This window comes from Betta splendens, chromosome 13 (assembly GCF_900634795.4).
Source record: "Betta splendens chromosome 13, fBetSpl5.4, whole genome shotgun sequence".
NCBI lineage: Eukaryota > Metazoa > Chordata > Actinopteri > Anabantiformes > Osphronemidae > Betta > Betta splendens.
The window spans coordinates 5,682,333-5,799,780 of record NC_040893.2 but is presented as its reverse complement, the minus strand read 5'-3'; the positions used below and the strand labels follow the sequence as shown (position 1 = coordinate 5,799,780).

The 117,448-nt window shown below is 44.7% G+C and overlaps 8 protein-coding genes and 2 long non-coding RNA genes across 13 annotated transcripts; 5 read left to right on the top strand and 5 right to left on the bottom strand.

Moving 5' to 3' along the window:
• The first annotated feature begins 2,902 nt into the window (after window positions 1-2,902).
• hspa8b (heat shock protein family A (Hsp70) member 8b) lies at window positions 2,903-7,658 on the top strand. Its single transcript, XM_029171768.2, has 9 exons — window positions 2,903-3,061; window positions 4,687-4,896; window positions 4,974-5,179; window positions 5,308-5,460; window positions 5,602-6,157; window positions 6,242-6,444; window positions 6,554-6,752; window positions 6,834-7,066; window positions 7,159-7,658. Exons 2-9 carry the CDS (start codon window positions 4,692-4,694, stop codon window positions 7,345-7,347), a joined length of 1,944 nt encoding a protein of 647 aa, XP_029027601.1. The 5' UTR covers window positions 2,903-3,061; window positions 4,687-4,691; the 3' UTR covers window positions 7,348-7,658.
• A 145-nt stretch (window positions 7,659-7,803) lies between these two features.
• On the bottom strand, window positions 7,804-9,646 carry lim2.3 (lens intrinsic membrane protein 2.3). Its single transcript, XM_029171729.3, has 5 exons — window positions 9,492-9,646; window positions 8,866-9,041; window positions 8,312-8,461; window positions 8,100-8,234; window positions 7,804-8,012 (listed from the first exon to the last, which is right to left on the bottom strand). The coding sequence occupies exons 2-5, from the start codon at window positions 9,038-9,040 to the stop codon at window positions 7,951-7,953; spliced, it is 522 nt and encodes a 173-aa protein (XP_029027562.1). The 5' UTR covers window position 9,041; window positions 9,492-9,646; the 3' UTR covers window positions 7,804-7,950.
• A 3,849-nt stretch (window positions 9,647-13,495) lies between these two features.
• On the bottom strand, window positions 13,496-50,573 carry zgc:77784 (uncharacterized protein LOC402947 homolog). Of its 2 annotated transcripts, none has more exons than XM_029171185.3 (26): window positions 49,982-50,573; window positions 42,351-42,677; window positions 34,402-34,559; window positions 33,100-33,220; window positions 32,891-33,029; window positions 31,916-32,043; window positions 29,025-29,149; window positions 27,911-28,082; window positions 27,342-27,547; window positions 25,307-25,388; window positions 24,975-25,143; window positions 22,507-22,673; window positions 22,083-22,204; window positions 21,667-21,883; window positions 21,375-21,493; window positions 19,870-20,047; window positions 19,497-19,709; window positions 18,705-18,747; window positions 18,505-18,626; window positions 18,128-18,412; window positions 17,138-17,276; window positions 15,789-16,114; window positions 15,462-15,578; window positions 14,954-15,130; window positions 14,559-14,680; window positions 13,496-14,211 (listed from the first exon to the last, which is right to left on the bottom strand). In XM_029171185.3, the coding sequence occupies exons 1-26, from the start codon at window positions 50,028-50,030 to the stop codon at window positions 14,200-14,202; spliced, it is 4,035 nt and encodes a 1,344-aa protein (XP_029027018.1). In that variant the 5' UTR covers window positions 50,031-50,573; the 3' UTR covers window positions 13,496-14,199. The 2 variants fall into 2 exon arrangements, with proteins under 2 accessions (XP_029027018.1, XP_029027019.1); XM_029171186.3 differs by having other exon boundaries at window positions 18,128-18,409; window positions 49,982-50,569.
• On the top strand, window positions 32,017-35,337 carry LOC129605012 (uncharacterized). The gene is made up of 2 exons (XR_008696472.1): window positions 32,017-32,159; window positions 34,335-35,337. It is a non-coding gene; the product is annotated as an uncharacterized LOC129605012 (long non-coding RNA).
• Window positions 50,574-51,111: 538 nt separating the features above from the next.
• Window positions 51,112-52,124, top strand: LOC121202670 (uncharacterized). The gene is made up of 2 exons (XR_005898495.1): window positions 51,112-51,275; window positions 51,644-52,124. It is a non-coding gene; the product is annotated as an uncharacterized LOC121202670 (long non-coding RNA).
• An 8,056-nt stretch (window positions 52,125-60,180) lies between these two features.
• esamb (endothelial cell adhesion molecule b) lies at window positions 60,181-89,382 on the top strand. 3 transcript variants are annotated; one of them, XM_055514009.1, is made up of 8 exons: window positions 60,181-60,594; window positions 83,049-83,194; window positions 83,591-83,792; window positions 84,123-84,278; window positions 85,489-85,533; window positions 87,431-87,553; window positions 87,645-87,774; window positions 88,199-89,382. In XM_055514009.1, exons 1-8 carry the CDS (start codon window positions 60,540-60,542, stop codon window positions 88,671-88,673), a joined length of 1,332 nt encoding a protein of 443 aa, XP_055369984.1. In that variant the 5' UTR covers window positions 60,181-60,539; the 3' UTR covers window positions 88,674-89,382. The 3 variants fall into 3 exon arrangements, with proteins under 3 accessions (XP_055369984.1, XP_029026818.1, XP_055369985.1); XM_055514010.1 differs by lacking the exon at window positions 60,181-60,594 and adding an exon at window positions 82,176-82,427; XM_029170985.3 differs by lacking the exon at window positions 85,489-85,533 and having other exon boundaries at window positions 60,185-60,594; window positions 88,199-88,859.
• A 1,165-nt stretch (window positions 89,383-90,547) lies between these two features.
• acad8 (acyl-CoA dehydrogenase family, member 8) lies at window positions 90,548-94,293 on the bottom strand. The gene is made up of 11 exons (XM_029170987.3): window positions 94,133-94,293; window positions 93,389-93,489; window positions 93,118-93,287; window positions 92,895-93,004; window positions 92,743-92,819; window positions 92,496-92,633; window positions 92,265-92,400; window positions 91,817-91,914; window positions 91,587-91,739; window positions 91,395-91,497; window positions 90,548-91,301 (listed from the first exon to the last, which is right to left on the bottom strand). The coding sequence occupies exons 1-11, from the start codon at window positions 94,248-94,250 to the stop codon at window positions 91,246-91,248; spliced, it is 1,260 nt and encodes a 419-aa protein (XP_029026820.1). The 5' UTR covers window positions 94,251-94,293; the 3' UTR covers window positions 90,548-91,245.
• Window positions 94,294-94,708: 415 nt separating this feature from the next.
• On the top strand, window positions 94,709-100,076 carry thyn1 (thymocyte nuclear protein 1). The gene is made up of 9 exons (XM_029170990.3): window positions 94,709-94,854; window positions 95,611-95,674; window positions 95,760-95,935; window positions 96,009-96,077; window positions 96,255-96,347; window positions 96,424-96,519; window positions 96,591-96,741; window positions 96,826-96,868; window positions 99,311-100,076. The coding sequence occupies exons 2-9, from the start codon at window positions 95,626-95,628 to the stop codon at window positions 99,324-99,326; spliced, it is 693 nt and encodes a 230-aa protein (XP_029026823.1). The 5' UTR covers window positions 94,709-94,854; window positions 95,611-95,625; the 3' UTR covers window positions 99,327-100,076.
• Window positions 97,663-102,062, bottom strand: vps26b (VPS26, retromer complex component B). Its single transcript, XM_029170989.3, has 6 exons — window positions 101,382-102,062; window positions 100,454-100,610; window positions 100,142-100,306; window positions 99,558-99,733; window positions 99,316-99,458; window positions 97,663-98,725 (listed from the first exon to the last, which is right to left on the bottom strand). Exons 1-6 carry the CDS (start codon window positions 101,602-101,604, stop codon window positions 98,588-98,590), a joined length of 1,002 nt encoding a protein of 333 aa, XP_029026822.1. The 5' UTR covers window positions 101,605-102,062; the 3' UTR covers window positions 97,663-98,587.
• A 1,644-nt stretch (window positions 102,063-103,706) lies between these two features.
• jam3a (junctional adhesion molecule 3a) lies at window positions 103,707-112,895 on the bottom strand. Its single transcript, XM_029172156.3, has 9 exons — window positions 112,695-112,895; window positions 107,022-107,093; window positions 106,803-106,916; window positions 106,461-106,613; window positions 105,908-106,110; window positions 105,372-105,471; window positions 105,024-105,153; window positions 104,882-104,933; window positions 103,707-104,791 (listed from the first exon to the last, which is right to left on the bottom strand). The coding sequence occupies exons 1-9, from the start codon at window positions 112,741-112,743 to the stop codon at window positions 104,756-104,758; spliced, it is 909 nt and encodes a 302-aa protein (XP_029027989.1). The 5' UTR covers window positions 112,744-112,895; the 3' UTR covers window positions 103,707-104,755.
• Window positions 112,896-117,448: the final 4,553 nt, after the last annotated feature.

The following is a 117,448-nucleotide window of genomic DNA, read 5'->3' as shown; positions in this document are numbered from 1 at the left end:
ATGTAAGTGCAGGCAAGGTGACACATGAAAAACCACAATATAAATGCACAGCAGTGTTTTAGGTAACATTTTATAAAGATATGAAAGAGCAGAATCAGTGATCTGATCAGCGTGTCTCAGGTGAGATCCTCTGATGTCTCATTATTGTCGTAAGTGTGAATTCTGTTACAGATCAGTTTTTATTACAACCTCAGGCCATAACTTTTGTGAACTGAAACGCGCTGGTGCTGTTTTGTACTACAAATAAAAGACACACCTATCTGAGGGAAACCCAAGGTCTTTTGTGCAGTATCATGACACGGAAGGGACTCCAGAGTAACCCAGGTCCCTGAAGAACACCAGCACAATACACCAAGAGCGTTCAGCCTAGATTACTTTGGGCAGATCCAATGTCAAATGCCAGGTTTAATCTCTCCTTTGTGGTTTAAATAAGCGTTTGTCTGCTAAAGATGTCTTTAATAAAGTGAGGTTTTTCAAGACACAAATCCACAAACACCAAATCTTGACACCCTTGAGAAACACTAACCTGATACAGGCCTGTGGTTAATTTAGGTCAGGATTGAAAACACACATTTAATGTTAAAGGGAGCAAAAATAGTAATACCAATATATGGCAGCTGTGTTATATATGTATGTATATAAATATATACTAGACGCTTTGAGGATAGTTCAATCTAGGTGTCTAGGTGTTAGTTTCAATTCAAACATCACCTGCTCCTGGACATAATGAATGTAAAGTATGATGCCTCTGCTTCCTCCCTGAGTGAAGCTGAGATCACAGATATCAGAACCAGATTATTTATATTTATCTATATTTAGCTTTTAATTTTATATTATATTATATTATATTATATTATATTATATTATATTATATTATATTATATTATATTATATTATATTATATTATATTATATTATATTATATTATATTATATTATATTATATTATATTATATTTATCAGATTTATCTATATTGCACAGTTCTGCATATGAAGGGATTTTTAGTTACAGTACTACTGTAACTGTAAGTACCACAACCTCCCCAAGGATTTGCTTAACAAACATACATTGTTAGGACATGATTGCCAACACAGTAAACGCCTTTTAAACATTTGCAGCAGACATTAAATAGCAGCATAACTCCCCCATGTGGAATGATATGAGTGTGTGCCTATAGAATTCAGCCTCCAGTAGCATGACATCAGTGACTTGTACAATTAGAAGCTTTTAAGTTAGAGGACAGATTCTTCAACATGACACTGTTTATAAAGAGCGACTGAGAAGCGTCCCATAGTTCCCACATGTTTTTTTCAGTAAACACTCCATTTGACCCACGTTTGGATAATGACCGATGAAGCATCCTTTACATTGTGCAACAATTCCAGGCGTGTACGTAACGCTCTCACGTAACCCACAGGACCGTCAGGCATAATGGATGGAGAGGACAGGAGGCTTTGACTGCAACAAAGGTGTGACAAAGCACACGCTACGTTCTGACCTAAGGGCCGAATGCACGCACCCACTAAAACGTTTACTGTATAGAACAATCATAACTGTAAAAAAGGGTTTTAAGCAGCTCTGCTGATTTAACATGAGGCCAAATAGCAAAACGTGAATTCCTCATTACACGATACCCTTCATTTTATTGACCTGCCTTTTCACGTCTTGAATGTGAGTCTCGCTATATTAATAGCAATTTGTTGCCATTGTGTAATACTTGTTAGCGCTATCTGATCCTATCTTTCCTCCTCCTTTGTTTCTACTACACTTTTACAGACACTGGTTAGTTGAGGTCAGCTTCACAAAAGGGTTCGTTACAAGAGCTCCTGCAGACTGTAATTAAAGCATGCAGGTAGACTGAGTCACTCTATCACTGCAACACATGTAACACCTGAGCTGTACAGTACAACAACACATCAGGACACGGGATGGAGGTTTCTCTAAGTGGTAAATCAATATCTAGTTTTGTTATACTGTACTTTGATTTGTGACGCAGTGTTCCTGAACTCAGTATGTGTTTTCACAGAAATATTTGGTACTGCCTGTCAGATTGTGTATATTAGAGGCATCTCAGGTTCCCTGTGCCTCTAAAATGGCTTGTGGAAAATTAGATTTATTGTATTGAAATATATGCACGCTTTACATAAAGTGCTCAACACCTCATAAGAGTTATTGAGTTATTATTGCTATAGCTGATTCAACTTTAGCACCACCATTGACTGAAGGTGTAGGAAATGCAATATTATATGTAGTTATACAGCGTTGTTGTGCAGTAGCAGATGATAATTGTCACCAGAATTGTTTTTTAATTTATCAATTTTAGTTTAGTACATAAAACAGTCGGAGAATAGTGTTTATGTATTCATATCCTTACTGAATTTCCTCAAAGGGACCACACAGTTTCTGGGTGTCTCAATAATGACAGCTGTCATTCGTAGGGACAGGGTGCCAGTCCATCACAGAGAATGTTGACTGAGAAGAATTCATACAGTACCTACACCTGCAAAGTCCCTAGTCATCTCTGCAAAACCATAGGTGCAGTAGTTAGGAAATTATTTCCATTAAATTATTTCTATTAAGTTTTTTGAATCTTCAGTCTTAAATGGGACAAGCTGCACACCTCTAGCACCAGAAAAGGAAAAAAAAAAACACGTTATTTTTTATAACACAATAACAGAGCCCTGAGTGTGTTGTGAAAAAAAATGTTTTTGTCATTTTCAGTGATGAGTCATACAACGCCCTAAATGCCCAGTCTTCTAGTGAGCCAGCATGTGCTGGTATTTTCTAGACCTCAGCCCTTTTCCTGATAGCAACTGCTTTGGAAATGCGCAGGCATGATTTTTAATTGGAGCACGGGGGGACGCGGTGGAGCTGATGCTGGACGATTGGTCGGCGTCGCTCCTCCCGCGTTCTGGAGAGTTCTGCGTGCGCGTGTTGTTTAGGAGGCGACGCCGCTGCACGCGCACACACTGTCCGACTGACAGACCGCGGCAGCAGCTACTGCACCAGAAGACAGGTTATTAGCGAGGGCTCAGTCGATAAAGCAGCCGAATTGAACGCAGGTGAGTAGAACTCGGTGGGTTGTATCCTGGTGTCGGTTCTACTGGAAACACTTGTTGGCATCAACTATTTTATTCAGCGTCAACATTAACAGTTAGTTAACTATTAAGTGAGTTAGCTACAGTATTTAGTGATTGGCATTAGATTTAGCGAATATTATTTAGCGTTAGCTTATTTATTGTTTGCTGTCTGTTGTTATCAAAACGCTGCGCACTAAACGCTTTTTAGCTAATTACGATACTAACACTAACTTGTTGTAACGTCAGTTGACTATCAACATCTGTAACTCCGACGTTAGAGAACTTAGCTAATAGCGCGTGTGACGTAAGGTTCAGAACGCGCTCGCCGCTTTCTGTAAAGTCAGACGACAGCTCGCGCAAAGTCGCTAATTTGCGCTCGGCGAATAGGTCGGTGTTACGTAACGCCTCGCAAGTTGTTCGGAGTCATAGAGAAACGAGCGAAGCCACCAGAAAGTTCGCAGCCTCCAGAAACGGACGGCGACACGCCCTCCTGTTGTGAGCGGTGAGATCCGAAGTGATGCTTCTCTGCCCCCAGAGACACAACGATCACAAACGAACCGTAATCACTAATGGCACTTCAGCGGCAGACACTGAGCGAAGACGGATTTAGCTGATGGCTGAGTTTAAGATTTGTCCGTTACCCATTGGTTTTTCAAATAAATACCAAGTATATGCAGTCCTTAAATAAATTAATTATAGTTCTTAATTCTGATTGACATGTAGCATCTGTTTTCTATTAATGATAATAAAAAGCCCTTTTCATTAGCAGGACAGTAATTAAATGTGAATTGGTAAAGCGTATTCAATGCAGGAAACACAACCATGCATCAGATGTTTAAGGGGCAGTTATAGAATACAGTATATTCAATAGGCAACCTAGTAAAAATACTGTGCACCTAAAAATTAGTGCAACATTCACTGTAAATGGTTATTGAAAAATATGTGGATTCATTTCCTGTAGTTTAATAAATTACATAAGTTTCCAGTTACAGTATGAAACTAGTATGAAGGAAGTTGGTTATGTTCACCTTCTATGGGGCTTAATGTTAGGCTAACATTACAGTGTTGATTGTTTTGCTACTGTGGCATCAGTGCAGTATTTACAGTGTTGGGCATGTTCCAAGAGGCTGATTCCTCCTTAGTCATTGGGATGGCTCTGCAGTAATTTATCCAGCAACCTAGTAAATGTAGCTGTAGTGTACTTTCAAAACGTTGGTCATCTCATTAGTTAAACAACTTAATCTCTTAGCTTTTATAATGAAATAAATGCCATGTCATTGCATGAAAAGTTATTACAGTCTAGTTCTTACAGTAACCTGGTTCCTACAAAACGCCATTGCCTCTGTGTTGCCTGTTGCCATAATAAAGACCGCCGTTGTCAAGCTGTCAGAAGTGGGGAAGCTTAAAAACAGGTGCTGTGGATCTTCTCTTCATAGAGATAGTTTGTTTCCACTGGTGTTGCAGCTCAGACCCCAATAATAGCCTCATTACCACATATAAAAATGTTATGGTGCTATACTGAGCTTAGAAAGAGCATTGTGAGATGTGTCCAGATGTTCACTTTACCTCCAGTGTGTGTTTAATAACGTTTTGTTGTATTGTTTCAGAAACCATGTCCAAGGGACCAGCAGTTGGCATTGACCTGGGCACTACCTACTCCTGTGTAGGAGTATTTCAGCATGGCAAGGTTGAGATCATTGCCAATGACCAGGGAAACAGGACCACACCCAGTTATGTGGCCTTCACAGACACTGAGAGGCTGATCGGAGATGCAGCCAAGAATCAGGTGGCCTTGAACCCCAACAACACAGTATTTGGTAAGAAATACACAAGATAATTAATAATTATCCAACTCAGAAATCTATTTATTTTGATAATACATTTTTTCTTTCAGATGCAAAGCGTCTAATCGGACGTCGATTTGATGACAGTGTTGTCCAGTCAGACATGAAACACTGGCCTTTCACAGTCATTAATGATGCTTCACGCCCAAAGGTAAAGGTGGAATACAAGGGAGAGACCAAGACCTTTTACCCAGAAGAGATCTCTTCCATGGTTCTCATTAAGATGAAGGAGATTGCAGAGGCATACCTTGGCAAGGTACTTGCGTTCTGATTTTATTTTAGCTGACAGAAGCTGAGGTCTACACCAATAATAGACCATATTGACTGCTGTGTTCCTAATCTTCCAATAAATGCTGTAACTAAAAAAACAGTTTCTTTTTGCAGACAATAACAAATGCGGTTGTGACCGTGCCTGCCTACTTCAATGACTCTCAACGCCAGGCCACCAAAGATGCGGGAACCATTTCTGGGCTGAATGTCCTTCGTATCATTAACGAACCCACCGCAGCAGCTATTGCTTATGGCCTGGACAAAAAGGTAAAATCAGCCTTAATTGGCAAGTTGACAAATGTTTTTATTCCAACATGTTTCTTTATTATTAAATAAATTGTATTGCTTCGGTTGTTGTTTGTAGCCATAGTCTTTTAAATGGATTACAATAAATCATTTTAAATTTAGGTTGGGTCTGAAAGAAACGTCCTTATCTTTGACCTGGGTGGCGGCACTTTTGACGTCTCCATCCTGACCATTGAAGATGGAATCTTTGAGGTCAAGTCCACAGCAGGTGATACACACTTGGGAGGCGAGGACTTTGATAACCGCATGGTAAACCACTTCATCTCTGAGTTCAAGCGCAAATACAAGAAGGACATCAGTGACAATAAGAGGGCCGTGCGCCGTCTGCGCACTGCATGTGAGAGAGCCAAGCGCACCTTGTCGTCCAGCACGCAGGCCAGCATTGAAATCGATTCCCTGTACGAGGGCATCGATTTTTATACCTCGATCACCAGGGCCAGGTTTGAGGAGTTGAACGCAGACCTGTTTCGAGGAACCCTTGAGCCTGTGGAAAAGGCACTTCGGGACGCCAAGATGGACAAGAGCCAGGTCCATGACATTGTCCTGGTGGGAGGCTCTACTCGGATTCCCAAGATCCAGAAGCTGCTGCAGGATTTCTTCAATGGGAAGGAACTCAATAAGAGCATTAACCCAGATGAGGCGGTTGCCTATGGTGCAGGTATTGCCTCTGTTTGGCTAAACTTATGCCAGTAACTAACAACTCATCGAAATAACCTAAACCTGACCTCTACTCATTCTGCAGCCGTGCAGGCAGCCATCCTGGCAGGGGACAAATCAGAGAACGTGCAGGACCTCTTGCTGCTTGATGTGACCCCCTTGTCTCTGGGCATCGAGACTGCTGGTGGAGTTATGACCGTTCTAATTAAGAGGAATACTACAATCCCCACAAAGCAGACTCAAACCTTTACAACCTATTCAGACAACCAGCCTGGTGTGCTCATTCAGGTACAGCCACCACATTTAGTGTTAGAAGACCACTTTGTTAGATTTGGGAAGGTCTTAAATCCCATATTCTCGTCGTTACTGTGGCGTTGACCTAACGTTACATGTGCAGGTGTTTGAAGGTGAAAGGGCCATGACCAAAGACAACAACCTGCTGGGTAAATTTGAACTGACTGGAATTCCCCCTGCTCCCAGAGGGGTCCCTCAGATTGAAGTGACCTTTGATATAGATGCCAATGGCATCATGAATGTGTCTGCTGTGGATAAGAGCACTGGGAAGGAGAACAAGATCACAATCACCAATGACAAAGGTAATTTTTAACCAGCTTTGACTTGAGCATCAGCCTTTTTTCCCCATAAAATATTTTGCTTATCCTTTTGCCACCTTTTAGGTCGCTTGAGCAAAGAGGACATTGAGCGCATGGTGCAAGAAGCTGAAAAGTACAAGGCTGAGGATGACGTGCAGAGAGACAAGGTGGCTGCCAAGAACGGCCTGGAGTCCTACGCCTTCAACATGAAGTCGACCGTGGAGGATGAGAAGCTGAAAGGCAAGATCAGTGATGAGGACAAACAGAAGATTATGGACAAGTGTAACGAAGTCATCAACTGGCTGGACAGAAACCAGGTACGAGCCAGGAGGCTAGTCTGGCTTAAAGGGCACTCTGGTTAAAATAACAAGATGTAATGTTTGAATTCCTTCCCATATTGTTTTTTCAGTCTGCAGAAAAAGATGAGTTTGAGCATCAGCAGAAGGAACTGGAGAAGGTGTGTAGCCCTATCATGACCAAGCTGTACCAAAGTGCTGGAGGAGGTGTGCCAGGGGGGATGCCTGGTGGCTTCCCTGGAGCTGGTGGTGCTCCTGGAGGAGGAGCCTCCTCCGGCCCCACCATTGAAGAGGTGGACTAAGCTGCATGCTCAGGACTTCCTAGAGCATCTCTTCTGTTCAATGTGGTGTGAAGGGTGTTCGGAATATCAGTTATCTCAATCCTGTACTTGGCGCCATTAACCACAACTGTCTTGGCTTGAATTGATTAATTTAGTATTTTCAATGGCCAAAGGTTTTACTGTGGCTGTTTCTGTTTGTCACTTTGTTTACGCATGTACAGCACTTTGCGTTTGGGTTTAGCAGTATTTGCATTAATTACCAGTGTTTTTGTTGCAGGGGCCAAATAAATGCTACTGCTCTGCTCTTGCCAATAAAAATATTTTCAAATTCAGACACGTTTCATATGATGTGTTCCTGCTGTATGTCTGAAACCAAATGACCCCTTACTGCAGTTTTGACCTTCAGTTTGCATCCTGTGAGTGAGGGCTGTCAAACTACTGTACACAAGCGTATAATGAGACCATGAAGACACAAGCTGCTTTACCTTTCTCATTTATTTTGCTTAGTCGTGAATATTTCATTCAACAGAAAGTAGGGAAGTTGTTTGGGGTATTGGTTCCTCTTGTCCAATTATTATGGACCAGTGCTGGTGTGTATATGCTGCTGTTTAATTCTTTGCCAGATCAGCGTGAGTTAGAGTTTCTTGGGCATTCATGCATTCGGTAGGCACACATGTAGAAGATACCTAGAAGGAAGGCAGAAAATGGATGAGAGGAATAAGTAGTGCTGACATGTACTAGTGATTAAAGCTGGTTATGGGAGACGAGCAGACCTGAGAAGAATGTGAGCACCACTGCCACCCAGCCCATTATATAGGACCAGGAGAATCGCCAGCTGCCATAGCGTTTTCCATAGTAGTTCACTGTCACGCCTGTGTACACGGCCATCGCCAGCAACACAAAGAAGCCTAGACGGGACCAAAGAGTTAGGCCGGACGGAGAGAGATAAAGGCCTCGGCTGTGTGGCTGCAGGTGAGGAGCTTACAGGAGATGAAGAAGAGGATCCCCGCTGCGAAGGTCTTGTCAAACCCATCAAAGGAGGAGTAGTGGATGAAGGCCATGACACCAATCACAATGCCGATGAAACAAGCCAGCAGGGAAAGAATCATGAAGGCCCGTGTGGCATCCCAGTACGCTGTGGGGTGACAGGAAAGGAGACGAGCCCCGGGTGACCACATGTCCTGGACTAGATGAACAATCTGCTCATTTTCTGTTTCACACACTCAGCTCATGTAATTTGTAGAGTCAGTTGCGTTATTGTCAAAGGTGTAATGCTTTTTCTCCTCCAGATGACGGCTCAAGCTTGCCCTCTAGTGTTTAGCTGTGGGACTGTACCCATTGTGTTGCATTAAAAGGGAAATTTCTATATTCTCTACATACACAAATACAGTACACACTGTTCGACAAAGATCCAGGGAGATGTAATGTAGCAATGATCAGGGCCAGCGTTGAGGTGACAGACTGATTGTCAGCCAACTAATAAACAGAAATGAGGCTGTGTCTGCGTGCATGGGGAGCACGGTACCCAGGGAGCCTCACCAATGCTGTCTGTGTGTGTCATGCATTTCCCAGGCACACAGTACCGCCACAGGCCCTGGTGCATATAATTGCTCGAGTGACGGTATTGCATCCAGTAGTCAGTTGCCGTGGAGACAATGAGGAGTATGTTCCCGACTCCGGCACAGAACAGCCCGCCGCCCATGAAGCTGTACATCCTGCCAAAAAACATAGTGAGTGACACAGGGAGAGAAAAACAGAGCGGGTCAGGGCCCCCGTCACACGTGGCCCCCGCCGCACCAATTACACCACACCTCCTGGTAAAGAGCACAGGGCACCACTGGATATGAATAAAACAAACTCCAAATGTATGCAGCAGGGTGTCACAAATGCTATTCTGGAGCCAGACAGATCTGATTATGGAAACATTAGACAACAAGAGGTTCTCACTCTGAGTCATTAACCGCTGTACATAGTCTCACCTTTAATAAGATGCTGGAAATATGCTTTATATGAAATATGAAGCATATTCAGAGAAATGAGATATGTGGATGGACATAAAAAGCATTTCTAAACGTCACTTTGAAGCTAGAAGGTGAATAAACTCCAAGGCTCAGTTGTACAGGTCCACACATGACATTTAACACGTTTCCCTGTTGTTTACATACCTTAATCTTTTTGTTTTCCTCTCAGAAACAGAGACTCCAATATTTCAGGTTGCCAAAGCACAGAGGAGCCCAATATCGCCCGGCGCGGCAGGAAAGTTTTGTTGTTGCGGAGGAAACCGAGCGCACAAACGGGCTGATGGAACAATGGGGCGCGCTGAGCCGCAGCCAATCACAGGGGATGACTTTTGTGTTTTGGGGAATCTGCTGAAAACACAAAACGGCCAAAGCGCTGCGCACGTCTCGGCAATACTCATGACCCCAGCGCTTTTCATTCAGACCGCTGCACGTGTGACCCGAAATAATCACCCCGCGGTTGTTATTTCAGTCCGGGGGGTTTTGGGGGAGATCCTGACAGATTCCTCTGCTTTCTCCAAATCAACTTGTTTACACCAGCAGTGCTGAGCGGTGACTTGGTGAACTGTGTCAGTGTCAGCTGTCACTACGGTGGTTGAGGGACTTCTGCCACCGAGCTCTCCACTCTTGTGTATGTTGTAGTGTGAAGCATGTGTAGATGTGTGTGTTGTGGAGTAATGGACTGAACGACTTAATGAGCAGCTGTGATGTGGATAAATTGTGACGGGCAGATGCTCTGTACACATTGTACCACACACGTGTTGAATACTATTACACAGTGTTGCTGTACCACACACGTGTTGAATACTAGTACACAGTGATGCTGTAACTGCACGTTTATTAAGGCACAGTTCTGTTTCACAGATTTGCCCAAACACACACGCCTGTTCAGCTGGACAGTAGCTGCTCCCCTGCTTCACTGACTGAACAGCTAAATGTTTTAGGAATCTGGCGTTGCTTGAGTGAAACACAACCAGAGGTGCCGTGGGTGGGTTAGGTGTGTTCTTTGATGGATGCCGTGGCAGGTGCTTGTGGGTTTCTACAGTTTGGGAAAAGAAGAGGCAGCAAAAGTAAAAGAGATTTAATCGCGATGTCGCATTTAGCAGAGAAAGTTTGAAGGGTTTTAATCAGGGGCACGATGAGTGCCGCTGATACAATCAGTTTTAAACCATGTTGATAATGATGATGATGAAGATGATGAATGTGCAGCTGCATCAGTCTGAATCATCTTTATTGGCCTGTTTTAACAATATCTGGCAGCTCTCAATCAGAAGCAAACCAACAGCAGGGACTTGCTTTTACATTTTGTTGCTGAATTTGAATGCAAGAGTGGACCTATGGTTGTTTCATCTGTGTAATACATATCATAAACAATAATGCTGTTTTCCATCGGCATAAAATCTAATAACACTTAAATCACTGTTGTAATGGTTATAATCAGGATATATTAAAGCCAGAGGTGGAGATTTGCATCAGGGGGCTTTAACAACAAAGGGTGATGACTGTACTCAAGGTCTAAGCACCTGCAGGTCACAGGTTGTTTTTTCCAGACAGCAGGTACAGTAACTAACAGGATACAGGATGTTATCAATGCACATGGTGTCACAGACTGAACCAGACCTCCACTTCCTTGGAAGAGTTTGAATGACTGCTCAGAACAAACAAAAGAAAGATTTCTATCTGCTTATGAAAACTAAGTAGGACACTTGACTTTAATCAGTTATTCTGGACCCCGTATCGAGAGCAGTGGGCGCACGAAAGAGCGCGGATGTTCAATAAGCCTTTTTCACGGTAGACATTTTGAAATGTCACAGTCGGAGGAGCATGGGTGTAAATAATTTAGAGAAGGATGGAGGGACGGAGTCTGCGTCAGGGTCCTGTCTGAACGCTGGGTTAGGTTCATTTGGGTTCATCTACAGAACATCTCTCATCGTCGTCACTTACCGGACGGCACACGATGCAGCAGATCGCTGTCAGGGGCTCCGTGCTGCTCTCAGGCTTCACCACTAGGTGCTGCCTTTCATTCAGGCTTTCACGAGCAACAAGCTTCTGTTAAATGTGCTCTCTGATTTAGGAACCTTTCTTTATTCACTACCTGCTGTTTGTATTTAGCCGTTGGGCGGGTACTTCTTTCCAAATTGATTTGCCTCCTCTGAGCCAGAGGAGTCAGGGACCGAGCGGTGACCCTGCTCCACAGCTTCCTGTCAGTAAATGACTACATAAAGGTGTGAAGTGATTCTGGTCGGCGGAAGCCAAGAAACGCTGCAGCAAATATTAGATGTTGTATATTTTACATTTAGATTTTTGCAGAAGCAGTTCAGATGTTCAGATGAGTCTATTACTGACTTCCAGTTCCAACTGAATGCAATGGTCAGTTTGAAGCAAATACACACTTTACATTCACTATTGTTTAGGATACAGCAGGTGGTCTTTATTTGCAGGCACACATCACACGTGCAAATCAGAAATATCTGTTCGAAAATCTTCTCATAAATAAATTATATTGAATATAATTTCATACAGAATATCTGAGTAGTGTAGCTATGAAACAGGATTTTCATAAACATTCCTGTCGCTGTGTGTTTTCCTCACTGCTGGACGTTTGGCCTCCAGCGGACACAGCAGATTTGACTCAGGGAGACTGTTCACACCTCTGATAAGGTGGAAAACATTCTGTGCTCGACCTAAATCTCAGGTTCAGGGACACATGAGCAGGTCTCGCTTGCGCATCCCAGTGGCTTCAAAGGCCAGTGGTGCTTCTACATTCAAATAGTGAAATGAGAATTGTTCTTTTTTAATACAGATGGAAAGTGGTTTTTAAAATCATGGAGACAGAGCTGTGGAGCTTTGTGAAGAAAGACTAGAACCAACCACCTGCAGGTAAAAGGTGAAGGTCAAACATGTTTGCAGTGGATATTTGGGGTTTAGAGGAAAGAGTGACTGTGGGCATGTGAAGTGGTCTTAGCGCTGGTCAAGCTGGAGAGTGTGGGTGTTTTGGACGGCATCCACTGTAAACCACAGAGACCCTGATCCACTCTACAGGCCTCAAAGCGTAAAATTGGAGAACCCGTCCAAAGTGCATAACTTCTTCAAATTGTCTGGGATTACTATTATCCTTCCAGTGCGCTGAGAGTCCAGCTGAGCCGCTCTCCACCGCCGGGACGGCACCGCTGCAGTGCTGCAGAGGCACTCACAGTGCTGATGATGCACTGACGAACAGAAGATGAAGGTACAGGCATGAAGGAAGCCCTTTCAAATCCCGCCGCTGTCGCGTTCTACGAGCGCTGCAGTGAGATGAAGGTTACGTGCTCCCACACGTCTGTCTCCTCATCGCACTGCGACCGATTCCAACAGGGAAGTCATTTTACGGCGGCGTTGGATCAACTCTGAGCCGCCTCACGCCCCAGCAGGGATGTTTGGTTCAGATCTGGGCTCGCGACTGCGCTCGTCTTCTCCCGCCTCTGATCCTCCGTCTTCCCCCGACACCCAGAATTACAAGTTTCACGTTGCAGAGAGGGATGTTTTGCTCGCCTTGCTCTCGCCAGAGAAAGCTCTGTGCTAAAGTTATGATTTCCAGATGTTGTAGCAGTGTCCCTCCAACGTCTGCTCTAAACAACCGGTGTCGGCTTGCTCACGATGAGCCCCCACTTAAAGACCCAGTCCTTTAAACCTTGAGCCCTAGCATGCTGCTTGATTTCACTTGGATGTGGGCCTTTTCTCCTTATTCATGACATATAAACATGAGCTGTTGAGCCCCACCTTTACTCTGCTCCACCTCAGCGTGGAGTGGTTCTGTTTTTTCCACTTTTTCCACAATCCTTTCAAGGTATTTAGTAAGTTTTTATATACAGTAAAAGCTTTGAAGGGCCTGCTTTATAATAACTCTGCCCTATGGTCGTCTTCAGGTTGACTAAATAATCTCTTATTTGACTTAAACCCAGGACACAACCTATTAAAAGATGCTACAGCACATTGAAGCCCTTGAATTAAAGGAAGGACATAACTTTTATACAAGTATAAAAGTCAGGTAAGAACTGGGCACAAGCTTTAGATAAGTTGATGAAAGAGAAACACCTGACCTTTTACATGATATTCATGCAGCCAAGCTCAAATGGCTCCAATATTAACAATGATTCAAACACGAACGGAAGCATTTTTGTAACAAATGTTTTACTGGTCATTTTAAAAATCTTGACAACACACTGGTGACCTACAGGATTAGCACAGTACACAGTCACCACTCACTGATGAGAGAGAAAACAGTAAGACACGGAAACACTACACACATGCACTGACAGGCGCGCACACACACACACACACACACACACACACACACACACACACACACACACACACACACACACACACACACACACACACACACACACACACACACACACACACACACGCAATGGATTATTAACGCAGTTTAATTTTTTATCCACTCTTTTATCAAACACACACGTCGGCATGGTTTGATTTTCCAGAATAAAGTTACATTCAATAATCTGCTGTACAACACTGTAATAGATTACATGTACTGCCCGTTGCCGAAAAATACTTTAACATATCTTCCCCAGATGCGTTTTTAGTAATATATCTGATTATGTCTTTAAAAAATTTTGAAAGATGTCTATTTACACAGAAAGGGGAAGGGGGGCAAAAATAAATATTAAGTTGTTAAAATAATTGAAAATAATAAGAGTTTGTGAAAAGGCAGATGGCAAACCTTGACATTTTCCCTTTTTATTTTGAGTTTTTCAAAAGAGACAGTGGCGACAGGTTGATGGCTCGCAAAATACAGGAAATGGTGTAGAAAGGAGGACGGATGTCATGTCACGTAATCAGCGCCTGTCTACATGAGGCTCTGGAGAGAAAGCACACAACAGCACGACACACAGAGGTCACATACTCTACAGAAACACGTCTCATCGTCCGGTTCATCTATATTTTGTCTCCCACATTCATAAAAATAATTTATATACCAGTAAAACCACTTGTAACCAAACCAGCTGTTAACAACACAACCTCAAATTCTACTTTCTATTTTATCAGGAGACAGATGAAAACTTGGCCTTTTCTGTGTTTCATTCCTATATTTTTAACCACTGGAAACATCTGCCAATCATCATCTCAAGAAAGCTGACAGGCAGCTCACGCTGCCCTCGATCCCAGACAGCGTGTCTCCTACTGTACTGCATATCTGTAGTGTACCTCATTCCTCCCTCCGCCGGCACCCGAGGGTCGCGGAAAGATCCGTCCACCCAGAGACCCGTAGCCTGACATCTGGACGCTGGGCTGGAAGTTGGGCTGTCTGTACGGGATTACATTCTCCTCTGCAGATGACAAAAATGGCGAAAAAGCGAATCGCTCAAAAGGTGCATCTGTATTTATTCAGATTAAAACCTAAGTAATGAGGCAGACTGAGCATAGACCCCCTGCTGTGAAAAGCAGAGCTGCTCCTAAGGGATGAACATGTGGCTGCACTGGTGGCAGGTGGTTCTTTCTAAGCTTAATGGGATTTACATGAAGCATCACAATAATATTAATGCAAATCTAGTTGAGGTCCAGCTGCCGTCAGGACAGAACTGTTCTTTTTTCTTGTTTACCCTGTGATATCCACTTCGTAGGTCCCCTCCTCTGGGGTGAGAAATTTTCCCCTCTCGTCTGAAGAGTGGAGTCGCTCCCCTCCTTCATCTCGCCCTCTGCTCGGCCGCGGCCCAGAACGTCGGCCAAGAGCTGCAGGGAGTTGTCTGCTGGGGGCGGCGCTGGTGGGGGCGGGAGCCCTGCGTTTGATTGATCACTGACGATTAATTAGCTACGGGCAAAATCGGGACTATTTTGAAAGAGAGGCTAATTAGCTATGGTGCAAAATCTTTAGAAAATTCCACTGTGATGTCTGTGTCTCCGATGAGGATGCAGACATCTAATTAGCTTAGCTTAGCATTAGAACTGGAAGCATTTTGCAGGACCAGCCTACATGTATCTCTCTAAAATAGTCACAAATATGGTTCAAAAGAAATGAAATACTAAATATCTATCAAGGCATAAAGCATTTAAGCTGAATTCCTGTCATTTCAGCACGTCCACAGTGTACTGGCTCTCCGTATGCAGTACCTGCTTGGCTCTGTAGGTCTCGTCTCAGTGGTCCATCCTTGGGAACTCTTTTTTTAGTCCTGGCTCTGTGTGCCTGGGCCGCAGGGCTCAAATCAGGCTCCTGAGCTGGAGATCGTCCTGACAAGACATCAGACCGATGTCATCCTCAGGAAATTTTGAGGAAACTAAAGAACACTGAGCTGCACTTTGAGCAAATGCGACATGATTTTCGTGTAGGAATACTTCCCGTTATGTAACATAAACTAAATTACACAGTGCCTCTCTACACACTGCCTCTCAAGAAGTGACTTGCAAAGATGCGAGGGACAAAACTTTGTTGGAACTGACCTTCTTTGGGACTCTCCTCCTTGAAATCGTCCGCCCATTGGTTGCCGTGGCGGGCTTTGCTGGCATCCCGGGCCTTGAAGTTGCCGAACAGGTCTGGGTTGGACTGGGTGCCTGAGTGGTGACGGGCCAGGAGGTCAAAGTGCTGCAGCCGCGGGCTGTCGCTGGGGTTGTGCGTGCCCCGCTGGGGGGACGACATTAGCGTGGCTGCGTAGGACACATCGTCTGGTTTGCGGGGCAGGCTGGAGATTTCCTCCTTGGACGTGTCCATCAGGTAGGTTCTGGCAGGCAGCGGAGGACACCAGTCATCCTCCTCCTCCTCCTCGGAGCTAGAAGACGGGAGGCAGGGAGCAGCAGCAGCATCAGAAACACTGTATGTGATAAAGCAGGCCATATTATACCAACAACTACTGCAGCAGCACTGTTAACACTGATAATGTGGGTTGTGGGTTTGATTCCCTTTAACTCCTGTGCAGTTTGCATGTTCTCCCATATCTCTGCTACGTTTACTACTGTACTGTACTACTTACAACCTTCTGCCTGAATGACAGCTTAGATCCAGAATACTGGAGTATATGAGAGTGTCTGTCTATCATCCGCTACTACTAGTAAGTAATTTGAAATGCATCATGGGACATATTTCCCTGCAACTCCTAGTTCTGCATCTAGTATATCCTCAACAAAATGAGTGATGCAAGAACACATTCATATATACTATATATATATTTGACTGATGTTTCAGGAAAAATTATCCTCTGGGGAACATGAATGAATGAACATAAGTTGAGGGCAGATAAATTCATGTATCTACAGAGACTTACAACTAATTTCTGATAAATATAAAAACATATATATGAAACTACAGTAGCGCAGAGTTAACAAGGACAAGAGCCACTGTGACTTTTGTTGTCACTTTATTGCCATCAGGTCTAATTTAATGACGGACATGTCACTGAAAACGAAGGGCTAATCTAAACTGTCAGATGGCGGCTAATGTCATTACAAAACACACAGCACAGCCAGAGCTGCTCTCCGGTCCCATCCCGTTCTGTCTGCACTCTAATCTGTCAGAACTAGTTAGAGGAGACGCTCCCCTCCGCAACCCCGAAGCCCAATCGACTGGCCGCCCGCAGCAACAGCTGCTGTTAATTTGCAAACACCCCAGACTCCCAACTTCACTCAAGTTTTGTTTGACATCCTTGGCAGAGTTAAGGGGCAGGTTTGATTTCCATCCGCCTCAACTCTTTTTGACGTCTAGGTGAAGTCAGAGGTCACGACGGCAATGACTAGATAATACACTACAAACAGCGTTTTAGATCTTGGAGGTGGAGGAGGAGGATGACTGGACTAACCTGTGTTGCTCTTCTTCTTTGTTGGTCTTTATGTGACCTCTGTCCATGTTGGCAGGAAGAGGCAGTGACAGAACATCCACCCAGGTGAGAGGAGAGGACTTGGGCGAGGATCCAGTAGATCTCTGCGCTTCCAGTTTCTCTACACAGACAGAAGTGTATGAGCTGTGTCTGTCCTTCACCCCACAACTTAACGAAGGGCGTGGTACTTGCGTTCAGCTAGTTAAACAGCGCCCAACGTCTTTAAGGCTCTAGTATTATTGCTTCTGAATCTGTGTGAGCCTCTACTGTACAGTACATCCCCTACAGTAGCTTACAAACACTCCACCAATGTAAAGGCAAAGGAAATGTATTAACACTTTTCAAGAGAGTTTGACATTGAAACTTACAGCATGCAGTATGTATGAATACAAGCACTAAAGTACTGTATACAGCACAGATGGCTCTACAGAATGTCTGTTCACTGTAAAATCCTTTCCCACTGGCCTCACTCTAATCTTTGCTATTAAAACGTTGTCCTTTCTAACTTGGTTATTTACATTTTCATCAACATTTCTGTATTTTAATGAAACACTGTTTAGTAGTAGTAGTAGTATTTTATGTCCTAGTGTAAAGTATTGTATTATCATATTTATGTTTTTAAGGTGATGAAATTGTTGGAGGGGTAGAAGCACTTCCTTTTTTTAGAATAAATCATATAATTAAAACTGGTGAAGCTCTTGTGTGTGCGATTATCAGGTTTTGAATTATTACCATAATCATATAAATATATGTTGGTCATTCACAAAGTATATCTAAAACAGATACAGATATGTTCTACCATATTATCATCGGTTACTGTATGTGACCGTAACCATGGTAACAACGCGTCATGCTTCATGCCGTGTTGAGCGTTACCTCCTCAAGTACAGACCTTCTTCATGAGGAATACAATTAGAGTGAGAGGGGATCAGATGAGTCACAGCTTCATTAGGAACAAATCAAAGTCCTCACCGTTGCTCTTCTTATACTGGAGCTTGGCGTATTCGGAGCCTGAATGACCAGACTGGATGGTCCACCGGTCCAGGTCCTGGTCCAAACCCACAAGTCCACCGTTTGACAGTACGGGGTTGCTGCTGTACGGGTCGGGCCCCTGTTTGTAGGAGGCATTGGAGTACGTGTCATAGTAGGCCAGCAGGTCGTCCTCAGCCGCCGTGTTGATGGTGCTGTAGATGGGGCTGTCGTTCGACGCCGTGCTGTGCTTCTCTGAGTGGGCCGGGTAGTGGGCGATGCCAGCTGCTGAACAACACGAGGCTCAGTCATCTGCTCAGCGCCAACACGCAGGTCAAACACAGGATCTGTTACTTCACCAAAGGTCAGAGAGCTCTCACTGTTGTAAAATCTGTCCGAGTCCAGTTTGCCCGAGGCTTTGCCTTTCTGGGTGAGGTTTGGGGTGGGCCACGAGTCGGCCAGCCAGGGGTAGTTCCCCATGTTTGACCCCAGCAGGCCAGGCCTGGAGGCATTAACACATGCACTATGATAAAGCACACAAGGCATCGAGCATCTGAATAAACGCATGGGTTCAGTTTACCCTCCGTTAATGATCCCCGATCCTTCACCGTGAGCGAAGCCAACTGCAAGAAGGAAAAGAAACAAGCTTCGAATCGTGTTTTAAATCTCACTGGAAGGTACAGTAAAAGCATTTTGGACTCGAAACGCTGTGTGGGATAAACAGTTTGCTTGGAATAAAGGACAGATTCCAATCAATACTTTATGAATATACAGTGTTGACCCACTTACACAGAAAGGCATAAAACGTATTCATACAGTACGTGGTACTGTACGTCTGCTGAATGGAGATGAACCAGAGAAGCTGCCTCGCTGTATTTATACAATCTAAATTAAAAAAAAGCATAATTCTGTATTTCTGTAGAATTGTCCATTGAGGATTCATGATTTTCTCAAAGTCAGAAACAACTGATGTGTTTGTGTGGATGTAGGAGTCACTGTTAACATTCGCTGGAGCCAGTGTTTTCTCAGCGCTTTCCTTTTGTTGCTGCTCAAACAAATAACCCGGCGAAGGAATAAATACATTTCAATTGAGTCAACGTGCGATCAAAGTGCAGCCGCTGTTAAAACGCAAATACGAGCTAAAATGGAAAACGTTCATCACCGCTGGCGAAGTCCCAGCGGTTTATTAGCAGGTCACTGTCATTCGTTGGAAAATCATTCAAGGCTTTGTTCACCAGCGGAATCGGTCCGTTTTTCTGTAGCTTGGCTTTTATCTATTTAAGCGTAATAAATAGTTAAACCTCATAACTGTCAGCTCTCATATCACCCTGACTCCATCACAGCCTCAGCTGTAGTCGAACCCCCCGCTCACCTGCTGGTGTGTAGGCGAAGGACGTGGTGTAGTGGCCCAGCTGCTTCCTCCTGCGGTGGCGACAGTACAACCAGCCGCTGAAGCCCGTCAGCGCCAACCAGGCGGCCACTCCCAGGCCCGCGATGAAGGAGGGCTGGCGCAGCACGCTGGCGACCTGCTCCGACAGGCTGAGGTTACGGCCCTTCTTCACCGAGGTGTGGTCCATCGGTGGGGCTGGAGACACAGGGCTAGTTACTGTAATGCGGTTGCTTCTTCGTGGGGGCTGGAGCCACAACTACACCATTCTACGGTTTTAACACTACGTTCACACGGGTGATTTCCACATGCGGGGCTCCATGTTTCTGTAGTAGCTGTGAGATGCGGAGTGACTCACCGAGGAGCAGGCTGACAGGCGGGCTCTCGGCACCCGCACCCAGGCTGGTGACAGCAGCCACCGTGACAGAGTAGTGGACGTCAGGCACCAGGCCCGTCAGCAGGATGGACAGGACGGACCCTTCCACCGTGCGGTTGATCTGGTCCTCCTGCTCCACGCTGCTGCCCAGACACCAGACCTGACCGACACCAGACACACGCTTCTTATTTACATACAAATATGAGACGTCCTCTGATAAGGTGCAGCTCTGCTATTATAATATGCGCAGCACTGATAAAACCCTGGATGCTGCCTTTGCCGTATTAAAGCTTATCTGGTACAGTAGCTCACTGAGGAACCACACTGAGGAGAAAGAGAATAATAAGCGAGGTCAAGATTATGAAAGAAATCTGATCAAAATCCACTACTTTTACTTTATACATGAAGACTATAATAAAAACATCCGTGTCATGCCCCATGTACTTACTGTAAAACACAAATGTGTTAACTGTCATTTAGGTCTAACTTGAAATGCTACAGTAAATGTTAAAACACAACTGACTCAGTATTGTCGGCTTCACTGATGTGTCATCATTAATCACAGCGCTACAATAGTAACAGTATTAAACTGTATTAGTGGTCGTCTCTACCTTGTGAAGCCTGCTTTAGTTATGATACTTAATAACATAAAGAAACAAATGATATTAAAATAAAATATGTATTGTTTTAAAAGGCACCAAAGGTTAAATGTAAAACAATGTTTTTTTTAGTTTTGCATCTGGTCTTCAGTCTTCTACTGTTAAATCCGTCTGGTACATGAAGAGTAAAAACTACAATGCTGCTTTTTAAAAAAGTGAAGAAGAAGAAAAAAAAAACATGAACTTCCTCAGTTCATTTAGTTTCTAGTAATTTATAGTTATTGTATCTGTACAGCCTACACTGAATAAACAGTGAAAACTAATAATATTGCACATTTAATTCTTTGAAGTCTTATATACAGTATTTGTAAAGTTCCTAACTGCAAGTACGAACATGGCTGTGAGACGCCACAATAAAAGCCTTTCAGTATCAGGAGCTATGACAGTACAAAGAGTACGTGCAGATGGAAAGAATGATTAAAACAAAACAGAACCTCCTGTTCTATTTGAGTTTATATTGTCAGAAGCAGCAGCAATCGATGCTGCGCTCATTCTATTAGACGGATAACAGCACTCGGTGCAAACAGGCGACAGGAACAGTCGGTGCTCAGCCAAGAATCTGATGACAGGACCGAGCCTCTGTCTGCAGCAGCAGCAGCAGCAGATAAGAGGCAACCAGTCGTTTCCAACTGTTAATTAAAATCTGTATCTAAAACAAAACTAAAAAACTATCTAAACAAAACCTCTAAACACCAATGATTACATAAACACCACCGATTAAAAACAAATTCCATTTTATGGCCGCGTCGCCATCAGCGCAGACGTGAACAGCAGAGAATAAACCGCAGGCGTGGTCTCGGGAGTCGCGGGGTCACGTTGTGATCTCACCTTGTACTCGCGGATGATCCCACTCTGGATGCTGTGAGGCGGCGGCTCCCAGGACACGCTGATGCTGGAGCTGTTGCTGAGCTGCACCACTGACACGGCCTGTGGAGGAGCACTGAGCACTGCAGACACAGGGCAGACGGACGCCGGTTCACCATCACTCTCTATTACAGATGTGTCACTTCACAACAATAACTTATAACCTATGATTAAAAATAGAAAATGACGGAGTCCCAAAATTTAGAATGATGCACTTTTTGTTTCCGTTTGATCGCGTTGGTCCAGAGCTCCTTACCCTCCTCGGGCGTTCGCAGCAGCACCATGAGGCTGTCGTGTCCCTGCAGCTCGTTAAAGTACGGCCGTATCTTGACTTCGTGCTCCGTGTTGCTGTGCAGGTCCACTAAAATGGTGCTGTGGTCCGACGTCTCCTCCACATCCTGCACCAACCAGGAGCCGCCGATGGTGCGGTAAAACAGGCGGTAGCCCTGAACGTACTGGGAGCGACGGGCGACCTGCAAGGACGAGACGCCGATAGCACCAAACAGCCCTTCACACGTGCAGCAGTAATCCAGTTTAGAGGCGGCCGTGCTTGCACACTAATCTGTTTGCACCACGTCAGGGTTCGGGTGAGTTTTTGAAGTTAATATCTGCGGATGAGCGTGTCCTTCGCACTCCGACTTTGAAAAAGGTCGCCCCATTCATGCAACTCACAGTCCAGGAAACCTTGGCGCTGGAGGGGGAGAGCACCACGGGCTTCTGCAGGTAGACGGACACCTCCCCCAGCTCCCTCTGCACCTGCCTGTGGTCCACGCCCTGCTCAGTGGGACTCCCATCTGAAAGAGCCGGGGCAAACACGCCACCAATGACTATGAAAAGCAGGGAAAAAGCAGTTTTATTCAAATTAAACGTTGCTCGGGGCTAAAGAGGATCACACGGGGAAAGCAATTAGTTCCAAGACTCCACATGCGAAGCCGTTTTTCCTAAACTGCAGTACGTTGCACATTATCTTTGCCTCAGCACTCTTAATTTCTTTTTTGAGCAGAGAAACTGAAATGAATGTTAGGTTATTGCAGCTAATATTGGATATCATGCCAAAGCAAAACCAGACAGGGACGTATTCCCGCGTGGGCCTCACCCTGGGTCCTGACGGGCTCTGAGATGGGGCTGGGGTCGCTGAGGCCGTAGGAGTTGACGGCTCGGACGATGAAGAGGTAAACGGTGTTGGGGAAGAGGCCGACCACCGTGTGCCGCTCCTGCTTGACGTGGTCAGCGACGGTCTGCCAGGTGCTGCCCACTGACTGGCTGCAGAGGAACAGCGTCCCAACGTGAGTCTACACTATTTTTTATCACGACTGTGGGTGAAATAACAACACTCTGGCCTCTGTGTAGAGCAGCTTCATTATCATGTGATATATTTGATCGCAAACCCGTGGCCACTGCTGACAGATTCATAGACTCACGGAAATATTTGAAATAAATATAATAATTAATTATTTATTTTCTTTTTTTACTGTTTAGAATATTATGTACTCTGATGCTTTTTTTAATTTCTGAGGATTGTCCAGTCATTGATATGGAATTAACATTACAATATTGCTATTAAGATAAATAAACAAGCTATTGTTTCAACACCACCAGCATCTTCATCCTGTTACTCCATCCATCGCATCCGTCCCCTAAACCACAAGCGTTACCGTAACAGGGGTCTAAGCTCATACAGTCTAAATGGATCTGCTGATGGAAGTGTTCTTCTTCAGTTTCTAGGCCAAAATCCCCAGTTCTATCTGTTATGCTAAAATTATGCCATGTTAGTAAATTTGATGCTATTGCCAGCGCTCAGTCATCTGATAAAGACAGGAAGCAGGAAGAACAATCAGTCTAAAGCAAACAACTCCCGCCTACCTGCATCTATAACATATTGTTGTTACCACATGACAAGTGTTTGACCCACAGAGAAGCAAACGGCGGTGAAGGTGTTGGACTGCGTCCACACAGCGCAGGTCTCGCGTGACAGGCAGAAAAATGACAAGTCTCAGTCCTCGTCCTTATTGCAGCAGCTCATAACGACAGCTTCTGTCGGGTCCGGTGAGGATACAAGAGCCCGATGCCGAACACAGGCAGGACTATCAAACAGCACGGGCACAATTTAACATTTCCCCCGACTCCGCGGAGAAGAAGACGGCAGCGTAATTACAAAAAGCAGGCCGCGGCGTCGCCCTCCTCCTCCGCAACCTCTCTCACCAAATGTTCTCCGGAGAAATACTCCTTTTTTGCCATTTAAATAAAGTCAATCGTGCCTTTTGAGAGAGTGCGTGTGCAGATGGCTTTAAAGTGGAATCCACAATTGGTGCTTTTCCATAAATCATCGCTTCTCATCCCTTTTAAATATAAAACACGAGTGAATGTGTGCCTCCACTCTGAATAGTGGGGATGGCAACGAAAAGACAGGGGAATATATTGTTGCATATTCCTCTCTTTGTTCCAAGGATGCCTGAAAACAAACATTTCCTGTGAATTCATTGCTGCAGTGAGCGGATCCAAATCTCCGAATCTACACACACACACACACACACACACACACACACACACACACACACACACACACACACACACACACACACACACACACACCCCTAACTGGACTTTTCCGTGCCTGCTTGCACTCCACTCGCTCTCTACCCTCTCCCGGCCCCAGTAATGACTGAAGTCCTTCTCTCGGTTGGCATCCTCTCCCCCCGTTGCCCCAGGATAGGACAGAGCCGGCGAGCTGACCTCTGCAGTAATTGTCTCCTTCACTCACTCACTGTCTCGCTAGGTCCTCTTGGTTGGTCGCGGGAGATGCCACGGCTAAATACTGAAGCAGTGAGTGGCACGGTTTCACTTAACAGAAGTGTCTCCACCTCAGGCAGAGTCGAGTTATTTGCAGTATCTAACGACGGAAAAAGGCTTCACAGGCCGCTGCTGTACATAAAAGAGTGTGGATGCAAATGAATTGGCTCCATATTGTTTTTAAGGGAGTGAGACCTTTATCCTGAGGTGATCTAATGTTTTAATCTTTTAACTGAATGGGAATCTTGTCTATGTCTTGTAAGGCAAAACTACAATTTCAGACACGCGTAAGAATAAATTCTTTAAACAAATCAACCTCTAAATGTGCGATGAGAAAACGGCTGAGTCAGCGGCGAGCATTCGCAGCACGAAGACGATAATGGGATAAAAGCCAGGCTCGACGAGCTGCAGGTTCAAATGAATGCGTTTTTTACCACGCTGTGCTCCAACTCCACCTGAAGAAAGAGGCACTCACGAAACACAGCCAGGAATGAATTTGCCTTAATTGCAGAGAGGATGGAAGATGCAGCAGACGCCGTGTTTTCCTTAAAAATAAATAATATAGAGCGAGCCTGCTTTTAAATGTCAAACTCTCTTTCATCCTTTTTAAACGCGTCTACTTTCACGTCACGTATTCAGTGTCTTGTGTCTGTATCTCAACTTGTGAGCTTGATAGTTATAATTACAAAAGTATTAATAGTGAACTCGCCTGATTAATTTGAATCTGTAGGTAGAAAAGCAGTGAAATCAAAGACGAGCGATGCCTCCGTTTACCTGAAAGCTTCGATGATGTAGGAGGTGACGGCGGCGCCGCCTTCGTGGGGGTTCGACTGCCAGGTGAGGGTTACGGTGTTTTTGGACACCTCCGTCACGATGGGCTTCTGGGGAGGTCCCGGGAGCTGGATGAACTCGGACACTCTGCTGGTTGAAGACACTCCGTCCTCTGATGAAAACACACACACACACACACACACACAGCATTGTTCCTCCACGCCTCTGATGAACACCGGCGCTGGCAGCGTGCGTGGTTCCTCCAACACAGATGTCTAGCGTGAGAGTGACGGGCTGTGAAGTGGAACAAAGAGTCGGCCGTGTGAGTACCGTACCTCTGACCGCCAGCATCCCGCTCCAGCTCGACTCCCCCGTGGCGCTGGACGCCACGCACGTGTACATCCCCGAGTCCGTGTCCTGGCAAACAGCAGCCACATTTGAGACAGACGTCAGAACAAGAAGTGGTTTGGAAATAAACCTAGAGTAGGTTTTAATTGTTGGAGGACGTTTGCACAGTTCACTTGCTTTTAGATTAATTACTATTAGTTTCCTTAATAACAACCCAGCATATTGTAGCTTTGTACAATCTAAAATAACGGCCTAGTTCCTTGTTCTTTACTCATATTACTAGATATCGTTACTGTACTTCGTTTGACCTGCTGTTCTACCCCAGGCTACATGAGCAAGGAGCCAAGTGAACCTTGAAACCTCCCCTTGTTAGTTCTGTTTTGCTGAACATACAGAGTTTTAGGAAACTCTTATTAGCAAACTCTTGTCCAGTAGTTGCTGAGTGAAAAATGTGTGATTCTCATTTCAGCTTTAGTTTAGGTTTTGTCTGATAGGCTTCCTAGAAATGTCTCCGCAAGTTCACCAGCTTGGCTGAAGTGATGAAAAAATAAATAGAAGTAACACAACACTATCACAGCCTTCACACACACACTGCGGGTTAATAGAATGACACACGCTGTTACGTCTGATATTGTGCTTTTGCTCCTGCAAATAAGAAAAAGAAGAGTCATAATTATCTCCCTTGCTTCTCAAAGATACATTGTGTTATTGGTAAAGGTTAAAGAATCACATCAGGCAAATAATAGTCAGTGAGGCTGAAATGAGAATCACCGATTCGTGTTTTGAGCTTCAGAATGAACCAAAACAGCAACAGTGAGGACCGCAATACGAACACAGCCACTGGGTGAAGCTTAGGGGACGCGTGGAGGCCGGCGATAATTCTCTGTGCATCCGTTAATGCAAGCGAGGAACAGTGGAGCCGGCGTGGGGTTGATTCCCATTATAAAAATACAGACTGCGGCAGCTTTAAGGAAAGGATTTACACGCCTCTCCGACGGCCGCTGTCTGGGTTTCGGCACCCCCTTAAACTGAGACGGAGCCCATGCATATGCGAAAACACATCACCGCCCTCCACCAGGCGGAACCCGGCGTCCTGTTTACACGGGGGAGCCCTGTTCATGCCTCCCTGACCCACTGCAGCCCGGCGCCGGATCCACGCCAGCCCGCTGGAGCCGTCATCGGACCACATGAGATCACCCGCCGCAGCGTTGACCTCTGGCCGACAGAGCGACCGCGCAGCGCGCCGGCAGGTGGCCTTCTTCAGATTACTCCGACTCCGGCTAAAATATTGATGGCGGGCGGGGGCAAGAGCGGGGTAAATATTTTTAGTCGCTTGCTCGTCGTGTCTTGCTTTTTTTCCCCCCCTTCGCGCTGCTCGTCATCCCCCTTGATGCCACACTAATGCACGTCTTCTGTTCCATTGAGCACATTGGCATGGCAGATTTCCCCCGCCTCAGCGGTGCACTGGACCGAACCCTAATGCTGCGAGTCCGCTGCCGAGGAGGAGAGGGCGAGGCTGGAGGTGAACGAGCACGATCGGGCCGGGAGCTTCAATTGGCAGCGGGGGCGATTTGCCGTTTATCGGCCGCCGCGAGTCACCGGCGCCGACGGAGCCCCGCGGGTGCGGAGCGGCCTGCGGGTGGGGGGGTGCAGCACCAGGGCGCCGCCGACCGCTCCTCCATCAAAGCAGAACGCATTAGCATTTACAAACAAGCGCCTTCATTAACATTACAATTACACACCGCATGAGCACATAATTGCACTGGAGAGATACGCGCTGCCTTGGAGAGATTAGTCTTTGAAACGACGTCTCACCTTAATTTTACAAACGGGAGCGGAATGTTTAATGGGAATGAGGGAAAACAGGAAGCGAGCCGGGGTGAGCGCTAAGGGGAGGTCGGAGGTCACGCGCGGGTGTTCACACCGATCGCTGCGGCTCTTTATCGGAAACACAGTCTGTTTATCGTTCGGGTTCTAAAAAGAACCCGCTCGGCTCGAAAGCCGCTCGAGGCAAGCGCACACCTTCACATCTGCGATTTGCAAAGTGCCGTTGTCCATCAAGGTCAGCCGGGGCCCGTTCCCCTGGACGCTCTCTCCATCCTTCTCCCATGTAATCCTGACCGAGGGACCCCCGATTACGCGGCAGTGCAGCCGTGCCGTTGCCCCCCGGGACGCGGTCTGATTGGCTGGACCCTGGCGAATGATCGGCGGGACGCGACCCGAGGGGCCTGGTGGTGGGAAGGGGAGGAGAGGAGGATCCTGTTAGGGGGTTTCATCTCTCCTCTGATTAGTCATGCAGTGGGGAGAGGCAGGGTAAACATTTACAAAGGGTGAAAATACTTTAGCTGCTTAGATGCTTAGTGGGCAGAAAACATTAGGCTGTATAAAGATTAAATTCTACTTCTTACAAGCTCCCAGAGGAAGTAAACAAAGCCTAAATTAAATTCCATTGCCCAAACAACACAGAGTTTCCGAACCGTGCTCCTCCCTGGGCTTCGTGACCTTTATTGCGCCTACAACATTGAGTAATTGCTTTTCGCTCATTATCTGACGATGCGGGGTGGAACGTTCTCCCAGGTAGCAGCTCTCACCTCCCTCCACCTCCAGCAGCGCCTTGGTCAGCACGCTTCCCGCCACGCTGATGGCCTGACAGATGTAGAAGCCCGAGTCCTCGGGGTGGACGTCGGTGATGGTCAGTTCTCCGCTCATGGAGACGGAGTAACGGCCCGACTGCGACGGCGGCTGACCCGGGAACAGCAGCATCTGAACACACACACACACACACGCACGCACATCAGTGGACCGACATATGTTCTTCTGACTAATCTTCACTCTGCCCAACACTTGTTTTTTACTGAGTACTGGTGGGTCCACAGATCTAAACCGGAGGCGACTGGATGGGTTGGTGTTTCCAGTGATGATACTCAGCGTACATGTTTTATAACCACCCCATGTTTTGCTGTAATTGAGATCAATGTGAACAAGGGGGAAGGGATGCACATCAATTCATTCAGCCATCCATTTCATTCCCTTTAAGAGGCTTAGACTTGGAGGGACCGAGGTTATAAGGCTACACATAATCCCCCGAACACATCCAAAAGCTCCACCAAACAGCCGAGCCACGCTGCGGCCGTGCCGCGGACGGGAGCTTATTCATAGATCTGGAGCCCAACTTCCCGTTCTCTCTCCAAAGAGCTTCTGAGAACATCTGAAGCTCCTCTAAGTCAGCGATCCCAGCTGCTGTTGTGGGTATTTATAGCCGGGCAGGACGCAGAAGGAGGGGGGGTCTCGCCCCGCGGGTTCATCTCGTCCACACCTGGTGTGCTTCCTGCCGCCCCCTCTCCAGCGGCTCCTCCGCTCGCCAACGCTTTGCGCCGGCGCCTTCCAGCTCTTTGTCTGCGCTCACGTCTCGGAGCCAAATGCAAACGAGCTGCACTTTTTGCCCGTTTCATCTCGAGCGGTGCGGGCGAGAACCCAAGAAGAGTCTGATTGGATCAGACGGGAGCCTGAGTCATTCTCGGCTTTAGAACAAAGAGGTGTGAAACTCCGCTTATTGATATGACACAGTATTAGTAGGTTTTAGAAACGAAACCCACACATGAAAAAAACAACTCCAGGCTTCGCAGATAACAGCAAACAAGTGCAAACAGGAATTTCCTTTCCTGTTTTTGAACACTGAGCTGGAGGGCGTCTCCAGCCTCTTACCTGGCTGCCCTCCTTCTGCCAGAAGATGGCGGGTGGAGGGTTTCCTGTGGTGCCGCACTGAAAGGTGATGCTCCTCCCTTGGGTGGCTATCTGGTCCCGGGGCTTTGAGGCAATCTGAGGTGGAACTAGGAGAGGGACAGAGTGTGACCACCCATTAAAAAGTCGTGTGGTGGAAAAGTTGTTGATGTCAGAGCCACAGTTTGTGCTGCAAAGTTTATAGTGTAACAATCATTTTTCCCTTTTTTTTGGTCAAATATTACATAATTGTACCTTGAACACTTCTAAACCATCTGAGGCATTTAGAGGCAAATCACACTTTGGAGAAGCTGTTACCAGCTCAGAACGGGAGCCCCAGTGAGAAACAGTTTTTTGTACGATGCTTCAGCCAAAAAAGGCTTTAGTGTGTAAAAGTGCTTCAATACTGAAATCACACTTTACACCATTTGCTTTCAGCCCTGATCTGCATCAATGAAGGACTCTTCATTGCCCGTAATAAGCACGATTTGGAAGTCATCTCTTTAACCTTCGGAGCCTTTTGATCCATGGCCGCGCTCTCGTCGCGCTCTCATCTTTAATGAGAGACCTCACCTCCGTGTCCTCTGGGAGGAAACAAGCGACGGCAGCGCGAGGCGGCGTCGGCGCGTGACATTTAACCAGTTATTTTGGGAGAAGGTCTGAGCGGAGCTGCCGATTTCCAGCTGGGGTCAGGTCGTTGCCTCGTCCACATCGTCCCATCGCAGTAGAACTACACTGACCGCTGCTTCCCATAACTCCCCCATGAATGACTGGCTCACACTCGCCGTTGGATGAGGACGTTGCCTCGCCTGGATTCCTCCTCTCTACAAATCTGTGCTCGGCGCATATGCACAGACACGCGGGAGCACACAAACACATTTTTGGCTCAGTGCACTAGAAAATTGAGTCATCTGTGTCACATCTTAATGTTCTCGCTGTGAGCATGTTTTGATGATGTTTTTGCAAACGTTGTTTTCTTCATTTGCCTTAATGTCTTTAAACAAATCTGATGTGTTACTGTAGTCGCTGCACGTACTGTCTCACTGCCTTGGATCATATGTGAAGCATCGCGCTGATCTGACTCTTAGTCTGGTTTGGTTAATTATGCTTTTTGAAATTCTTTTTCGTGTTTGTGGCAACTGTCAACAACTTGAAGGACTTTGCAGTGAAAGACCCCTTTGATAATTTTAATTATAACTGCCTATACTGCTTTTCATGCTAAAGAATATTGGACTTCAGTGTCTCAGTACGGAGCCTGAAAATTTCCATGCCATAAAGTCCTGTAGATCGTCCACACTGCCCGTCTCAAAGTGTGTATTTCCAGCCCTCTGGTGGAAACAATGTTGTAAGAGTCACATCATTGTTGTTGTTTGGTTGAAGCTTGTGGCTAACGGCACAAACAGTGGGTGAACGGACCTCATGGTTCTGGCTGGAGAGTGAGGACCCCACACAGAACCAATTGTGTGCGTCAGAAATAATGTTCTGGTATTCTGTGTTCGTCTGGGCCGGACCAGAGTCGGTTCTGTGAGCGGCCTGTTTAGGCAATAATTGAACTACAACACAAATCGTACTTGGACACACACCCAGAGTGTGTTAAAATGTACCAGAGATTCACAGAAATGAACCAGAATGCCTTTGCATGTGCCGGGACCTTTAAGTACATATTACCATGTTTAGCCTTTTACCGTAGACTGAATCATGCTACCACAATATAGGAACCGGCTTTAGCTCTCTAACAGGGTGTAACCTATTAAAAGACTCTATTCTCTACTCTCTACTCTACTCTACTCTACTCTACTCTACATTTTTTATAATACATTTTACTACTACTACTACTACTATTATAACTACTGAACTACTAATCAACCAACCACTAATAAAACAAGTTCAATTTATCCTGGAATTAGTGTGTGTAGAATTTGTCTGGACCTCGTGACCTTGACCGGTAGCTTTCTCTGACCCTAAACACTCAACTCCATTCTCTTGTCTTGAAGTCCATGTTCTGCGAAGCAGAAGAAATTAGGGCCAGGGCGTCCACTGAGCTGTAATCAAATGCTTTTCTTTTGCATTGGGAACCATGTGGCAGCAAATGAGGACAGGATTTACACAGCGCCACACAGCAGATGTGTGTTGGATGGGAACTCTTAATCTGGCGTACATTAATGCACTTAATGGCTAAGTGCAGCAACAGGCATGTAGTCAATATGTTAGCAGCTAATGGAGGAACTTATTTACAGCATTAGGCATCGATTGTGTTGCTTTACAATAAGTGAGAGCGACTCTTTTGAGGAGAATTAGATAAGAAAAGCAAACTTACAGAACAGTCCGACTGCGGTGATAAGGGTTTGAAACATGATGGAGAGAAATGGGAAATTAATGAGATGAATGAAACGCAGAGCTACAAAACAAAACCGGTGATTGCATGAAAAAAGGGAGGGGTGGGGAGTGAATGGAGGACTGCTCGGTTCGGATTTCATTTACTCTGATAAAAGCATTAGCGGATAAAGTTGTCTGAGACTATTTAAATGAAGGCGCACGCGCGGCGCTGGAGAAAAGGGGGCACGAAGAGCGAGGCGGCGGGAGATAAAGAGAGCGGAAGACAGAGGGAGAGAGTCATGTCTTATTAATACTGCGACCGCTCTCTGGCAGCGAGTTGAAGCACACATCTACCAAACATCTGTCAAACGGTGTAATCCATACGGTTTAGCATAAGCTCCTGGCGGCGCCGCTGGACGGGGACTCAGAAAACACGAACACGCGAAAGCACGGAGCAGCGGACAGGAAGTGGAACAAGGCCTCGTGCGATGCGGCTGAGGGGCGGGGTCTGAGGGGAGGGGCGGGGTCTGAGGAGGCGGGGTCTGTGGGGGGGGTCTCACCGTGGACCTGCAGCATGGCCGACGCCTCCGTTTTGCCCACGCTGTTCTCAGACGTGCAGGTGTACGTCCCTTCGTCCTGCTCCTTCACACGGAACAAACGCAGGTTGTTGCCGTTGCGGATTTCGAACCTTGCGAGGGATCGAGACAGGAGATAATGTAAGATCTGACAAAGGAGCGTAACGGCAACAACAACAACAACAACAACAAGCAAAGCTATTCACACGAAGCAAGGAAAATGTGCCAGGTGTGTGAGATAATGTACTTGGTTCCGTGTCAATTACCCGGGTGAAAGGTTTGTTTTTCCCAATTAGGTCTTAGAACCAGTGGAACAATGTGCTTATCTAATGCATCTCAGATACTTTTTGAAACAGATGAAAATGAAAAATGACATAAATAGGATAATTCTTTAAAGACGTGACGGTGAAACTGGGACCTTTACAATTATGTGTCATCAAGTGAGCAACAACATGTGTTACTGCTCATAGTTTGAATGATGCATAATGTGTGTGAATCTGTTGAATATCTCAGAGCGGTCCACTTTACTCTGCGATGCAGAACCGAGCCAGTAGGCCCAGTATTTAAAGGCCCATTGTCCGTATGTCAGACATCCAGAACGCTGCCAAGGTTTGTGCTGCATTGTAGCGTGTGTGCGGATTAAACTAACGAGATTGAACATGTTAATTACTGAGCATCAGACGCGCTGCTAAGCAGATTTTGTTACCTTTGGACGGAGCCGGGCTACGTTTTATCCTTGTTTCCAGTCTGAGTGCTGAACTAGGCACAATCAGCTATTGTTTCATTACATATCAGTGTTCCATTACGCCACTCCCATTATTAGTATTAGTAATATTAATTAATAGGCTTAGCTAAATATGATTAAAATGAAAATAAGTCTTTTTTTAGCAGACACATGACAAAACAACTACTGAGCAAACACTTGTGCTGATGAATCCCATCCCTGTCCATCGTTCTCACCTCCCACGGGGAAGCTCCCCTTCCTCCCTGCGCCAACGCACAGTGGGCGCAGGATCTCCGTGGACCTCGCACAGGAAGTCGACGGTTTCGTCCTCCATGACCACCTGGTTGACGGGCCGTCGGACCAGCACGGGTCGCTCTGCAGAGCATTAGACGTGTTAGAGAAGCGCTTCCCGTGTAGGACAAGAGGACTCTCCGCTTAAACCCACCGTACACCACCAGCTCCGCAGGATCGCTGTCCCTTTCTCCCACCATATTGGTGCCCACACAGACGTACATGCCAGCGTCGCTCTTCCTAGTGTGAGAGATCATCAGTTTTCCCCCACGCATCTGAAAAAAAAAAAAACAGCACAGTGACAGCTCGAGAGATTAGCCTTCAGGGTGCCCCGAGTGGAGACGCCAGATAGATACAACTAATCATCACAGCTTTTAATGCAGAAATAATCCACATTTAGTTACTTGGAACATACTGTCATTAATCACAAATCCTTTCATAGCCCTGTTCCAGCTATTGTGGTATCGTCTTAACCCACATTTACTCAAGGAGCAACATCCCTCTAACTTTCCGCAGTTATTTCCATATTTTATGGAGGTTTCAATGATTTAATTTATTCACATTGTACCAATTATACATACAAATTGAATGATAGCCTTATAAAATATGATTCATAGATATGTTAAGCTAATTATATACTGTACAATTAACTCCAGCTTCACACACTGCTGTGAGCCAATAATAGCACACAAAGGGTTTTAGGCTAATACCAATCTTCTCCCTAAAATAGTTCAGTGTAGGACGGTTTGAATCTGTATTTAGTTCTCAGCCGCACCCTGTGATTTTCATCATTTTCAAAAAGTGTCACACATTATAAGCACTTGTGTCCAGCTGTGAATTTATAAGTCATAGAAAAGAATGGAAAATTGCATCCAATTTAGGCCAAAAGCACCCAGTGTTTCTAAAATTATAGCACAGTGAAAGCATCGTCAGATGTGATTTCGTCTGTCAGATTTCAGCTGAACTTCTGAAAGTGGCCTCAAGTAAAGTATGATTTAGCTGTAGATGAGGGCTTGCATTTATTAGAATGAATTGTAGCTGTTGTTTGGTCATCCACAAACACAGTATAATTATACATCTTATGCTCTTGATTCCTCACTTAGTTACTAATGTTTTGAGCCACGAAAACAGAAAAGGCAACAAAACACTTGACAGATTGTGCTACATGGTCTCTGGCATGTTGTTAAACTGCTGACAAATACAGAGAATTTTAAAAACCAAGTGGCGCATAAATCATTTAGTAAAACAGCTGGTAAATGGGGTTTTCAGCCAACATTAGTCAAACATGAATGAATTTTTCATCAGTCGTGACCAATTTGAATCAGGACGAGGCGCGTCAGACTAACTCAACTTTATTGGGCATTAACATATTTTACTTTCATTTCACAGTACATGTGAGGACAGCGCCGCCTTTCACCTCCTGCTGATTCATTCTCACGACTTTGGTTAAACTCACAGACACCCGCTCGTCCTTGGCGCTGACTCGGACGTTGTTGCGTTTCCAGGACACGCTGGGTTCGGGGTGGCCTCGCGGAGGCACGCACTCCAGCACGGCCGGCTCGCCGGCAGCGACCACCACGTCGCTGGGGGCCTGGCGGAAATCATCCCTCAGTACTGGGAAGGAAACGCAGAGAAATCCAATTAGCCGGAGAGGCCCTGTCCGTCTGATGTATTTAAAGCAAAGAGTGGAAATCGGACACAGATCGGTGAGCAGCAGCGCGGCCACATGACCGGCACCATCAAAGGACACACCAATTTGTCTTGGGAGTGGATCAGAGTTGTTCTCCTACTGTAAGTGAACCATCTTCTGGCTGAGGCTTGGTTGACAACGAGCTTATTAGGAAAATGTCCATTATTGTGTTTGCCTGTGCATGAGCGCTCAGACGCCTGACAACGTCCTTGTTAGCCCCGCCTGTGGCCTGCTACTCTGCTGTCAGCGCAAATGAATAATGCACGTCTCCTAGTCTGACACGGCGTAAACAAATAACAGTGCATTCATAATTTATTCCAGAAAAAAAAGGCCCCCGCCTTAATGAAGGGATTGTCTCAGATTTCAAATGTTATCCTACAAATCTGCAGCCCGGCCCTGATTTGAATGAAATCGATAGGGAACGAGCGAAGAGGCTCCTGGCGTCGACCCCGAGGTTTCCGCCGCCGCCGCCCTCGGGATGACGACTGGATGAAAAGGTTAACGCGGTGACTCTCGAGGTTCCATCTAATCTTTTCCTGTGACTGACAGATGAAAGCCTCAGCGTGAACAGTGAACTGGAGGCTTCTCATCAGATTTCCTGTGTAATGGAAAGACACAGCACGGGCATGAGGACAGACACACACACACACACACACACACACACACACACACACACACACACACACACACACACACACACACCTCATTGATTGACTGATTGATAACAGATCCTGCAGCTCTCAGGGAGTTTGAAGCCAAAGTGTAAGATTGGAACTGAATCAATAGATACAATCTGCTTTTGTTGAATATTTTAGTTACATGCCATGGATACAGACACAAAGATGGTATCTTTCTGTCACTCGACACTCAAACGATATTCTCGAATAAAAATATGATGTTAATCTCTATGAATAAATAAATTCTATCATAAATAACATTAGACTGTTTGATTCATCTTTTAGCATCAACTCCATATTTGTTCTTTGGGAGCTTGAGCATAAAACATCAACTTTCCACAGAGTTGCATCGTTAACATTTCATTATACACCAGCTAGTTACAATAATGACGTGTCATTTCTGCTGCCGACGCCATGGGGTGATGTGAAGTCTGCATTGTTCTTGACATATATTCACATCATTACTTCAAAGTGCACATTGGTTCTGCCAGAACAGAAACAGCTACAACATTAAGTTGTCTTTATATCGAGAAATTAGTGACATAACTAAAAATACAATTAAATCAAGTAAAAGTCAATTACTCTCGGTACATAAATAAATGTAAGCTGTGCAATTATGCAGCCGGTCTGTGTGAACATGGCAGCTCTGGCCTTTAAGCAAGACCAGCACTCATCTCCAGCATCGACAGGACAGATATTTAAAAAGGGAAAAACATTCTCCTGTGATGTTTGACATGTAATTGTGTTGGGGGGGGGTTCGCCTGCACATCACCCACCGTGTCTTTAAAGCCTCTGCCTCATATGAATGAATCAATCACCAAATACTTGCTCTTATAAACAGAACTTTATTGAAATTAAGTCAAGATTGAGTCTCTTTAGGAAGGGAATTATTTGATTTTGTGACATTTAGACTTTGTAGAAATAAGAAGAATTAGTCAGATCTTCTATCACAGACATTATTTGCTACGAACTCCCCGTCGGTTCCGAACCGGTGGGGCTTGACAAGGAACGGGACAGGAAATGCAGTGGGGTGAGCGGTAACGCTACGAGCAGGAAACTATAGCTCTCACAGAGCGTCAGTACAGCGCTTACATTTAAGCAGGAAATCTACGACCTACGTGCAACTCGCACACAGCTGCGACCACATCGTGCCACTAAAAACACTTTAATACTAAACCTATGCGCTTCCATGGCCGCATCCGCGGACCAGGTCGCAGGGGAAGAGGGAAGACCCCAATTACACGACCCAATACACAGAAGTAAAGTTAGCATTAAATGAGTTATTCAATACAAACAGGGTTGCTAATAAATGAACAGAGGTTAAAAACTAAACACTGACTCACTGCACGGCAGGACTAAAGCTCTAACAAAATGTGAGAACTAAAAATCACTGCTGTGCAGGGTACGACTACACACACTACTCAACGGGCAACAAAACATGAAAACACACAAGACGACGACACTGGACGACTACCAACCTTCACAGGTGACAAAGGACAACACATCAAATGAAACGCACACCAGCAATCACTGCAAACAGAAGCAGGGCTTAAATACTAATAAACACAGTTGAATGCATCAAACTAATTACACAGCACAGACAGCAAATGACTGTAAAACCAAACTAAGAATGTGGAGGATCCAAAACAGCGCCTCAAGCGGCGCGAAGGGGCAGTTGTTACATTATTACATGTCTTACTACACTGCAGTCATATTTTAATAATTATTCACCGTCAGGCTTCTGTGTGACTGGAGAGGAACTAGCCAGAGGTTTGCACAGAGCTTCTAGACATATACACTTTATAGCATGAACATACAACAGCACAATTAAAGCAGCCTCTGCAGGAGCTACACAACTGTCATAGGAGTGGAACCAGCAAAGGCACTCACTCTGCTCCCAAAGGTCTGTTCACCAAAAAAACCACGACGCTGTTCACTTGGCTGCCTGTTACAAATGCTCCGCGAAGCTGAAGGGCTAATTGAATGCACTGCATTATTTTTAGACCTCCGTCTGTAAGGCCTGGTTAGACGGGCGCACAGAGACCTTTGTTTCACTGCCATGGTGACTGGAGTGAAAAAGTTATGGGCAGAGAGCTAATCCCTGAACTACACACACACACACACACACATGCACGCACGCACACATGCACGCACACACACACGCACGCGCGCACTCATGCACACACACACACACACACACACACACACACACACATACACGCACACACACGCACACACACACGCACAAACGCACACACACACACACACACACACACACACACACCTTCAGCATCTGAAACCCAGAGAGTCCCCGGGCTCAGACTCTGAGAAAGTGGGACATTTGAGTGTTGAAACACATGCCAAAGAGCAGAATATATTCCTGACATCACTACCCCCGAACACTGAGCAACACGAGCTCCGGGTTCGTCTTTGAAGCTGTGTTCAAGTTAATTTGATCCTTCCTTGCTCCGACTTTAAAGCCTGTCATGCCAAACAGAGTTTCCCGTGGATGTTTGTACTCGATGGTGATCCCGCCACAGAAACACAGAGATGAGAACCCCTCCTCCCTGAGGGGCTGCGCTCCCCTGACTCCACTCCTCGGACAAATAATCTCCCAAAGCGGACCCTGCGCTCCCATGTCTGCCCGTCCGTCCGCCCTGGGCTCAGACGCACAGCGCAGTAACTGCAGGGCAGCTGAGATTTGACCCTGCTCCATCAGACAAATCCTAATGTTTCCCTGGGCAACGAAGGCAAAGCAGGGCTAAACAAGTCCTGGTGGGTCCATCCTTATTCCCACTGGGTTTCCAGGGAAATACAGATTAGGAGATTTAATCTCACAGCAAATATTCATCACTTCATTTTTAAGTGACACTTATCTCTATAATGTAGTTTTGAGCGGAGGGGAGCTCTGGGCCGTCAGAAAGGCCATCTGTTGGTGTTTTTAGGGAGGGAAGAGATGAATCAGTGGGAAATTGTTTTCATTGCATTCCTGCTCATTATAACTTTACAGAGAAACACCAGAGCATTATTTGGAAGGAGGAGGTGAGATCTGCAGGCGGGACAGAAAAAAAAAGCATTTATGCTAAAAATGAGGCGACAGCGACTGTGGGGAGCAGCGTGGGCAGGACACTGGTGCGAACAGTTACCAGGTTTCTCTCCTGACAGGTAGAAGGGCGAGCAGGGAGGTTAAAGGACGGAGGAAGTGTCCGGTTCTGACAGCCCGACACCAGCCGGCGCCCGGATCCTATTGTTCTTTTATTTTGGAGCGCAGTAAAGCCGAAAGGGAGGCAGCCTAATCCCATTGTCGTGATACTGCCCTGTCACAGCTAATGGAGACCACAGAGGAGAGAGGGTGCTATAATCCATCCATTGTGCGATTGTGTTGATGGAGGATGAGAAGACTCCGGGGCAAACAGTGTTTATGGCCGAGCCTCGGCCTCCGCGGCTCAGACGTGTCTGTTTCTGCCAGTTAGGATTTGAAAGTTTTGTTGACTCTTCTGGTTTACTAATGGCTCGCTGCCGTTCCCCGACATCTCCCGCCCAGAAGCTGTGTGTGTCTGTCACACACACACATTGTCCGGTTTGTTGTAGCACTTTTAAACGGTGCCCACTGTATAGAAGGAGCACCAACGCTGATGTTGCAGTAACACCGTTCGGCCACAGGGCTGAAAGGTGCTCAGTCCTGTTAATGAGGAACTGGTCTGGCCCTGGGCTGGGAATAGGTTCTGTAAAAATAGAAGCTTGTTAATTTATTGTTGTACATAATAGAACCTGTGCAGTCTGATGAGGAGGATGCAGTAGCAGAACTTTGACTTGTTCATAATCCGTCATCAGAAGTAAGAGGAACATCTGGCTTTTATTTTTATTCGTCCTACTTTATTCTAATCCTGCTGCATCCACTCTGTGAGCGTCTTCTCTCCGAGACGGACATTCACGTCGGTGAATGCTGCCCTCAGCGCCCCCCCCCCCTTCTCTTTTTGTTTTCTGTTAAAGCCAAAAAGCTCAGAGAGGAAGAACAGAAGCATGGATTTCCACCCACACCCACTGTCTCATTATTCTGGTTTCTCAACAGCCAGACAAGTCAGCTGGCTACTGGCAGCTTCCAGTAAAAGGGAAAGAAAGAAATAGACAGAATAAAGATTGCTGCTGGCATTTTCAAGAAAAGCAGCTGAGGTGCTCCACAAGTGAGAAACAAAAACAACAACAAAAAAAACAACAACAGCTTCTAATGTGCAACAAATAGTGACAAACGCTCAAATGTGTGTGAAATTAAAACGCGATGTTCTGACTAAAAACGTGCCGTGATCGAATTTTACATTCATCTCATCTTAAGGCCGGCGGTGCGTCCTAGCTGTCAATCAGGCTGGAGGCGGGGTATACCCCGGACAGTCCATCACAGGCCCACAAACACACTGTAGACAGACAATCAGTCACTCTCACAGCCTCAAATCAGGCTAAGTGCATGTGTCTGGACTGTGGCAGGAAACAGACACCATGCAAACTCCACACAGAAAGGCGAATCACACCCAGCTCCTTGCCGTGATGCAGGGATGCTAAGCACTCCGCCGCCGCGCTGCCCTTGACTTTTTTCGCCCCCCTTTTTCTTATTACACAGCAAAGTAATGGCCATTAGAGACGGCCGGCTACACTTACTGTACTGAGGCAGAGTGGCTAAATGAATGGTGCGTGCGAGGAGGGGCCGTCTGGGCAGGCGTCCAAGGCTGAGTCCTGATCCCAGCCCAGCCCTGATCAGCCCTGTGTAAATTAGACTGTAATGGCACCAGAGCGCGGTAATGCACCTCGTGGGCCACGCGGCTCCTCGCAGACACAAGGCCAGCGCTGTGTTGTCGCATGGGAGGCACCGGGAGTCACACTGTTACAATGAAGCTAGACATAAGATGCTCAGAGCTCCTTAAGTACGTACACTGCAGGGGAAAGGCTTAGTCTTGCAGCTCAATCTATTATGCATCATTCAGTGCAAATGAATATGTAATTAATGTACATAAAACCAGGTTACTGCCTGCTCCCGACTCAGAGTCGCACTAATAGTCTAACAGATGCATCAGTATTAATTACTGCTCCGTGGGGGTGGAAAGCTCTTCCTTCCTGCCTCCTCCCACCTGTTGTCCCTCTGACTCTTGCCCTGCACATAAAGCCAACACACACACACACACACACACACACACGCACACACACGCGCACACACACACACACACACACACACACACACACACACACACACACACACACACACACACACACACACACGCTAGACCACCAGCTTAAAACTGGCCACTCATTAACTCCCCCTCCCCCGACCCCCCTTTCCCTAACTCTGCCAGAGCTAATTGGGTCACTATGTATTCCCACTGTTAGCACAACCTCACACAAGGAGGGGCAGCGTGGGGGGTCCGAGACCACCTCCAAGCGGTCCGGGCGCATGCCCTCGCTGGCCTTGGGCTGCTGCATTAGAACACAACAGGCGTTCGTGAACGCTGTTAGTCAGAACCTGCAGGTTAAAATCTCAAATCACAAATCTCATTTTCAAGCATTTGATAAAATGTGCACTGTCTCCTCTGTGTTTGCAACCGTTCCAGCTGCTCATAGTCCCAAGAAATACAACGTATTTAAAGAGGCTGTGAGTATTTTAGGACACAGGCTGCAGATGAGGTCAAGCAGCCACGAGAAGAAACCTCAGCACGGCGGGAGATAAGGCCGCGCTCAAATTGCTGTTTTGTGGTTTTTCACGAGGACAATTCGACCTTGCTAATCTGTTATGCTTCTTCCCCTAATCAACTCGCTGACTAATCCATTTCTCCAAGCCAGCGAGAGCTGCAGCTGAGCTCAGGGCCAAGTCATACTGGCACAGCAAGTGGAGGAGGAAGACAATGGCACGGGTCCTGGACCAATGAGGGGGAATAATGGAGCCTTCTCCTACAGGGAGCTTTTCACCTCTCAACGATATGATGAAGCTCACGCCTCCCTGCTGCTGAAAGGAGCCGCCGCTACTCGACACGTGCGTGATGTTGTGGGTCGACTCCCAGGGGACGCGGCGGCGCTCACATCTGTCTGCTGTGCGTCAGCAACATGGCCGCCGTAAACGGTGAGTGACGCTGATACGCGGGAGCGCTGTCCCCAAGCAGTGAACATCGTCCGTCTCACGGCTGCCTCCACAGGGTGCGGATTTGCAAGTCCTGCAATAAACAAGCCTCCCGACGCTTCCCCAAAGACGTAGTTTAGCAGAAATGAACTCAAACAGTCACCGGCAGCTAAAAGTAAATACAGAAAGTAGCCCGCTAGGAATCCCTGTAGCCGCTGTAGTGAAGCGCTTCACATAATGGAGCAGTTATGAAACAAAGACGAAAAGCTGTGAGCGGCTCCTTCACCGATCGCTGTCTATTGATGAGCCATCAAACACTAGGAACTACAACGAAACGAGCCGCACGTCGGGTGAAGCTGCGGTTAGAGATGCTCCAGATGTACTGGAGATCAGCACTCAGTGATCCGACTGAGCCAGACTGGAACGGACCCGCTCCGACTCGGCTTCATCAGTCACCGCGACCAAATGTCAGTCCCGAGCACCTCCAGCTCCACAGCTGGTAAGTGTGTGTGCCAGCCCTGAGCCCACGGGCCTCTTTAACTCACATAACGGCTTCATTAGACACCAGAAATTATTATCACATTCACGTCACCTCTGCATTTGAGTTCTCACTACCTCTTCTCCGACGGCAAGCGACTAACGACAGCACACTGCACACCCCTTTGCTGCAGGTAGAATAAAATTAGGAACAAATCCACGGGCCCTACTGTTTAATTTATCACCGACCGCATCACCAGCTATTGTGGGGCTGCCTCCTGCAGTCCGCTTGTCACATATCATTATTTTTAAGCGCAGCCAACTCTCTGGTGAACCTCCGCAAAGCTGCCAGACGGCTGCAAAAGGATCTGGGACACCACTGTGAGGCATATGTACCGCACAACGCTCACACACACACACACACACACGCTAGGACCGTGATCAATAACGCGGAGCCTTACTAGCGACTTCCAGGGAAGCGTTTCGACTAATGGCCTCTCCCAGGTAGTTGCGGGCCACACATGTGTAGACGCCCTCGTCTGGTTTGCTGCGCCGGCCGTGCACGATGCGCAGGAAGAAGAGGGAGCCGCTGGGCAGCAGCATGCGGTGGGACCGGGGGTCGTCCCGGTCCGTCTCCACCCGCTCGCCATCCTTGTACCACTCGATACCGGGAGGGGGCCGGCCCTCCGCCTTGCAGTTGAGGGTGGCGGGCTCCCCCTTGGAGACGATCAGATCCGAGGGGTCCTCCACAATCCGGGGGGCGCTGTCTTCAAACCTTGGCCGGGACCCTGCGAAGCGGAGATAAGGGCAGATGTTATCCAGGTGACGCACCCCCGCCCCTCGTGAAAACATCTAATCTCCTTCTAACAGCGCAGATAGCGTCAAAAACGCGAGGGAGGGAGGGCGCGAGTTTCTGTCTTCACCATCGCTGGATGAAGACAAGGAATGCGTGCGAAGCGGCAAATCATCACTTTGAAGCTCGACTGGATTCAAAGGGAGGCATCACTGGTTCCAGGAAAAACAGAGAAACACAGGCGCGCCATGTTGATGTCATATAACGGACAATGTCACCGGGAAGCGGGACGCAATCAGCCCCGCGATACTGTACGGCAGCAACTAATCTATATGTCAGTCAGGATCGGTGAAGTGGCAGAAATGACAGTTGCTGGAAAGACAGACGGACCTAAGAGTTTAGGGACCGGAGCCAAGAAATACAGATAACTCCCATATCCCTCTCTCCGGGGATCCATTACTATCTTCCCTCGGCTTTGAGGGAAAAGCAGACGGCCTGAAGAGGAGAGGTAAGCTTTTAGAGCACCACCAAATATCTTTTACAATGTGTGAGAGATAGAAAAATGAATAATTCAGAACTCCGGAGCTTTTATTTTAGTCTGAGGAACAGATGGCGTCTCCCTGACTCCCACAGAAAATGAAATGGTCACTGTGCCATTATTTCTGGGGCATAATCTAGACAACATGAAAAGCCAGCCTACCGGCACACATGTCGTGGCACTCGCCGATGTTACATTACAGTTAAATCTCCAACATGGGGGGGGGGATAAAGCTTCACTTTTCTGCTGTAAGCAGATTTATGTCTTTTCATGAACTGATTTGAGCCGCGCGGGTCAGAAGTCGCCATCCTGGCATAAACCTGAAGTAAACATCTAAAGAGCGATCCGGCGGCTAACACTCCAGGGTCACAGTCCAGGACGGCTCCAAACACTAATGGAGGATGTGCATGAATATTAATGGAGACATTAAAACGTGTCATAGCACTCACAGTCTGTCCTGACAACAGCACAATAATAACTGTCAATCGTTTCAGGCTGGGAGCCACTTCATTAAAATACCATTACGCCCTGTGTTATGTTAAACCAACATCTGTACGTCGTACGAGCGGAGGGAACACGCTGGCACCGCTGTCTCCGCTCCCAGAATAAGCCATTCTGATGGCGGCGCCCGCAGCCCAGACGCGTCCCGCTGCTGAGCCGCGCGCTCAAAGCGCCCGGAACGTTCACGGACAGTTTGAAATCCCGCCTCGCGCGATGGAGTTACATCACGCTGGGATCTGTGCCGCGTCAGTCAAAGCTGGAGTTTAACGGGAAAACTAATACTGAGGAGAGACGGAGACATGACGTCTGAAGGGAAAGAGTAGTGCTGTAATTTTACAGTTCTCTGAAGCACTGTACAGTGTGTGTAACTAATAAAGAAACGAAGCGTTGGCTTCATAGAACTGTTTTTAACATAATATTACAATTGAACATTATTAAGTCTCTGTTCGCCAGCTTTCATTGTGCTTCCTGTGGTTCTAGTAAAGGAAGGATCTGTATTAAACCTTCACCTGGCTCAACTCTGCTTACAACATATAGTAAAAATGATGTTATTTGGAGGAATTCAGGAGAATCAGATCTGACTAAGACAAACACTTCCACAGTATCAGCAGCTAGACGGCTTCTGAACAACTAAAACCAAGCTGACGAGCAGTCGAATCCCGTGTTTTTTGTTGTTCCGGGCAGATCTGCCGATGTAGAACTTGATTTCAGCCTTTTTCGTCTGTGCCAGAGCTCCGTCGCTTTAAACAGAGAACATCGCTGCTGGTTGTCTTACTCACAACATATGTGACTGTCTTAAAAAAAGAGCTGCACAGGCACAGAACGGCCTTATTTGTCACAGAAATCCATTTCGCAGACTGTAAAAGAAGCCGGTTTATCGGAGTCTTTGCAGCTCTGTGTTGAAAAAAAAAAAAACTAAGGTCACATTTTTCACGAGGACGAGTCGTGTCAGCCGGTGCAGCGCGTCTCTAATAGCTTTTCAACAACAGCCAAGCTCAGCGGCTCAGGTGAATGCGATAAAATCAGATTCCGGATTCATAGACGTTACGGTGAGTCACAGCGAGTCATTGTTGGCTTTGGGTTCGTTCTGACATTTGTTGACAATAATAAGTACAGAGAATCATTGCCTCAACTTTTAAATGATCATTAGAAGGAATGAAACTGAACGTGTGACTTGAGGAGGCAAACCCAGCTGTAAACACAACACTAACACAATTATCGCCTTAAAGCTGCTGTGACATGTTATCTAATAATTAGCTGAGTCTTCATTCCAGTGTGATTTCCTGATTAAATAAAGACTAACATCACATACAGGCTTTCAACTGGTTGTTTACTCAGTTCAGAGTCTTCATATTTTACAGGTTATAGATATTAGATGTTATATCAACTCAGAAAAACTGGCTAATCTCACAAAGCAGGTGATAATTAAAAGTGTACGCATCATCATTTTACAGCAGATTATTAATGAGTTTTAGTGGGTCAGCGTGGTGCCCTTCTGATGCATTACCCACAAAGCAGCCTCATCAGGAAGGAGAAAAATAGGGACAAACAAACACATTCAGGTGAAAAGTGACAAGTGTGCAATTAGCAAAAAGTCTACGTCACCTTGAGCATGACAGCGACGTGTTGTTTGAGGGCAACGAATATTCTCTCAGTAATATTTGCTTTGTGACAGGAAGATTGTGATGCAGCGCTTGAAAGCGCCTTTTGAGAGAAAAACACTGTCAAGCCTGTATAGAAAAATTAAATGTCACAGGCAAAGGTGAGTTTTTAGTCTGATCACAAACAGGTCCATTAGAGCTAACTACTGGTCCCGGGAGACGTTCAGGCACCGCCGGGAATTCAGAGCGGCTCGGTTTGTGTGGAAAAACATTGTTCCGGGGCATTCTGCTGTGAAAAAGACTTGTAAATATACGAGAGACGAGCAAGTAGGCAAGGACACGGGCTACTTGTGCAGCAGCTTTGGAGAACAGAGGTTCCAGAACAGCAGATCGGAGACGCGTCCGACTGCTTCGGGCGGCTCCTCGGCAGCAAATAAAACAAAAGCGGTGCTTTGCCGAGAGTAAACACAGGCACAAAGCGGAGGCTTCAACGTCGGGTTCAACGCGCGGGTCGATGGGAGAGGCCGCCGTGGCCGTGGCCTGACAGAAGCCAGCAGCTCTGGAGCTGATCGCCGCGGTAACGCCACAAGCGGTGGGTCCGCGGGCCGGTCCGTACGAGAGGACGGAGGTCAACCTTGAGCCGTCGTCCAGCATCAAAGGGCTCCATGTGAATGAGAGCGCGTCTGCCTGCTGCAGGTCAGGACTCTGAAGGCCGTCCTGCCCACGGAGGCTAAACACAGCACACTCAATGCAACACGCAAAGTTTCTCTCACCTTCCTAATATATTTTAGAGATCTTCCCATGTGTGTCTTTCTTGCCTTTTTAAAATCTTTTTATTGTATTTGCATAACTATTAATATTCTATTATATATGAACCAACATTTTGAATGTAGGGAACAATGTGATACATGAATACAACTGACTTACTGTAAGCTGCTAGCAAGCAGGTGCTTCTGTAGCAGCAGCTCATTCATTTGGATTCGTGTCTGCTTCCACCTGATGACATGAACATGAATCACTTTTTGTTTTACTCTGTTTTTGGATCCTGAGAGAAATATCGAGTTCTTTATCCGCCAAATGCTCCGCTATGATCTCACCACTACCAACTGTGTTGCTCTGCCGAGCTGCTGGAGTAAAGTGGAGCTTACAGGCTTTTTTTTTTTTTTTTTTTTTTTTTTTGCTGACAACACCTGCCTGCCCCAGAAACGTGCCATTAGAGTGAACCTCCACAGTCCAGGGCTGAAGAGCTGAAACAAAGCATGTTCTCCCCGGCTTTAAAAGGCACTTTACAGCTCGGTGTTTCGGTTTAATGCCTCACAACTGTAACGTTGAGGTGTATCCCCGTTCTACACAACAGTAGCAAGGCAAATTAACAGCCTGGTAAAATGTGACCATTATTTAGACAACTGGATGCTGAGTTAACCTTTAAGCAAACACATCTTTAATGAAGCCAGTAAACGCTTGTGCACATGACACTGGTTTCCAGTAGAATTAGCGCCACCGAGTCATGAGTGATTGGAGGAGGTTATTGTCATGATTGCATCTAATCTGTGCAAATGTCTCCATTCAATCACAATCACAACGAAACGGACCCAGACAAAGGAGGCAGAGAGTGAAACAAACGACCATTAAGGCCGCGGGCGGCTCTAACAAACCAGTGGTTGCACTGGTCTGAACTGCAGACTGTGACACATGCCTCCACGTTGGCTCGCGGCGCCGCGTACGTTTCTGCCTCATCTCACACACAGAGTCGGAAGGGTGGGAGCTGAGGGGGCGATCGCGGCCGCGCCTCCCAGCGCCCGCTGACTCGGGCCGGGCTCGGCACGTCTTGGCCCCCGGCTGTGCCGTTACATAACCGCCGCTGCTTTCATGAATTAATATTTACAAATATTAACCCCGCGTCTCCGCCGCCGTCGCGTCGGCGCGTGACAACAACAAAGGGGACGTCCCGTCGTGCCTCTGATCCCGGCGACTCGGAGGGAAACGCACGCGGGGACGTAGAACCTGTCTGAGGCCACAGCTTGATATCTGCTAGAAACACGACGACTACCTGTTGGGCACGGAGCTCAAAGACAAACTTTGCACGCAAGTTTGAGCGAGGGAGGCGCGAGCAGAAGGCTGGCAGCCTGTCTGTGGGGCCGTCTGCTCTCTGCCGAGATTTCCTCATGCCTTTTGTTGCTTCATTTCAATTCATTTGCATACTTAAAAAGGCCGGAGAACATTCAGCGCGTTCTCGTGACATTGCCAAGCGGTCTCTGTGGGAGGACGATGACGTGCCGTGTTGAACTGCGTTTTCAAAGAAGACTTGTCGGGTCTGATTTTCTGCTGCCGTCGACCTGGACTTCTGGAGCCTTTGTTCTGGACCCGTCCACCTCGGCCATCATCTTAATTTCGACATGATGTCATCGGCGACTGTACCAGAAGTGGGGCATCATCAGCATCCGGCTGCATGACTCAAGTGTGACACATTAGACTAACCAGCTTCTGCAGTGGTTTCATCATCCCTGGTCATTTCAGGGAGAGGGGCTCTGAGAGGCTTTAGCAGCCTTTAGTGATATTTGTCACTAAGTAATGAGTGGGCAGGCGGAGTGGACACAAATCACCAGCTAAGGGTAGTTTAGCACCGATTAGTTCCACTGTTGAGTCTGAATACAGCTCAATCTCAATGAGATGTATTAGAGTCTGTGCTGATGTTGGACTAATTGAGCTCCGCTTTGTGTGCGTGTGTGTGTGTGTGTGTGTGTGTGTGTGTGTGTGTGTGTGTGTGTGTGTGTGTGTGTGTGTGTGTGTGTGTGTGTGTGTAAGCAGCACCTGCTGCGTTAAACGAGGTGTGTTTGTGTTTTCTTTCCCAGTCGCATGCAAAGTTTTCGGAGAAACACAAACAAAAGCCCCAGCAGCATTTTAAGGCCAGCGCCGAAGAATTTATGAGCCAGATAAGCAGCACAAGCAAAACACACGCAGCCGCAACTCGCGTCACGTCTCGTTTTGCACGAAAACCAATCCACCACAGGGCGTTTGGCTCGACGCACGCGTCACGAAACCTGTTTGGACGGAATCGAATCACCCTACGGGCACGCGCAGAATAGTGGAGATAAGAATGAGAGGAAATACTCCAGATTAATGGATGTGGGCAGATGGTGTGGGTGTTGAATATTACCTCTAACAAAGAGAGGTGGCAGCCGTTTATAGAAGGAAGCCAAGCGAGCGCTGAGAGGAGTCACAGGGGCCACGGAGCTCAGGGGATTTGGTGGAAAAACGGGTGTTAAATAAAACTGGTAAAATAAACCAATGACTTAGCAACAGACAGACAACCAGTACATGCCTCAGTATCCGCATGTGTAGAGATAATATACAGTACTGTACAAGACAAAAACTCAAAAATGCTGTATTCTAAAAGCCAGCTTTCTGTTAAGGTTTTAATATTATCATTGAATCGTGTCTACGTCTGTGGGAACGGGATGGAGTCTCATTAAGACGTTTCAGGGTCTTCCAGCTTGTTATTTGAATTGTATGAGCCATATGTTTTGGTTGAAGCCTCCTGAACCCAAATGGTCACGCGTGTATGTGACAAACAGTTGAAACTTAACTTGATGCATGAATTGTGCGACTCGGTGGAGCATCATCGACCCCACGATGTGAACGGTGAAGTGACAGGAAGCGCTACTCTGCAGCACAACTAATGGTCACAACTCAAAATGGCACCTTCAAGGACTCATGTTAACAGTGCAAGAAAAGAATATGGTGGTTTGTGAAATTGTTTATAAAAAATATTGCACATTCTTTTTTTTTCATCACTTTCAACTCAACCCTTATTAGACTGAGAAAAACAGTAATGATCAGATTACTTATCGGTTTATTCTAGTTTAAGTTGAACTTCATTCACTAAATGTATACAACCGAAACGCAGCATTCAAACCTCAAATAAAACTGCCAGCATTAGTCAATTAATCAGGGAATGTCAAAGACATCTGCACTCTCACAAATTGTTTTTTGAGCCCAGATTTTTTGGGGGGGATTGGATTAAGGCTTGAATGTTTAAGCTGTTATTAAAACAGTCGTTTAAACTATAATCTGTTCTCAAAGGTAAACAACAAACGGGCTTTTGAAAGCACATTTAATAATATGTGTGATGGTTTAGGAGCGTTTGGTGGAGGGTGGACGGCTCCTCAGACCGTGACCCTGTTCCTAAGACTTACTGAGCTGGAAGCCAGAGTTAAATGCTTTCACTTTGGCTGCGCTGGCGGCTCTTTGGACCTCTAATGGCGTCCCTGTCTGACCACTTGCCGAACAGAGAACCTGCACGTCCTTGGCATTCATTCAGCGGCTTGGTATTTAACTGTTGCCTGACATTTCGCTTTTAACTCGTTCGGGAGGACGCGCTGGGTCCAAACAGATGTCAGAGGAAGCGCGTTTGAACGACGGCTAAACACGGCGTTTACATCCATCTGGAGGAGGCTGGAGACGCGATAAGACCAATACACGGAGCCCGTCACGCCATATGGGCTGAGCGTGTGTGTGTGTGTGTGTGTGTGTGTGTGTGTGTGTGTGTGTGTGTGTGTGTGTGTGTGTGTGTGTGTGTGTAAGAGAGAGAGAGAGAGAGAGAGAGACAGAGAGGGGAGGAAGACCTTTAAAAGACACCTGGGATTAATAATGTCTTACCTGAGGTGATGGCGATGAATGAGACAAGAAGTAAATTTCCAAAGTTCATCTCCACACTCTCCCGGTGCCAAATCCTCTGGAGTCTGCAGCCTCTCCGCTGTGTCCACTCAGCGCCCGATGGCCAATTCAATTACACCTGCAGTCATAAAGCAGCGCCCGGAACGGACTGAAGCACCAGCTCCTCTGAGCGAGCGCGGAGCGCGAGCCTCAGCTGCACTAAATGAAGCGGGTGAAATCAGAAGCCAAAAAAAACTTTGATGTCACTCCCACAAAGCTTCGACGGCAGCAGCATCAGCAGCATCAGCATCAGCAGCGGCGGCGACGACGGCGGCGGCAGCACCGCCCCGGAGGAACCCAGTAACTAAACTCAGCAGCATCACTTCATCGTGACGCGCACACGCACGTACGCGCACACGCTTATTTCCAAAGACGCCCTGCTCTCGTGAAACTAACGGAAAAATGCCCAGAACTCTGTCAATCCCGGCCACGTTCAGAAGAAGCCCCCTGTTCTCTGTCAGCGTGCGGGTTGCGGCGTCAGTTTGGCCGAATGCGAAGCGCCGCGCGGAGCTGCGCACTCGATCTGCAACAAATCCTCGCCAACCTCCAGGAGTCAGTGTTTTAAAGAGACAGACGCGACATCTGCGCCCCGTGTGTGTCAGCGCGCGTGCGGCTGTGCGGCTGGTTAAGCTCTGCTGAGCTAAATTGGGATAGAAAAGAAAAGCCCCCGCAAAGCAGTGCATGTAAGAATGAGATCAAACTTGGAGGAGGAGGAGGAGGAGGAGGAGGAGGGAAATTCGCTCGGAACCCGTGGCCCCGCAGGAACCAGCCGAACGCAGCGTGTTTTATCCGCGCATCTTTATCTTTTTCGGGCCGTCAGATCACGTCGAGCGGAGCTGTGATGAAGGGCCGCGACTTTAGATCGTTCCATTGCAAGTGGCTGTGGAGGGAACCACGCGATGAGCTGCCGGGCTTTGTGTATAATTTATGGAGGCTGCGGTTTAAAAGGAGGCGAGCGAAGAGGTTTCTGGGATTCGCTTCAAGCGCAAACCTGTGCGTTTGGAGCGGAGCTCGTGGGGGAGCGGCTGGAACACGTCACAGCTGTCTCACGGCAGCAACCGGCACCGAGCAGGTCCAGGAGACACCGCCGCTCTTCAGCGCCTCACACTCCGCCGAACTATGAGTGGTCAGCGATGCATGACGTCACCATCGGAGTTTTTTTTATGCGTCCGCACAGTCAAACAGTTGAAATTAGACCAAATGAACAGAATGTCCAGCAGCAGCCTGATCATCAGAGGTGACTTGTTTCCAACCTTATCCAACTTTAGTGTTGGTGTTGTGATCTCCGTCATAGTGATTGTGACCCCCCCCCCCCCCCCCCCCCCCCCCCCTTCATCCCTCTCAGCTCTAATGGCAGCATTTGTGAAGTCTTCAGACTCATATCTGTGATATTGTGACAACTGCTATTGTCTCTTGCTCATCGCACTGCAGAGCTGCATCAACACCTCAACACATAAATCATCACTTTCTCACTTTCTCCAACGTCGTCCTCATCATCATCCTTAGCAGTGAGGATGATGATGGTGGCTAACAGCATCTTTGCATGGTCTCCGCTCCAGCTCCTTGCAGTCCTGCTGTTACTGCACCCTCTCTTTGCTTCTACAGGGATTTATTAAGCAGCTGTTGTCTCCACAGCCTGGCCCGGTTGCAGCCCGGGTCGGGTCCGGCTCACGGGGAATTGTGGACACACATTGGTCCCCTGGGGCTGCGCGTTCTGCTTCACTCGCTTGCACCGCGGCCGCTTCTTCTGCCTCCACATTGTCTCCACGTCAACGCTTCGGGAGCCCAACGTGATGGAGAGCCCGGTGCCGGCTCGCCTTTGTCCCAGGTCAATGGGACTGGAAATTGGGCAACAGAGGAGAGTGTCCAGATGTCTGTTGCGAGGCCAGATACAAAAAGGGGCCAACAATGGTGTCGAGCTTTGCTTTAAAGTGTGCAGCCCATTAGGGGCCACAAAGGCTAAACAGGCGTAAAATAGAGGCATCTCGACGGAAGAGTGGCTGCAGAGGTGGACGTCAGATGAATGGTGGTCGTATTTCTAAATAAAAACCTCAATAAAAACCTCAAAGACTTCTGAAATTGGAAATTGTGCATCCGATTGTATGTTTTTTATGCGCTGCACAGACAATCAGTCACAGAGAAGTTTTAATCTCTGTTTTCTTGACGGAGCCGTTTTCCAGCTTTTTTTGCACCTTGCCTTCAATTTCGCGTGTCATTTTGCAGCCGCTAGCTTGGTTTTATGTGTTACATCAAACTGGAGCCAATCTAATACATCAGTGTCCCTCCGTCCATCTTTAATCGGCACATTAAACACTCCAGTCGCTCCACACATGGAAATTAAAATCGGCAGGTCTGCAACATTTCAATTAAAGGAGCCGATCTTATCAGTTCGTTTTGTGTTCACACTGTAGAACCATCTCGTTTTACAGCCTTTTGAATGACATGAGTAAACATCATACAAACCTCAAAACCTACAGTATTAGTGCCATGAATAACATTAAAGAGATGAAATGTGATGTTACAGTAGCTCTTTGTGAAGTCATGAGTCAACTGTCACCTCATCAACACAGTCACTGTGTGGGCGGAGGCCTAGACGTGTGCAGTAATTATATGAATATTAGAATGAAATGCCTTTTTTTAAAAGCATGGAGAACCACAGCATGAGCTGTGTGTGTGCGTGTGTGCGTGTGTGTGTGTGTGTGTGTGTGTGTGTGTGTGTGTGTGTGTGTGTGTGTGCACCGTGGTGGTGGTCCAAGCAGCCACAGATGGTGGGATGTGGCAGTGAGGAATGTGAGATTCAGCTGTCGGCCTCTCACCCCCCCGACTCTGACCTTATGTGTCTCTGATCACCGTATGGCACCACCTCATTATGAGGGAGCCCGTGTTTCTCACCCAGCAGTCGTTCACAAACACACTTCAGAACGAACCCGTACCACACTTCTGAGGACTTGCCTCCTCTGCCGTCGCTAATTATAGTCCCGCTTCGTGGTCGTGGGTCGTAACTGTTGACTTGCTATGATACCTTGTCAGCAGATTTCATTAGTCACAGGAGCGGTGCTGTGCTTTTGTTTCCCTGTGGTGTGTGTGTGTGTGTGTGTGTGTGTGTGTGTGTGTGTGTGTGTGTGTGTGTGTGTGTGTGTGTGTGTGTGTGTGTGTGTGTGTGTGTGTGTGTGTGGGAGTGCAAAGACCTTCGAATAGCCAAGAGGACTCCGTAGTTTATTTATAGGCTGAGTGTCACAGCAGCACCGAGCCAACGGCAGCAAGTCATTTACATCCAGTTCACTAGAACGCAAAGGTAAGCAGCTGCTTTCGTCTGGCTTAAAGGCTTGGCTTTGTGCGGCGTTCCAGAGCCCCCCCTCGCCAGAAGAGGGAGCAGTGTGTGGCGGCGGCAGCGCTCCCCTCGCTGTGTGCCGTGCTTTTAAATGGCAGTGTCACTTTGCCTAAGAGTTGTTTACACTGAGCTGCTCACGGAGCTGGAAGAGCCCTGGAGGAGCCCTGACTCCCGCTGCATCTGATAAAGCGATATAATGAGCCTGGATGAGGCTGCTTGTGATAAATATTACACCCCCCCCACCCCACCCCGCCTTCTCATTGAACATGTTTCTCCTTCACATGACAGTTTATGCTCTCAAGATAGTTAGTGCAGATGAGAACTCCTTCCCCAGTGCTGGGCTTGTGCTGCATTTGTACGGTACAGTATGTATGAAGCAGATAACAAGAATAACTAATTATTATCCATGTTTTGTGTGTTTTAACACGAATACTTGTAAATATGAGTGAGCTATATGATAATCAGCACACACGTCTCGTTGTACATTTGCAACTTCAAGTATCTATCGCTTTATTTTCTATATTTTCTACATCTGTTGCTTGATTCAGCTGCATTTGTTGTCTATAAACTACAATTTGTTTGAGAGTTAAGGGTGTTGTTTTGGGGGGAAATTACATTTTTAGAGTAAAAAATAAAAATAGGAAAATGACTGACGAGTTCAACTCAAAGCACATCATCCAGTGACTGAGACGTCTCCAGAAATGAGAGAATAGTTCCCACATCTTTAGCCACTGATTGCTTGGTACAACTTGGGATCATGTAATTGCCACTTATGCTCAAGAGCCCATTTATCTGCTCTGCAAAATGACGTCACAGGCCTCAAGTCCTGTTCCTGCTCAGCGTTTCTTTGATGAAGATAGTCGACGTGTAATGCGTCTGCCACGGCTAAAGCTGGGTTCAATTATTTGAGCTGCAATCAGGCCTCCTGCTCTCACATCCTTATTTCATACCACTGTAGCACACACAGCACTGCAGCCTCCACAACAGCAGACATGTGCACATTTACATACAGTAGTTTGAGAAAGGAGACAGCACAGAGGACGGGAACGGATCATTTTAGATGCAACACTGTTCTCACAGATGCAGTCGATTTCAACGGAGGCTCACGGGCGCCCTCTGCTGGCCGGAAGACAGAACTGAAGATCTTCTGAGAGCATTTAGAATATATATGTACATTTAAAATGATGCATATAATTTAATTTCAATGGTAATATGCATTTTTAAAATCATATAATTGTAGACTTGGGAACTTTGATTGGTTCAGTCATGAAACGTAAATGAAAAGTTACCATTATGACAGATGTTTTTCACAGACAATCAATTTAAAGGTATTCAGCAGAAAATCAGCCACAGTTTTAATTAATCATTTTGAATATGTGCTTGTTAAAAAATATGTATTTATTTATTTACATTTAATGTACTTACATTTAATGTAAGTGTTTGTGGACACAGTGTGTATGAGGACATTAGCAGCTTTCAGGACTGAATGCAGACATTTAGCTTTACAAAGTGTACTGGTGCAGGTTGTCCCCCCATCATCAGCTAAACAAATGAATAAAAAATAAGTGCAATGCCAATAACAAAGGTTGGTCAGGGTTCATAACACCACAACCACCATGACGCCACGCCATCTACTATGGAAAAATAAAAAAATGAACAAAAGCAGATGATCAATGTTTTCACAAAAAACAGGAGGTTTGAATGAACAGAACTGTGTTTTTACACTGTTCATCCTTGGGATAGAAACAAATAGACTTTTGTCTGTTTACAATCATTCCACGATTCAGAACATCGCTGAGATCCCCATGTGAGCTTTGCTTTCTTTCTGATGTTTTTATTTCAGAAGGTGTCAGAGTTTTTTGCACGCGGGATGAATTCAAGCTGTCACTTCTATTTTGTGAAGGACTCGGCCGCATTCACCACGGGACACGGCTTATTGAAAAGGTCAGTGGAGGAGCTGTGGTTTGACACGTGTTCCGTTCCTGGGCTTTGTATAGATGGATTGTATAACGTCATTCATCTGGTCCAGCTTTTCACACGCTTCAGGAAGCTGTTTTTACCTTTACATCTGTGGTCTCCAGCAGAAAGGAAGCTGCAGGTGAGTTTGTTTCTGTTTCTGTTGCCGTGTTTTGGTGCGATTCCTCCTCTTTTCATGCTCTTTTCGGTGTCATTAAATACTTCTGACACGGATTTGTGCTCGTCTTTGCAGTTGGGCGTCTTAGATGCGTAAAAGTGAAAATAAAACATCTAAAGAGAAGTGTTGTTATACTTCAAGCCCTCTGTCATGCAGAGCTGCAAAGCATGAAACAGATGCAACACAGGCGTGAAGCAAATTGCCAATTAAGATGAAATCAGGATCGCCTCTGTTTTTCAGAGGACAGTGCAGAGTCACACAATGATCTCGCTGAGTCACATCACAGGGAGCCTGGATTACGTCTGGCTGAAAAAGGAGGGTTCCTAATGTGGAACACAGATCTTCACATTATCTCTGCTGAAAAGAAAAGCGTTTGATCCATGTCCACGACAAGGTTCACATTCTTTACTCTGGTCTCTGTAATGATGGTAAAGAGTGATAAATCACACGTATCAGCATCCAAGCATCCAAGAGATGATGCAGCATCACAACACTCTGCAGGAAAGAGGCAGGAAGTGTCCAAAGTGTACAGGTACCAACGCGTGGTTTCACCAGGAGAATATCTGTCTTTTTCTTCTTTGAGATAAGGTTCAGCAACAAAGAGAAGGCTCATTTCTAAGATGTCGGGAAGGCGATAGGAGCGTCACATTTCTTTTAGTGATGATTCCACTGAGGATAAAGAATTATTTTATTTGTTGGGCATTTATGACTACGGTGGCTCAGAAGGCCGCTGCATTTCCTGACGTTTTTATGTGAGGAGACGTCAGAGTTTTTCACACACAGGATGAATTCAAACTGTCACTTTTGTTTTGCGAAGAACTCGGCCGCATTCACTACGGTCGCGATTTGTTGAAGAGGTCACTGAAGGAATGTTTGCAGAGATTCCTGGTAGGTAGATTTTAATGTCATTCACCCAAATGCCGACCTTCACATTCTCAAAGATATAATAATTACCTCTCTACAGGTTTTTAGAGGCTGGAGCACGATCACGTGAGCTTGTCAAGGAAGACACTAAAGACCAGGAAACAAATGATGGAGACACATAGACACATTATGTTGCCACCATATACTGTATACTAAGAATAGATTGTGGTACAGCAAAATAAATGATCTGGGACATCATCTCGTAAAATATGTTTTAATATATTTTAGGGTGCTATAAAGGGTTTTGGAAACACTTTCAAATTTCAAATCCATAAATGTTTAGTTTCAGTAGGTTTAACGACGAGGTTTCTGCTCTGTGTGAATTATCACCGATAATTTACACTGATGCTGGAGCCAAACGCTGATTGTACAGAGAGTGAAATGTTCCCAGCCAACACTTGGTCCAGCTGGACTCATGCTTCAGCTCTAAACAGCATATTGTGCTATGTCTGAGCTTAACCTATGTTAACGACACTCATTTTCTAGATCATCAGCAGCAGAATGTCCCTTAAACTTAAAAATGACTGGATGGTACTGTTGCTTCCAGGAATTTACTCTAGAGACTGTGGAGAATGCTTGATTTCCATCTGGCTTCTGGTTGTAAATAACCTCCTTTGAACACCACACCTGCTTAAAGTGAACTTGTACAGTACTGTCTGTGTGAGCAGGTCAGTAGGCTGACATTGGTCTAAAAACTGTGCAAAAGTTGTAATCTAATAACTTTTTTTATTTTGAGGGAAACTATTTGCTTATTTTCAGAGTAAGGTTGAGTTTGTGTCATTACTGTCTGATTGACACTCGTCTGTAAAAATGCAGCCAGATGGTCCAGCGAAGTAAAAGAGGTTAACAAGCATAAACAATTAGAGCTGTGTCTGGTTTAAACCCGCCGAACCCTCCGGAATACGGTGAATCAGTGGCCAAAGCTGTCAATCAGCTGCGCCAGTTTGATTCCTTGCTGTGACCTTTTCCAGGAGGATGCCGCGTGTTGACACTGTGCCCTCACATGAGCTTCCTCTGCATCTGAAGGCAGCTCAAGAGCCGAGGCTAAAAATGTGCCAGCAGGGACAGACAGGAGTGTGACCGATCGCCCGTCAATGTGGATTAACCCTGTGAGGGACTGCTGACCCGTGCACCGGTTGGTCCTGGGCAGCCCACCGACCACAAACCCAGCAACAAAAGGTGGAGGTGCTGAGGAATAAAGACACAGACACTGGCCCGCTGCACTGGGAGTTCACCACTAGGTGGAGCAAAAGAATCAAATGTGTTTTTATTCAGTTGATCGGTTGTAATTGTGGAAGTAGCCTTTCACATCTATTTATAGTTTATTTCAAACTGACATGTTTAACATGTGGCTAATTGATACTGATGCTTCTAAATTATGCACACTTCAACTAACAACAACACTGGTTTAACAAAGTGAGATGAGTTAATTTACTAGATGAGTCTAGAAAACAGGCAACAATCATTAACAGTGAATAACTTACACTATACAGTAAGTCTTTTTGACTCCACCGAGATTCAGTTCACAGACTCATTACTGTGAACTGTCAATACATGCTTTAGGCATTTTAACAGTTTAGAATCAGAATCAGCTTTAATGGCTGAGATAAAGTTTGCACAAGACAACCAAAGAATTATATGTGATCTGACTCTTTGTTCTTTCTTCTGAAAAAATACAATTATTTACAATTTTAATTATAGTTACTTACAAAATGAACAAATAAAAATATAAACTGCAGCTTGCTGTGTCACATGCAACAGTGGTTATTGCACGTTTGAACAGTTTTTGTGCAGCAGTGATGCTGACAGCCTGTTTTTGAGGCTGGTCCAGTACAGGTGCTCGATGGACAGAAGCTCAGTCCCAGTGATCTTCTCTGCTGACCGGACCACCCACTGCAGTCTGTGTCGGTCCTGTGTTGTTACACAGCATCAGTTGTGACAGAAGAACACCTTTCCTCTCACTATCTTCAACACCATCATACTATCATTGTCCTGCTGAGGTTCATATATCCGCAGTGTAATGTATACATTATGTCTTGACTTGATCGACTGAGACGCACAAGGTCATATTTCATCTCTCTGGTGTTTTCAGTCAAGACATTACCAGGTGCAGTCTGGGAACAGCAGCAGAAGATGGAACCCAGCAGGCTCCACTATAAGATGTGGTGGCATCGCATGTAGTTATTAGTGAAGCGTGCACACACACACACACACACACACACACACACACACACACACACACACACACACACACACACACACACACACACACACGGGTGCAGGCTTCTCTCTCTCCCAGAGAATGCATGAAGCCTAATCTAATGTAACTTGAAGCCATTAAAAATACAACACATCGACTCACCTGTATTAATATTTCACATGACAAGCCTCAGAATTACATTACAATGTAAAATCCCGCAGCGGCTCCGGCTGCCGGGTAGAAGCAGCCGCACGGCGCGTCCCCATGAGACGTTCACTTGTTACACACTGAATTAGACTTTGTAATCCAGCCTATGTACAGTAACATTGTGTTGTGGATCACTTGAAGCTCATTCCAAGTTGAAGCACTAGTCGTGTGCGTAGATTTATTTTAGTAAAATCTTTGTTCACCTTGTTGCGGACATCTATTGAAGTAAAAGCAGGTCATCCATCTCATATACTGTAAGTGTTTTAGCTGCAGGCCTGAGGCCTCTGCTCTGTTCCAATCAAACAAGTGAATTAGACAAATAAATGCCTTTATGTTGTGATGTAATAAATTAAACTCAAACGGTTCTTCACAGAACACAGAGAAATACTATCCAACTTTGCAGTTTTCTTCACCTCAAATATTTTCACATTATTAGCTCATTGCCTTGTTTTCTAGCCTGTCTGGCTGCAAAGAGCAGCTCGTGAACGTTCCACCAGCTAAAGGAGCAGATATTTCCCCAAGGAGGTCGTGGAGAGCGTAAAAGCGAGTCAGCACCAGGCCTACAGTACCTTACAGATCACTGTTCATCATTATATACAAGCCGCATACAGTGGCCAGTCCAACCTGTCGCAGCTGCCACACACAGCAGGCTGTGATGTGTGGTGTGTTCTGACAGCTGTCAATCAAGCTCAGCATTTTAGATTTCCTACTATATCTTGTATTTTTCATATAGAGTGGCAACATCTGGGTATCTTATTTTGATGTAAAACACCCCTGTGGACATTTGATCAGACACACTTTGTATTGTGGACAAAGTCTCGAGCATAGTGGCCACTGCTCATCATCCGTCTGAGGACGCATGCAGTCATTTCTGCGTCCAGTCAGGACAAATCTCTGACTCCATCAGCGGCTTAAAGCCTCTCAGAGCACCAGAAGAAGGCAGTTTACAGAAAGCGTCCCCTCAGTGTGACAGAGCTTTGGAGAATCTGCGAGGAAAAGGAGATAAACTGCTTAAATCCAGGTGTGAGGAGCTTCCAGAGACTTATACCCTAAAAGTCTCCGTGGCTGCTGCCAGGAGTTTCGGCACAGAACTGAATTAGGACAGTGAATGTGAATTTATGTCTGCTCACATACCGTCATAAGCGTAGCCTATAAATAATGATGATCGTTTCATTATATTGGCAATGTTTTGGCTCATAAACTCTAATCTGTCTCAGTGGGAGTTTATTAGAAGGCGCGTTCACGTCATTGACCCGTCTGCTCTGTTGACACATGGTGCGTTGACTGACTCGCTGCAGTCGCGGTCCAGTTGCCAGGGGGCGGTACCGAGCAGCTCCGGCAGGTGGGTGCGCGCTTCCCTTCAGTTTCCAGCGCTCTCGTGCGAGGACGGAGCGACGCGCGCTCAACTCCAAACGCACAGAAGTGGCGCGGACGGGATCCGCTGACGTTCCGAACGGCGACGGAGCTCCCGAATGATTTGACCTTGCTTCCTGTCGAAGTGGAGGCCGGCGGAGCCGTCGGCGCGCTCTGCGATGTCCGCCGCCGCCGCCGGGACGCGGCGTGGGAAGAGAAAGCTGCGCGTCCAGTCCGGGTCCGCGTAGCGCGCCGTTAATTGCCACCGGAAGACAATTAGAGGAGGCGAGAGCGGCGGCGTCAACTTTGGAGAAGCTCGTTTTGTGCTGGAACAGCCGGTGGATGTTGCGCCATGGAAATGAAGATGCGACTTCGAGGCGTGTTGATGCTGCTGTGGATCTTTCAAGGTAACGCTAATTTAGTCGCCGACGCTCATTAAGCCGCGCGCGTGCGCACGTTTTGCGGCTCCGAACCGCAGGTTGTTACAGGAGCAAAATGGAAAAGTTATAAACATGCGCTTCAAATATTTTTATGTATGTTGACTTTTCACGTGTGGCGGTGGCAGTTTGACGTCTTTTTAGCTTTTACTGACGTCAAATGCCACTTGTGAACCTGTTGTAAAGATTCTTATAAGTTGATCGTTACAAGTGCAGCCTGTTCAGCGCAGTGGAGCAACATGCACCTGTGTTTCAGTCAGGCTGCATTAGCACCAGATTTGAAACCAATTTAAATCCACAGAGACCGTAAAAGAGCTGCATTCACGTGCATTACTGTATTAATTCCCTTCTGGGAATTCTGCCTTATTGGCAGAAATCAGAGGCTATCAGCCTGCTCAGATGCCAAAGTTGTGTCTTGAACAGTCTTAAGATACACCCCCCTCCCTCCCTCCCCTTCGCCAGGGAAATTTAAATTTCAAATGCAGGAACGAGCACGGAGACAATTCATGAAATATGTAATTTTTATTGCTGCGAATCCCGCCGTGGCTGCGGCTGCTTGTTTTAACCAGAGGTCCCCTTTTAAAGCGCACACAGTCGAGTACTCTTCATCTTAAGAGGGCATAATGTTGCTGCATGGTTGAATGCTCTGAAATGAATTTCATAGAAGTCAAATGTTGTTGCTTTTTCTTTCTTTCTTTTTTCTTTTTTTTTGCTTTCTTTTGATGGTTATTGTCCCTTGTGAGGTTAAAAATAACATTAAAAGCGCGAGTCTACCTGAAGGAGGACGTCAGCACAAGGAGTCCCTGCCTTCACGTTAGGGACCGGGGTTATTTAGGAAACGTAATGGTGCTGCTCTTACTTGGATAAAGTGAGTGCATGTAGTTAGCGATGAACACATTTGTCATAAAGCGGCAGAATATGAGCAGTATGACGAATAAGGGCTTGATGGCGTTTGTTCATTAATTCTCCTCCTTCTTATCAACCTGTTCTGCATCTTTCCAGCTGTGCTCTGCAAAACTCCTTCAGGGTCTCGTTGCTGTCAACCGTGCTGCTGCATCATTTCTCAGCAGATGCTGGCTTTCCTCCAGTGTGGAAATCAGAGATTGTTACAGCTCATGTCTTGTGTGTCAGGATGCGTTTGGTTCAAAATCAGTTTTGGCTGTGGAGTGGGTCTGGATCAGGTAAAACAACAACAACGACAGCGCATGGACACACATCCATACTCAGCTTGTTTTCTGGTGCTCTTTGGTTAAAGCGTGTGTGATGTTCCACATGATGATGAGCATACCTGAGTTACGACGTGGGTTCTCTGCTGCACAGAAGCCCCTGAGGCGTGACATTGCATCCGCCGCCCTTTGCCTTGGTTTCACCGCTAAATGGAATGAAACCAACAAATTCAAAGACCGCTCGCGACTCGGTGACAAGCAACTCCATCCGCTCACTGCTCCGGTGATCGAACTGATTTGTTTTTAATTTGCATGATGGATTTCCCTTTGCGTCTGTGACAGCCGCTAATTGGCCTGTCAGGAGCTGATCCGGCCTGTTGCAAACTCTCCGAGGAAGCGAATGCAGCATCGGACGCTCCGGCATGGCTTCCGATGGAGCGTGGCTCCGCATGAGGAGCCCTGAGCTGCGGCTGATTGGTTACTAATGGCCAGGCTCCTGATTGCTGTGCCGTGGTTGTAACATACAGCATGTTTGTGCGCTAACACATTAGCACACCGCTCAGGTGAGCCTGATTGGGCGACCTGGCTCCCTGCTGTGTGACAGTAAAATATTGTCACGTACTTGGCTGATTGTGTTGAGTGACTGCTGCTTCATTAGGAGACATGAGCCACTTGACTCTGATGTAGGCTGATGTTTGGGAGCGCTCAGACCAACTCTGATTAAGCATCGCATGTGCCCTAGCCATTAAACATGCATTGATCCCCAACACACTGCAGCAGGTGAATTAAGTCAGGCTAAAGCTTTTCTAAGTCAAAGTACTGTTGGCAGGTTGCCTCCTGGCCAGACTCCTGCTCAGTTAATTTGCTGATGCTGCCTGTGTTAATTATTGCTTATGATGGTCTTAAGTGACACAAGTAGAAGTTCCTCTGGAGAAGCGCTGCATTGGCTGCGATGCTGCTGAAAGCCCAGGATGCTGTTCTGTAACGAGCCGTTGTTCCGAGCAGAGATGCGGCGATTATTCATTTGTATTATTACAAATGTTTAGTCAAGCAAAAATGCCAAACATCGCGTCGTTCCAGTGATATTTGTAAATGCCCCTAATGGAGGAATGGTCTGTTTACACGCTGTTAAATGCTGTGTGCACACACACCATTGCAGATGGAGGGTTTACATTATTCTCTGCTTTTTAAAGGTAATTTGACTTTAAATGCTTAATGGCAGGTTAAAGTGTGAATTCATGATCTTTTTAACTATTATGGTCACATTACATATTTAGAGCAGAGAGTGATGAGGGAGGATGGTGAGGACGAAACAGGAGCAGTAGGTTCTGGAGTTTTATGGCAGGGCATTATTTATTATTATTATTATTATTTTATTTCTAATATTTGTGGCATTGTTGAGCATTCTAAACATCTTTAGTGTGACTCTGCCAGCTACTCTGACCTCAAATGATTCCTGACAGCTCAGTGTTCCCCGACGTACACAATGAACTGATCAGATTTGGTTTGCCCTGAAAAAGCATTTATCACAAAAGACTGAACAGAAAGTCAAATGAAGTTAGAAACATATCTGCCTCACACATTCCTGTACACGACTGTATTTTAAGCATATACTGTAGCAAATTGCACCTTTACTAACCAGCTAACCAGGTCTTTTATAGATGAACTGATTAACACATGACTCTGTACTGATGTGTTTGTAATCTTGTTGTAAAAAGCTGTGATTTAGTCATCGTTTGGCATCTTTACCTCTTTATTTTAAAATGCCTACACTCCTAACAAATCACCAAACACAGCCGCTCATCTCACTAATTATCAAGCCACTAACAGCCTGATGACAAGATGCGCTTAGGAAACGTCTTTTCGTTTCCCCCTCTCCCGGAGGCAAATAAGCTGAAAATTGTGAAAAGCGTGAATTCTACCCATGATCCTTCTCTTCCTAACCACCAACCTGCCGCTGGGGGAGAATCCTGATGCGACGCAGTAGGTCGTCTGAGTCACTTCACTGAATTTATCTTCACTAAGTCAAACTGGTAAATTGTCAGCGGTTTCACTTGCATTTGTTAGTGTGACAGATGCTCCGGGATGCGAGAGGCTAATTGACCACAGGCCAGTGTGTGAGCTGCGTGTGAACACCCTGCAGACCCCTGTAGAGGCTACAGACACTGAACAGAGCCACAAAGAGCCAGCGCTACCTAAAGATTTCTCTCTTTTCAAACTAGGTCATGCACAGCACACAATAAAGAGGATGTTAATACTCCAATTCCGTCTCCCCAAACACTAAAGCTACTCTGCGTTACCGCATGTTAACATCGATGCATCAAAACAAAATCTTCTCTGACACTTACTTTAGTGGGGATTGACAGCTGGTTGAAGTTCAGCGTGGCGGCTCATTGAGCTAATGTGACTTTGAGGCAGGTGATTAAAACAATCTGGATGTGAGGGATGTGATGGATGCGCTGCTGTAGAACATCATTCTAGTTTAGATATTTATGCTGTTACAACTAGTAAACACATTTTTATATGATTTATTAGGTAAACAAGAAATATTCATATCCAGCAGAGTCTTTAGTTCTGGAGTATCTGGCGGCACTGGTCCCTCAGACTTCAAACATTTTGGTCTCAGTGAGGGATTAGCAATATTACAAGGATATACAGCAGTTAAGAACCAGACCAAACCTGGTGTACAGTGAGTGTCAGTGTACTTCCAGTCGTTGCTGTAGTCATTATTATTTCACATTCCACAACCGTGACACGATGCTGAATTTCATTCTGTGCTTTATTAACTGACAACTAAACCACAGAAGCCCTGTGAGTGTTTCCAGTGGTTTGTTTGCTGTTCTCAACACAATTTCATGTTATTTTAGCTGATGCACATTAAATGAACAATTCACGTTCCCCTGCAACAGAAATAAAAATATGGCGCGCGCACACAATGTTAACCATTGTGCTAGCAAACTAATCAGCATTTCTCCTGCTGGATGACTCGCTTTGATGTTTGCTACGCCGAGTGTATTAGTGATTTGCCATCCACAGCAAACTATCACAGTCCAGTAAGCCTCATCATTATGCTGCTCAGTAAAGGATGATGCCGCTGCTTTAACTTCAACTTTAGAGAAAATGTTTATACACTATGTAGAAAACAAAGCAGCATGTGTTTTTGTTTTTTGCAGGTAAATATCTAAATATTCTAAATAATAAATAAAAAAGTAATGTGATTTTTTTTTAATGTCTCAGCACTTTATGTTTAACATAAACAGAGTATGTTTATGGTAGAGCAGAGGTTTCCAAGCGTCTGTGGAGTCGACTATACTGTAGGTTGGTGTTCTGGTTCTGTGCATTATACACCTTCCATACTGTACATGTAGGTATAATAGAATAAAAGAATGTACTGTGGATCTCCATAATAAACAACCAGGGCAACTGTTTTGTTCATTTGATTGATTCACTCTCTCTATCTCTCTCTATGGTACATGAGCCACTGCTAAAAGACCTACAGTTCATATAGCAATTGCATTTGCTGACCCATCCATACATTCATCCAACCAACCAACCAACCAACCAACCAACCAACCAACCAACCAGCCAAACAAACAAATTACCCACCCGTCTTGTAGGAGGAAAGTGAGGCTAATGCTGTTTCAGGACCACGGACAGCGCAGCTCTTGTGTTGCATTTGCAGGCCATGTTCTTTCTATTTTATGCATTTGTTCATTATACAATAATACAAATCATCAGCTGCTTGTTTTCACACTCTCCTCCCATAAAGAAAGAATTTGTTGTTAGTTGTACATGGCATCATTTAACTGTCCATACGCTCTATATACTATACTGTACACTATACATGCAGTACACACACAGTATGTGTGAACTGACTTAGAAAAAGGTTGTTCAGAGGCCTTCAGTTCCATAAGAATCAGCTTCACAGTTTTCACACAAAATCAGCTTATAATCTTTTCATACAGTACACCATTAAACCGTATCAGTAGCAGGTAAGGGTTAGAGACATACAGTAGCAGTGTTGGTGCCTCGGGGTGGGATTCTGTGCAGGACCAGACAGAAATCTGAAATTATGTCTGACAATCACCAGCTTGTCTTTCTTGGAAGCATTTCCACATTCATATCCAAACCCTGGAGGATGAATTCTCTAATCTGATTAGATGATGGAATTCTTATGGAGCAGTTACAGATATCAAATGCCAATGGCTGCTTACTGACACTGTCAAGCGTTTAAAATAGATGAAATCCTTTAGGCCTCTGTGGTCAAACAACAACAGACTTTAGACAGACTTTTAAGAGGTTGTTCAGAATGAAGTTTTCTGATTTGGTGCTTTGATGATGTCTAATGGTTTACTCTGATTGATATCTGTTCTTTCACTCATTTCACTCACAAGACACTAATTTAAATGTTATAGAATAGTGAATTAAAGAAAAAGAGGACATGGTTTAAATGGGTTGTGTGTCAAGATGTGAATTTAAATTGACTTACTAAGTAACAGAGAACTTGATGCACTCGACACAAATCATTATAAACCCTGAAGCTGGTTTATCTGCTTTCTCAACTGACTTCTGTGAGTCACAATTTCACCTCATTAACTCCCACCGTTAAAACCAGTGGACTTCGCTCTGCGTCAGACCACCAGAGGTTCTGTTCAGGAGCAGCTGCCTCGTGCTCTGTTGATCCAGGTGATTACCTACATGTTGTCAGACTGTAGCGGCACTTCACTGCTCGATGCACTGACTCATAGTGAAGCGCAGGCTGATTGAATGTTGATGCTGCAGCCTATCTCCGTGTCGCCCTTTCACCTCCTCCTCCTCCATTCTCCATCTTTATTTCGCTAATGACGTGGCCACTGGTGGCGGATCGTGCGGTTCCTCCACCTGAGTGAGGACACATCACTCTTCCCTCTTCACATCTCCGATCTCGGCCGCTGTGCATCTTCAGTTAGCCTTTTAGCCGTAGCTCAGATGCAGCGGTCTCACATCAGAGACAGGAAAAAAAAAACATCCAAATGAGCTTTGCTAGATTTCGACCAGCCGCTGGTTTTCCCGCTGATCGCAGACCATAAATGATGCGTCTCGGAGGAGTATGTCATTTACACCCGAGGCGTAGGCGAGGGTGTCGATGAGTTAGACCAGGTGCACCCTGGGTAAATGGCACGCAGTAATGAGATACGTTCCCTCTTTAAATGAGACCTTTGCTCTGGTGGGAACTTCAGAGAGAAGACACAGAGTCACACACACATGCTGTCATGCGCAGCTACATTCCATTTGCCGAGACATATTTAAGCTGAGACGGGAGAGAGAATGAAATCCTATTAAAGCTGGTGTCCAACGCTGGGGGAAAGCTGCGTTAACCTGCTAAAATGAAATATGATCCAATTTCTGCAATTCATCAGAATTACTCAGTACGTTTAATGATAACACAGCAACGAAACTCTAGTTGTAGGATGCTGTTAAACTCAGACGGAGGTGCATTTTTAAGGGTGTTAATAGGGATTCGTCAGCATGTTATAATGTTTTGGTTGTTCCGAAGTGGAAGAATGTGTTTGTATGGAAATTAGAGACGAAAGCCTCGTTCTTGTGACTTTGTAGCGTCGGGAGGAGCCGGTCGATCTGGAGACAGCAGGTGATGAGTTTTTAGAAGATTACAGTCGTCTTAGGCTGTTACAGCGAGGCCTTGTTTACTGTGGAGCTCCTGCCGCCCTGGTTTGGTGATAGGTTAGTTTTCAAATGGCAGATGATGGGCTTTTCATTTTTTTTTAAAGGACAGCGGCGGTGCGTTTAGGACCAGGATGGGTTTTTCTTGTTTTCTGAGTGATTTGTATTCATCGAAGGGCGAGCGGGTCCTCGCTCCTTTCTCCCGTTGCTCGATGGCCTCGCCAGATGGAGGGGAGGGTTGTTGTGGTCAGATTAAGGCTGTCGTGTGGTTCGAGGTGTAACCTGGCTCCGCGGGCTTCGGGCTCCGTGAAGCTAAAGCAGGTCCCACGGGTCAATCCTGCGCTGGTGAGGCGACTCGGCTCTCTCTTATTCCTCCTCGCAGATTAAAACTGCATCACGCTGCGGCTCTGGAGCGTCACTGACGCTCATGTAATGCACTCTTCAAGGAAAGCTTTCAGATTTTTCTCAAGTGAAAGCTGTCATTATTATTTAGTGACTGCGGAATTACGTGTTTCTCTCTGTCATCTAAGAGGCTGAAGGATGAGGCAGTCATTAAGCATTCTGCTGTGAACTCCTATTAATTATCAGCTATACGATATTACACGTTGCTTAATGTGTCTCTAATTGACCGACACATTCATTCATTAATAAAAATTAATCAATCAATTGTTAAGTATTAAGTGGAGCAAACACAACCAAGTCTTTAGTCTTGTTAATTTATAATTTTAGAGAGTTTTTAACAATCACTGGTACATGTACTATAGCAGTAAAAACACTCAAAGGGTTACAGTAGGTTTAGTTGTTTAATTGTCAGTCAATCAATGAATAATGACTTAATGGTGCTCAAACTGTTGGTGCAGAGTGCGTAAAGTGCATCTGTTTGCTTTGGATGCATGAAATAAAGGCAACAGTGAAGCGGTAACTGCATTTTTTTTGTGTTGGACATTAGCCACATGTAGCTTGGCTAGCCGAGCGCTAGCTTCATGCTGCAGTGTTTGACAACCATCATTAGTTTCAACACATGTTTGATATCATGGTTAGGAGGGTTAGTCGTCACTTCACTTTGCCAGTCAGACTTTCATCCAGTCCCGTCCCTCTGGTGCTGGTGAGGCAATTGCCATTAGAATTAAGACCCCGGGGTTGTGGTGCTCAAAATAGAAACAACCCCCAGGTGGAATAAAGGGCCTATATTTCATAATCTCAGTGATCTGTCAAACCCTGAGGTAATTGGCTCTTTGGGATGACTGAGAGTTTAAGGCGGGGCAGAGTAATAACCGTAAGATCACTTGAAGTGATACCACAGTCCGTGAGCGTCTCCAGATAGCATTTGTACGACCACGGAGGTTCGACAGGAGGACTTTTTCCCCGGCATCGTTACCGACGTGGGCGGGAGAGCTCCACCAGCTGATCCACTGACTGCAGCGCGATCGTTCTTCATCTGACCGAGTGTTTACGTTCACTGAGGCCTCACTTTTTAATGCACACTTGCTAATAGAACTGAAATTGAATTAAAGCACAAGCAGCTGTACTGTAGCTCTGCCAGCGAAGTGGCAGCAGGTTGTAATGCAGGTTAATAAATTTCATAATCTATAGCCTTATTTTTACCCGTACAGTATACTGTATGACTTTTTTTTCTTCCTCGGGATTGGAATTTGCTCATTTCTATTTCGAGCCCAGAGGTTGGTTGGTCCTCTAAATTGATCTGGCGAACACAGCTGCTTCTAAGAAACCTGCTCAAACCTGATAAGCACAGTAACCATAGCACCTTTACTGGCACAGCGCAGACATTAAATATGCTTCATTTCAGGCTGGAAGGTGAAGTCAGGTGTTTTCTAGTGTCATATCCTCCACTGAAATATAGAATGGATCCTGAAACTAGTGAGACATACCCAGAGACATGATTAAACCCTGAGAAATGCAGTGACTGCACTCCGACGTGCTGACTACATTTCACACGTCGATGAGCACTGGCTTTAATCTGAAGGTGAGTTCTCGAGTTTTTTTTTTCTTTTTGGTCCATTTAGATTAAACCTCCAACAAGGAGCATGAGTGTTTTCATATTGCTTCATAAAGTGACAGCGCCATCACCTGTAATGCTCTCAAAGGGAAGGATTCAAGTCAAGCTAAACTGTCCAGGTTTCCTTTCTGACGTTGCAGCAGGACAGGGACTGACCCTGAAAACGTGCGTGGCTCAAATCAGAGAGAGGTGAGTTTTCTTTATGGTGGTGCAGTTGCAAAGGTGACACGTCTCACACCTATGTGTGGCTTGACACGTTCATTAACTATGACCTACATTAAAAACACCTTTTATCTCTGGAAAGCATTTGCCTCATTGTTGCAGATTTTAAACAGGAGGAAATTTACAGGGCAGTCACTGAGACTGAGGAGAGAGAAACGGAGGAAGCAGGTGAAACAGCTGTTTTAACGTAATTATTTTATTTTGTTTTATTTTTTAAATAGTCTGAAATGTTCTGTGATCATTACTGATATTTGACTCAATTAAACAGAATAAACATGAATAAAAAACTACGTCCTGATTTAGTTCAATTGAAGCATTTTGTAATCTTAATACATTAGGCATTTGATCTATTTAGCAGAACAAACTGCTTTTTAAATGTGGTAAGGGTAAAACTTGACCTGGCTACAAATAAAGTGTTTTACATGGACATGTGGGACTTTGTACAATTAAAAGTATTAGTGCTGGGTTTTATAAGTAGTTAAGTAAGTGTCATTAGTAGTTTGTGATTGATCTGTAATTGAGATTTAAATCATATTACATTATTCATCTGTCCTCCACATGGAGCTGCTGTTCCTGTTTTAGTGAATCCTGTCGTGGTGGTGGCATGGAGCATCTGGAGCTCCTCCTCAATGTGTCGTTGCTGAGTGTAAATAAGAAAATCAGAGGATCTACTGCACTTACAGACATAGACATAGAGCTGCACTACCAAGAACCAGACAACCGTCCTGCCAGGCCAGAAGAACGTCTGGAGTGAGCCCAGTTCTAGTATATTATAATAGAAGCAGAACCAAACCTGAGCTTTTAATTTACTACTGGGAGAATGACAAGAAAAGTAACATACTGGGATCCAGTTCAGTGGTAAAACAATCGGAGATGATGATAAAACAAGCTCTTCATGATCTAATCAGTTCATCATAAGCTGTTACTTGGTGTTCAGCAAATAATGGGGGCTACAACAAACTTCCCATGATGATCACATTCATTCTTTTTTCTGTGGTGCGTGTCTCCGATGTACAAATATGGATTTTGATGAGACAGCCTAACGTATGACATTCAGAGTGGAGCCCAGGATGCAGAGGCACGCGTCTCTCTCTGCAGCCGTGTCAAAGCCAGTGTCAGTGTCTGTTCTGATTACTATATGAATGAATCAATTTAAAGCCCAACCAGGGGAATGCACACTAGTCTGTGTAAATGAGTCCGTACTGTACTGTATGTATCGCTGCTGTACTAAGGATGAAGCCATGGAACACGTACAGTAATGAGCTCGGCTGGTCAGAAACCTACAGGCGACATCATTCGTCGCGCTTATTCCTCCACATAAACAGGTTTTTCATCGTGAGTCGCTGCATTTGAAGCAGCTAAACGAGTAAAAACACTGTTAATGAGTCAGAGCTGGGGTCAAAGTTCGTATTTTTCCATTAGAAAGCGGCAGTTCCACTTCCATCTGGTTACAGGTGTATTTTACTCCCCCGGGGAGCGTTGGGTGGGGCGAGGCCATGGCAGCAGTTTACTGACACTTACGCCTAATTGGTTTATGTGGAGGCTCGGGCGCTTCGTGCCCTCGGGTGCTTTTCCTCCTAAGTAACGTGTTGTTAGAAACGTCTTTCAAACAAAGGTCAGAAAAACAATTTGATTTGATTGACCAAGTTAGCGTTTAAAGCCCGAGGAATGAAACCAGAAGGAACGGCTGCGAAGACAGAAATATGAAACACGGGTTCGGCAAGATGGAGTCTGATTACATTCAGAAGCTCCTCGTGGTTTTGATGGTGCGTGTTCTCTCATAGCCGGATCCTGTCTTCATGTAAACAGGCTCGTTCCCACAGCAGCTTTTTCTGGCATTGTCTTCCGAGCCAAAGGACAGCGGTCATGATGTTGTCTTGTGTGCGACTTGCCCCCCCCTCCGCTAAAGCCAGCTTGGGCTCGTAATAAGATTAGAGCAGGGGGAGGCGGCTTAGCGACCTGCGCTAAGAAACCGCGATCGTTTATCTCCCAGGCCGCCGCAGATGGACGGAACCGGGGGAGAAGGGGCCTCGGAGCAGAGGGGCGGTCGGAGGCCGAGGTCAAAGGGCCGTCGCCTGCTACGCGAACCTGCCCACGTTGAGCACTTTGTGTTCGACCTTTACTGCCGCCGCACGGTTTATTTGACACCTCCAAACGCAGCTTCCGTCCTCGCCGATGGCCTCGTCCATCAAACTAATCAATGCTCTGCTGAACTGTGGGCGGTGAACGACGGACTTTGCTCCTCTGATGTCGTTCTATGAAGCTCTAACTGCACAATTACTGTAAAAAAAAAACGCTGAAAATGCTGTCGTAGCTGTGCTTCTAGTGTTACGCAACAGGGTTTGTCTCAGTTTTAAGAGCTTGTCCACTAGATCAGAGCAGATGAGACTCGCTGAATACAAAGGTTTGACATTACTGATCAAAAATGTGTTAATTTTCCAAAGCTTAAATGAGCTATTTGCTAGTGACACAACATCTCAGAGCTGCTTCACTGCCTTTGTGTACGTCCTTCCACTCTTCTTCTACAGTAACGCTTCGGGCGGCCACTTTGTCCTTTCAGAAGACTTTTCTATACCCTGTGAAAGTGCTGACGAGAGATTCTTAACACTTTCAGCCATTCAAATGTATGAATTATTAATATTTTGATTTAACAGACCATAAACGTTAGCTTCATGTATTCTTTTAGGTATTTGCGTGTCTACAACCTTGAACTGTCTTGTTGAAGTATTTGAAGCAGTGACCTGTTCTGTTTTGGTGCCTGTGTCATTTTTCTTGTGTTTTCATTGATGATAATTGCTTTGAACAGTTGTTTGTAACAAGGCCTAAACTGTTATTGGACATTTTATAGAATACAACATAGGTTTACTGATGAAGATGGGCAGTTGAAGCATACACTAACGCATCCCTTTCCACCTGATGGCTCCCGGCCTCTCATTAGGCCGCTGGAAACCTGCTCTTCTACTGGACCAACTTATTGTGGGAGAGAAAAGTAAAGTAGCTCAAGGGGATTACACAAACACCAGAATAAATCTCTTTCATATGTCTTTTAGCATTACACACAGGCGCCACACGGTCAGTCTTAGGGGAGCAACTGTTCCCCATCTAATCCCAACACAGAAGGGAGCACTTTTACAAAAGCACAGTTTATAACGCATTCACGAGCTGACACCCGAGAGGCCTTAAAAGCCTCTCTCTCTCTTAATCCATCATGTCAGGGTGTGGGAGCCATCGAATCCCTTTCCACCCCGATATAATCCATGTTGAGCACAATCCTATCACCTCTCTCACAGTGGTGCTGCTCTTAATTGTGCTCCTGTTGTGTAACTTCTCCGCTTTTCAATCACTGAGGATTCATTTGCAGGACGTAGTCCATCGTGTCATGATAAATTCTGTCCTGTGTGTATTTATCTTATGACTCCCACTCATTGCTAATTGTTTTGTCAAAGTGCCAGAGTTTAAGAACTACAATCAACTTCATATTGGCTTCTACAAGCAACATAACAATATTATATAGATTATGTGTGTTACATAACAACAGTACATGTTAGTCATTTTGTGAGTGCCTTGAGGTCAAAGTGATCCTGACTTTTGACCTTTGACCTCCATGTGGACACAAATACAGATTTCAAAAGCACTGCTTTGTATACATAAATAGAGATGCTCCCTGATGGTGCTAATGGTTTCTTTCATGGCCTACAGTCATGACCCATTGGAATGCCTTTAAAATTCTAGTTTTATCCAGATGGCTGTTTTAAATTAAAAGTATTAGGAAAAAATGCTTTGTTTTAATAGGCTACATGATTATTCAGAACAAGTAATTAAGCTAAACAGTACAGCTTAATAACACCTCCACTACAGCAGAGACGTTTGGTTACGTCTTTAATTCTCTGAAGGTGAAATCAAGGTTTTTCTACATCTGTAACGTCATCATTGTGTGAACACAAACAATCAATCACTGACTTAGCGTGCGAAGAACTTGAACTCTGGATTAAGTGGGTTTTAATGCTGGCGTAAACAGTAACTTTGTTTTTGCTTTACAGTCCGCATGTGAACATCAACCAGTTCACATTGGACAACAACCACTGTACATTGAATATGATGCAATAATTCTAGCCTCTACAATATGGTGAGTATTTTACAGCGCGTCTCTTTTCCTCCTGCACCTTTTGTCTTGTACTTGTTGAAGCTGAACGCTGTAGCTTTTTGCAGCGTATCGACTTTGGCGAGCGTCCTTCAACGACGGGCGGCGCGTTTAAGCCCCGCGTCACCTCACATCCTTCAACACGACACTGAATCTTTAGCAACTGCAGATCTGCTGTCCTGTCACTGACACTGCACTTAGACCCCGCCGTGAAAAGAAAATTTCCCTACAGGGATCAATAACGTGTCACATTAGCACAGTAATGCACAGCCGCCCTGTGAAGCGGCAGCGAAATTACCTGTACAAATCACTGCAGCGCATTAATCATGCCTGTGATTTGTGAGCTTGCCGAACCAACGCGTTCGAGCCAATTCACTCAACGGGGAAAATGTCACACACGAGCACCGCCGGCTGTAACGGCGCAAACTGCTGCAGAGGCGCTGAGCGGCGCGGGACTGTAATCACTGCAGCCTGAAGGCGCTGATGGGCTACGCTGTGTCCTCAGCCATGTGCAGAGTAGCCAGTCATTTACACCTTTTAAACATCTTTACTGTTGTATACTGGAGGCCAAGAAAACAGACTCAGCAGATCACACTCAACAAATTCTAGCACCCGTGCTCCAAATAGGCCCACCTCCAAACGCTGGGGTTTGAGAAATGGAGCCTTAGCCTATGTAATGACATGAGCACCACGTGAGCTTAATTATATTATTAATTATTAACCACTATATTTCAGTGCTTAATGTAAAGATGGTGGGCGGCTGACGCGAGGCGAGGTGAGCAAGGCTTCTGTAGTTTAAATGGTTGAAGTAGAAGAAAACCGGAACAAAATCTTTTATCTCGAGCTGATTCTTTTTACTTAATAATACTTTTGATGTCGGGGTGTTAGTAGTTCATGGAGACACAGGCTTGGGGTGGATGCAGGCTTTGTCCCAGCAGATCCAAGTTCAGCTCTAGTGGATACCAATCTTCTGATACTTTTGTTGCTACTGTAGTAGCAGCATCTTGTCAATAACCCACATCATGTATTTCTGTTAAATGCCTAGTGCTTTGGTTACAGTACGTAGCTGGTGTCAAGCATTTGTTTGCCATTTTACGTTTCCACAAAAGGCTGCGTCTGTGGGTGGATTGCTAATGGCAGCTATACATGTATATGTGCATGTTCAACAGCTTTACACTTGTTTGTCAGACCTCTGTTTACACTTTTTACTCTAGGTCATACATCAGTAATTGAACCACAACCAATCAAACCATAGACCCAATTGCAAATATCAAATTTGATCTTTCTCTCAAAAATCCTTGAAAGAATGACTACCGGACATTATTTGACCATGTGTACATGTACAGTACCTCAGTAACCTCAATCATAGCAGCAAACGTTGTAGCTCACATCTCTTATCTCCCACATGAAGACAACCGTCTTCCTCCCCCCGAGGGTCATTGCTAGAATAAGGAGGAAAGACTTGCCCATGCATTTGCTGCTTCCACGCCGGACTAATGTGTAGTCTTGCTAATAGGATGTCCTCGTACAGTAACTCATCAAAAAGCCTCCAGTTATTTCAAAAGACAGATCACATTTTTCTTGCATTAGCTTCTCTCCTTTGGCTCCGTGTAAATATAAGAAATGTTTCTCTTTACCTACAAAAGCACTTAATGATCAAGCTCCATCATCTTAAAAGGAATCCTGGCTAATAAGACTGTATGCTTTATTAGAACACCATTAGTCTGAGTGCCATACTGTAGACAACACACAAAGTGTGTGGGTAATTTAAAGCGTTGCTAAGGCTTCTAAAACTGACTTCATATTTTTATTTTTGACCCATGGTCACGAGACCAAACACAGCAGTTTCTTCATCTTTTAGCTTTTCTATTCTTTCGGTTCACTCAAATCTGAGCAACCAGACACGCAGGAGATGGGCAGCGAAGTCGTCATGAAAAAAAAAAAAAAAAAAAAAAAAAAAAAAAATGAACATCTGGCCGACACAGATGCTGCACCTAAATTCACCAGGTGACCACAAACATGAGGTAACTGGGTTTGATGAATATGAATATGTGTAAATGTGTTGCGGTCACTGATTGCTGCTGCGACAAGTGCTCACATAGTCGGGTCTGACTTAATGCCTTTCCCAACAGCAAAAAGTGTTTTCCAATAAAATAAATGGCTCACTCCATGAAAAGGACCAAGCTGAAACATATTGATTAGTAGCCTCAAAGTCAAATCTATAGACTGGGTTTCACTTTGTAAAATCTATACCCGGCCTTTGGGAGTAGCTCTAACTGGTGGGAACTAATAGATACTGTACTTTGAGCTTTGAGCTAGAGCTTTGATTTTATACTCGGATATTAAACGTGCCTGTTAAAGTCTAGTCTGTTCTATTCTATTTCGTCCAAATCAAAAGGCTGCATTTTAGGGACTCCCTGCAAAGGAAGACGTTAGGACCTGCGTCCACTTTCCTTCTCAGCCTCCTGCTCCACACCTCTCCCACGGCGAAGCGGGTGACTCGCTATCTGATGTCGCGGAGCGATCATAAGCCTCATCTTGTTATTCCTCTCTGATGAGAGCTCAGTGGAAATCTAAAATCAGATCACCCAACTTCTTAATTACACAGTGCGAAGGCCTCCCCGTATCCCACAGGCAGAGAAGCGGGGAGGCGGGGGGGAAGTGGGGGTGGGTGGGTGCCCTGTCACCGCGCTCGACCCACAGCGTTCCCTACCAGCCCCGCGCTCTGTCACTCCGTCAGCACAGCTGGGCCTCGTGCACGGGGCAGCACATGACAGATCTGGGAGATAAAACAGCCAACCCTGGCCCCGCTGCCACACTAATGCTTTATAAATATCTTCTTCAAAGGCCCGGAGACGGTGAACGGGGCGGTGGGATGGGGACCGGCGCTGTTGTGGCGTCACATGTGGTGCAGACCCATTTAAACTGGGAGCCGGCCTTTCATTCCCTGCCACCGGGGCCCAGACGCTGGCTGGAGAGGAGGTTGGGATGGGAACGGGGGGGGGCAGCTGGGATGAAGAGGCCACTGGCATCTAATAGTCCCAGTCAGACTGACCAGCAGCACCGCAGCAGGCGCCAGATTGTGTCTGACATCGGGCATACAGATGTAAACTCTCCCCAACTTAGCGTGATGCTCTGTTTACAATGGGAGTCTTTGTTTTCCTGCATAAACACATACATCCCCTGTGTGTGTGCTATTTGCATGTGATCAAAGCATCCGCTCTCTGCCCCCTCCTCCGTTCACCGTCGGTGGAAACTCGCGTCTACCGTCGCTGTTTTTGCGCACGGCGCCGTGTTCAGGGCACGTGGTTAAACACGTCAGCTGCAGCCACGGTAAACGCGTGAAAGACAGCGAGCGGGAACAGGCGAGCGGGAACAGGCCAGCGGACGCCGCCATGCTCGTCCATGCATGAGGGCAACAAGCATCAAGGCATAAGCAGGGGCAAATATCAGCGAACACATAATTATGCGATGAATATGTGAGAGCTCTGAATGCTCGAAAATGAGGATTATCGTCGGTTGTGAGTGCAGGAATCATATTTCTGATGAGTTAACGCTCCCAAGTCAGAGCTTATAAATAGTTCAGGGTATGAGAGTGGTGTTTCTGCAGCAAGGCAGCGAAAGCAGCAGCCAGTGGGTTTGATTCTTTTTTAATTTGCATTGTTTTTATAAGCCTGAAGCCACTGACTCACTGGACGTACAGTGGGAGGTCACACATGGAGATGAACCAACATACGCCGCATTTCCTAAACACTTGACTCTTTCCTTCAGCTCGTCAGTGCTGCTGCTGGAGATGCAGTGAACACAGGAGCAAACAGAGCATCTGAGCATCAAGTGGAGTTAGAGAGCAAACACCTGAACCTGGATTTTCAGTATTTGTTTCAAGTAACATCCACATTTCCTATTACTAATTGGTGAGTCAGTTATTTGTCTAACTCGGACTGCTGTAGGTCCATATTAGCTTCAGTACTGTAAAACGTTTACGATCAGCCATATGGACCGGCCTGATGCTTACTAGGAGTATTTTATACATACAGTAGCGTGTGAGTAGTATAAAACAGGATTTATGGACAAAAATGATCTAAGCGTTTCAAAATAAGATTTATCTCTTTAGTCTTGCGTTTAAAAAAAGCAAATCTCAGGAAAAGTCTGCATTTTTGTAAACTTTGCCTTCAATATTCATAACAAACTTTGAAGTAATTAGGTTAATTTTAGAATTTCACTCCAAGATGCTGTTGCCGACTAAATTTAGTTCAGAAGTTAGCGGGTTTTAAATTCTTCTATTTGTACTTCTACTTCCACATCGGGGTGAAGCTGCCACTTTTTTGTCACGAGTGGGAAGTCGAGTCTGACCTTAAGGCGATGCTACATGCGATGTACTGTGTGTGTGTGTGTGTGTGTGTGTGTGTGTGTGTGTGTGTGTGTGTGTGTGTGTGTGTGTGTGTGTGTGTGTGTGTGTGTGTGTGTGTGTGTGTGTGTGTGTGTGTGTGCGTGCATGCGTGCACATTTCTGTGCTTACCTAAACTTCATGTGTGTTTGCATGTTGGAGAAAAAATTAGTTTAGTGTGAGAACGGGGGGGCGGGGGTTGGAGCCATGTGTGCGAGGAGAATCAATTTAAACACAATCAAAAGTTAAGAGGGATTAAAGCTACTGTGATGAGATAGCGCACTCAAAATGGTTTAAAATAGCTGCCGAGATTACACTAATGTAATCCAATTTAAAGGAGCCTTCCCCAAAATATTTATTATTGAAGCACCATCTGTTTGAAGCCTGTAGGGTCAGTCCAATGTGCAGTTTTGCACCATCGGGGCTATTTTGTTGTCCTACATTCCACCCTGTCCTGTCTGAGAACAGCCACAGCTCCTCTGTATTTAGTCCCATTTATCCTCAAGTGGCACTAACGAAATCGAGAGATCTGCAAAAACTGAAGGTCATTTCGTTTTTATTCACCAGCCCTTGTAATGAAATGAATGAATGAATGAATAATGAGGCAACGGAATCTAATGCCTCAATTATTTATCAGACGTGATATGATATTGTCTGTTTTTGCAGCGAGGCACCGGCTCCGAGACTGGATCGCTACGGTGACACAGATCTGAGCTCAGCACAGACAAAACATCCTGTGGAGCGCTGTTTCATTAACAACAGCTGTGAGCAGAAAACTGTGATCTCCTCTGCAATTAATTATGTAGAATAGGGTTGGATCATATTACTATATTTTCTCTGAGATAATAGAAATGTGCGTGCTGCCCCAGTTTTGCTATACTGGTTATATTGAGGTACCTTAGTACACAATCTGCTGGATTTTCGCATCAAATTTGGCTTATAGCTTAAATAAATTTCCAGACAATTAAATTAAATTACGTTATGAATTTCAAGCAATGTTCAACCACTTGTCACTTAATTAGGTTCACCTATACTGTACAGTCTAATTCTTTTTGATACAACAACAACTTTTACAAGGTTATAATTTTAGGTGTAAGTAAACTGAAGCTGACAGAAATGTTTTATATTGAGTCGTACTGGAGTGTTTGTGACATTAAGAGATGGGAGCTCCTAATGCTTAATCCACCAAATTTAAAATTTGAAATTTAAAGATATACCTTAAGATGAATTGCAGGAGAATTCCTCAAGAAATTCAGGGTCCCCAGAGGACGAACCTTGTTTCCCCTTCCGCGAGAATCATCATTAAGGTATAAAATATTATATTTATATGTATATGTATAAAAATGTATAAAAATATTTTGACAACTACAGATAGCTGTATGTTACTGTGGATCCCAGTGAGACTTATTTAGGTCTATATTTATTTATTACAGTTTTTCAGTTCTGAAGTATCTATATCGTGTTTCAATGATGTGTAATAGATGTTTACCTGTTTCAATGGCTTGTATTTAAGGGGTAAATATATATTTTTAGATCTCAATTGAGATTGTGTAATGTTCAGCAGCCCACATGTGGAAAAACTACATGTGCTATAAAGCCTCATCTGAAACAAACGTTTAATTAAAAAAAAAATTCTACAACAGCTTAGTTTAAATAAAATGTCTTGTAGGTCCTGTTAGACCCTTAAACTACGACCACTTTCCTGAGACTGTCAGTTCATTTGTAGGTGAAAAGCCCACCCCCCTGTATAGATAGTGGGAAAGGGGGAGAGGTGTAAATGGAGAGTAAATCTGTGCCTCGGCTAAGCTTTAGCTCCAGAGAGGGACTCACATGAGAGAAAGACATCGGTGGAAGCAGAGATTACGCTGGGAGATAGAGTGGGGCTGGTTAAAGAGGATCAGTTTATCTTCACTCAGGCCTACACAAACCTCCCAGAGGGCTTTGATAGAGGGACTGATTTTTCTGTCATTCACTTGATCACTATGACAACACAGCAGTATTAGGCTGGGAGGCCTTACGTGCAAATGACATGCACTTCAGCAACAAATAAGAAAGTGTAGAACTTACTCCAGTTCAGTTCCCGGTCTTTAAAACAACTGCGTTGCTTCGCTTAATCTATTTGTTCTGACTCCTGTTTCTAGACATTGAACCACTTTTGTGATTCCTCCTGGTGCTTGTTTTATGTGAATGTGCTGCCCCCTATGCGTTGCTCGCAGTATTACACCAGATGTCATCTCCTAATTGTGCCCCAGCTCACACACGCATGGCAGGGTGGACTCTGCTTTGATGATGCTGGGTGCAGGTTTGCTGTTCTGCCAATATCTCACAGCCAGGATGCCCTGCAGGGAAACAAAAACATTGTTTATTCTAAAGAGAAGAATCCAATTAGCAGACATAAAGCGTGGCTGGGCTGAATGATAGCCTTTGGCAAAATATAATTAGGACACAGTTAAGCGAGGCTACTAAGTATCGTGTCTGCATCCCCTTTTATTGGCAGATTTTTCGCTTCCTACGAGAGATTCGAGTTTCTACCCATGCCCACGTCTTGAGCGGTCTGTATACGTGTACGTCTGCAGCCGTACACACTCAAATCACAGATGGAGGAGACCTCGGATTAGGGAAGATTTTCCCTCATTTAATACACAATTGAATGACACAGTTCGGAGGATAAACCTGCTCAAAGAGGCACAAGAATAGTCAGAGTGAGGCGAGTGCAGGGCATCATGGGTAGTCTGTATGTACTGTGTATAAGGCCAGAGATTCCAGCCATTCATTGTTTGCTTGGACACAGTAAAAACAGCGTCTTTTTTCTCATTATTGTTATGTAATTGTTACCAAATACATACGTCGGTGCTCAAATTGGAGCAATAACGAGAAAACAGTGTGACATATGTAAAAAGATAAAGGTCAGTTCCACTCCAGACAAAGGCGTTGATCTGGTTCATGCGTTTTCAGTATGCAGGAACGGGAAATGGCTGATTAGACACTAGATTTGTGTGTTTATGTCACACAACGCGTGCATGTTTGACATCTTTGACGCGTTGGTGGTGAATTCACTGTCACAGGCTTTACGTGGCTCTCGCAGCCCGGTCCTGTGGCTGGAGTCTGGACCGGAAACCTGGAAACCGGCGCCGCGGCTGCTGCTGCTGCTGAGTGAAGTGTTGTGACAGCTGGAGACGGATGGACGCGATGTGACGTGGCTCTTCCCCCTGAGGAGCGCCTCTAATACATTGTGGGGATCTATTTCATTTAGCTCCATCACATCAAAGTTTGACTTCATCCCGTACTTTACTTTATTCTGAAGACGTCTGCCTCATGCTTTAAACGTACAGTGATGTCATAGTTGCTGCATTGGGTTGAATGAGTGGCCAGTGTAAATACAGAACTCTCGCTGTGAAAAAAGATTTGATCTTTTTTGGGGGGGCTATTTAAGATCATGTCATCGGGACAGAGGCTGAGGCTGTCCCTCATTTTGCTTCTACTCTTGAGCGGAGGGACCTGCTGACGGGGCGCCCGGACCCTGAACGCAGCACGGTGCAGAGAGGAGTCATCATGTTACACTACATCATATCCATGTCTGGCTCCGCTCACGTGAGGTGAGGGGGATTGAGCCTGGGATTGTTGAGGGATTAGTCAGCAGGACTTACCAGATCCACAGACTCAGAAATGAAGCGAGAAGGGGAGCAGAGGTCACATCGTCCCTGGAGGGATGAGGAGACGCACGGTGACCTCCGCAAACTTTTGTGCCAGAAACGATTTCTCTTTCCCCTGTGGTGTTTGGCCCTCTTTCACACGTGCAGTGTCTCGTTCGCTCACTCTCTCTCTCACTCATCTACACATTGTACACATCGCTCTCCTCTTCATCTGCTCGCCCACCTTCCCAGCCCCCACAACCAATCCCCTAATTCTGCTGCCTCCACTGCTGTCAGGGAAGGACGGAAGGCGTGCCCTGTGTGGTTCCTACCTCGCTCGCTCTCTCTCTCTCTCTCTCTCTCTCTCTCTCTCTTTATCCTCTGACCATATCGGGGACACTTATTCACAGTTTCGGTGTTTTCTGCTGTTGAAGGAATTAGCAGCGTGAACTCTTCTTTCCTGGTGGGAGTTACTGGTTATTTGAACTGATTTTCAAACTGGAGACACAGACTGACTCTGACTGCTGGGATCATTTGATCCAGCTTCATCTGTCTGGGTCGGGTGACTGGGAACCCTGTGAGTTGGACATTGGTCACTTTTCCTCCTGCAGTTTTCCACTTTAGCGTAATCCACCCGCTTCATCTCTTCTTTTGCTTGTTTTGCAATGGGAATTTAAACTTTTGTTTGTAGCGTTTGTTCAGATTCTTTGTTAATGTTTGTAATGTTGCTTTGAGATTTGTAGAAAACATGTTTAGTTCACATTTTATATATTTAATGTTACTATAAGATTTTAATGCTGTTTATAATCATTATATATGTTTTATATATTTATTTATATATTTTTCTTTGGTCTACTGTGTAAAATGATCTTGTTATTATGCATTAGTAACTCAGATATGTTACATGAGTCAATGATGCTATTTTGCATCTGTGTTGTGAACGATTAGTTTCAGAATCCCAGTCTCCCACGTTTGGTGCTTCTGGGATGCTCTCGTCCATTATTCCAAACGCGCATCACGCACCCGCCACAGCCATCCTAATCCTAAGTGATTCATTATGGCTGGGTGTGATTGGATTTGATCCTGACACAGAGACGCACAACACGCTCCTCCAAAAGCACGAGCCGCTGCAGAGAATGAGCATGTGCTACTTTGCAGCTGTGGCCTTTACAGTGACCTGCGCCGTTTGCTGTTTCAGGTGACGTCCAGATGGTGGAGATCCCCAGGAGGGAGATGGAGGTGGTGAGAGGTCAGATGGTGGTGTTACAGGCCTGGTACAGCCCCATCTCAGACATTTCGAAAAACTCCGTCATCTGGCACTTTGTGGGGAACGAGTCCAAGCAGGTGAGGAGGTCTGATGAGAAATCTGGGGATCTGCTGCTTGCTCCATTTTTAGTTTCAATGCATGACATCAGTAAAACATCCTCACAGGTGACAGCTTGCTGCGAACGCTGGTGCTGATGTTGGATGTGCGCTGCATCTGCTCATACAGACACTGTGTTTGTTTACGTGTCGGGTGCTCGTGAGCTTATCTCAGAGCGAAAATCTGCCTAAAATTCAACATCCACCATCTGTACATATCAGGATTATCTTTATGAAGGATGTTGACGCGTGTACGGTTAATCTGGACCTTAATATGGCTGCGCGAATAAAAATGTGTCGGCTCCAATGACGGGGGAGACGTCTCGCGTGCACATGAGCACCGGGTGGATTAGCGGGTGTGTGGCGTCTCCTGTGCAGGTGATCAACTTCAGCTCAGGTGAGGTCGGACACGGGCAGAACGAGTTCACCAAGAGGGCGGGCTTCAGCGTGGCCATGCCGTCAGCCAACCTCTCCATCTACATCAACAACACCCAGGAGTCGGACTCCGGACGCTACGTCTGCAACGTCATCATCCCCGGAGCTGTTGGCATTTCTGGAGAGATGCGCCTTAATGTCAAAGGTAATGAACCGCGGTGTCAGGGGAATTTCAAAGGTTAGATATAATCAGAACAGCCCGTGATGCAGCTCTCGCAGTTCCCTGGATTTAAAAAGCGGGACAGCGTAAACACTGAGCATATTTAGAAGGATTTTTGGATCGCCACAGTCGGTTAAAAATCTGATATTTATGTGACTAAGCACCGCCCGAGTAAAACTCATCTGCGGTTTTGGGATCTGCCGGCCCACGAGGCCGTTATATCACCGTCCGACAGCAGCCGGAGGCGAGCGGGCGCTGGGGGGGGATTAAAACTGCTGAATAAGATCAATAAGAGGCTGTTCGTCCTCTGTCCAGTCCCTCCGTCTCCCCCCGTTTGCACCTTGACAGGAAACCCGGTGGTGAAGGGCAACGTGACGCTGACCTGTAAGTCCAGTCACGGGAAACCGGTCCCTCAGTACAAATGGACCAAGGCGGCGCCCCTGTCGGAGGTCTTCTTCTCGCCCATGCAGAGTAAGTGTTTCCTCTGTACTAACACAGCCCAGTGTAACCAGTCTCCCAGTGACACTCGCCATCACTAACGCCACCACCCTCCGAGTGTTTGAATCCACTGTTGGTTCAATACAAACTTAGTGCGCCTGCTCTCTTTTACTGTGCGTCCCAGACGGGTGGGACTTGATAAATATGTTTATCAGGCTTACAGTTTCTAAGTCGCCTTATTCTAAATCTACTTTGTTGCTCTTCTGTACACACGACATATTGCCTAAGGGGTGGGGGGTCATTAACTGATTTAAAGGATTAATCCAGACATTGTAAAACCACTTTAAACTCATTTTGGCAGCTTGTGTTATAGAACCCCCTTTTTTATAGGTTCTCGTCGTTGAATGGTTGATTGACAGTTTCATGGAGCCCCGTCGTGCAGAGCGTCAGTGGGAACAGGTGGTTGTTCTGAATGCACCTCAGGGGAAGACGTGTGATGAACCCCTCCTTGGACGCGGCGGTGGCCGTGCGAGAGGGGGGGGGGGGGCGACGTTTGTTGATGTAGATCAGCAGCTAAAACTCCATCTGCTTCTGAACAACGGGACTTAGGATGATTGATTGCGTATTGACTTAACTGCTCTGAGCTGCGGCTTTCATCTCTTTATTGCTCAGACGTTCTCAGACTCGCGCCGTCGGATGAAAGCTGCTCCCTCTGATTGTGAACCAGCCGACACCGCTGTGTGCGTTTCTCCTTCTCCGGACCCGTGTGTGCGCTCTCTATGACGCCGCCGCCGTCTGCACTCGCTGCTTATCGGTTTCAGCAATTTCTGTGTTTTCCCTCTCTCTCTCTATTTCTCTCTCTCTCTATGTCTCTCTCTTCCTCTCTCTCTATTTCTCTCTCTCTCTATGTCTCTCTCTCTCTTTCTCTCTCTCTCACTCTCTCACTCTCTCTCTCTCTCTCTCTCTCTCTCTCTCTCTCTCTCTCTCTCTCTCTCTCTCTCTCTCTCTCTCTGTGCTGATCCTCTCTCGGCACTCCTCATTTCCTGTTGACCTTGGTGCCTAATCTAACAAGCCCCATGTCATTACTTGATCAACCCCTCTAAGAGGCATAAGTTGGATTTGGGACTGAGAGTGTAGGGCTGTAGCACACCATTCCTTCACTGAATCTCCTGTCATTCAGTCTTTTTTTATCTCCTTTTTCTTCTGCAAAACAAACAAACAAAAAAAAAAAAAAAAAAAACAGAATGGAGAGCCTGTCCTCAGCCCATGCTTGTCCTTGGGTTCATGGGTAAGGGTTTTCACTCACCTATTCTCCCAACTCCATCTCATCGTCACTTGCGACCGGTAGCGTCCCGTTTTGAGGAGTCACGGTCTCCAGAGCCGACTCCTCGAATCACAGCCGTCAAAAGCTTTAAAGGAGAAAAAAAATCAACCCCGTGTGGAGGAAAATCTGGACACAGATGAAATCAGAAACGTGTGGATGCTAAGCTGTCCACGGACAGGAGATTGTCAGCATCCAGTAATTAATCTCATTTTGTGGGGGAAGGGGTGAATTTGTCCTTTAAAGCTTTATAGTGTTTGTGTTAGAAATAGACGTCACCCATTTTCCATTGTGTGCATTGAGACATCAGGCTGCGTGAAAAGCATCTTTATGGAGCAGGCGTGACTCTGGACACAGAACCAATGATGGTGTTAATAACACAGTCTCTTAAAGCCGCGTGTCGAGACCACAGGTGCAGCAGCAGCAACGCTCCCGTCTTTAGATGAAGCAGTGGCTCCTGTAACATACCCCCTCCAGCGCTGCTGCTGCTGCTGGAACCTTATCGCAGCGCCCGCTGGAACCGGCTCCAAGCAACGGCGCTAATCTGTCAAAATTGGGTTTGGTACCTCACAGCTGGTTTTCAAGTCCCAGGATTAAGTAATCACAGAGGGACAGGTGCATATTAGACTCATCTGCCGCTGTTTCGCTCCTGCTTTGATCTCCGAGGCCCGGTTCCATTGCTTCGGTCAGAGGTGAACAAAACGTATGGCAGCTACAGTATCTGCTAATAGACTTTCTGCTTTAACCACTGTCATTTTCAAAGCGTTTTTTTTTATTTAAGGCGCACAGTAAGTAAAAACAACTTTGAACCAAGCGACGCTCTTGGTTACCAGCTTCGCTCTGTGTTTCGTGTGCAGCCACCTTTCAATCCGGCTCCAGATGGTGAGCACCAAACACAAAGCCCCGCGCTGCTCTCACCCACCCAAAGTTTGGGGATGAAGGCAGCTGTTTGGACACGCTGATTGTTGAGGATTTTCTGGTCTCTTGCATTAATATGTTGCTGGCGTAATGTGAACCTTGGCTTTTTTATCTGGGATGATTTGAATGAATCCCTGGTTTGCATTACTTTTCTGTCTTTGGGGATTGACTCGGTGCAGAAGGTGTTCACTACACTATCACCCATCACACACTCGACCCCCACGAGAGCAAAGACGCACCGCATCTTACATTCTGACGTGTAAGATTGGATTTCAGAGGATTTGTTATTATAAGTCCCTCATAAAGCTTGTTTAAATGTTTACAGCAACACGGCTTTTTAATGCCAGATGTGCCAGAAAAGGAAAAAAAAAAGGACTGTTTGTCGGGCGCAAACGCGTCACGAGCGCACTGAGACGGCTGAACGCACACTCATGGTGGCGCCGCGTCGTAACCTTGGTGCGAGAAAACGCTAAACTAAATCTGTTGATGAACAGGATCACGGCGCCGCGGAGCCGCTCGCTGCCAAACTGCACACGGCGGCACAGGAAATGAGCCAATGCTAGATTACTCTGTGGATTAAGGCTGCGCATTCAGCACTGCCATGATACTTGACACAAATATTTCATTTACAGCACAGGTGGTTTTGTGATACACCGCTCCGATTACTAAATTAATTATTTAATACTACATTTACTGTCTGCAGCAGTAATGTTAAACGTTTTACTGATACGGAGACAGATAACTCCTCCCGTAGCCTCATTTCCACTTCTATCTTCAAGTTACTGTTAGAGTTAAGTGGCTCAGATAGTTCCCAAACACGTAACTGTGTGGTGTCCACGCTCCTGTCAGTCGTTTCCTTGGTGACAGTAGTTCTAGCGAACCTACCGGCACAAATGGCGTCAGTCTGCGATAATGAAAAGTGTTTAAGTGTGTGGTTGTGTTGCAGACGAGAGACACGGCACCCTCAGGCTCAACAACCTGACTAAAAGCATGTCAGGGAAGTACGTGTGCCGAGCCAGCAACACGGCCGGCTCCGACAGCTGCTCCATCAACCTGGAGGTCATCACCTGTACGTGCACGGCAACAAAGACTGCATTATTTTTGCCCGACGTTGCGTCGGCCTCGCTGAGTGTGAACGCCGTCTGCGATCTGTTTCCCAGCTTCCAACGCAGGCGTGATGGTGGGGGCCACTCTGGGCTCGGTTCTGGGGCTGGTGGCCATCGTGCTCTTCTTCCTCTTCGTCCTGAGGAGGAGACGGGACACCGAGGAGGAGCTGGCCAACGAAATCAAGTGAGTCCCAGCGCGTGCAGTTCAGCGCGACGCGAATGAAGCGATAACGTTCAGGTTTGGTTGGAGAGACGAAGCCATTTGGATTCACTCTGTTCAGTAAAATGCTACAGACGGTTTCCTTCCTTTTGTAAAAACGACGCCCGGTTTCGCTAGTAACCGGGTTCTGAGTGAGAGACTCTCACAATCATTGTCCCGTGCGTGAGTGGGAGACATGGTCTCTGTGCAGGTATCACACTGGTTGCTTAAGGGGACCAGCACTTACCTGGGTCTGGGTCTGATGCCAATCCCTGCCTCAGATGGTGAAGCAGATGAGTGGTATCACTGTCACACGCTATACAGGAAAATCTACTCAATGAAGAATGAATGGAGGCTCTTATTGTATAGTTGTTTTTTTGTCTCATGCACTCTTTTCTCTCTATTTCAGGGAGGACGCTCAGGCGCCAAAGCGAGTGTCATGGGCCAAGAGTAACACAGGCTCCGACATTGTGTCCAAGAACGGCACGCTGTCCTCAATAGCCACCAGCCCTCGGCCCCGGGACCCCCACCAGCCCAACTTCCACTACCCGTACTCGCCCACCTCGGCCTCGGACGCAGGCTCCGTCATCAACGCCTACCAGCTGCGGCCGGGAGAGGCCAACACCTTGCAGGGACTGCCCGGCTACAACCTGGGCGGCACTCCCTCGCGCAAACACAAGCGGCCCCCCAGCGCCAACGGGGGCCCCCCGCAGGGCCTCAGGAGCCCCGCGGTGGCGGTCGCCGTCCCCGGCAGGACTGACAGGGCTCAGCCTCAGGCGCCGCCGCTCACCGTGTCCCCGCAGATCAGCTCCTCCACGCTGACGCGCATGGGAGCAGTCGCCGTCATGGTGCCGGCCCAAAGCCAAGCTGGCTCGCTGGTGTAGGCGCCGGTGGGGAAGCAAAAGACGGCGGCTGCTGATGGACAGGAAGTGGCCTTGAATGGGAAAACGACCCGGCAGGTTGCGAGAGGAGTCTCACAGGCAGCTTGTGCTTTGTTTGCACAAGTTCTACTTTGTTTTTTTAATTAACTAGTAGTGTTAACTTCAGTTTCTTTTGTATTCTGCATTATGACTCATTGAAGAGAAATATATTTTTTATTTATACTTAGGAAGATTGAATTTTCCTTACAACTTATCTTATCACCATACCATCTTATCAAAATGGCTTTCAAACAACAATAATCTGTTATTTATTATTTTAATTACATTACAAAAACATTAACAATAATGTTTCAAAAGAGTTTTCTGCAAAATGCTTAATGTTTCAGTTACATTTTTATTTTTAATGTATCAAAATATAAAAGCATTGCTATGATTTTATTCTCTTTGCATTGTGGCACACACACACAGTCAGTCACACTTCTCAGGCTGAATGCACTACACCCAGAGAAAATGAAACTAATAGCTTTCTTACAGAATCGTACTTTGTAGATTTACAATTTGAAAGGTGTCAAATGTCTTAGTTCATTTAGTGTAGATTAATGGATGTGAATGAATGACTTTTTTCATTCAAAATTAAATCCTGCAGCTCAGAGTCTGATTTATTAAGAGTTTGAGTGTACAAACCATAAGCTAATCTACTATGGGTGCATGCTGAAGAGTGTGCCTTTATAAATAAACGGTAGCTTCCAGTATCTAGTGATTAGACCAAGACTAAATTAAAATAAATTTAAAATAATATGTACTGAAAATTAACAAATGAAAATCCAACTTTGCTTTTGAATTGTGGTTCAACAGAAAAAATTTAACAAGAGGAAAACCTCTGAATTCGAATAGTCAGATAACCCAGGACAACTTCCACACAGATTGGAGGTCAACTCCAAGGTCAAAGTACATGGTGTCAGATTGATCCATCCGCTGCATTTTGAGCCGGAGTGGATTTAATGGCAGACAACGAAGGAAGATTCCGCTGTCCACAACAAATAAAAAAAACATATAAATCCATCTATGAATCATGAAACATGGAGGAGGCTTTGTTCTGGTGCTGCAGAACAGCAGCAGGCTCAGGCATCTGTGCAGAGTACCATAAAAGACTAAAACAATCTTTTAAAAAATCTTTTACCGATACACAACTCAAGCAATGTCTGATTTTTATCAGTTAATTCTCTGTAAAACTTTACTTTAGTCGGTTTCAAGTGATTTCATTGACTACTGTGGGGTTTTCCTTTCTTTAATCGACAGGTAACAAAACTTCCATGTGTTCAAATATAAGGCTGCCTTCACTAAGTTTGGTTTACTCACAACACATCCAGCAACAGAAGGCATCTGTTCCTTCAGCCTACTACTCATCATTTGGGAGTTTAATAAGTCTGGCCCCAAAAATGCAAAGAGTAGAGAGGTTTGAATAATTTGTAAAACTATTGTTCTGTATGACTTTTCCCTGTTATGATAGAATGTAACCAACACAGTGTTGAAGTTGATGGTTTCCAGCTTTTCTGTTCATAAGGTGCTTGGTATAGGATACAGTACAGTTAGTTCATTGTAATGGCAGAGAAAACTATTGATTTTAACCTAAATTCAACCTATTTTCCTGCTGATGTTTGGTTTTTGTATTTTAACTAATGTAGCAGTGATTTGAGGCTGAGATGCTACATGTACTGTAGCACCTTTAATACAGTTGTGATTGTTGGCATTTTTTCAATAAAGTGTTCTGGATTATAGACTGAAACACAACCATATTATTCATGTGAACTGCTCCCATAAATAACCAGAAATCCCTAGTTAGCATGATTCAGGAGGTCAATGAAGAGGTTGAATCCTTCTATTAAAGTTAGGATCATTTTATTCGGAGTGCCTGCAGGTGGAGTTTGTCTGCAGCGGTGCACGGCAAATGCTTTTCTGCTACTACACACAAAAATATAGTAACCATAGAGTGAAATCAGACGTGAAAGGCCGCTTTAGGAACAAGGACACTAAGGCTGGATGCATTAGTGGAGCATAATAAAAATAGATCATCAAAACCTCTCCCCCAGACTGACTGAAAAGAGAATTTTTAAATAGAAATAGAAACAGCTAATTATTTCTTTCACAGTAGCAGCTTCACATGAAACATGTTTTTGGATTCAAACTGTGCCCATGATACAGAATCGGTAAGTCAGACTTAATTAGATATCAGTCACTGATAAATGTCTGTTGATCAAACACATCATGTGTATAAGGACTGTACTTATACTATATTGTGCTGTGCTTTGAAATGAATGCTGATGTAGACAGTGAAGCAATGTACTAATCACAAGCATCATTCATCTCAAAAGGACCACATATGGAAACAACACTAGTATTTGATATGTGAATGTAACAAACAAATGAAAAAACTACAATGGTGGAAATAGTGGAAATAGTCTTTTTCCACCTTTTGAGAAATGTGCTGAGGACATTTTAGTAACAAACTGGACATGTAGACCTACACAATGGAGTCACTGTTGGAGTCATATGATCATCCAGGTAATAGGATTTTTTATGCTTCTGTCAAGAGACTTCGAGAAATAATCATCCGCATTACTTCATTTGTGCCTTTAAGAAAAACAAAAACAGGAATGAACTCAATCTATAATCTTCTGACACATTTAAGAAATTAAGAGCGAGATCACCATCACTAAAGCTCACCTTCTAGGATCTGATGCACTCTGATGTCACGCACAAACTGCTGCACGGCGTAGTCTTTGAGGTAGCCATAGCCACCATGCATCTGGAGCGCCTGGTTACAGATCTGTTGAGTAGGACAAGGTAATAATGCACGAGTGCAAACATGTAACCGTTTTAGGACTAAAAGTTTGTTCAGTATTGAGCAATACTAACATGAAAGCACTGGTCTGTGGCAAAAAGCTTGGCCATGGAGCATAGGGGAACAGCATCAGATCGGTCCTCCTGCAGCGCCGTGGCAGCTTCACGCACCAGAAGACGGGAGGCAACCAACTTTGTGGCCATTTCTGCCAGTTTGAACTGAAGAAACTACAGAGGGCAGAAGGAAAAGATCGTCACTAGGAGGAGCAGAGGACACTGATGTGGAAACCTGGTTCTCCACTCACTTGGTTGTTGGAGAGGGTTTCTCCAAACTGTTTGCGTACCAGAAGATGATCCCTCGCTAGCTGTACGGAGGCATGAGCCGCCCCGAGAGAACAGGAAGCTGGAAGCAGAGTGAGTAATTGAAATCTGCTGATGGATGACCACACACTATGCTCAACACTCGGAGACAGTCACCAGGGCAAAGGCTCTCCTCTCCCTCTCGCTAAAGGCAGGGTATGGAATAATGATAAATGACTGGAGGGAAGTCAAACTGAAATGTCAGGTCCACAGCAATTCTGTTTTTGTAAACTTTGTTCATGTTAGAATGACCTTTTTTCTTCTATTTTAATGAATGTAGATGCACTCCTAGTATTTAACAACCCTATCATTTAGATTTTTCTCAATAATTTACATTTTCTACTTCACAGCAAATGTATGATTCCCGTAAAATGGTGGCAACTTCCTCCTCACCAATATTAATCCTGCCTCCATTCAGGCCTTTCATGGCGATGCTGAAGCCTTGTCCTTCCTCACCAAGCCTGTTAGTCACTGGAACCGCACAATCCTCGAATATGACCGCTCTGGTTGGCTGAGAGTTCCAGCCTACCTGCAGAGCACATCGGGCAACAACCAAATAACTATGACCTAATTCTGCCATCTAGTGGCTCTAAGCGAACACTTGCACAGAGAAAAGCACTCTACCTTCTTTTCTTTTTTGCCAAAGGTCAGGCCTGGTGTTCCCTTCTCCACCACCAAACAGGAGATGCCTTTGGGTCCTTTACCTCCCGTCCTGCACATCACAACATACAGGTCGGTGTCTCCTCCTCCACTGATGAAGGCCTGAAAAGTCACCACAGCAGAGACATGGTTGTGGCCCACCAGTGTCTTTGAAAGGCAACAATTTATGTTAAAGCACTGATAAATATGCACAGAGTAAACATGCTAGAACCTTTGATCCATTTAATATGTAATGGTCCCCTTTCTGCTGTGCAGAGGTCAGAAGAGAGGCAGCATCACTGCCACTGCCTAAAATTAAAGATCACACATATTATGACTTTTGATGATATTTGCTGGAGTTACTCTTCAAAATACTGAACAGACCTGGTTCAGTGAGACAATAGGAGGCAAATTTTTCCATCAAACATAAATCAGGACAGAATTTCTCCCTCTGCTCATTATTACCAAAGGTGTCTATCATCCAAGCACACATGCTAAAAAACAAAAAAACACAGGGTAAGATTCAAGTTTATTATTGGAGGAAGGAAGTGTTCTTCTTGTAACCAAACAAATAGTCTTTTATATTATCACTAAACTGTCAACATACTTGTGGATACTCATGTAAGCTGTGGTGCTAACACATCCTGTGGACAAGGCCTCAAAGATGATCGATGTGTCAAGGCGGGACAGGCCTGATCCTCCAACATCCGGCTGAACGTAGATTCCACCAAACCCCAACTGAGCTGCTTTCCGCATCGTCTCCACTGGAAAGATCTCCTAAAAAAAACAACAACAAACTCATTTAAAAAAAAACAGTGTTGAATGGTGCAATGGTGGTCTGATTTTAGTCTGATCTCCACATGTGCGTGACATAGTACCTTTTGGTCCCATTCTGCCATGTGTGGACTCATTTCATTTGCTGCAAAGTCAAAGGCCACTTTCTGGAACTCCTTCTGTTCGTCTGTGAGTCCATGAGAAGCTGTCGCCAAAGATCAAAGTACAAATATACCACACGTACAAATGCATGTAGCAAATAATATGCAATCATGCTGGAGCAGGAAGTTGCGTGACTGTCAGCAAACTAAGAGTACAGACATAGAATTGTAACTCGTAGAGCAATTCTTTTTTTATTATTTTGGGTGAATAAAACAAACGCCTACCTTTACAAACTCTGTCATTGGCTCCAAAACAAACGGCTCTAATATTTTGTTTTTATTGTTATGAGGAAACGCAAAAGGAAGCTTCTAAACAACCTGTCAAAATGCGTTGGATATAAATATATATACATATGATCACATATAGTCCCTCAGGCATCACAGCCACAGAGGAGGGCGGTGTCAACTGGGCGTGTAGCTCCCGCTGCCTTTTGACTGGAGCAGCTGTAGGACCACACCTAACCAATAGCAGGACATGAAATATTAGACTGAACTACACTAAAGTTGACTCATTCGTTTTATTTTGGGTACCGTCCCTACGGTAACGTTAAAAGTTAGGGTTCGTATCTGTTGCCTAACTAAAGTCACATTATTTGGCTGTGTTCGCATGGTTCCACTGACATTAGTTAAAATAGTGTCGAAAGTTCCACAAAGGTGCACTAACACGGGTCATTTTCATGGACTTACGGTCGATACATGACGCGATTCCTCGGCTTTGAGAGCTTTTGTTCAACGTTAAACGATGCCAGCTGCAGATGCTGGACGCAAGTCCGTTTATTCTTGCTAGCCGGCAGATGGCCGCCATGTTTACTGTAGAGTTATGACACACACACGTCCGCCCCTGTTGCTGGGAAATGTAGTTTTATCAGGATACGTTCTGGAACAGGAAGTTTCCCACTGTATGAATTTTGTTCCGTAAATGTGTTGCTTTGCTTATAAAATTTTGGGAAACATGTTAATTACTAAACTACAAAAAGCTAAAAAAATTACTATCATCCGTGTGAAACCTTTTATTTATATTATATTTTTATTAATTAAAACGGGCCCCATTACACATGTAATTTACACTTACTTTCAGATGTTTCTTACAAGCTAAATATAATAATATATAATGTAAATATAATTTATTTGCATTTGGTTTGTGAATGTTTAAACATTTTTATGGGTTTTAACTTTTTTTTACCTTTCATTCTTATTAACGAAACAGTATTTACATCCAACATAAGGATGCAAATTATGTTTGCCATTCGTGTAATATAAATAATCCCACTATCCCACTAACAGTTATAAAAAGGAGATTACGGCACGTAAATCATGCGCGCCGGCAAATTCGATTACGTCACGTGTTGTTGTTTTTTTCCGCGGGTTTTGATGGCAGACAGCTCACTTTCCTTACTGCCCAGCTAAAGGTACGACCCATCAGAGTTTACACAGCATAACTGTGGTTAGAGCTGCTTTATCATCTGTGTTGCTATCGTAACGACTTACACATGTTTGCATGTGTGGCTCGGTTTTGTGTAGAGTTGTTAAAGCTCTTCTCTAATCTCTGCCATGTCTGATCATGCGTTGAAATGCTCAGTGATGGCCGACAGACCAAAGGAAACTAAAATGCTGCATATTAATTTGACACAATCATACAGCACATATTTCAATACAACAATATACAACAAACAATATAAATTGCAAATTGGATTTACAGCCCTCGCTCTAAGGAGGATTCGCATGCTTCAGATTCATTGTGATGGCAGACAAAAAGAGCTAAATTGTCCCAATTCACTTACATGTATTTACATATAACTATATGCGTCATCATAATTTACTAGACAGCATGTAGATGTGAGCCCCCTCACGCAATGATGTGGGGCTGCTGGGCTTCTTCTGGGTCCAAGATGGATGTAAGAGGCATGTAGCATGTGTGGAGCCCAAATACCACAAATCAAATGTTAGCCACCATTTCACAGATGAGGCACCGTCAGGTAATTTGCTTCTGTTTTGACTGATGGGTCTCACTTGTGGTCAAGATCAGGCAGACGGAGCAGACCGTTAGTGCCATCACACTGGATAAAGGTCTCTGGGTCAGATCAGGGCCACACATGTTTTGAAATTTTTGCAGTCCTGTTGTGGATAATCCATTAGATCTAATAGCCTGAAACATCTTTTTACAGTTTGGTGGCAGAAAGATGCCACCAAAGAAAAAGGCTAGAGTGAGTAAAACAGCTTCAAATTCAGGTAAGGAAATAAATAAACAATGTCAGACCTGTTGTCAAGTTTGTTTGTTTTCTGCTAAGTGAGGATTAACGCCTGAGCACCACAGGGAAAGATGATGATCAGCAACCAGTCGCTTCTGGCAAGACGACAAGTGGTGGTGGAAAGAGGAAACCTGCAGCTTCTGTGGAGAAGAGCTCAGAGTCACCTGCGTCTCCTCATTACTGTCACTGGCTGCTAAAGTCTGAGCCTGAGAGCCGCTTCGAGAACGGGGTCGATGTGAAGGTACGGAGCATCATGGTGCATCATCGGCGAGTCGTTGTGGGACTCACTATGATGCCTGTGGTTGGTTCTGCAGTTTGGGATTGAGGATCTGAAGGCTCTTCCTAATCAGACTGGTTGCTGGGATGGTGTTCGCAATTATCAGGTACGAAAGAAAATTAAAACTGACTCCTGCAATGAAAAGATGAGATAAACAAAAAACGGTACAAAATTTATTTAAGTAGACTTTTTCACGTATCTTTATTTTAATGGCCTTATGCACATTTTTTCTTTTTTTTTCTCTGTGGGGATGTTTCTATGACGAAATCCATATCATCTGCAGGCGCGCAATTTCATGAGAAATATGAAAGAAGGGCAGTTGGCTTTCTTTTACCACAGCAACTGCAAGGAACCAGGGATAGCAGGCCTCATTAAAGTAAGTCACTGCTGAGCAAACTGTGCTCTTAACAAAGCCGCGGACAGAAGGGGGGCTCACTTGTCTCGGTCTCCAGATCGTCAAGGAAGCCTACGTGGACCACACTCAGTTTGACAAAAAAGACATCCACTATGATGCATCCAGCAAAGCAGACAACCCAAAGTGGAGCATGGTGAGGCTGCAGAAATACCAGCCACAGTAACCAGTGCATAGATGCTCATCCATCATTTTCTTCCGTTTCAGGTGGATGTGCAGTATCAAAGAATGACGAAGCGTTTCCTTTCCCTGTCGGAGCTGAAAAAGTACCACCTCCAGCATCGAGCCGAGGGAGGCCCACTGAAGGACATGGCTCTTTTTACCAGGGCGCGGCTTTCTGTGCAACCTTTGACCTCTGGTACGTACAGTAGGGGGGCGCTCCATCTGTTTTATTACACATCCGTGGTCTGTTTATGAAAACCTGTTCATTTTCTCTCTGCAGAGGAGTTTGACTTTGTCCTTGGTCTGGAGGACAAAGAGCCACTGTGAGTGTTATCATGAAACTGCAAACTACTGTAGCGTGCGTCACATGTAAAGTGTCATACTGTACATACTCTGTTGAGTTTTCTTGAATACCATTAAATGTATTTTTGTCTATTTATAGCTGCAGTTCAGTTTTTATTTCTCTCCAATGGATCAGCTGCTGCTTGTAAACACATTCACAGATCACATGCAACACTACATGTACTGTACTGTAGCCTTTAGGACTATGACTAGACATTTTTGTTTTATCTGTGCTGTTTTGTCTTATAACTCTTGCTGGGGCTCCTTTTTAGAAACTAGACCAGCTCACGTAGTCTTATTTCCAACCTTGTATTCTTTTAACTGTAGTTACAGCGTTGTTCGTACCAGTTTCTAAGGCCTCAATTCTAACTGCAGGCACTGCATTCTCAGGTTCTCCAACCACCCGTCCATTTCGTTCTTTTTAACTTGATAGAATTTCTTGTAACATTGTGACATTGAACTCTGATTAAATGTCAGGGTCGCATTGACCTCGTCTGCTCCATTGTCTCTTATGCTGTATCTCAAACACCGGAAGGGAACTTGAATGTATCTGACACAAATGTCAACTTGAACTCATGAATCAATTAGATTGAGTCAGGATAGATAATTCTAATTTAATGTGTTGGCAGAGGTGTGTAACCATGACAATGCAATTCTAGTCCTTAGATCCTGAAGAATACAGTTAAACAAATTCACATTTATCATATACAGTAAACACATCTACGCATTTTTTCAACAAACAAACAACCAACAACAAACCAACACAAAGCCCTGATACTTTTCCATTTGGCATCACTTTATTTGACTTCTGGGGACAAGGAGCAATTGATTAGCATTCTGCAAAAGATAGATAGTTCTAGTGTAACTTCTCTCTGGTTAAAAGACTAAAATTATATAAGAGGCAGGAGGAATTCATTTGCTTGATACACTTAGGCACAACTTCAAGTCTCTAATAAAGATGACACAGAAGACTTTCAGACCTTAATACAAACACTTTGACACCCTTTCCTAACACCACTAGAATGCTGAGGTAAAGCATTTGAACATGAAAGGTCATTCTGTGGCACTGTGTACAGTATAATCAAAGTAAACAAGCAGGAACAGGGGACAGGAAACGGTTTAGCTGGTCTTATATACATAAATGTGTTTGATAATACTTTAAAAGATCAAGGAGAAAAGATTCCAGTTTCCACTTTCACCATTATTCTGTGCAAACAAACACAAAGTGAAAACTCTCTAGCAGTGCAAAGTTATCTTGAACTTCTTGACCATAGCAATGTCAGGAATGCGTTAATTAAACATGGAATGTTGGACATACACATTTATGAACGTTCAAGACTATTCATCTGCAGTCGTTAAAGAAATTAACTTATCCCCAAGAGTTGTTAGAGTGTAACAAAGAGTCTAAAATTCACATGAAAGATTTTACACAGTGGAAACAGCAACAGTTGATTAGTCGGGTTTACATGAAGAAAAAAAACATTAACGAATAAGGTCAAGACCAGCAGCCTGAAGTGACTCTGAATGCCTCATGCAAACTGTTTCATTGTTCACATACTGTATTACTGTATGTGTCTCCCTTCTTCCACCTTTTACCTGCAGCGGCTAACAATAGAACAGCTGCTTGACCAGATGTCGTACTGTTGCACAGTTGACAGGTGTCTCCACCACTGAGTCATGGAGACTGGAGGGCAGCACCTCTACCCGCTCTCCTCCTTTGCCGCCTGCTCCAGAGCACTTTCTGAAGCAGCTGAGCCCTCAAACCTCTGGGAGGCGATGGCGGCCTGGTGGGACATGCTCTTCCTCACCACGTCGCCTTTCCTCCACAATGTGATCTCCTACACAAGGGGAAAACAATAGCTTCATGAATCATCGCAGTCACCATCCTCCACAAATGTTTAAGACCATATCAATAATGGTGCCGATGTTCTTGATACATTTAGAGCAGGGGTGTCAAAGTGGGGTCCTCCCGGGTCAGTGTCTCTGCTGGTTTTTCAACTCTCCCTGCTGATCACCTTGAACAGCTGTGTCAGTTGGCTCATCCAGCTGCTGATTGACTGAACACACCTGATCAAGGTAATCAGCAGGCTCTGGGGAATGGAGAGTTGGAAAAGCACCCCTAGTTTAGAGCTGGGGGTTAATATAAAAAAAAGTATGAAGGAAACAGTGCTTAATAAAAAAGATTAAAGATGAACTATGGTATTTAAATATGTTTAATTGCATTATGGTTAACATGCCATACACTTAAAGCTTATCTATAGTGACAATTAAAGTCATTCTAAGCTTTGGGATGTTGGGAACAAAGGGTCTTCTTAACCTGTCCTATTCTTTTGAGTCTGTGTGCAAACATCAGTGTTTATTACAAAAAAGGGAAAAATAAATAAATTAATGATGAGACGGTTTTTGTTCATTTCTCCCACTAGGGTACCTGCTGTTTGAAGTAACGTCTCTCCTCTTCATCGATCAGCACGAGGTTCAGGTAATATCGAACTGAGAACTTCTTGTTAATGTCTCGCATAGTGGGAGTCAGATCATATCCAGCCAGGAACAACCGGATGGGAATGGATTCTCCTGATATATGAAATCAAGTGTAACAAGTTAGAAAATGTCTACTTTGACACAGTGTTTTACCTTTGAAATATTTGAACGTTATTAACAAGTGTGGTTCACCTCTGACTGGAGCACCGTCCATGATCTCATATTTGGCGATAGTGTCATTTTCATGATATACACTGGGGCCAGTTCCTGTTGTCTCACGTTTGATTATGTCAATTTCCATGTGTTTAATCTTAATTCTCACCAACAGGAAGTAGATTTTTCCCACAATTACATCCTTCAGATGGTACCTGTCACCAAAAGTAAAGTAAATAATGAAAAACAAAATGTAAAAAATAAATAAATAAAACACACTCTGTCACTATGAATCTGACATACAGACTAACCTTCAACTAAACATTTTTAATAGAATATTGCCAACAATGGTTTCAGCCCTAAACAACTGGCTGATGCTTTTTGTGACTGTGACCGTGTGTAATTATCACTTCAATCATGTATTAATGTCAGACCCAGGTCAAGTGCTTATCTGTACTTAGTCGGCACAAGTTCTTCTCGTATTCTTTCAATCAAGTCAGTCACTGTGTTTATTACTTGTGTATATTGTGTAATTAAAAAGGATTTGCAAAACAAAAATTAATGATCTTTTACTTAAACTACCTTAAAATTTCACTAACAGATACAGCAAATAAAAATCTTACTTGGATTTGTTGTACTCAAATTCAATGTGGAGACAATCCTCTATTCCAACTTCCATTTTGATGGAGGAATTGAGCTCAGGGTAAGTGCTTAGCGTGTGAACCACTATGTCCATCTCTTTAACAACGTCATTGAGTCTTCTGATCACAGTAGCTCGAAGAAAGTACCTGTAAAAAGAACAAAGACAGAAGACAGTCCCACATGTTGCCCATACAACACAGGTAAACACAGATAAATCAAGTGCCTAATGTTAACACATGTTAAAGATGTACTAGTATAAAGTCACAGCCTGTAAAGTGTCTGGTCAAACATACCTCAACTTGACATTCTGGCCTGTGTAGGACTCGTAAGGCTTCTCAACATGAGTGAACTCAAAGTCGAAAGTCTGTGACTGCGTTATTTCACCCGGCCTTGCAAGATCCTTTACCAAGGAGACAAACTCGTGGTGGTTTCCTCTGTCATAATACAGCTCTTAAAAAGGGGACAGCAAAGGCAAACAAATCAGTTTCAAATCACATTTGCAAAAAAAAACATAGATCATATTATCTTCCCGAACGTGTCAAGGGGCAGTTTTTTTGAAAATGCATCATTAAAATGCAACATCCATCATGTTCCTCATCCAGTGTATTGGATTCTCTTTAGAGACCAAAGCTGGCTTTTCCTAAATTAAGACGCTCAAATTCTCTTCGTTTTTCATTATCAATATATAATAATTAATTAACCACTTCAAAAATCCTTTAAAATTATTTCTTGATTGAGGAGGCCGAAATTAACATTTCCACATAGTCTGGTATTTGTCTGACAGTTGAAGCACCCACAGATCTCAATGTTCACCATCGTGGTAGAGGCTTATTTCAATTCCTGATGATTAATTTTCTGTCAATGACTAATCAATAATAATAACAACAACAATCAATTTCAGAATTAAAGTACTGGTTGGTATCTGGTTACCAAGTGAAACAATAAAGGTTGCAGTGATTTTTCAGATCAATAATTTAAATGTAAGTAATAAACAATGGATTAGAATAAATTTATTGAATATGCTGAAGGAAAAAAAAACAAAGGCAGCAGAAATGTAACACATTTAGAGCTGTAGCAACTATATGACAACACAAACTAACGTAGATCTATTACTAACAGGTGCTAATTGTCTTTCAATTAACAGAGTGACGGCTGCAGCTTTGACTCAATCACGGGTCTGTGCAGCAGCACGTGGAGCTGCTCCACGCGCGTCCAACTCACCTATTTGACCCACGAACTCAATCTTGATGCCTTGGTGCTCCAGCCTCTTCCCGGGGTTCTTCAGTGTGACGTTCACCTTCCCACTCACAGTTTCTCCATCATAGAACAGAAAGTACTTGTCCTTCTTTCCGTCTTCGCTCTTGTGCTCAACTTTCTTCCTCGTCTCGGCATCGTTCAGAACCACGTCGATCTCCGCGCTTTGCCCGAAGCTGAAGAAACTCATCGTGGCGTTCGCTGCCTGTTAGCAAACTAAGTCAGGCCGAATCCCTGCGAATGTCCCAAAGTAGAAAAACAAACAACGCGGGGCGTGCGACCTCAGTTCCCTCTCGGAGCCCCGAACACGCTATTACGCATGGAAAAGTCAAAGCTATGTCACGGAAAGCGGCACCTTCAGCTACATGTCCGCACTCTGCTCCACCGATGAAGCTAGGAGCAAAGCGACGGCCCCGCGAACACGCACCATAAATCGTCCATTAGCAAATTAGCCGTCACTTCTCCTTTCCGTTGACTTTATTGTCAGCAACCATTAGTCTGCAGTGGCACCGTGCAGCTCTTAAACGGACACGTTCCCTGTGTGGATATATGGCTATTACATGTTTGTTTTCTAAAAGAGAAAACGGCGAGTGTTGTCAAATAATCAGGATGTACGCCACCTGCGCTGGCACAACTACTTCCGGGTAGAGGTTTTCACAATAAAACAGAGAACAAGCGGCCCATTATGCGTTTTCTTCTGTGTTTCCGGTAAAAGCCGCTTCACTGTCAAGTCTGCATAAACACTTCCATTTCATACCATCGCCTAGAAATAAAATTGTAGTTAATAATTCTTATTAGCATTAGATTGCGCTCCGTAGAAGTTGAACGAATTCACAAATACAGATAAATAGATATTTCAGTTTGCATTTCTTAATCAGAACCCATTATGATGTGATAGAGCATCATTCCAATAAGGCTACTGCCAGTTGTAGCAGATAGTTGTTAGCAGGAGAAAAGGTCAAATCATTTTTTGAAAGCTTTCACATCTCCTCCATGAGTTGTAATTGTTTTGAAATGAGGAGTTCAGCAGGTGTGTTGAACACTTTGACGACCTACTGCAAACATGTGCCACTCTCATTATTTTGAGTAAAGTAACTCAATGTGCTTATGTAAAATGCAGTGATGAAAACGAGATGATACACAGAAATGCTTGATAACAGTAGCTTTGGTGGTGCTGAAAGACTGATGCCTCTGTTTCTCTTTTATTGCCCTATACGAAAATAAACATATTAAACTGGGAGACTCCAGTCTGGATCCAGACTAATAGAGGAGTCTCTCCTGACTAAGAAAATTTAATGGATGCTACTCTCCTAAATCAGATCATTAACAACTGGAACTGCAGGGATAGTGGTGGTGGTTGATGCACAGGTGACTTAATGCTGTAAAGAGCATTCGCTTACTGTGAGGAGGTAAACATGTAAACACCACACAGAAAAGCCGTGGGAATTGAACCAATGTCCTTCCTGCCCTGAGGGAATACTAATCACTATGCCCCTGTGCCGCCCCCTGCTGCACACAATGATGCAACTGAATGTGAGTAGAGTGTAAACCTCGTATTACAAAATACAAAAAATACCCCACATTTAGATTCATTTTTTTCTTTCATTTTCTGACCATGCTGATTTTTCTTATTTCTGCCTGTTGAAGTGACGAGTATCAAGTTTAATATTTTGTGAGTTGAACACATTACAGACAGACTTAGTTTATTGAAATTTGCAATTGCTCATTTAATAATATTCTAACTCCTTGAAATCCATTATAACATATATAAGTTTTATTATATTATTATTATTATTATTATTATTATTATTATTATTATTATTATTATTATTATTATACAGTGTGCAGCATACAATTAATAAGGCTAGTGTCGACTTAAAAAGACATAGTGTATGAGACAAGCAAGAAACTGTAAAGATGGAATCATTTTAATGTACCCGCTGGTGTTTATTCTATAATGATATGCTACTGTGTAATTCATAACAACATTGGAAGGGTTTGAGTAAATCTCAGACAGACAGAACACAGTAAGATGCAGGTTACCAGTCCTTGGAGGTTCAGCATCCTGACCAAGGACATTTTGACTAACACTCAGTAGGAGCCTGTGATGGAGCCATGAAGCCTGCAGGTTGTGGGAGACCTGCTACAGTGATGCTGATTTTTATTGCAAAATTTAAAAGTACACTTACGCATGCTACCTTTCCCATCTACTCCATACAGACTTTAAACATTATCTTAAATCAAATGACACAAAGTAGCAGCCGACTGGATTAAGTCAAACGCAAGAAACGCTTACAGTTAATATGTATTTAATAGTAACAAAATAACATGAACATAGAGCATTAATATCAAATGAACATTTACAACAGTTCCTGAGATTCACACAAATCATTGACACAAATGTTTGAAATGATGACAGGCTCAACACTGCAGGTACACACTGAACAGCAAATACTGTCACCTCCCAGCAAACAGAGTTATTGCTGTGTTAGAGTAAGGTTTGGAGTGTACTGTACTGTATGAACATGAAAAGATAAAAAATGTATGCATTTATGTACATTGAACATTGAGTTTGAACTGGGCAATATGTCCAATACTCACAAAATAATTAGTAAAGCACAGAAGGTCACTTATACACAGAAACAGTACTCTAAAAATCATACTTCACCACCTTTATAGTACATATTGACTTTGCAGCATAGTGGGATATATAGTATTCAAATTCAGGAGTACATCTGCACTGTGTATTGTACTTGTTAACATCTGGAAATATAATGAAGGCTGATAAATTGTGCCTTTTGAATCTGAGCTCATCAGCCTCGTACAGTCAGCTACTTAATGCCTTTATAGCTACAGTATATACAAACGCAAGTTCCTACGCTTCCTTATGTGAAACCAACTAAGAACAGGTTTATCTCATGAAAAGACAATGAAGAAGAAGTTCTGTAAAGTAATTTCAGTGTACTCAGTAAAAACTGCAATTATAAAAGAGGATTTGTTCAAAAAACACGTAGGAATGTTTTTATCATGTATGATGTCACAGCTTTGAATTTGTTTAATTTGATGTTTAAAAATCATCAAACAGCTGGAAACAAGTAGAACAAACAAACTGAAAATGAATACTAACAGCACAGATTAAAAAATGCTGCTTGTTACAAAAAAACAGAGACAATGCCACAAAATGACATTAAAATTACTTTGGCAAGTTGATTTGATATTGATGTGCATCGAAGAGTAATGTGCCATGTTACACCTCACACGTTACCATCTGGAGAATTGTTGTTGCAGGTTAACCTCAGTTTTTTTGCCTTCCGTCTCAGCTCCGTCTTCGGTCTCGGCCGTCAGATGACAAACGAGGACTTGTGTCGAAAATGGCCCTACGACAGAAGAAAAACAGAAAATCTGCCTGTCTGCCCCGGTAACAGCATCACAACAATACGGTTCATTTGTGTGTAGCCACTGTTTACCTCGTCTGCGTCACGATAGTCAACGCCGTTGTTTTGTGCTGGCCAATTGTAGCTGCAGTAAAGAAATAAACAGACGAAACCATCAGGGCAAAAAAATACCATCTCGCATGCTGGTTTCTTCAGAGCTGCATCTCATACTCACTTATTTTCATTGTGACCTTTTCTGTGGAAACACCCACGTTTAAGGGAATGACAAACAGAAGCAGCCAAACAGAAGAACACGGCCACGGCACCGAAGGACTTGAGGAAGATCCCGAGGATGTCGACATCATCTGCGAGAGGGAACACAGACGAGACGTGGACGGGTTTAAGAGGCCTGCGGTGCCTACTGCCTCACACCAATGCAGCACTGTGATCAGGGGCCTGTGTTTTAGTACCAGCACGCTCCACAAACTGTACAGAAAGCAACATGACACCGCGCTTTCTCTTAAATCCTGCCTCCGAGCATTGCAAGGGTTTAACATTCTGCTCATAGAGGCACGTCACTCACAGACTTCCATGGTTTGTGGAGGACACTGCGCGTGCCCCGCGTCATTCTTCGCCTGGCAGTAGTACTCCCCTGCGTCCTCCTTCCTCACCCTTCGAAATTTCTGAGGAGACAGTTTCAGAATTTTTGTCAGGACGGTGACACATAGCTGCACAGTCAACAGAATGGCTGAAGGATGTCTGCCAGCGGATGAATTATGATGAGATTCTATTTGGGCTGTGACACTATAAAAGGACTGGAAATGTGTTTAGTAAGATAGTTGACTTTCTGTCATGTGACTTTTACATGGTAGTTGTGTCCTTGACGTAAACCCCTCAGATATCGTGGCTTGGAATGCCCAACGATCCTTTCAAATGACTTAATCCTGTTATAACTTTACTGTACTTAAGCTTTATTCAGATTAAGCTGTTCGCACAGAGTATTTTTGAACACTCGGCCACTTACAGTACAGAGAGAAGCTGTTACATACTGCTCATTACAAATGTATAGTAAAAGAACATATTGGTTACTTTCGTGCTTTCCCTCCTCGTCTAACTAACCAGTCCTCCAGTGTCGGGGTTGATGCTGTAGGAGGAGTTGACGAACTTAAGGCTGTTTTTCGGATCTTGAGGAAGCTCCTCGTTGTTGTGGAACCAGCGGTACTGAGGAGCGGGAAAGCCCTCGTTCTCCAAACATCGCAGTTCGGTGGAGGTTCCCACGGTAACTGCCTCTGGCACGCTGCAGCGTGGGACTACAGGTTTCACTGCACATAGGCACATAGGCACACAGTCACCCATCAAGCAGGGCAGATTTACATCCATCTACTGGTGATTGTTTTCTTGATTGTTTTCTTGTGCTATTGAGCTTGTGTATAAATGTCCCACATACAAGAAATAGCCATTAAGTAAAAGAAATGCAAATCTCCTAAATATATATCTATATATATCTATATATATATATATATATATATGCAACTCTAATCAGCTTCATAAATAGACACACCCCCTGATTAAGATTTAATTTTCTAGACTTTACTGGAGGCAGCTGGAAGTTACAGTACTGTACTGCTACACTATATTTGCAGTATCCTAATAAAGTACATGCTCATGATACCTCTTACTGCAAGACTAATAAGTATCTCATCAAAGTCCCTTTGATCGTCGATGGCGGCCACCTCGCAGCGGTACTCTGCCGTGTCTGACCGGGTGGTGTTGAAGATCAGAATGTTGGCCGGCTCTCTGAGCTGAGCTCTGTGCTCCAAGTCCCCTTTTGAGAGAGAAAGAGAAAAAACACATTACAATTGCTGGTTCGACTAGGCAACGCGACCTCACAGTTCAATGGCACACTTTGATGCCAAGTTCTTTAAAGGTACCATTCATGCGGCTAAGCTTTGAAATGCAGTTGTTTTCCGGGCGATGAGGTTTTCATAAAGACCGGAGCGTCCAAGCGGTTTACCTGCTAACTTGTTTTGAAAGTACACATAACTGGGGACTCCGTTCTTAATCTTTTTCCATTCAATCCTCGGGTTGTTTGTCGAGATGGACTCTATTAAACAGGTCAGTTCGATGGCTGCCAGGGAAACAGAACGCATGAGAGCAGCAGAAGGAAAGTGCAAATCAGACGAAGAAAAGCTACTTTAGGTAAATCTGGTAGAACGCTTTTCCAGCAACTTACGCTCAAACTCATTTGCCCACACAATCTTGTCCGTGGTTCGGAGGATTACTGCGAGTGATGATAGAATGTGGCCTGTGGAGGAAAAAAAGACACTAAACACAGAGTAACACCGATGGCACACACAAGCTTTTTCATTAGCAGACATTATCAGCTGGGCAAGTTGCCTAATAAACTGAGGATTAGAGCGATAAAAACAAAAACTAAGACAGTGTGACGGGCTTGGAATTCAATTTAGGCTACACATATCTTATTAATTACTTCCCATTTCTATTTAAGAAGATTAACACCAGAGGCCAAATGGTGTGAGTTGAATATATTTAATGAACATGTATTGCAAAGCTCCTGTTGGTAAAAATAGAGTATGCTAACGACAATTTTTCATTCGGTTCCTTGCAGCAGTTAATGGTACTGTATAACGTTTGGGCCGGTGATAAATCATCAGGAGCTTTTAAATGTTAAACAGCTGTAATAAAAACATTAATAGGGTCATGTTTCTAAGAATCTGGACAGTGACACATTTTTATTGTCTTGGCCCAGCTCCAGAACGCTACCCTGACTAAGGTGGAAGTGCTGACTTTCAGTTTGGAGGGTTTTAACATGCGTACAGGAGAGCCAGCACAGTCAGCTCTTTCTATATAGTGCCTCCAGCTTTAGAACAATGCAGCAGGGTAATAACAATAAGGATACTGTGCACACGAGGCAACCAAGATATCATTTCTAGACTAAAGTGAATTTATTTGACCCTGAGATCTTTTCAGTTGCTGGTTCTAATAATTTCTAATCTGATCATCTAATAAAACTCCATATGACATATGTACATGGCATTTAGTAGAATTATTATCAGCCAACTACAATGCAATGCGTTCATTCTAATTCAGTTCTTTAATTTTAAACCTTTTCATTTCTTTTTATAAACAAATGACTTATTCAGTCCACTGTGCTATTAACACAATTATTAAGTGAAGGAATATTATGGATTTTGTCAACACTAATTGATGCACTTAGCTAAAACCAACTTAGGTCAAACTGTTGTTTACCCGCCCTAAAACATTACGAGATACATGAGCTTCTTTGCTAAATTGTGACACTAATTTACACCGAGCTTCACAGAGTAAATAAATTATCCAAATCCCTAAAACAAATCACAGGCACAAAAATAACTCAACAGTGGGAACGTGCTTAAAATGGAAGCATATTTAAACAGGCTTCTTGTTTTTTCCTCTGGCAAAAACAACACATGAGATGTATTTGTTTGAAGTTCCCTTGCTTGAGTGAACTCCTTAAAGCAATCAGTGTTATTTTGTAAATGTCAGATTGTAATGGCAAGAGGCATGATTCGCAACTTTTGCCAAAATTGGGCCAGCAGAAGGCCAACTTAAGCGGAAAACGAGTGAATACAGAGAGGGTGGGCTGTCAACAAATTAGGAAACTGCGCAAATTACAAATACAGACAAATAAGCATGTAAGCGTCCTTTATACTCATCCCTATACTCATCCTATTGTGTCGGTGCCACATGTAGTACAGTAATTGCTGGATCGCTGTGGAACGAACAGCACCCTCGCTGGGTAATGAAGGCGTTGCCACTCCCAGCGGGGGGCAGTGTAAAGGATTTCACTGAACACTGGAATAATACAAGACTCTGTGCAGGCTCTGAATCCAGTAAGACATCCCCTCGTGCGCCTGAGGCCCTCTGACAGACTCAGAGGTATTTATTCGAAGCAGCCTCTGTTAGCGCACGACTGACCCCGAGACGTACAGTAGGACGGGGAGCTAGCATATAGTGACGCTCAGCCTGAAAGTGATGAAAACCTGGGTCCTGCCACATCACCCGGCCATGTGAGCACAGCTGCAGAGACTGATGAGGTTTGACTCTCAGGTCTCAGCTTCCGTCTCTGTTGCTGACTTTCCCACCCTGTACATCAAGAGCTATTTTTATCCCAGCTGTGACTGGACATCCTCGGAGACACAACGAGAGCTCGTCCAAAAAAAAAAAAAAAGCATGGAAACTACTCTGCTTCTTCCATGGCTAACACAACGAAGAGCTTGGAATAATAAGCAATTTCATACATTTAATAAACATGATCTGCTTCACTTACTCTGCAGGAGATGAAGTCACAAATAATACTGAATATTTTAGAGGTTACACCAGAAGTATGTGTAATGTTTTAATCTGTTGCATTAACAGAAAGTGATTAAATTAATTAACTATTGCCAAAGTCCATTTGTTTATGTGATGCATTCTGTGGCTGATAACGTGTCCATGGAACCCATCCTCTGTCCTCTTGTCCTCTTTGGCCAAGTAAACTAAGTTGAATCTTTTCTGTCTTTAGTGTTTGCCGTGACTGGTTTTGATAAAGGTTCACTAAACAAAGTGAAATGTGGGTCGTGGGAAAGAACACCCATCGTCAATTAACAAGACAATGTGCACCTAATTACTAATGCATCCATAGAAGACAATGCTCGATTCTCTACTAACACAATGTATGTTTAGAACAAGACAACATTTGAGGGATATGAAAATAATGTTGCTGGAAAGCGAATACAGACTCACTTTAATCCCTCTGTTTTTGCAATGCATAGACCAAGTAGGTTTATAGCTCGTTCTGAGAGAAACACGCTTTTAAATAGCCACATTCTGCAATCCTCTTATGAGCTAAATATGAAAACAAGCACCCGTCCCCATCCCTGCGACAAACGCTGTTGATCCAGTGCATCTATAAAAAGGTTCTTTCCCAGACATTCCAGTGTAGTGGCTGCAAATATGCCGAAGGCAGAACAAGGCAGCCGCGAGCGGCGTGGAGCAGACTGTGGACCGAGGAGCAGCAGGACTCACCGCGCACTGAAGTGTGCGTGTACAAGCCATCAGCCCCAGTATGAAAATGAGACATCCAGGCTGCATTAGTGGAGATGTAAGAAAACTGTATTTCAACACTGCAGCATCCCACAGTGACTGTTCTCAACCTTCATAAAACATGCATCGCATTATAACATTTAGGGGAAATTACCAATCTAAATAAAATATTCTTGAGTAAGTGAAAAGCGAAAACGCCAGAGTTGATCTTGTTTCCGGCTTCTTTGCACAAATGAGATGATTTGCTTCTTTTCCCACTTTACAGTGTCAAGCCTTGTCTTTTTATTTCTGGCTGTTGCATTGTGTAAAATAAGCATGTTTAATGTAGTGCTCTTTGGGGGATTTACAGTAACAGAACTCTTTATTCTGCCTTAATAACAATACATTTTTAAACCATGAGGCTAACAGATTAACACTACACTGCTCCAAAATCTGAACTACAGCAAGAAAGAAAACATTTTCATATTTTCTTCATTCTGATCAAATTATTTAGTATATACAGTATTATACCCCATAATGTCCTACCTGTAAATTTTCTGCTACTACTACAGGTGAGCTATGTTTATGTAGTGTAGGTGAACCCTTGTTCACCTACACTACAATGTGTGTCAATAATCTGATTGATCTAAGATCAGAGGTTGCCATCTGGAAATGACCAACTCGTCTGCCAAGTTTCCCTGAGCAGCAGCACAATGACCTCACGGCACACGCACACCCGGGTGGAACAATACATGGCCCGGCATCGGCGACACTCACCGACCCGAAGCTCCAGCTGTTTTAGGGAACAGGGACGATGAGTCATGTCATCTCCACCGTGTAACTTTACCATGGCTGACTACATTTTTAGCTGCTGCCCTGGAGTTGCCTCACTAATAGCACGCCACTGACCGTCACCAATCACTAAAGGTCAACACACACACTGTCTTATTAAATCCACCACTTGGATAGGGTTTAAAGGATAAGGCCGGTGATTTTCTACATTTCTGTTATTGTCAACAAATCCCATGAACAGACTAAAACCAACTAAGGACTGCGTGGACTCACTGTCATCGTCTGTGCCACCAAGCCCCATTGTTGTTCAAAAGCTATTAAAAATACATCAGTGGGTTACACTGCTACACTGGTTTCATCCTCATAAAATATTGGGCCATGTATTTTTTCAGCAAGCGGCTAAGAGGCACCATGACTTCTGCCTTGTTAAAATCCTTTTCGGAGGCTGTAAAAATTATGGTTGTTCTGAGTCATTTGAGGTCCTTCTGGTTATGTCTGTCTGACATTGCAGCAACATTATAAAAAATGGTTTTGTTTGAGCTACTGTACTTGAACAAATCAATTAGCATGAAACTTCTAATTAATCTGTCTCCATATTATGTTATTTCTCAGGTTTAATCAGCACATCCAATAAAAAGATATAGCAAGTCTTTTTAGATGTAACAAAATTACAATATATACTGTAACGAGCTACATGCCCTCAGAAACAAGTAACTCTCTGGTTGGTTAAATGAGCAGGCCTCACTCAGAACATTAAGTGAACATGTCTGCACTGCTGCCAGGCTGTTTAACAAGTCTGGGTTAGAACTATGTGGTTGGCAGCAAAGGCCAAGTGGCGTCATCATTGAAACAATTAGTCACTTGACTCATCGCCGACTGTGGCGGGCGTTTTTGACGTTTGATTAAACTAAACAGTCAGCTTAATCAATCCACTGAAGCATGAGCATCGATACTGGCCAGCAGCTGTACACAGGGTGCAAGCGTCAACAGCCCTGCTGCAGCTATCCTCACTAACAAGGCTCCTCACAGGCGTGTTTACGACCTGTGCTACAAGCGAGAGACATTTGCAGTAGGATCCAGTGTGTGTGCGTGTGTGCCGCTGTAGGTGCTGTTGTGTTGTGTGAGTGATGGAGCAAGGGGGATGGTTGACAAATTAATGCACAGCACAAACTGTGTTGATTTGGTGGCAAAGATAAATCAGGATTTGAAAAAGACTGTAGTTGGTTGATGACCTGATAAATGTATATGTTATAAATGAGCAGAACTTAACATCTGGGTAGCCTTTAAATACTCTAAGTATTACATACCAATGTTTCTGGATAAGTCTATTGCCTGACTGATGAAAAATGGCATATGAATAAATGATTTAATATCTAAAAATTTTCTAATTAACTTTTCACCTCTAAACACTGAGTTGTCACTAGGGGCCCCCAATAAGTCTTTGCCCTGTGTTCCGTGAGGAGGTTAATACGGCCCTGCTGACCACCCTGCGCTTTGTAATTGATAATTAACCCGTCATAAAGCAGTTAATCAACACTGCGCCTTCTCGACGCTGTTTAGACGAGCACTAAGCCTCAATTGTGTGAACAAACACACAACGAGGCGCTCTCCGGCTTGTGAGACCGATACCCTTCAATTCAGGACACGTCTCCCCACCATGTTTTGTGGTCGCCTCTCGTTCTCCCAAAGTAACCTTTGCGTTTGTTTCCGTATCTACCATTTAGTCGCCGGTCGGTCACAAATAAACGCGAGTTAACGTCGCCACTCCATTAAGCGCCTGGACGTCAGGCTGCCGTGGCGTTGACGTGAATTCACACCGTAAAACGTGAAGGACGCTTTTTACATGTATCTACGTCATTTTCCAGTGGTTAGCATAAGGTTAGCGTCCGTTGAATCACAACGGCAGACTACAAAAAATAAATAATACACGCTTGACTGTCCAGCCCGTTCGTACCCATCTGCCTCCTGCTCTGACGCCAGCTTCGACGCGGCTTTGATTTAAGTAACTTGCGGACGGGTTCCGCTCGCAGCTGTGTGAAATGCAACTTACCCAGGCTGGTGCACAGAACGAAACACGCTGTGAGTCGCACAATCGCCATCTTGCAGCGCCTCGTTTATCGGTACGGTCGCACGCACTCAGCACCTCTAGAGAGGTACGACTACGAGGATGGGGGCAGAGAGACTGGTGGATGTTGCCATCGACGAGTTTCCATAGCTACAAGAGGCGGGCAACTTCAGCCCTCAGCGGAGCCTGACAGGCGGTGGGCGGGGCCAAGGATGCAGGCTACTACTCCTGCAACAAGCACTCCGCCCTGGACGTATGCCATTGTAGCGTAGCGTGACTATACACCCTCTAGTGGTTGTCATTTAACATGACACTTTAAAGGACCGGCTGTCAGGCTAGTTTTATTTTAATAAACTCTGTCTGGTCCTTTAGGATTGCCTGTCAGAAGCTCTTTAGACAACCCGAAGGAGAAGTGATCCCTCTACCAGACATGCTGTACATACTGTACCACACGTATCTGTCACAAAAGATATACATAACTTCATACACTTTACATTCTACATTTTATAGACAGGTCAGAAAGGTGTATTAAAAATACAGTGATAATTATAATGACAATGATAATGATAATGATAATGATAATGGTTTTTGAATTTGTTCATCACAATGTGTTTCACTTAGATGGAGTCAGAAAAGGTAATATTTATTGTTTACTGTATGTGTCTATGTGCACCTATTTTTTATGTGTTGTGTTGCATTTCTTTGTGCCTTTCGCTTATAATGTAGACTCAGGCAAAGGAAATTTAAGGCCTTTTAAGTATTGTTAGTGCTAGTGGAGATAGTAAAGTAAGTGGACCCACTGATTCAAACCGGTTAGCGAGCTGAAGGAAACCTTGACAATTTTTTTTCAACGAGCCGCTTGTTGAAAGCTCATAATGCTAGTTTCTTCTATCCAAATTAAGCAGCAACATGTCTGTCTATTTATCTGTACATCTTTCTACTGACTTTCTGGCTGTCTGTCTGTAAGACAACGCTGAGGGCAAAAGGGGATAATCCACTACTACTACAAGGGCATCAAGGCGGAAGATGGACTGTTCCCAGACAGGAAATGCATGAGCATCCCTGAGTCTTTTGATTCCTAGAGTCAACATCTGTTTCACCTTTAAATCAACCTTGTTTATGCTGAAACTGTCGTAAAATCTTAAAGATTAGTCACATGCCATATTCAAAGAAAATATAAATAACATTTAACCATATCATAATTCTGGAGAAATAAGGGGATAAGTGAATTGCTTAATATGTTGAGTAATGTTTTTAATTGGTTGTTCATTGCTTTTAATGTCATCTATCTATAGTAGCAGCTGTTTAGATTTCTAACAATAAACAGCAGGTGGCAGTACTAAACCATATGTTACCATTGTCAAATACATCAGCTACTGTACATCTAAACAGCTGCCCCCTGTGATGTAGAGGTGAGGACAAAGTGGCTATAAAGGTTATTTGGTCGTTCTTGGGAATCCTCAGGAAATCTGGGACGTACATCAAGTAAAACACAAGCTGCATATAGTAACTGTCACCTTCAGTGAAATTGTCTACCATTTTCTCACCCACCCACCAAAAAGAACGAATCGGGCAAAAAGACTTGCTGCTCTCCATCTGGCTCAAGACAAGAATCTATGCTATTAAAATGGTAATGCAAATATGTTTAATACAAACTGAATAAACTAAAGAATAATGCTGAATAATTTAAAAGGTACACAAGACTCCAAAGAGAGTCAAACATAATATAAAGCTGCACAACAATGTTTAAATGACTAGAAACACATTGGAATCTACTACACAAGCTCAAGTGAAGCAATTTGACCCAAGTGCTGAACTATATGAAGGAAATCCATCTAAATCAGAATGGGTGGTTCTGAACAATACAAAGACAGCAGTTTCTCTCTCTCTTTAGTTTTCCAGACATCACCCTGAGGTTCCTCGTGACTTCTTGGACTCTCACGCTTGGTGTGATCCTTGTTGGTCGACTGTCCTTGGGGAGGATATTTATACTCACACTCTACTGAAACCCTTCATGAACATCAAAAACACATTTCTCCTTTTCTAAATCTCCTTTAATAATAAAAACCCTGGTTTATTCTTTCTAAATAGCTCACTTCCCCTTTAAATTAAATGATCCTGCAAATATCTTGCAAATATGAAAGGCTTGACGTTAAAATTGGATTCAATTAAACACTAACACTGTATCACTGAGTCAGGTGTTGTTTATTGACACCTTCATCTGCTGTTGTATGCAGTTGTTATACAGGGTGGTGACTCTTTGTCTGAGCCTCCATGCATCATTTACCTTATGAATGCATGTCTTTTCTTTTAACTGTAAAGAATGCAGCACTGTTTAGTATTTTACTATCCACCCGTGATGGCTTGGCGTACTGGTGTCCAACCAACCCAGCAATCCGAGGCTGTTCAGTGGGGTATTAATACAGTATTGTCTAAAAATCTGCCCTGAACTAGAACAGCAAATTGTAACATCCGTGCCTTAAATTCTTTCCTATAGCTTTTCAAGAAAGCATCAAGAAACACAAACAAACAAGTGAGAAAAGCAAAATGTTAGATATTTCCTCGTTTAGTGTTTAATATAACTGTGTTGAATGTTTTTGCGATCACAGGAGACAGTTAGTTTTCTTTAACAGTTCGGCCTTGTCACCCTTGACATTGTTCATCTTGCTTCTACTTCTCAAACCTGCACTTCTCTTCACAGTTGAAAGTGGGACTTGTTTACTACAACCACTCCTAAGCTGTGCTTGAAGTTGTGTCCTGTCATTTATCACACAAGCTGTTGACCCTCGGAAGCTTGCCTTCTCATCTGTTGTGCTTTGTGTCAGTTGGTCCTTTTCCTGTCTTTCCCCCGTTACTGAGTGAAGAAAACCCTCCTCAATCACCTTTTTGCAATTTCTCTATGTAGTTATGACGCTTTATGACTCTTCTATTGGTAACTGCTTTTTTCACCATTTCTTTCATAACACACCTTCACACCTTCTGCAGGACAATACTGTTGCTCGTGAAGGTATGGTATCACCTTAATGAAGACAGAGGTGTTGTAGGGCCAGCTTCTAAGGCTTGTTCAATCTTTTCTGCAAAATGGCTTCTAGGTGTTAACCCATTTCTTCTTCTAAAAATGGCCTTCTTGTATAAATGAAATGTAAATAATGTTTCAGTTTTGGTTTTAGCTTTACCTTGTTTTGGCCTCTGGACGTTCACCACTTACCTTACGTTACCTATTCATATTACCTGTCCGGTGCTCAGAACTGTCGCTGCTACTTTGATGGATATTCTCATCTCAGTAACCCCTCTGTCATTGTCATAAACCTGCTCTTTGAAGATTCCTACTCAGCTCCCAACCCTCTGCCTGCAGCTATTATTAGCCTTTGGGTACAGTATAGTATGGCTACTCATTTTTTTTCTGCATCATTGTCAAAGAAGCAGTCTAATTAATCATTACTTACAAAATAAATCTGTTAGCAATAGCCAATAGTGGAGGAAGTGCTCAAAGCTATAATGTATTTTATAAAAACTTACACACAATTCATGAGTTAATTAATGTATCCAGTAATAGTCTTATCTTTCATAGTACTAATAATATACTGTACTATAATACAGTATATTATTGGTACTAATGGATTGTCAATAATAGTTTTTATTTCGGCTTCATCAGTTTATACCTTTGACTGTTTACAGTGTGATTAACTTTCTAGATGTCATCGCACGTGGACAAACACAGACTTGAACCATGCTCATCTTCTGCCTTTCGGTCACAAACGTGTGGACGCAGTAGCTTCAGGCCTAATTGCTCCTTGTGCTTCGTTGTTGTCCGTCCCGTCTAGAGCTTCTCTTTGCGGCTGTGACTCCGCACAACGGCATCCACAGCTCGCTTAGCACCGTGGTATAAATAGATTTCACGAGTTAGCAGAGAGACGGCACGATGCACAGGAGCAAAACCCCTGATGATGAGACTGCGATAGGCGCGGAGGACGTTCGATCAAGCTTCCGTCAGAGTCTAACTCTCTCGCGCTACTGCTGACACCCATGGACGATGAGATTTGACAGTATCCACGTTACAGCACCTCCTGGATTCAAGGAGCGTAACAAAAAAATGCCGTGCTTTCACTGGAACAGTAGGAAAGTAGTGTGTGGAAAAGGCAAACGCTGGATGATTTGACACTCACTTAGCGAACGCTGTACACGCATGACGGCTCCTGCTGTGATTCAGCACACAGAAGAAAGATGATGCGGTTTGGGTGGGTTCTTCACAGATTCTACTGATGTCTACTGAACATGACAAGTGATTCTCATTTGAGTATCAGTGCAGAGAATAAAAGTGACTTTGAGGCCTCGAGCCCTGCTGCCAACTGCACGCATGTGTCATACACAGCAGCTGGAACAAGACAGCAAAGTCAGTGAACGGAATCCTTTCATTTCTGATACATAGTATAGCTTTTATTTAACATTTAACGTCCTGTTAAAATTAAATGATGCAGTGGAAATAACGTTGTCGGCTGAAAGCATCTTCAAGTGGTCACGTGAGGTTGAAAAGTATCTGATTGATGCCGATACCAGCAAAAGAAACAAAGAAAGAAACAAAAAAACTTCTTTTCTTTAGTTGAATCCTCCACTTATTTTTTTCACTTCACATGAATCAACAAATTTTGCAGTGTCACAGCCGCCCCGCTATAAACAACCACGTGATGTTGACGTCAATGATGACAACAAAAATGACAGCGATGATGATTATGACGATG

Bases quoted from the DNA above. Each gene is read 5' to 3' on its own strand.
- hspa8b (XM_029171768.2), top strand. From the start codon at position 4,692: ATGTCCAAGGGACCAGCAGTTGGCATTGACCTGGGCACTACCTACTCC. The intron at 5,180-5,307 runs GTACTTGCGTTC...TTCTTTTTGCAG, and splicing joins CAGAGGCATACCTTGGCAAG to ACAATAACAAATGCGGTTGT. The intron at 6,445-6,553 runs GTACAGCCACCA...TTACATGTGCAG, and splicing joins AGCCTGGTGTGCTCATTCAG to GTGTTTGAAGGTGAAAGGGC.
- lim2.3 (XM_029171729.3), bottom strand. From the start codon at position 9,040: ATGTACAGCTTCATGGGCGGCGGGCTGTTCTGTGCCGGAGTCGGGAAC. The intron at 8,235-8,311 runs GTAAGCTCCTCA...GGTCCCGTCTAG, and splicing joins GATCCTCTTCTTCATCTCCT to GCTTCTTTGTGTTGCTGGCG. The intron at 8,013-8,099 runs GTCTGCTCGTCT...CCTTCCTTCTAG, and splicing joins GGTGCTCACATTCTTCTCAG to GTATCTTCTACATGTGTGCC.
- zgc:77784 (XM_029171185.3), bottom strand. From the start codon at position 50,030: ATGAACTTTGGAAATTTACTTCTTGTCTCATTCATCGCCATCACCTCA. The intron at 28,083-29,024 runs GTAAGAGGCTGG...GTGTGTGTTCAG, and splicing joins GGCAGAAGGAGGGCAGCCAG to ATGCTGCTGTTCCCGGGTCA. The intron at 22,674-24,974 runs GTAAACGGAGGC...GTTCCTCTGCAG, and splicing joins TACATCATCGAAGCTTTCAG to CCAGTCAGTGGGCAGCACCT.
- esamb (XM_055514009.1), top strand. From the start codon at position 60,540: ATGGAAATGAAGATGCGACTTCGAGGCGTGTTGATGCTGCTGTGGATC. The intron at 83,195-83,590 runs GTGAGGAGGTCT...TCTCCTGTGCAG, and splicing joins TGGGGAACGAGTCCAAGCAG to GTGATCAACTTCAGCTCAGG. The intron at 84,279-85,488 runs GTAAGTGTTTCC...AAAAAAAAACAG, and splicing joins CTTCTTCTCGCCCATGCAGA to AATGGAGAGCCTGTCCTCAG.
- acad8 (XM_029170987.3), bottom strand. From the start codon at position 94,250: ATGGCGGCCATCTGCCGGCTAGCAAGAATAAACGGACTTGCGTCCAGC. The intron at 92,820-92,894 runs GTCTGTTCAGTA...CTTTAATTTTAG, and splicing joins CTATTGTCTCACTGAACCAG to GCAGTGGCAGTGATGCTGCC. The intron at 91,302-91,394 runs GTGAGCTTTAGT...TTTTTCTTAAAG, and splicing joins AGTGCATCAGATCCTAGAAG to GCACAAATGAAGTAATGCGG.
- thyn1 (XM_029170990.3), top strand. From the start codon at position 95,626: ATGCCACCAAAGAAAAAGGCTAGAGTGAGTAAAACAGCTTCAAATTCA. The intron at 95,936-96,008 runs GTACGGAGCATC...TTGGTTCTGCAG, and splicing joins AGAACGGGGTCGATGTGAAG to TTTGGGATTGAGGATCTGAA. The intron at 96,742-96,825 runs GTACGTACAGTA...TTCTCTCTGCAG, and splicing joins TGTGCAACCTTTGACCTCTG to AGGAGTTTGACTTTGTCCTT.
- vps26b (XM_029170989.3), bottom strand. From the start codon at position 101,604: ATGAGTTTCTTCAGCTTCGGGCAAAGCGCGGAGATCGACGTGGTTCTG. The intron at 100,611-101,381 runs GTGAGTTGGACG...CCCCTTTTTAAG, and splicing joins TGAGTTCGTGGGTCAAATAG to AGCTGTATTATGACAGAGGA. The intron at 98,726-99,315 runs GTACCCTAGTGG...CCCCTTGTGTAG, and splicing joins GACGTTACTTCAAACAGCAG to GAGATCACATTGTGGAGGAA.
- jam3a (XM_029172156.3), bottom strand. From the start codon at position 112,743: ATGGCGATTGTGCGACTCACAGCGTGTTTCGTTCTGTGCACCAGCCTG. The intron at 106,614-106,802 runs GTAAACCGCTTG...CTCTCTCAAAAG, and splicing joins CTTTCAAAACAAGTTAGCAG to GGGACTTGGAGCACAGAGCT. The intron at 104,792-104,881 runs GTAAACAGTGGC...CTTCTGTCGTAG, and splicing joins ACTATCGTGACGCAGACGAG to GGCCATTTTCGACACAAGTC.